At 39.8% G+C, this 144,179-nt stretch overlaps 3 protein-coding genes across 10 annotated transcripts; 2 read left to right on the forward strand and 1 right to left on the reverse strand.

Annotated features, from left to right (window-relative positions):
- Positions 1-4,052: 4,052 nt before the first annotated feature.
- On the reverse strand, positions 4,053-43,204 carry SKP2 (S-phase kinase associated protein 2). 4 transcript variants are annotated; one of them, XM_061393730.1, is made up of 10 exons: positions 43,121-43,204; positions 42,352-42,623; positions 29,388-29,499; positions 26,807-26,950; positions 24,501-24,635; positions 22,861-22,959; positions 21,519-21,649; positions 13,188-13,239; positions 12,903-13,010; positions 4,053-6,147 (listed from the first exon to the last, which is right to left on the reverse strand). In XM_061393730.1, the coding sequence occupies exons 1-10, from the start codon at positions 43,162-43,164 to the stop codon at positions 5,934-5,936; spliced, it is 1,311 nt and encodes a 436-aa protein (XP_061249714.1). In that variant the 5' UTR covers positions 43,165-43,204; the 3' UTR covers positions 4,053-5,933. The 4 variants fall into 4 exon arrangements, with proteins under 4 accessions (XP_061249714.1, XP_061249716.1, XP_061249717.1 ...); XM_061393732.1 differs by lacking the exons at positions 42,352-42,623; positions 43,121-43,204 and adding exons at positions 27,956-28,113; positions 31,610-31,678 and having other exon boundaries at positions 28,403-29,499; XM_061393733.1 differs by lacking the exons at positions 42,352-42,623; positions 43,121-43,204 and adding an exon at positions 31,610-31,698.
- A 196-nt stretch (positions 43,205-43,400) lies between these two features.
- On the forward strand, positions 43,401-95,048 carry LMBRD2 (LMBR1 domain containing 2). 5 transcript variants are annotated; one of them, XM_061393714.1, is made up of 18 exons: positions 43,401-43,487; positions 60,192-60,421; positions 60,671-60,768; positions 61,975-62,070; positions 64,773-64,940; positions 65,840-66,050; positions 69,882-69,956; positions 72,112-72,225; positions 72,583-72,766; positions 73,155-73,336; positions 73,890-74,023; positions 79,063-79,168; positions 79,809-79,906; positions 82,937-83,040; positions 84,194-84,240; positions 85,269-85,374; positions 88,136-88,265; positions 89,163-95,048. In XM_061393714.1, the coding sequence occupies exons 2-18, from the start codon at positions 60,248-60,250 to the stop codon at positions 89,245-89,247; spliced, it is 2,112 nt and encodes a 703-aa protein (XP_061249698.1). In that variant the 5' UTR covers positions 43,401-43,487; positions 60,192-60,247; the 3' UTR covers positions 89,248-95,048. The 5 variants fall into 5 exon arrangements, with proteins under 5 accessions (XP_061249698.1, XP_061249697.1, XP_061249699.1 ...); XM_061393713.1 differs by lacking the exon at positions 43,401-43,487 and adding an exon at positions 43,495-43,848; XM_061393715.1 differs by lacking the exon at positions 43,401-43,487 and adding an exon at positions 43,495-43,848 and having other exon boundaries at positions 89,187-95,048.
- A 14,233-nt stretch (positions 95,049-109,281) lies between these two features.
- Positions 109,282-137,135, forward strand: LOC133233678 (UDP-glucuronosyltransferase 3A1). The gene is made up of 7 exons (XM_061393734.1): positions 109,282-109,675; positions 111,720-111,821; positions 120,295-120,409; positions 124,518-125,049; positions 127,762-127,993; positions 129,429-129,648; positions 132,248-137,135. The coding sequence occupies exons 1-7, from the start codon at positions 109,582-109,584 to the stop codon at positions 132,522-132,524; spliced, it is 1,572 nt and encodes a 523-aa protein (XP_061249718.1). The 5' UTR covers positions 109,282-109,581; the 3' UTR covers positions 132,525-137,135.
- Positions 137,136-144,179: the final 7,044 nt, after the last annotated feature.

The following is a 144,179-nucleotide window of genomic DNA, read 5'->3' on the forward strand; positions in this document are numbered from 1 at the left end:
ACCTGGGTTCCATCCCTGGGTTGGGAAGATCCCCTGGAGAAGGGAACTCCAGTATTCTGGCCTGGAGAGTTCCATGGACTGTATAGTCCACAGGGTCACAAGCAGTCAGATACGACTGAGAGACTTTCACAAGAAAATCTATTTACATAGCTATTTCCTTTTGCTTCAGAGCTTTCCTTCAAAGCATCATGTCACGATAAATGATTTTTCACAAAATCATTCTATTCATCTTTGAAGTATTTCCATTAGTCTTTAAAATGGGTTGTTGTGGATTATCCACTTACCATGTAGTTTTGGATTAAAATATCACCAAAGTCTTTTGGAAGGAATGATGCTAAAGCTGAAACTCCAGTACTTTGGCCACCTCACACGAAGAGTTGACTCATTGGAAGACTCTGATGCTGGGAGGGATTGGGGGCAGGAGGAAAAGGGGACGACAGAGGACGAGATGGCTGGATGGCATCACCGACTCGATGGATGTGAGTTTGAGTGAACTCCGGGAGTTGGTGATGGACAGGGAGGCCTGGCGTGCTGCGATTCATGGGGTCACAAAGAGTCGGACACGACTGAGTGACCGAACTGAACTGAACTGAAAGTCTTAACCCCTCTATTTTCTGGTTCTTGCAGCAATACCACTGTAAGTTAGCTTACAGGTACTATCCTGAGTAGTAAATTAATAGTTTTGAGTAAAAAGACATTTTAAAAGCCAATGTAAATGACCAGGTTTTTAAAAAAATACAACATGAAATCATGGTAATGGTTGGGATACGATCAATTCCAGTGTGCCTGTTAATTTTAAAATGTGTGTCTATGGAAAAAAGTCTGCCTTCTAGTCTCTCATCAGTCACAGCCCCTTCCATCTGAAGACCTTAAATATAGTGATTTTACTGCTCAAATGTACAAGGTAGATATTTTGATATTTGGTTTAAGGAATACCAAAATATCAGTATCTTGATATTTAGATTCACTAAAAAGTAACTCAAACACTAGAGCAAAACAAATCCATAAAATGAGCTTAGGCTTTAGGGTTTCAACCTGTATAAGGAGTTAGCGTCTTGGTGGAGAGAGCCTTTTGACTTTCTGGGACCTTTGGCCAGGTGGGGATGGGGAGAGGAGAGGTAACGAGAGAGAAGGTTGCCTTCTGTTTGTTCCAAGGTTAGGTTATCCAGTGGAAAGGTGTTTCCAGTTTTCCTGGACCATTTAGTGTCTTTCCTCCTGTTCTAGACCTTGCCCTGTCCCCTACATTGTAGATCATTAGTCAATGTTGGATTGTAGTTAAGTTCACCATGATAGAAGGGACACAGTCACTTTATCCAGAAATAAATATTTTGCATTTGGCTAGAGTTTGCCTAATAATCTTGGGAACTTGCAACTAGGGTATAGAAGAGGAATCAAGAGCCACAGGCAGACTGTTAACACTGTTGTTGTTCAGTCTCTTGGGTCATGTCCAACTCCTTGTGACCCCATGGACTACAACACACCAGACTTCACTGTCTCCCAGAGTTTGCTCAAGCTCATGTCCATTGAGTCAGTGATGCTATCTAACCATCTCATCCTCTGCTGCCCTCTTCTTTTGCCTTAAGTCTTTCCCAGCATCAGGGTTTTTACAATGAGTCAGCTCTTTGCATTAGGTGGCCAAAGTACTGGAGCTTTAGCATCAGTCCTTCCAATGAATATTCAGGGCTGGTTTCCTTTAGGATTGACTGGTTTGATCTCCTTGCTGTCCAAAGGGGCTCTCAAGAGTCTTCTCCAACACCACAGTTTGAAAGCATCAGTTCTTCAACGCTCAGCCTTCTTTATGGTCCAACTCTCAAGTCCATAATGACTCCTGGAAAATCCATAGCTTTGACTGTATAGACATTTGTTAGCAAAGTGATGTCTTCTTTTGAATATGCTGTCTAGTTTTGTCATAGCTTTCCTTCCAAAGAGCAATCATCTTTTAATTCATGGCTGCAGTCACCATCTGCAGTCATTCTGAAGCCCAAGAAAATAAAATCTGTCACTGCTGCTTTTTCTCCATTTGCCATGAAGTGATGGAACAGATGCCATGATCTTGTTTTCTGAATGTTGAGTTTTAAGTCAGCCTTTTCACTCTCCTCTTTCACACTCATCAAGAGGTTCTTTAGTTCTTCATTTTCTGCCATTAGTGATATCATCTGCATATCTGAGGTTATAGATATTTCTCCTGGCAATCTTGATTCACAAGAAGAATGAAGGCATATGGTGTGTGCCTCTTGAAGGAAGACAGTAATACCACCTATCCTGTCTCCTTGCTATGATGTTCAAAAAAACCTTGACAAACTAAGCCTATAGATCAGGGTCTCTCAACACTGGCACTGAGGTTTTGGATCAGATGGTTCTTTATTGTGGGGAGCTGTCCTAGCTATTGTGGGATGGTTAGCAGCATCCTTGGTATGTACCTGCTGGAGGCCAATAGCTCCTCTCCACTTGTGACAACCAAAGCAGTTTTCACATGTTACCAGTGTCTCTTGGGTGGCAAACTCACTCTTGGTTAGCTTTTTGCGGCTAGATCTACCAGTTTATGGAAATAGGGGACACATGAACCTGTTAAATACTATTCCAGGGATGGATCACATCAGTAAAATCCAGAATGGGCAACACTGGACAAGCAACCTAGTTTCTTCCATATGTAAAGTGTAAGGATAGTAAAGAAGAGGAACACTAAGATTAAGAGACTAAGAAAATGTCAATGTCAACTAAATGCAAAGTATGATCCGTGTTTGGAGCCTGAGCAAAACAAATCTATGTAAGAAAAGTTTTTACATAGCTAGGGAACTTTCAACATCATCTTGATATTTAATGTTTTAGAATTAAATCAGAAGAATATCTTTCAGAGGTAGATACTGAACTATTCATGAAGTCATGGGTCTCGGTTTTGCCTCAAAAATGATCTTGTGAGCATGTGATGTCCATGGGATGGGAGAGAAGGGTGAGATGAGATTGGTCATGAGTTAATGACCTTTGGAAGCAGAAAATGAAATTCATCATCTTTACCTTCTGCATTTGACATTTTTGATAACAAAAAAGGAAGCATGGTGTTGATATTAAAAAGGAAGCAAAAAACTGGGTAATATTCAGGAAGCATCACCATTCTATTTGAATGTGTTCAAAAGGAGTTAATTCCTAGAAGATCTCTGGATATAGGGTAAACTATTCAAACAGTTTGCTAATGAGAATAAAATGCACAGTATAAGCTGATCAAGTCTGTATTTAAAAAGTGCTATGAGCAGATTTTTATCGATAGTACTTGATACTTTATTGATAGTACTTATCACTTAATCTCACATCTTATAAAATGTTAATACTTTAAGCACTTTAACCGTAACAAGCCTGATTTAGTACCTTGTCAAAGAATTATAAACATTTTGACAACACATGAAGTAGACGGGACAAAAGGGATCATGTTATGGCTTGCTTTAAAGTGCTTTGTTCAGAGGGTTGGGGCCTCCCTGGTGGCTGTAATAAGGAATCTGCCTGCAATGCAGATCCAGAGAAGGCAATGGCACCCCACTCCAGTACTCTTGCCTGGAAAATCCCATGGACAGAGGAGCCTGGTAGGCTGCAGTCCATGGGGTCGCGAAGAGTTGGACATGACTGAGTGACTTCACTTTCACTTTTCACTTTCCTGCATTGAAGAAGGAAATGGCAACCCACTCCAGTGTTCTTGCCTGGACAATCCCAGGGACAGGGGAGCCTGATGGGCTGCTGTCTATGGGGTTGCACAGAGTCGGACACGACTGAAGCGACTTAGCAGCAACAGCAATGCAGAAGATGCAGATTTGATCCCTGGGTCAGGAAGATCTCCTGCAGAAGGAAATGGCAGCCCTCTCCAATATTTTTACCTGGGAAATCCCATGGACAGAGGAACCTGGTGGGCTACAGTACATGGGGTTGCAAGAGTAGGACACGACTTAGCACACACACACATTCAGAGGGCTGAGAGAAATCTCACACCATACCTAATGCTTGTTTTAACCAGAGTGCTTAAGAAAAATAGAGAAAGAAAAAAGGAATACAACTTAGCTGAAGTATTCATTTTTATAAAAATGTTTTATTTTAAAACAAATCTATAAAAGTAGAAATCACATACAAAAATACAGATTACTCTGACATGTTAGCAAAATAGCTTATGGCTGGACTTGAGTTTCGAAGTACTGTATGTGTGAGGGTATCCGGAAATAAGAGGCCAACCGGATCCTCCCTCCAGCCCGTGTCACTAATCTGTAAACAATAATTTCAAGTAGTATGTAGCACTTTTAAACTACTACAAAATTGAAACCTAATCATTTCCTGTGTAACACTACTTTATAAAAATGTTCTTCCTTAGGTTTGAGCAGATAAGGGCACTTCATACCATTGTTTATAACATTTCAAAGATCTGATTTTTTAAAAAAAGCAATGTTAATAGAAATGATGAGTTTGGGCTTTTTGCTCCATTTTGAATATATGGGAAGGTCATTGATTTAAACAAGAAGTTAGTGTTTTGTATTTTTTTTTTTAAGTAGAATTTAGTCCTTTTGCTTCTATGTATCATTAAAAAAAAAAAATCACTGATGCGATCAAAAGGTTCAGCACCCAAGTCTTAACTTTTATGCATGTGCCAGCTGTGCTTATTGCTCTGAAACTGCATGGAACATACACCTTCTCCTAGTGTATATTCCTAATTGAAAGGAACATGCAGTTCTTAGGGAACTCCAGGTCCAGAACTTTATAAAACAGGTTGCTAGAAACAATCATTGTGAGAGGCCATTAAAATAAAATAAAAAAAAAGACAATTTAAAATACTTGATTCCAGAGTAAAAATAACTTTGAGAACCTTAGCAAAAAGGAAAACGCAGGCATCTGCGGTTCAGGATTCCATCCAACATTTCAAGAATCAAAGAATGACTGGTTCCTACCTCTCTAAAACAAAGTAAGTCATTTTAAAAGCTAAAGAACCCACGTTAACATAATTTGATCATAAAGTCAGAAGTCCACAATTCAATTTCCTCAGCTAATTCAGAACGCTGCGAACACAGTACATAAAGGAAATAAAAGTAGTCGCTCAGTCGTGTTCGACTTTTTGCGACCCCATGGACTGTAGCCCGCCAGGCTCCTCTGTCCATGGGATTCTCTAGGCAAAAATACTGGAGTGGGTTGCCATTTCCTCCTCCAGGGGACCTTCCCAACTGTACATAAAGGAGACTTCATTAATGTGCATTAGAGGATACCCCAGGTTAACTGTCATAGAAAACTGTCTCTTGAGCCTTTAAATTCTATACCAATTCTACACCTCTGGTTGGCCAACTGTTTGTTTCTTTATTTAGGTTTTAAGGTGAATGACCTGGGGCTATTTGTTTCCATCAACCTGACTGCAAATCTAAAGGCACAGTTGAAATGTCTATTTTTCTTGCCATCCTCAGAAGAGATTGCTGCAGATCTACTCTCTGATTCTCATTCTTTTCAGCTTACAATACAAATAGCTTATTATTTTTTGCAACCTATGTCTTATAATAAAGCAGTGCTGAAAAATTAAATAGAAGAATGTTCAGTTGCCATATAGGCTATGAAAATGATTTGCTGGTGGCGATTTTTAAGCTTGATTCTAAATAGATTTATGAAGAATGGCACTTGGAAGACGTGGTTCAAATTTTGCTATTTAAGGTATCTTGAAATTATAGGCTCACTCTCCCTAAAATTTCAAAAAGCGTAGAGCTGAGGCTCTTAAGGGTATAGCAGTGATAAAAGCTTTCATAGTCATTTCTAAAAAGCAACACTTCATAGTTTTCTGTCTCCAATGGTTCTCTAATATAATTGTAGAAGGAAGGCAACGGAAAACCATGAATAAAAATAGCTGAGCTCTCCACAATTGGGCTTCCTGCTTACTTTCCCTGTTCAAAGAAAAGAGGAGACACCATCTTGCAATAGAGGCTTCATAGGCAACTGGGCTTCTCCAGTGACAGTCGGCATTTGATGCCCCATATCTCTTGGTTCTTCTTGTTGCCAATGGTCGGCCTGGCGATGGTGGTGAAATGGGAGCAATTAATCTGTAGATGAGGGAGGGCTTCCTTTAACAATTGAAGGGTACCGTCTGGTACGATTCCAAAGACTTGTAGTGTTTTTAATGTGGGAATTTCTCCAAGTTCACTGGAAAGGAAAAGAGAGACTTTCAGAGTAGCAATATCTATGGTAACTGCCACTAGAGTTACATGATCCAATTTTTACACACTGTATCATATTTTATATGATACAAACTGAAGACATAATTTGCAATCAATGATTCGAGGGAACAGCAAAGGTGAATCAAACCACAAAGCACAGGCCACAGCTTGGGCAATACGGCCTTAGGAAACACATAAGTGCATTTCGTTGAATTTCTAATAACCAAAAAACTCCTAGGTTTATTTAAAATCCAAACATATTTTCTTTCTTTCTCCATTCTTGGTTTATATTCCTCCTCCCCCCCCACCCCCCGCCCCAACTCTTGGTTTATATTGAAAAATGTCACTGTGTTGGGAGGGGAAGCCAGCAAGCTAGTGATGGGAAAAGTAAATGTTTTACTATGGCATAAGCTGGAGTCATGAAAGGTTACATGCAACTTAAGGATATGGACTTGATCTTTATTTGAACAAGGCCTGCCCACTTGAAAGGAGATGTGAGCAGAGTTAGTGACTTCCAAGTAGTGGTTAATAGTCAACAAGTCCATTACATATGATGAAACCTAACGGTGACTTCATGATACTATTTTAAGGTTGTGTGTCAGGTGCAGATAGACACAATAAACATTTTACTTCTCTACATATTCCCTTCTTTTCTTTCTGACACACGGAAGCCAGTTATCTTCCTAGGTATTTCACATTAAGTGAAACCGAGAGTCCCTTGGATTGCAAGGAGATCCAACCAGTCCATTCTGAAGGAGATTAGCCCTGGGATTTCTTTGGACGGAATGATGCTAAAGCTGACACTCCAGTACTTTGGCCACCTCATGCGAAGAGTTGACTCATTGGAAAAGACTCTGATGCTGGGAGGGATTGGGGGCAGGAGGAGAAGGGGACGACAGAGGATGAGATGGCTGGATGGCATCACTGACTCGATGGATGTGAGTCTGAGTGAACTCCGGGAGTTGGTGATGGACAGGGAGGCCTGGCGTGCTGCGATTCATGGGGTCGCAAAGAGTTGGACATGACTGAGCAAATGAACTGAACTGAACTGAACTATGTCAACAGTGAAATTCTGGTCCACAAAAAAGGGATCCTGTTTTCCCAAAGCAAATATGCTTTGGTAATGATTCTTTTTTCTTAACCTAGGTCTACAGGCTTAGAAATTCATCTCTCTGATCTATATTTACTCCAGGTTGGGACACACAGTCCAAAGTCTCAGGAAAGGGAATATTTAGTTTGGAGTTTCAACAAAATCCCACGGCAGATCAATGAGAAAATCAATTCCCTAGAATAAGAAGCATCCTTTATATTTTCATACTGTCAATAATTACTTAAAAAATAAACCTTCCTTAGAGTAATTGTCAGCTTGCCCCTAATCTTTCCTCCTTTCAGCTTAGTGTATATACCAATGACCAAGGCCATCCTTATAAAGCCTAGCTCAGATTAAGTCCTTCCCCTGTTTGAAATCGATGATGCCTCCCTCACGTTTACAGAACTCAAACCATCTACTCGCCTTAAGACCTTCCATACTACTTCTGCTCTCACTCCCCATCTAAGTGTATTTATTCTACATTTAGGAGAGTTTTAAACACCACAGATGTTAACATATACTGGTTGAATACAAGAGGAAGGGTAATTTAGAAAATAAAAGTACTAACCAAATGAAATAAACATGCTTGGTGTTCCTAAGGGGGCAGTTAGATCTGGATGTAAAAGAAAATCAGCAAGAACAAATTGCTATTGTTCATAAAGTAAGCTAATCTCTGAAATGGAAACAAGAGTATAAGGAGATGTCAGCATATACAGATGTTTATACTTACCGTCACTGAAGATGATAGCAATCTGGCCCAATCTTAAATTTCTCTTATATAAAATCTGAGTATATGAGAACTTTGTAATATCCATGAGAATCCAGATTCTGGGATCTCTAGATTAGCCAAGTTGTAAGACATTCTGCAGTGGAGAGTATTTAAAACAAGAAACTAGAGGTGGGAGTGAAGAGGGATGGCAGACAACAGAAAAGCAAATGTTTTCGCAACAGCACTTTGTAAAAGCCTTGGTGAGGAAGGAAATTATATTAGACACTTAGAAGACACTCAGGTGTTACATGTGAGAAAGGAGTGAGCAGAATATGATAGATGGTGGATGAATGACCATTCCCAAGCCAATAAAACCAGGAAGTCTTTAAGATTTTAAGGAGACCCCCCACCCCCCCCCAAAACAAGCCTCTTGTATGTGTATCACCTACAGCACAGCAGAGAACGTACCCAAGTATCTCTTTGAAAACTTCATGGAAGAGACTGAAAAGTAAACTAAAGGAGAGTAAATAGAAACGAATAGTCTGAGAGTCATTATTTCTAACTTCAGTATAAAATGACACTGATGTCTTAAGTGTCTCTATTTAGTTAGTAAAGAAAAGGTATTTATAAACTGTTTGACCAGGTTCACTCCTTTGCTGTTCACTGTTCAGTCGCTAAGTCGTGTTCCACTCTTTGAGACCCCATGAGCCTGGAAGCACGCCAGGCTTCCCTTCCTTCACTGTCTCCTAGAGTCTGCTCAAACTCACGTCCACTGAGTCAGGTGATACCATCCAACCATCTCGTTCTCTGTCACCCCTTTCTCTCCTCCCCCAATCTTTCCCAGCATCAGGGTCTTTTCCGGTGAGTTGACCCTTCGCATCAGGTGACCAAAGTATTGGAGTTTCAGCTTCGGCATAAGTCCTTCCAATATTCAGGGTTGGTTTCCTTTAGGACGGACTGGTTTGATCTCCTTGCTGTCCAAGGGACTCAAGAGTCTTCTCCAACACCACAGTTCAAAAGCATCAATTCTTCGGTGCTCAGCTTTCTTTAGGGTCCAACTCTGATATTCATACATGACTACTGGAAAAACCATAGCTTTGACTAGATTGACCTTTGTTGGCAAAGTGACGTCTCTGCCTTTTAATACTCTGTCTAGGTTTGTCATAGCTTTTCTTCTAAGGAGCAAGCATCTTTTAATTTCACGGCTGCAGTCACCATCTGCAGTGATTTTGGGGCCCAAGAAAATAAAATCTGTCACTGTTTTCATCGTTTCCCCAACTACTTGCCATGAAGTGATGGGACTGGATGCCGTCATCTTTTGAATCTTGAGTTTTAAGCCACTCTCCTCTCTTACACTTTCCTCTTCCACCCTCATTGGAAGCTCTTCTGTTCCTCTTCACTTTCTGCCATTATGGAGGTATCATCTGCATATCTATTGTTGATATTTCTCCCAGCAATCTTATTCTCCTTATAAAACCTTAAATTCCTCAACTTAAAATTCTCCTGCAAGTATTATTATTTCTTTAGTTTCTCTTAATCTCAAATTACTATCTCCAGCTTCAGTTTTTTCCATTAATGAGAAATACAAGAGAAATCAGACCAATTAATAAGGAAGGGAATAAATACAAGGAGGGTGTGTCCTGAGGATAAAATATCCAGTTTGCTAAGTATTTCAAAGCATTATCAGTACAAAAGAAAGACACTCAAATTTTATGTTACCACTTCTAAGAAATGAAACATTTTTAGCATAAATAGCTTTCTGGAAATTATTGAAGATCCTAGAACTCTTACTATGCATTTCATATACATTTTACCTGGAGAAATGTTTAAGGATAGGGTACCAGCAAACTCATCTTAATGAATTCACAAGGTAAACCAGTATACTGTTCACTTTATGTCTTAAGAAACATACTCTTTTTACCTTAAGGTTCAAGGACAGCATCTTTCTTCTGTCTGTTTTCACTGTATTCTGATGGTCTGACTTGTTACTAAACTGATACCTCTGCTTCCCTTATTTCAAGGTAATGTTTAGACAAATTCGTTACAGTGCAGTCAGGGTTCGCACCTGGGTCTGTGACTTCAGATCCATGCTCTGACCCGTCAAGTCACACTGCCTGCAGATGCCTGTGCAAGTATTATCATCCCAATGGATATAAATATAAAAATATGAAGGCTCACAGCCTCCCCTTAGCCTCTGCTCAAGTGAATAGGTATTTCCTGCTTAACTTCTTACTCTTTGGAGAGAAAGAACAAAAGTAAGACACAGAAGTAGATTCTCTTGAGAAAAACAAGCAGAAAAGAATGATCAGTGTACTCCCAAGGGAGCTGCACAGACAATGCAGCTAAAGCTCAAATGGCAAGGGTGGGAAACAACTGTTAACAGAGAAACCTTTTCAGGTTAGACTCTCCAGGCTCCTAGGAGTTCTGGATGCTAGAAAATTCAAGTGGCAGGGGATTTTAATAAGAGTTGCATGTATATGAATTTAGGCCCCAACATCTGCTGCTGCTGCTGCTAAGTCACTTCAGTCGTGTCCGACTCTGTGTGACCCCATAGACGGCAGCCCACCAGGCTCCCCCGTGCCTGGGATTCTCCAGACAAGAATACTGGAGTGGGTTGTCATTTCCTTCTCCAATGCATGAAAGTGAAAAGTGAAAGGGAAGTCGCTCAGTCGTGTCCAACTCTTTGCGACCCCATGGGCTGCAGCCCACCAGGCTCCTCCATCCATGGGATTTTCCAGGTGAGAGTACTGGAGTGGGGTGCCATCGCCTTCTCCACCAACATCTGAGAGCCCTGCAACTAAATATTGGCATCTCTTCTATGCAGTGCTTTTCCAAATGAGACACCAGCTGAGACCCTGAGCCCTAAGGATTAACTACAGTGCTTTATTAAAGATGTTAATTACTGGATTCCCTAATTCTATGAGTTAACTCTATATAGCTGAAGTGTCTGATCTATTCATTCTTTTTAATTCTTTTTCTTTAAATTGCAACATAGTTGATTTTTAATGTGTTAGTTTTTGGTGTACAGCAAACTAATTCAGCTATATATACATGTATATGTACATATATATATATATACACACACACATACATATTTCATTTTCAGATTCTTTTCCATTACAGGTTACTATAAGAAACTGAATACAGTCCCCGTTGCTATACAGTTAAGTCCTTGTTGTTGATCTGTTTTATATATGTAGTGTATATCTGTTAATCTCAAACTCCTAATTTATCCCTCTCCCTCCACCCTTTCCCCTTTGATAGCCATAAGCTTGTTTTCAATGTCTGTGAGTCTGTTCCTATTCTGTAGATAAGTTCAGTTGTATTATTTTTTTAGATTCTACATATATGGGATATGATATTTGTCTTTCTCTGATTTACTTAGTGTGATAATCTCTGTGTCCATCCATGTTGCTGCAAATGGCACTATTTCATTCTTTTTTATGGCTGAGTAATAGTCAACTGTACATATGTACCACATCTTCTTTATACATTCATCTGCTGATTCATCATCGCTTCCATGTCCTGGCTGCTGCTATATTCATTAATTCTTTTTTTCTTTTCTGTTCCAAACTTTAAACTTTTTCTTTTGTATTGGGGTATAGCTGATTAACAATATTGTGGTATAATAGTTTCAGGTGAACAGCAAAGGGACTCAGCCACACATATACATGTATCCATTCTCCCCCAAACCCTCCTGCCATCCAGCCTGGCACATAACACTGAGCAGAGTTCCCTGTGCTATACAAAAGGTCCTTGTTGGTTATCCATTTTAAATATAGTAGTGTGTATATGACCTTCCCAAAGTCCCTAACTATCCTTTACCCCTGGCACCCATAAGTTCGTTTTCTGTATCCATTAATACTTGAAACTAACTTACAAGACCCAAACTAGTAATTTGAGGACTACATAAATTCTGTGCTCAAATTCAACACCCTTCTTTGGTAGGAATCAGCTTGATTACCTTCATGTGGATAGTGAGCGTAAACAAGGTCAGCAGGGTCATTTAGGCGATGAGGAAGAAGGACACCAGGCCAAATCCAAGATACTGACTCCTCGTAGTTTCTAATAAAATTGCTATACACTTATATATGACATGAGGAAAAACTCTGCAGCCCTTTGAAATATAGGAAAACTTCTTAAAGCTAAAGAGATGATATTCCTAGGATGACTTGGGTATGGCACTTCTTAAAAGCAAGATGGATCCGATTCCTCTTTTGTTAGCATTGCTTTGATTTTGTGGAAGTTGCTGAGCAGTACAAAATCAACCCCTAAAAGAGCTATCAGATTAGATATAGACTATTCTGCACGTGTCCAGGAGATCTGAGACATACATCCAGTTCAGTCAGTAACTCACTATTCAGCTTTGGGTAAGTAAGCTTTTACTTCACTCTTCTGGATCTTAATCTCCCTCCTCCTCAAAGAGAACATCACTCTTATAATATTTACTACTTAAATATTTTTATTTTTCCCCATTCCTTGGCCTCTGGGACAGACACCACTAGGAGACTGTAGAACTTTCCCTCTAAGCTCAGATGAAGGTTTTTGGACTTAACTAGTTGATCTGAAAAATTTCAGAAACACATATACACACACGGTCTGCCTCCTCCTGTTATACTCTGAGCTTCCTGAGACTAAAGGCTGTCTTCTGCTTTTCTAAGTTCTCCTCAAGTACTTGAACAGTATTCTAATATTTAGACCAGTTCACAGCCAAATAAATGTTTAGTAAACTACCTCAATCAACTCAACTTTACCAGACGTTTTAAGCAAAACATTTTGCCTTGGTTCTTCTATTTTGCTAGTCCTTCCTAACTAGTTTGTGATACATTAATTTGATGTTTAAGCTTTAAACATCTGCTGTTAATAATAACGGATTTTAACACCAAGTGACATCTCTTTTGGCCCCTGCCCTCTGCTCATTTTAAGAAACAAGAGTACTCACAGTAAAGTTTCAGGTATTATGTCATAGCACCGACTGAGTGACAGGTGTTGGAGGTAGTTGAGTTGGTAAAATTCTGGAAAGCAGTCATTTTTCAGCATGACACTATCGCTGTAACAAAACAGAAGAAAAAATTAAAAATCTATCCATCAATCCCAGAGGAAGATAGGAACAGCTTATCATTCATTCAGTTCCTTCAATTCAACAAAGTAAGATTCTTTCCTTGTTCAGTAAAAAATCATGAATTTTCATTAAAATTTTTTTGTTTAAAAAAAAATAAAAACATACCTTAAGTCTAGGTGGACAAGATTGGGACATCTTCCAACTAAGGTAGAGACATCTAGCAAAATAAATAAATAAATAAAAAGATGGTCACTATCAAATGAGGAATCACACAAGGATACTTGCTGTCCTTATGTTTCACATTGTGCTGGAAATTCAGAGTAGTGCAATTAGAGTTATTCACTATTAGAAAAAAAAAATTATCATCTTGCCATGTAAGACTTTCTACCCAGGAAACACAAGAAATCATCTGAAAAACTACTAGCAATAGTAAGAGAACTAATTGTGTAAAATGACTGGATAAGAAACTCCATAGCTTACCTATGTGCCAGCAATAGCTAGATGAAAAGAGGTAGGGGGAAGTCCAGTTCACAACAGCAAAAAGCAAAATCAAATAGCACAATATATATACACAAATATCAAAAAGTAGCACTCCAAACCAGTGGAGGAACATCACAGATTATTAAAAAATAATATGGCTACTACAACTAGAGAAAATTAACTTCAACTCAAATAAAATATCCAAATTAATTCCACGTTATTAAAAACGTCCAAATGCAAAAATGAATAATTTATTCACTGGATCTTGGGATCAGTAAGGAGTTTCTAAACATAAAGAAAAAAAAAACAAAAAGGAGACAATGATAATTTACTACATAAATCTTTAAAAACTCTACCATGTTAAAACAAAACAGAATACAAGCAGAAATAACGTGGTATCAGAAAACTGGGAATAAATGTTTCCAATAGAGTTAATGTTTTTTTTTTAAATTTTATTTTATCTTTAAACTTTACAATATTGTATTAGTTTTGCCAAATATCAAAATGAATCTGCCACAGGTATACCTGTGTTCCCCATCCTGAACCCTCCTCCCTCCTCCCTCCCCATACCCTCCCTCAGGGTCGTCCCAGTGCACCAGCCCCAATCATCCAGTATCGTGCATCGAACCTGGACTGGCGACTCGTTTCATATATATTATACATGTTTCAATGCCATTCTCCCAAATCATCCCACCCTCGCCCTCTCCCACAGAGTCCAAAAGATTGTTCTATACATCAGTGTCTCTTTTGCTGTCTCATATACAGGGTTATTGTTACCATCTTTCTAAATTCCATATATATGCATTAGTATACTGTATTGGTGTTTTTCTTTCTGGCTTACTTCACTCTGTGTAATAGGTTCCAGTTTCATCCATCTCATTAGAACTGATTCAAATGTATTCTTTTTAATGGCTGAGTAATACTCCATTGTGTATATGTACCACAGCTTTCTTATCCATTCATCTGCTGATGGACATCTAGGTTGCTTCCATGTCCTGGCTATTATAAACAGTGCTGCGATGAACATTGGGGTACACGTGTCTCTTTCCCTTCTGGTTTCCTCAGTGTGTATGCCCAGCAGTGGGATTGCTGGATCATAAGGCAGTTCAGTTCAGTTCAGTTCAGTTCAGTCGCTCAGTCGTGTCCGACTCTTTGTGACCCCATGAATCGCAGCATGCCAGGCCTCCCTGTCCATCACCAACTCCTGGAGTTCATTCAGACTCATGTCCATTGAGACAGTGATGCCATCCAGCCATCTCAGCCTCTGTCATCCCCTTCTCCTCCTGCTCCCAATCCCTCCCAGCATCAGTCTTTTCCAATGAGTCAACTCTTCGCATGAGGTGGCCAAAGTACTGGAGTTTCAGCTTTAGCATCATTCCTTCCAAAGAACACCTAGGACTGATCTCCTTTAGAATGGACTGGTTGGATCTCCTTGCAGTCCATGGGACTCTCAAGAGTCTTCTCCAACACGCCAGTTCAAAAGCATCAATTCCTTGGCGCTCACCTTTCTTCACAGTCCAACTCTCACATCCATACATGACCACCGGAAAAACCATAGCCTTGACTAGACGAACCTTTGTTGGCAAAGTAATGTCTCTGCTTTTGAATATGCTATCTAGGTTGGTCATAACTTTCCTTCCAAGGAGTAAGCGTCTTTGAATTTCATGGCTGCAGTCACCATCTGCAGTGATTTTGGAGCCCCCCAAAAATAAAGTCTGACACTGTTTCCACTGTTTTCCCATCTATTTCCCATGAAGTGATGGGACCAGATGCCGTGATCTTCGTTTTCTGAATGTTGAGCTTTAAGCCAACTTTTTCACTCTCCTCTTTCACTTTCATCAAGAGGCTTTTGAGTTCCTCTTCACTTTCTGCCATAAGGGTGGTGTCATCTGCATATCTGAGGTTATTGATATTTCTCCCGGCAATCTTGATTCCAGCTTGTGCTTCTTCCAGTCCAGCATTTCTCATGATGTACTCTGCATAGAAGTTAAATAAGCAGGGTGACAATATACAACCTTGACGTACTCCTTTTCCTATTTGGAACCAGTCTGTTGTTCCATGTCCAGTTCTAATTGTTGCTTCCTGACCTACATATAGGTTTCTCAAGAGGCAGGCCAGGTGGTCTGCTATTCCCATCTCTTTCAGAATTTTCCACAGTTTATTGTGATCCACACAAAGGCTTTGGCATAGTCAATAAAGCAGAAATAGATGATTTTCTGGAACTCTCTTGCTTTTTTTTCCATGATCCAGCAGATGTTGGCAATTAACAGTATAAAAAATAGTATATTAAGAGTATAAAAAAATAGAACATGGGTAAAAAATATAAAGATACTGCATAAAATATAACATAATAAAAATGGAGCAAGAAATGCCAAGTATTTTTTTGTGTGCTGTGACATGAAAAACAAATCCTATTACAATACCCAGAATTGATGAAATATCATAAAGCAGGTGCCCCTACACTAAAAGTGCATATTTAATTTTATGCAGCCTTTCAGAAGACCTCATATTTTGAGGGGGAACTGATCTTTCTTTTAAAAAAAAGTTTTCAGGGCATAACACACTTTGCTCTTTGGCTCAGTGATTCCACTTTTAGAAAAGTAATCAGAGATCCCAGGTGGTACTAGTGGTAAAGAACCTGCCTACCAAGGCAGGAGACAAGACACACAAGTCCATCCTAGGTTGGGAAGATCCCCTGCAGGTGGGCAAAGCAACCCACACCAGTATTCTTGCCTGGAGAATCCCAAGGACCCTACAGTCCATAGGGTTGCTTCATTCCTGTCTGACTCTTTGCGACAATCAGCAAGGAACTAAATATGATGAAAGGAGGTGGAAACACAAGGAGGCATACACGCACTAAGGTATTCACTGTAGTGACAGTTATAAAAGCCCCCTTCCCTCGTTAGTTTAATAGGTCAACCTTCATCCATTCTATGGAACACAATGCTAATAACAGCCATTAAAAAGCTATTTAATAACATTTTACAAAATGAAAAAATAACTCAGGATACATTGTATACTGAAAACAAAATATATATAATGCATGATAATCTCAATTTAAACACACAAACATATATATTTACACACAAATTTACACATAGAAAGGAAGGGGGTTGGGGGTTGGAAGGCTGGAAGAAAATACATCCAAATGTTAAGTGCAATTACCAAGGGTGGTGGGATCACAAATACCTTTTCAGAATTTGGAAGAAAGTCCCATGTGATACTTTGCAATCAGAAAACGCATCAAGTGAGTGTTATTTACTTTAAAAAAATGGGCAAATTTTATTTCTGTTTGAGGGTTCTTTTTTTCTTTCTCACAGCTACATCTCCAGCTGCATCCCCTTGTTTGAATCCTAGACTTGCATTTTCAACCTCCTGCACACACTCACTGGGCTATGTGATAAGCATCTCACATTTATGCCTAAAACCAAATGCTTGATTTCTCCCCTCAATCTGCTCCTTCCCCAAAGTCTTCCCCATCTTAGTAAGTACGAACTTCATTGATTGCTGGGGCCCAAACCCTGGGAGTCCTACTCAAACTGTTTCCTCACATCCCACACCCCATCTGTTACCCAGTCCCCTTGGGTTAGCTTTCAAAATGCATCTGAAATCAATCATTTCTTACTTCCTCAAATGTGACCACCAAGTCTTCAGCGGCCTTTCCCTGGCACAGCTCCGCAAGGGGACTTTTCAAAGGTGAGTCAGATCATTGTATTCCTGTTTGAAATACTTCAATGGCTTCCCATCTTACCCAGGAAAACAAGGGAAACAGAGCTTCTGCCTTGGCCAAGAAAGCCCCCAGCTATCTCATCTCCTAACACTGAGCTCCTCGCTCCCTCTCCCAAGCTGGCTTCCATACGGAGAGGAAAAAAAAAAATCTCAAACATTTAATAAAGTTTGTCTATTTTAAAAAATAAATAACATCTATTGATTCATTTTCTGATTATAAAGTAGCATATGTGGCTTTCCTCCAAAGCCACCTGCTGGTCCTTAGTTCTAGAATGTTCTTTCCTTACATATCTATGTATCACTCTTTCAGGTCTGTGGTTAAATCTCACTTCCTCAGGGAGCTCTTCTCTTTGGCCATTCCATCTGAAAGCAGCCCCCTTCCTGCTACACTCTACGTGAGCACCCTGCTTTAAACTTTTCCTCCTTGTGTTTCCACCTCCTTTCATCATATTTAGTTCCTTGCTGATTATCTGGATTCCCCACCAGAATGGAAGCTTCACAAGGATGACTTTCTCTGTTTTGTTCAAGGCCACATGTCCCAAGTTTAGAACTGGGTTTTGTGCGTTATAGGGGCTCAACAGACATTTGTCTCAAGAGCTGCACAACATAGTTCTGAGTGACCCATCATCTCACTAGCCAACCACAAAATCCACAATCAGATACAGTCTTCCCACCTGGGAAAGAATTAAACCTTGGGGGATGAACCTGGTTAGTCTCTGTCTTCAGCCCTTGTTTAAGTCCTGTCTTTCTTTGGTGGGTAGAGTTAGGAACCAGTAGTGACTGCCAAGATTCCTCTTCACCGTCTCCTTCATTTCACTGGAGTAAGAAGGGATCTTAGAAACTACCTAATCTAACTTGTCATTTTAGAAGAGAGACATTTTTCGCTAGAGAAGTCCAAGTAAATCTAAGACCCAAAGCTAGGTCCTCCAAACCTCATTCTGTGCTCAGCCACTGCTCCACAGAAAGGGTGGAACAGTGGGTGGGTGAGGAATATAAACACCAGGAGCCAACAGTTACTGAGCTCTCACTAGTGCCGAGAATGATTAAATGCCTTGCACACGTATTACATCATTTATTGCTCACTCTAATGCTAAGAGGTAAGGTACTACTATTATCTCCATTTTATTGAGAAATGGAGGAACAGCAAGGTTAAGCAAATTGCTCAAGGCTACCCAGTGAATGACAGAGTGGGTACCTGAATCCAGATGGTCTGTCACTGGTCTTGGAGGTAAAACACAAAATCTGTATTGTCTTCTACACAGTGAAATAGCGTGTACCGTTGTTAAAAATATCCATTTAAAAATTCTTGAATTCCCATTGTATACTTAAGGACACTAACACTTCAACTCCTACTCTGTGTCCTATCCTTACCCTGAATGTGTCCAGCAAGCGGGATTTTACCACCTATCATTCCTGCCAAAACTTAGTAGAAAGGCGATTTGTTCTTTTTCAGAGGAACACAGAAAAGAGTTTTAAGCCAAACGTGGAAACAATTTACAGTAGCTTGCCTACAGCTGAGTTTCTCGACCTTACACCCAGAACCTTGGTTCATTACAGAAAAACTCTGAATAAAGAAGTGGGAGGTTCAGGTATGAGCAGAAATGTACACAAGGCCGTCTTCCCCTGGGGATGAAGAGGGAAGAACCATGGATGGGATTCAATGCAAAGAGGATGCTCCCTCATGGGAATTTAAAGTCCTTGGAAGGCAACTTGGCAAGAACTATCCAAAGCTTGATAATGAAGCCTAATCCTTGGCCTGGCAACTCCACTTAGAAATGCACTCAACAGTTTGTTTCTGTCCATAAGACAGTTGTTTATAAAGGGAGAAACTGTAAAGACTCTAAACATTCGTTACAAGGAGATCAACCGAGTAAGTTCTGAATGAATCAATAAATTATTCCAAATGTATCTGATGGAATATCACATAGCCACTGAAAATGATGTGTGGTGTAGCTACTGAAACGGGGTACTTGAAATAAAACCATACTATAAAGTACTCCATACTCTATGTCCCATTTTTTTAAAAAGCCACTTTTTAACAGGAAAAAAGACTAGCAAAATGTTAGTAGGATTATTGATTTTTGTGTTTTTACATGTTTTAGGCATATTTGAGAATGACTATGTAATACTATAACTAGATATTTTTAATTTTTATTTTTAACTGGAGGATAACTAATTTACAATATTGTATTGGTTTCTGCCCTACATCAACATGAATCAGCCATAGGCATACATATGTCCCCTTCCTCTTGAACCTCCCTTCCAAACAGATTTAAAATTGTGTTTAAAGGGGAAAAAATGCAGACTAGAAATACTGTGTGTGGAGGGGAGTGGTTAAGAAAAACACTACTGCTGCTTTTGCAGATCTCTAAAGAAAGCCCTCACTTTGTTATCTGGGTTCAAGCACCTGCAGAGGATTCCGATCTCTGACCACTTAGGATAATCTGCTCCTATCTTCTACAGCCTCAGATACGTGACTCACAGGGGATAGGTCATGTCCTGAAGGAGTACTTTTCAAATACTGCTTAGATTTTAAGAAGATACATTCTGCAAATATTTGGCTCAAATCTTTTACAGTATGTTAAAAATAAGAAAAACACTCAGAGGGGCTCATACCACCATCAAGACATGAGGTTAGGGCTGAGGTGTGCACTGGCTTAACGAGGCTTTGTGTAGGCCGCCTGAGACCATGAGGGCAAGCTATTAAAATGCTAAGTGAAATAAGTCAGGGGGCTTCCCTGGTGCTCCAGTGGCTGAGTCCATGATCCCAATGCAGGTGGCCGGGTTTGATCCCTGGTTAGGGAACTAGATCCCACATGCCACAAGTTAAGAGTTAGCACATTGCAACTAAAGATCCTGCATGCTTGCCAACTAAGACCTGGCACAGCCAAATAAATAAATAAAAATAAACATTAAAAAAAGAGACAAAAACAACTACTATATGATATCGCTTATACAGGGACTCTAAAAACGACAACAAACTAATGCGTAGTGGTGGTTTAGTTGCTAAGTCGTGTCCTGCGACCCCATGGGCTGTAGCCTTCAGGCTCCTCTGTTCATGGGATTCTCCAGGCAAGAATACTGGAGTGGGGTTGCCATTTCCTTCTCCAGGAGATCTTCCCGACCCAGGAATCAAACCCAGGAATACTGCCTTGCAGGCAAAGTAATGGATCTAACAAAAAAGAAGCAGATTCACAGATACAGAGGACAAACGAGTGGTTACCAGAGGGGAGAAGGAAGAGGAGAGGGATTAAGGCAATAAAGGGGAAGGTGATTAAGAGATACAAACTACTAAGTATAAAATAAGCTACAAGGATTGTACAACACGAGGAATACAGCCAATATTTTAGAACAACTTTAAGTGGCATATAACCTTTAAAAATTGTAAATCACTCTTCTACACCTGTAACTTATATATTACTGTACAACAACTACACTTCAATATTAAAGAAAACCCTTGCCGTTTGTACTTATCTTTGCAAATCAAGATTCTGTCAGTATTAGACAAATAAAACGAAGCACACATAACTGAGTGTTCAGGCTTATAAAAACTTTTAACTGTCACACATCACCCTTGATTTTAAATGCCCGTGTTCATCTGAAAAACCCCACTGTCCTCTTAGACTGAACTGAAAAAAGTTATAAATATGAACACAGAGGGTTTGTTACAGGGTTTTTCAACCTTGGCAGCATTGGCATTTAGGACCAGATTCTTTTTTGTGTGTTATTCTGCTGTCCTGTGCGTTGTTCACCAGCATTCCTGGCTTCTGCCCACTAGAAGCCAGTGTGTAGATGGCATCTAGTGGGCAGATGCTTCTTCTACCCACTAGATGCCAGTAACCCCATAGCTGTGACAATCAAAAATGTTTCCAGACCTTGCCAAATGTCCTCTTGCAGGCAAAACCGTCCCCAGTTGAGAACCACTGCTTAATACTAATCAAACACTGCATCCCTCAATTTTTATATTGGGGTTTTAACCTAAATAAGTTAGTTACATAAAAGAAACTCTTCTGCTTAAACATAAATTGTTCTAAAGTATAAAGGTTTTCACTCATGCATTCTGGATTCAAACCTTGCCACTAACCCACTAGCTGTCTGCATTTACCTGACCCTTCTGATCAGCTAGAGGTTACCTCATCTGAAAAACAGGAATAGGAACACACACACACACTGGATTAAATGAGACAGTTTATGGAGGATCACGCCTAGGAGATGCTCGAGAAATCAAACCTGCTGTTATTGTTGGGGCTGCTGTTGTTAAGGGCCCAACAGCCCAGAGGGTCTTACCTGATCTCTGCAGATTCTTTCGGTACCCGCTGAGATTCAGCTGGGTGATGGTCTTTGACACATGTGCAACGGCCATCTGTACATGCTTTTCAGTGAAATCATAGCACCAGGAGAGGTTCAGTTCATCCAGTCTGCACATAACAGGGGTGACAAGGAAAGCATGAAACCATTACCCAGAGTGAATCTTCTGTGAAACCCTGCCTAAAGCTGCAAATCAAGAAAACGCAGGGCCATTGATTCCTTACCATTTTCTGCATAGAACCTCAGCTTCTCTAAGCAGCTACATTTGCTCACCTGAAACTGCTTTCTCCATCTTGGTCCAGTTTGTTCCAGAAAGCTGCCAAGGGATATGAGCCAAGGGCTTAGTGAATGCTGCCCTCTTCTGGAAGAGAAGGGAAGTGCTCTCCTCTCCTGCTCATACCTCATTCCAGGACTAGGAGAAATTCTAGCTTCTATGCTTTCTTTCTCAACCACTTGGGTTGTAGGAAAAAACTAACAGTATGAGCTTGAGATGTTTTAAAAAACTGATAGGATGTACCAGGAATTCCCAATAAAGAGATGCCGACATCACAAAAATTCACTTTATCTTACTGGGCCTCTGTAACTAAGTAAATGAGGGCTTCAAAGGAAAAGTCCAACGGCTAAATTATACATCCCATTCCTGGCATTGCTGAGAAAATGCAGGGCTACCATTTTATCTCATTGGTAACATTCTTACACAAAAGTAATCTTTTGTATAAGATCATTAAGGAGAAATAAGCACGATGCTATTAGCACAGAGACCAAGGGATATTAAAAAGGACAGACACAGTACTGGGTATTCTGTGAATCATGTCCCCCCTCACTTATTAATCTCTGTAACTCTGTGACCTTTATATTCGGACATTAGACATTACTACCTAGCATAAAAGATGTTTTTAATGGGATCACCCAGATTGGTGTATTTTGCAGTAACAAACTTTTGACAAATAAATAGTCAAAACTGTTAAGTTAGATCTACAGACATTACAGGGAAAAAAGCCTGACAATATAGCAATATAGTCAGGTATAAACAGCTACTCTTTGTACATACTGTTGATAAACACATTACCACATTTTCCTTATTTTAATAAGTCAAAGAAAAATAAAAGGGATCACGACACGAGTAATCTTTGCAAACTTCCATCGATTTGGCTCCTGAGTTTGGACAGAAAGTTTGGATGATAAAGGGTACTGAGTTCTCCAAATCAAGAGCTCAAAGAGTTAGGAAAGCTTAAAAATGTTACCCGATTCTATCTTGATGTGAAAGATAACTGTATGTTTGAAATCACATTTCTAAAATCAAATCTCTAATCTCTCCTACCTGGAACAGCTGCTCAGCAAAGTCTTCAGGGCAGATTCAGAGAATCCAGAACACCCAGAAAGGTTTAGTCGCAGTAAATTTGTGTTCTGAGCAAGATTACTGGAAAAAGAGGACAAAGTTATAACAATACTAACCAGACCCTCTTATTCAATCAAGAGGAATGAAGCTAAGGGAGGCAGCTACAGGCACACAGGCCTCTGAGTCAGCAGTGAGTTTAAATTCACATCTGACCATCTAGACGACACCAAGTAGGATGCTTTGCCTTAGTTTACTCATCTGTGAAATGGCAAGATCAGTATCTTCTTGGTAGTGTTGTTAAAATTAAATGGTATAATGTAATAAAGGCCTCAGCACAGTGCCCAGCACAGGGAGTAACTACACAACACTTACCAATGTACTTTTAAAAACTGAAAAACAAAGAATCCACCAATGACCTAAACATATTTCTATTTCACCCACAGTTGTAATTAGTTTGTAAGTAAACTTCTACTTATAAAATCAGCAGGTTCCTTCAGTTAAACGTCTCTCAAATTGCCCTCTCCTCTCTGTTCCCAAATGCCTCATGTTAGCCAAACAGTGATTTAAGAGCGAGAGTTCTGGAATCGTACTATATGGCAAGGTTCAAATCTTGGTTTTGCTACCTAGCTACTGTGTGACCTTGGACAAGTTATTCAGCCTCTCTGTTGCTTAGTTTTCACATCTGTAAAAAGGGAATAATGAGAACGTATTTCATGGGGTTGGTATGAGGATTTACTTAGAAGACCTTTAAAGAACCTAGTATCTGGCATATGGTATGTGCTCAACAAATATTAAGCAGATATTATAATTATTCTTTCCTTTTCCCCATCAAATTTCATCACTTCTTACCTGAATGGATACAACAGTATCTTAACTAATCTACTAAATAGTTTCTTTCACACATAATCGATTTTCTGAGATGCCCAGCGAGTTAATTTTCTAAACATGTTTGTTCCATTCTCAGAACCACGCTTCTCTCTTCACCATGCTTCCCTCTTTACAGCCCACAACAAAGTCCAGAGTTCTTCCAGCGTGGCAGGCACCCACGAGATTTGGTCCCTGCCGACCCTCACCTGTCACTTCCCTCACACACTCCATCAATTCCTGACCACTTCAGAATCCAGTCGCAAAGGTGGCTTCACCCAGGCTGCTTCCTTCCCACACGACCTGGAGAACTCCTACCCACATACTTTCAATACTCAGCTTCAGAGTCACTTCCCCTTGAGACAAGACGGCTGCCTTCTCCAAATGTAATTAGGTCTCTGCGTGTTGCCACATATTCACCAACGCATCTAGCAAACACACTGCACCGTAATTATCTGTCTCTCCCTTGAATGAGGGAGCAACCATGCCTCAATTCCTCCTTGTGTGTCTAGAACCTAGCATGAGACCCAGCAACATATCGAGAATTAGTACACAAACTTTGGTTGTCTAGGTGAGCACCCAAACCTCCTGGGAGGAGGAACCAAACCCCCTGGAGGGTTCTGCAGAGGCTGGAACACTGTATTGGGTATTTTCTGAGTCCACCTGCATGTGGACAGGACACCCTACATCTACTCGAGAAACAAAATTAACAAACACAAAACGAGCGCCCTTGGAACATGCTCCTAGGTTCCACTCACTCAACAATGGGATCTGAAAGTCGGAGGCCTTCCAGGCTGAGATTCTGCAACTTGGAGCAGTGAGATAGAAGGCCGTGCAGGGTAGACGCATCGATCACAGAGTTCGACAGGTCCAGGTGCTGTAGTCGGAAAGGGCTGAACACAGAGGGAATAAAAAGAGGCTCCACAAGATGGCTCAAACCAGTATGTCCAGATCTGACCCATTCTCCTCCCGACCTGGGCAGTCTATCACAAACAAGACCCTAAACACACATTTCAAGTATTAGCTATAGCTGTAGTCATAAAATAAATTGTTACTGGCCATCCTCGTTTGTTTTAAAATTCAAAAGCATTTTTTTTTTTTGGCCAAGTCCAGACGTTGTGCCAGTACAGTCCAACTTAGAAAATGAATTAATGAGCATCATAGGAATGAGTTGGATGTGGGTGACAAGGAGGTCACGCCTACAATGACTCCTGGCAAGGGTGAGTGGGTGGATGACCAAACCAGGGAAGACCGTGGAAAGGCAAGTTGTAAAGGGAGGTTAATACCAAGGTTCTTGGGCTGGACGTGCTAACACTAAGGTACTTGTAGGAAATTCAGCTGTGGTAGTTTTTTAGGTAATAGGAAATAAGAGTTTGTTTGAAAGAGAGGGTTGGGCTAGAGATGAGGATATGAAAGTCTTGGCATAGATGTGGGTGTACAAGGCATAGCTTGTCTGAAGACAAGAGTGGGTTGGGAGAGAAGGCAGCCAGGGACAGACCCTAGAGTAACTGAGCAAAGCGTGCACTTGAAGGAGATTGAGAAGGAAGAGCTGCCGGAGAAACACAAAACACCCGCGGGAGAGGAGTGTTGTCATATGACCACGGCGAGAAGGTGAAAAGGCCTCGAGTCGGGACGCGTGTTGTATCCCAGCTCTGCCGTCTTTAGCTTATTTTTCTGTTCAGTATTTATTCACTCCACTCTAGCATGAGATGGCACTAAGCCACACTGCAAAACTATCAGTAAGAAATACATTTTCAGAAAGTCTAAACCAAAACAGGATCTTTTTCAGGATGTAAATCAGTCTGTGATAGGATGAGAAACCCAGGGTGACAAAATCCAAAAAGACCCCTCACCTCCTTATCAGAAATAGGCAGTGGAGGTAGAGACATGTCAATCAAAACTACAATGAGGTATCATCTCACACCAGTCAGAATGGTCATCATCAAAAAAATCTACAAACAATAAATGCTGGAGAGGATGTGGAAAAAAGGGAATCCTCTCTTGCACTGTTGGTGGGAATGTAAGTTGATAAAGCCACTGTGGAGAACAGTAAGGTGATTCCTTAAGAACCAGGAATAAAACTACCATAAAGCCCAGCAATCCCATTACCGAGAAAACCATAATTCAAAAAGAAACATGTGTCCCAATGTTCACTGCAGCACTATTTACAATAGCCTGAACAGGGAAACAGTCTAGATGTCCATCAGCAGATGAATGGATAAAGAAGTTGTGGTGTGTATATATATACACACACACACACATACACATAATGGTCCTAAAAAGGAACAAATCCGTTCTAGTGAGGTGGATAAACCTAGAGTCTGTCATACAGAGTGAAGTAAGTCAGAAAGAGTAAACAAACATCATATATTAACACATATGTGCGGAATCTAGAAAAATGGCACTGCTCAATCTATTTTCAGGGCAGCAACAGCGATGCAGACACAGAGAACAGATTTGTGGATACAGCGGAGGAGAGAGAGGGTGGGATGAGTTGAGATAGTAGCGTTGAAACATACATATATTACCATATGTGAAACAGACAGCCAGTGAGAAGCTGCTGTATAATACAGGGAGCTCAACCCAGTGCCCTGTGACAACCTAGAGTGGTGGGATGGAAGGGGGTGCACGGGAGAGAGGAGGCTCAAGAGGGAGGGGACATATGTATACTTATTGCTGATTCATGTTCTTATATGGCAGAAACCATCAAAATATTGTAAAGCAATTATTCTCCAAATAAAAATACATAAAAAAATAAAAAGACATGGGCATTGGGGGAATAGCTTGGCTGCATGGCATCTGCCAGCCAGGGCTGCTTGGCTCCTGCCTCATAGGATACTCAGGGCACCCTTAGACCCTGGGAAGAGCCCAAGTGCAGGCCTAGGCTAAAACGGGAATGACGTCACTGAAGCCTGTGCTGTGTTTCACCACACGGCAACATAGACAACTACCGTCCCATGCTGCACAGATGACCTGTCCCGGGGCAGACAGCTGGAGAGAGAGAGAGAAAGACATTTCCATCTGTTTTCCTCCCCAAGATTCTCCAGGGACTCTTCTTTCTTACCTGAAATGTTCAACTAACGGTTGGTCCATAAATGATCGTGGACAGCGGAAGGCAACCACCCCTCGGGACAAAAGCCGACCAACCACATCTGGGTAGAGGTTTCTGCCCGCGAGGTCTACAGTCTGCCAGAGAGACTCGTCAAATCTGGAAAAGAGGTGCTCTGTTTGGTGAGTCAGGGCACCAGTTTCTGGAGGCCCTCGACGCTGCTATGAACAACAGGACACGGCCACTCAGTTGCCCTGAAGCAAATTCTAAAGGCATGTTTGTTTCTGACTATACAATTACCTATATTTTTAAGGCACTACTGAATATTTCTTGTCCCATTATGGATAAGTTTTCATCTTCCTCTTTACATGGATTTCATAGCTAGTTCAATGCTACCATGAGCCCTGCAATGATCTGGAACAGGAGAATAAAATTTCAGCATTCAATTCAATTCAATAACTTTAAGACTGCTCAAATCACTCAACTGATTACTGAATAAGTAGGTAGGTTCACAATGACCTCACTTGCCATCTTTGTGAAGCACAGGCACGCTACCACAACTACCCTAAAAAACATGTAAATGTCCCTAAAAGAAGGAAAGTTTCTATGACTTTATTATGAGATATGGTTAGCAAATATCTGTTAGGAAAAGCCATAGTTCAGCTCCATTTTACAAAACCTTAAAAGCTTAAAATAAATGCACAGAAATACAGGAATACCCATGAACTAATGTGAAGAAAATAGGTAAAAATGTTTAGATTTGTGTTTTGAAAGCAAAAAGCGGTAACAAATATAGTAAACAACATAAAGAAGTTTGAATACCCATAGGTTAATTCAATTTAACACAAAGAAAACACGAGATCAAGCCCGTAAGGGAACATTTTGAATGTTTACAAGAATTTTACTTTTTAATCCTACTTGAGATAAGCAGACCACTGGCTGGAGCTTTGAAATAATTCTGCATAAACAAATTGTCAACCTCTATTCTTAAGAAGACAGGACTGCCGTGCCTGGCATATAACAAGTGCTTAATGAATGTCAGTTATAACTTTCATGACAGTTGAGATGAAGATGAACAGAGCTGCATAGACAGCACAGCTGGTGGAAAAAGAAAATCAGAATGGGGTTTCTTGAGCAGGGATAAGTGAGTCAACCACCATGTACCTGCTCTGGCATTCCAGGTATGCTGACCTCTCTGTGGCTCTTCTAAGCAAATATAGTCAGCCCTCCCTAGCCACAAGGCTTCCCACGTGGCACAGATGATAAAGAATCCGTCTACAATGTAGAAGATGCGGGTTTGATTCCTGGGTGGGGAAGATCCCCTGGAGGAAGAAATGGCAACCTACTCCAGTATTCTTGCCTGGAGAATCCTATGGACAGAGGAGCCTGGTGGGCTACAGTCCATGGGGTCGCAAACAGTTAGACATGACTGAGCAAGCACTCCCTGTCCACGGGTTCCACATCCACAGATCCACGGATCCAGAGTCAGACTGTCCTACCCCATTTGATACAGGGGACTTGAGAATCCACAGATTTTGGTATCCACAGGGGGTCCCGGAACCAATACCCAGTGGGTACCAAGGGATGACTGTAGCACAGTCTTGTAAATACCTGGAGTGTCTTATTTCCAGCACACCTGTGAATGGAAGGGCAGGGGCTCCTGCGTTCTCACAGTGAGAGTCCTAGACGTGTGGAGGGAGGAGAGAGATAGATGGCCTTAAGCACAGACAAAGGCTGGCCAGAGGCTGATGAGCAGGAGAAAAGGTAAAGATGGAAAAGCCCGTTACCGCCTTCCCAGCTCATCAGGATGTCCCATGCGCAGCTCACTGTTCGCTCCTGAGAAGTGTGGCCCCAAACCCAACAAAACCTGAACAATTTGCTGGGTACCACTTGAGCATCTTTATATTTCATGCTCACAATGGCCATCATGTGACCCACCGGAAGTGACTTACCCCATTTGGAAAACTTCTTTTCCCTGTATTCAGCAGAGCGCATGTTTATTGGATGCTGGGCCAGGCAGTGAACCAGGAGTGACAGGGATACACGAAGGCACAGCTGGTTCTCATATACCCAGTGGGCTGGGTATGAGTGGCGGGAAGAGAACTCGGGGCTCTGTGTGGGACCCGGGTGGGAAAGCAGCTTTATGGGACCTGAGTGAGGCTCTGAGCCCCAGTCCCCATATATAAAACGGGATGATATCTTCCCAGGTGGTGCTAGTGGTAAAGAACCCGCCTGCCAATGCAGGAGACACGCATTCAATCCCTGGGCTGGGAAGACCCTCTGGAGGAGGTAGCAACCCACTTCTTTATTCCTGCCTGGAAAATTCCATGGACAGAGGAGCCTGGTGGGCTACAGTCCACGGAGTCGAAAAGAGTCAGACACAACTGGGCACACACACACACCTCCAGCAGATTCCTCCCTTATCTGTGAAATAAGACACTAATTATTATAAAGAATATAATAATGAATAAGAAAATACCTAGTGTGCTTTGTGCTACTATATTCTTCTTGGTTTTCAGTGTCAACAGACCCAACCAAATAAAAACCCTTCTTTTTTCCTCCTCCACATACACTAAATGGGGTGAAAAATACTTACGCTAGATGATACCATCTCTTACAAACACTGGAGACTTTCAGGAGTTCAGGGAGGCACAGACAGGAAAAGATTCCTAAGAGCAGCTCGTCTGGAAGGGAGTCCCAAGAAACACCTTGGAGGAGAGAAAAAAAAAAAAAAGAATTGTTTTCCTTTTACCATTTGTTTCCTCTATCAAGTGTACTGAGCTTTTTCCTGCACTTAAAGATATACAACATGTAACTTAAAAAGGGGAATTTAACGCTAAATGAATTCTTCATCCTCATAATTCTTTTTCTGTTCACCCATGACCTATGTTTCCTGAAGTGGATACCGTATACTTTCTCAGCAAAGGAGAAAAGAGAGTATCAAGAATACTTTTCATGATATTCTTCTCTTTAGTACCCACCAGCCAGTCTCAGGCCTCTCACATCTTAGACGACAATGTCTAAGATACATGATGCTTCTGGGTTGCTAGGAACACCTCACTCCTCTCTGAAGTGGATTCAGTGGTGGATTTATCCAGTAGTGACCTTATTTAAAAGGCAAACCAATCTTTCTCCCTCTTCTTCCAAGCTTACAGAGGGTGGACTCAGAAGTCCATTTACCTAAAAGTGCAATATCAAAAGGCTGGTCTCATCTCTTAATTCAACACACATGTTCTGAGTGCTTAGTTTAGTGCTTAATTCAACACACATGTCCTGAACATCTAGCACAAACATGCTTAGTTTGATGCCAGGGATGGGTTAAAGCGTTAGGAGAAAGCAGGTAACACATGAGACAACACTTTTTCATGGAGCTTGTGTTCCACTGGGGAAGCAATCACATGATATTAGAAGACATGTTAAAAACTGTTCAATATTTTTTAAAAATTAAGTGACATGTTAAAATTGCTTTTACTTTGATGTATTAAAAATGAAGAAAATGAGGAAGGTGTTAGAAGGTTTAAACACATAGCATACACACACACCTCAACCATCAATAGCAACTAACCTTGTTCTATTTTTCATATGTTTGGGGTTAATAATAAATTATGATAATGGTTATATTCGGCTCTTTGATGAAAACAACTATTTTCATTCTATTTTGACTCAACTCTATTTGTTAGCCTACTGAAACTCGTCATTCATAGTTAAGGAGACTAAGTCTGTATTAGTAAAGATTTGGTCAAAATATCTCCTTCCACATTTTAAAATAAATCCCTAATACAAAATTCTGTAATAGTAAGTAATTGTGACGTGAATTTCACCACAATGGTGGTTCCTCTAGTAACTGTCAAGTTTTATAGCTGGAGTTCCCCCCAAACTTTTTAATACATTTGCTGTGTTTTCTTATATTAAAAGAAGTATTGCGTTCTTATTGAAAAAATTCTTGAAGAAAAGTTGAGTTACTTAAAAGTATAAAACAGTTCCATTTTTCAGAGATATTTTTAAGTTATCTGGTGCACTTGCATCCATTGCGTAAACATACTGTTTCCCAAACTGGTATTTAAAGAACATTCTTCTGGGAGATGTTAATATCTATTCCACTACAAACAGTGTTTTGTGGTGTAAAATGGTATAAAACAGTGGGGAAGGCCTTACTGAGCTGGTGATCATTGAGCAAAGGCTAAACACAGGGAAGGGGCCGGCCCTGTGAGTCCCTGGGGTGTGTTCCATGTGCGGGAGCAGCAGGTCTGTTTTGAGGAACAGCAAGGAGGCCAGCCGGAGAAGGTAATGGCACCCACTCCAGTACTCTTGCCTGGAAGATCCCATGGACTGAGGAGCCTGGTGGGCTACAGTTCATGGGGTTGCTAAGAGTCGGACACGACTGAGTGACTTCACTTTCACGTATTGGAGAAGAAAATGGCAACCCACTCCAGTGTTCTTGCCTGGAGAATCCCAGGGACAGGGGAGCCTGGTGGGCTGCCGTCTATGGGGTCGCACAGAGTTGGACATGACTGAAGCGACAGCAGCAGCAGCAGCAAGGAGGCCAGCATAGAACGCAGTGAGCAAGTTGCGGGGATCGGGGAAGAGGTCAGAGGGGTGGGAGGGGGCCAGTCACCCCGCTCTGATTCTGAAGGTGATGAGGGGCCGCCGGAGAGTTCTGAGCACAGGAATGACAGGATCTCACAGAGATTTTAAAAGGATCACTCTGTGTGTTCAGAATAAACCGGAGGGAGAAAAAGGGGGATGCAGGAAAACCAGTTTTCTTAGTTTTTAGAAAAGCAAACTCTAATTGCTATTCAACAAGTATTAAATGCTTACATATGAATAGAATAACCCACACGATCAGGATAATATGACCATAGCCTAGAAGGAAACAAACACACACCAAAGAAACAGTGGGTGTTTTAGATTAGAATTCAGAGTGGTTAGCTGAGTTCAATAACTTGCCTTCTCGGTCTCTAACTCCAATCCATCTGCTACACCAATGCTACCGCTATCCTCTCTCCCGTGATGGCTAATTTTAGTGTCAACTTAACTGGGCTAAGGAATACCCAGATATTTGGTTAAATACAATACCAGGTGTCTTTGGGAGGCTATCCGGAATGAGATTAACATTTGATCCATCAACTGAGAAAAGCAGGTTGCTGTCCCCAGTGTGTGCCTGCATCATCCAATCCAAAGCTGGGTTGGAATGAAAGGTGGATGAAGGAAGACCTGGCTGTTTCTCCCACCTTTGAGCTGGAACCTGGGTTCCTCCTGCCTTCAGGCCTCGACTGAAACTAACATGATCTACTCTCTGGATCTTTGGGACCAAAGATCATGGGACTCTTCAGCTTCCAGGGCTACGTAAGCCAATGCCTTAATAAGCCTCCCGTATCTCTTATTTGTTCAGTGGCTCTGACAGTTTTCTTGGACTTCCCTTGTGGCTCAGCTGGTAAAGAATCCACCTGCAATGCAGAAGACCTGGGCTCGATCCCTGGGCTGGGAAGATCCCCTGGAGGAGGGCGTGGCAACCCACTCCAGTATTCTTGGCTGGAGAATCTCCACGAACAGAACAAACTGCTGGGCTACAGTCCATGGGGTCGCAAAGAGTCAGACACGACTGAGCAACTAAACACAGAACATACACCCCATTTAAAAGGTGTCAGCATTTACTGAACACGGATGTTGCAACAGGCTCAGGGAGAAGACGATGGAGAGCTGGAGACAGCCTGGAGGTGAGTGATAAACGTAACAGTCTTGGACTCCGTGGACTCTTCCCCCCTATTCCTGGGCAATCTTTTGAAAACACCCCTCAGTCAGATCCCTTCAATGGTGTCCCTTGAATATTCAGTCTAAAGTCTATACTGCTGAGCATGAAATTCAAAGCTTTCTTATCAGGGCCCCACTCGGTTTTCTAGATTCATTATCTAGACATATGTTCTAGCCATTTGGAGCTACTTGGAATTTTCAGAATGAGTCATTCTGTGTCATATCTCAATGCCTCCGTACATGCTGTGCCCGCCCCCGACTGCTATGAATTTAACATCAAGTGACCATTAACGCCCCAACTCCTATAGACGGCCTCCCAGGACATCACCAAAAACAGGCCGGTTTTTTAACCACAATTTTTCCTATTTCTTACTCACCTGTGTAGGCCCCCACAAGGCCATGAGATCTTGAGAAGGAGAACCTGATTCTTCTTTTAACAATCTTTATATTCTAAGGAACTAGCACACTGTCCGATACATGAAACCATTCATATATTTACTTAACATGTGCTATATGCTGAGGACTGTTCTACAGACGTAGATGAACAAGGTATGGCCTGCTCAGAGTTTGAGACACAGACAAATAGGAAATTTCAATCCAGGGTCACAACAGGCTGCAGAAGGGCTCAGAGTGCTGTGCTACACCAGGGACAGAGCTGGCACAGTGCTTAGGGAAGGAGACTCCTTGAGAAAAAAAGGACATGTAGCTGCTCCATGAACACCTGCCCCTCCCTCTCTGCTGCTGCTGCTAAGTCGCTTCAGTCGTGTCCGACTCTGTGACCCCAGAGACGGCAGCCCACTAGGCTCCCCGGCCCCTGGGATTCTCCAGGCAAGAACACTGGAGTGGGCTGCCATTTCCTTCTCCAATGCATGACAGTGAAAAGTGAAAGTGAAGTCGCTCAGTCGTGTCCTACTCCTAGCGACTCCATGGACTGCAGCCTACCAGGCTCCTCCGTCCATGGGATTTTCCAGACAAGAGTACTGGAGTGGGGGTGCCATTGCCTTCTCCACCCCTCCCTCTCTAGAGAATCAAATAAAGGACTGAGGCTCTGAAGCCTAGGGTTAGAGGGATGAAGGCAGACCACCTGCACTGACCCTAGACACGTTCCGGGGAGCAGCTCCTCAGTGTGGCAACTCCATCACACGACAAAGCTCCTGGGCCAAGGTCAGTGGGGGCAGAGGGTCTCTGGCATGACTCCTGCTTCACAAATTGGAACCAAGTTTTCCTTCCATTAATTCTTAACTCCCTGACCTCTGCTGTCTCTTGTGTATACAGATCAGATGGTAGCACTTCACTCGGGAAAAAAAAAAATTACACTTAGCCACTTTGAATCTAGTCTGTTGAGATTTTTACTATGATCTGCAATGACTACCCTGACACCAGGTGCCTGCCCACCATCCCCGCCAAGTGTGAGAACTACTGGATTGAGGAAGGAGCACAGCTCCAACTGGAATTTGACTGCATTGTCTCCATGTCAGCAAACCTTAAGCGAGCTGCTCAATCCTTCTGGGGCTGAGTTTCATCTGCAGGAAAGGGAATAAAAAGGTTTATCTTGCAAAGTTTTTCACTATGAAGACTAAATAGCTCATGTCAAGAGGTTACAAAGCAGAGAGTTAAACTGCCTCTTTTTGGCTTCTATTCCTCTCATTTCTCCAAAAACTCTATATGCTTTACTTTCATGACCTTTTCCTTTCAGTGCTGCTTAGAATCTTCACCTATGTGAAAACATCCATCTCTGAGTAGGACAAGGGCTGCCTGATAAGATTTACTGAGACCCCCAAACCGCCTTCTATCTAGGTTTAAATAATTAAATTAAATTAAAAGATGCTTGCTCCTTAGAAGAAGAGCAATGACAAACCTAGACAGCATATTAAAAAGCAGAAACAAAGGTCTGTATAGTCAAAGCTATGGTTTCCACGAGTCATGTATGGATGTGAGAGTTGGACCAAAAAGAAGGCTGAGTGCCAAAGAATTGATGCTTTTGAACTGTGGTACTGGAGAAGACTCTTGAGAGTCCCCTGGACAGCAAGGAGATCAAACCAGTCAATCCTAAAGGAAATCAATCCTGAATATTCATTGGAAGGACTCATGCTGAAGCTCTAATACTTTGGTCACCTGATGTGAGGATCTGACTCACTGGAAAAGACCCTGATGCTGGGAAAGATTGAGGGCAGGAGAAGGGAGCAACAGAGGATGAGATGGTTGGATGGCATCATTGACTCAATGGACATGAGCTTGAACAAACTCCAGGAGATAGTGAAAGACAGGGAAGCCTGCTGGAGTGCTGCAGTCCATGGGATCACAAAGAGTTGGACATGACTGAGCGACTGATCAACTTATCAACAATCTAGGTTTGGGATCCAGGAAATACTGGAAAGAATAAAGAGAGACATGGAAGGGCAGGAAGCCAACGTGGGAATGTGAATAAGCAGATTATCACTATGGGCTTTAAATCTGCAGGGGACTCCCAGGAAACATAAAGCACCTGCCCCAGATGCTGGGGCATTTAATCCATCATCTGCTGTCAGTCATTGGTTGGGGGCTTCTGAAAGGGGGTGGGAATGTTGATTCCCCAGTATGCCTGCCTGGGGAAAGCCCTCAAACACAGAGTGTCATCAATGTGGAGGAGAAAGCTCTTGGCATAAAAGGGAATGGTGAGCTTCAAGGAGCTATGGATGGGGCACCCAAGTGTCAGGTAAAATAGTGGGGAAAGGAGATAGGGAGGCTTGTTGCAAAGTAAAGGGCAGGAGAAATCAATAAACTAATGAATGTGGTGCTTCCCATTTTTATGGGAAGACATAAGAAATCAGCAACTTAAGAGTAAGAGATCAGTAATTCAAGTGCCTCCCAGGTGGCACACTAGTGTTAAACAACCCGCCTGCCAATGCAGGAGACGTAAGAGACAGGGGTTTGACCCATTGGTTGAGAAGATATCCTGGAGGAGGACAGTGCAACCCACTCCAGTATTCTTGCCTGGAGAATCCCATGGACAGAGGAGCCTGTCCATAGGGTCGCAAAGAGTCGGACATGACTGAAGTCACTTAGCACACAATTCAAATTCTAGAAGGAAAATTTGGCACTGTGATGAATGCAGGTGTTTGCTGAGGACAGCAAAGCGAGGCATTGAAGCCACACAAGGGAGCTAAGTCAGTCTAGAACTAGGAAGGCTTTGCATTGCAATGTCCATCTTCACCTGCACAACTCCTACTCATCCTTCAGACCTCAGCTGAACTATCTCTCCCTTGGAGGGGCATTCCCAGGTGACCAGCACAGCCCCCATACCTAGACAGGCACATGGAGACCCAGCACAATGCCTGGCACACCACAGACATTCTCAAAACCATTGCTCAATGCAGTATACCTTTTACTGCCCCTTCACACAAACCATGAATGTGCTAATTCTGTATCCATGTGACTGATTAACCTTCCTTAATCAATTAACCGCCATGCCTGGTGCCTAAGACAAACCTGGAGACGAACATTAGAAAGTGTTCAATATTTCACAAAGGAATGACTGACACAACTAAGAGAAGAAAGCTGGCTCTATTTCACAGACAGGTAAGAGTGTGGGCCTCTCAGGACCAGTTTCCTCATTTATCAAATGACAAGGCTAGCCTAGGGCTCCACTTCAACAAACATTCCTGGGTGTCTGACTAATGCCGGAGAGCATAAGCACAGTCCCTGTCTGTTGGCCTCACTGGGAGGCAAACTAATAAACAGAAACACAACCCCACATTTACAACTGCCATTTACTGAAAGCCCTAAAGAGTCTCATACGTTTATTAATGCATGCGATTCTAATGCTTGCCTTGTGTCCTAGGATGTAGTGTCCCATTTCACAGATGAGGACCCTTGTCTTAGTAGGTTTATTTATTAACCTCACTGAGGTGCTAGCAACTACCAGGTGGCAGAGCCACAAAATTAACATGGGACTCTTCTGTCCGTTTCCAAACCCCACAACCTGAGGTGAAGGCACAGAGCCACAGAGCAGAGTGTCTGAAGCCTACCAGTTGGCTCAGGGTCTGCCAAGGAATGGCACGGCCCTGGAGGTGTTCGGGGGAATGAGGCTGAAGACTGAAACCCAGAAACAAAAGCAGCGTCCTCTGTAAGTCAGGGGAGGGGCTTCAGGAGATGATGTAACTCCGACTAAAGGGATAAGGTCACACAACTAGCAAACGGCCCGGTGGGAATTCAAGCACAGATCTGACTCCAAATCCTGTCCTATGTCTACCCTAGGATTCTCTCTCCTGTTCTGACTTAATTTTCTAAAATGAAGAAAAATTTTTAAAAAATCACGCTTTTTAAAAAAGTGAGAACTAAACCTCACTTGCTCTGGGAAAAGGAATCCTTCAGGGCTTGGGAGGGAGGGCAGAGGGGAGAGGGAGTGAAACAGAGATGCTGAGAGCTCTCAATGGGTCAGTGAGCATACGGATGGGGCAATGGCTGGGAAAAACGCACAGCCTCTCTGAGCAGCCAAGTACCCACGTCTCCACAGAGCTGATCACAGGACAACACTGAGTCTAGGGACCTGGTGGGAGTGAAGGCGGGGGAGGGGTGTCACAGCCTGAAACTGGATGCTGTTTCAACAGATGAGACAGAAGTCTGTCTTTGTACAGCTGCCCCAGTGGCTAGTATCCAGGCTTGGGATATGCTCAATCTAATTTTACTTGCCATAGTTAATTCTCAAAACACTGACCATCTGTTTCCTGGATTCCTGACTGCATTGCTGCCTGGTCTGTCTGCTCAGAGAGGATGACAAAGTCCAGAGCAAGTCTTTCCTCTACTCACCTCTTCTAAAACCCCCAAGGCTGCACACCAGACCTGCACAGTAAGCAAAATAATTAAGCCCATGGACTCTAATCTTCAACAATATGAAAGCAATCAAACACACTTTGGAGCCATGAAAGGTGAAAACTGGCCAGATTCACAAACTTGCTAGTCACCAGCATTTCCATTCATTCCTCTGATGCAAAGTCAGCTGTCCACTTCTGTAACCTCATCACCTCCCAGGCCTCTTAAAGTCTTTCGGAAATAATAACGCTTGCTTAAGAGTTTTCGATGCATGAGGTCTTTACTCTATAGGTAACGTCTTCTTACTTGACATGTTTATTTCTTGAAACATCACCTACACTCAGATTCAAACTCCAGAGTACTCAATCTTTGACTCTTAAAACTGCCCTTTTCTTTAAGCACAGATAATTGTATCTGAAGGATAAGCAGGCACTGCTGTTCAAATCTACTCCTTTTTTAAGAGTGGAGGTTCACCTCCTGTTTGCTTCTGCTTGCTTGTTTTAAGTGTTAACGACCCATGCTTCCTTTCTGGGAGACTACAGATTCTGCCATCTGGGATGAGATTTCCTTCCTCTTCTATAAATCATTAAGAGACAACACTAGACCATGTTAGCTCTTGGTATTTTGGCTTTTTTATTTTTTGCCTGGTTGGACAAAACTGAAAAAAGCAAAACAGGAAAGAGCTAAAATAGAGGTCCTCAATGACCCCTTCAACCCCACACTTCAATGAGAGACTTGCTCAACCCTGGGATGTGAGAAGACTAAGAAACCATGGAAATTGGGATTCGGGGAATTAGGTACAGGATGCAAGGTCAAGAAGAGCAGGATCTTTGGTCTGTTGTGTTCACTGCTGGATCCCCCATCTCTAGAATGATGCTCCATCAACACTGCTGAATCAATGAAAGGAAGCTATAGGGTAAACACAGGTGCCTGGGAAGGGCCTGTAAAGGCTCTTACAGAGCTGAATTTTGGAGCTGCAGGATAAGATTCAGTGGTGAGTCATGAAATCAATTTAGTCTGATTAGTGTTGTTTTGAAAGAATGGAAGAGAATAGGAAATACCTTGGTAAGGAAAAAACTAATTTAATGCAATTTCAGTTTAAGATACACACCCAAGATTGCAATGGAAAATGTATTTGTTATTGGTTATTAAAAAAAAAAAAGAGGAAAAGCATTTGCCTACAGATACTGAAAAAGCAGATTCCCAGGCTCCAGGCAGGACTTCTGGGATGAGAATCTCTGGAATTTTGCACTTTGAACACGTTCCCTTGGGGATATCAGCAGACTCTAAACTTTGGAGTCTCTAGTCTGAAAACCACTAAGGGGCCTGGAATTTCAAGCAGTTTAACAGCCATGGGAAAGCTGATCAACAAATTAGTTTGACAGGATTTCCACAGCTATCTTCTGTTTGGGAGGTCGGAGTGGGGGTTGTGGGTGAGCAGGAGAAGACAGGGGACCGGGGAAGGCATTTTACAACCATGAATAAAATGCAGTTGTTCTCTTTCTGTTCATTACTGACCTCATCACCAGGCCATTTCCTCCCAACTCCTTCCACAGACTCACCCCAAGGGCTACTCAGACCTGTCCTGGTACCCGTTGGCCACAAAGTTTCCATCTTCCAAACTGAACAGATGAAGAGGATTTAGTTACCAGATGTGAGCCTGGCTTGGGGCCAGCAGAAAAAAGAGACTGTCCAGTGAAGAACCAAGAAAAACTCACACAGCCCAGGGCCACTGTCATCAGATCGCTATGGAAAGCAGGTGTGGTCCGTTCCAGCCTAATCCTGCAGAGCTCTCAGCCACCTGTCCTGACAACTGCAGACAAAACTCACTACAATGATGATCCAGCGCCGCCAGGGGCCCAGGCTCCTGATGGCCCACTGGGAATGCTCTACACCAGCTGTTCCTCACCCTGCAAGCCCCCAGCCCCCCATACCAATTTACCAATCACTATGGTGGGAAATTCCACGCACGCGCACAGCATACCAGTGGTTTCCCTCCCTGCCTCTCTCTGAGGTCACAACAAACAGAAAAGTCATGATTTTTTTTTTCTCTCACTTCCCATAAATACATTTGAAGTCATTTTTAACAATCTTGATGCAGTGACTGAATCCTTTCCAGGTCCTTCTCTCTCTTCCAGAGCCTCTGCTTTGCTGAAGGGCAGAAGGAAGCGTGCCCACGTGCCGTGAGGATCACCATGAGAAGCTTCAGGTCATTTTTGTACAAGGGGCTCCTTCCCTCTGGCCTCCTACAGCACTTGCTGCCTGAGCCACTCAGCAGCTGCTAGTGTATGAGCTGCCATCTTTTGCTGGGAGCTTCTCTTACCGTGTATCCTCTTCTCTCAACCTGAACTGCAATTTTCTAGAGACAGCAGCCATGCCTGAATCTTCCATCTTGTTTCCTTCGTACCTTGCTTTAAAAACGTCATCTGTATTTCTGTCTGTGTGTGTGAATGTGGAAGGACATATAGGACACACAGCAATCACACTCCACGTCAGATGCTATCAGCACTGGACAAAGTTGTCAAAAGCCGCTCATCTTAGCAGGAAGCGTCTTTCACCAAATTGTTCCTGCTGCATTCCTGACACTAAAAATAGCAGGGACGTTCAATTTTGAAGAAAAAAGATCTACACGAACAGGGCCAGACTAACAGGATTAAGGACAAAAGATAAAGTGAAATAGCCTCTCCGCTATCTTTTGTCCACCAAATTAACTGGGTTTACTTACTGTTATACGCAGGGAGCATGCTAGCAGCTTTACATGTATTCTTTCATTTAATCTTACAGTACCCCATGACACTGGCATTACTATCCCATTGCACAAAGAAACTAAGGAACAGAGAGCTCAAATAGCTTCCCAAGGTTGGTAAACAGCAGGATTTGGATTCAAAGCCATATCTATCTGACTTCACCACAATCCTTACTGCCTTTCTGATTAATCCAATACCTAATATAGATCCCCAGACCATAATTTCGAAGTTCTATTTTCTAAAGAAAGGGTCAAAAGCCAAAAAATCTTTTTTTTTTTAAAATTTTGTTCAAGCAAGCAAGCGATCAACCAACCATTCTCAAAGAAAGCCAGATGGGGGAATTCAGGAATATACTTAATTTACCCTGGCTCTGCCAGACTTCATCTTTATTTCTCGGCTGTCTCTTCTTCTCCATCATGACCCACGGAATTTCAATTTAGAGTATGATCACTTCTACAACTTCAAAACCTTTCTCTGTCCACTCTAACGTCAAAATCTATCCAGAAGCTGCTTAACACCATTCCCACACCTCTCAACAAGTCTATAAGCTTTTATCCTCAAGCCCTCAAAGTTGTCTCAAGACACCAGTGTATCCTTTTCAAAGGTTACACAGCAACTCTGCTCAACGGCACCTCTAGCCCAATTCTCACTATTCTCCCCTTTGTTCCACTCTTGGAATATGGCTTCCTTGCTGTTCCTTGAACAAACACAACATTCCCCTGCTCCAGGGCCTTTGCACTAGCTGCTCCTTCTGCTTGGGGCTCTTTTCTCCAAGATATTTGCATGGCACATTCCTTCATCTTCTTTATGCCTTTGCTTACAGCTCACTGTCCAAGTGAGGCTTCCTCAATACCCTGCAAACCAGCTTCCCATCCCAGGACCTCTTGTCCCTCTTGGCTTGTTCTGTTTTTGTTTTTAGCCACAGCACTTATTCTAACATACTACACACCAGATTTGTGCATACTGCATCCTCTTTCTAGAAGAGAAGCTCCATGAGGGTAGAAATGCCTTTTTGTGCTCACTGCTATATCCCCAGTACTTAGAACAATGCCTAGCACACACAACGTGCTCGGCAAATATTTGCTGAATTAATGTTTTACATGGCCTGCCAGTAAGAAAAACTGATAACCCCAGGTCAACGCACAATGTTTACCCTATGGTTCTGAGTATTCCTGGAGCTCTGATCCACCCGTGGGAGGCAGTTATACATCAGCTTGAGAAGCCTGGAAACAGAGAGCTATTTAGAGGGGAATGACGGGGTGGAGTTCTACATTTCAATCAGTCCACTCTAACTCTGGGGGATGTATCTCGGGAGGATAAGGCTCTGAATTATGAGTCCGTTCCTAAATATGAGAAATATTTAGGAGAAAAGAGAGAAAGATTCAATGATTGTTTGGATATTGGGGGGATGGTGGGAATCTGACCTTTAGGTTATGGGGTTAGGGAAACTGAACAGATAACACAGTGAGTGATGGAGACAGCATAAAGAAGAATTCCTCTTGGGAATGGATCTGGAAGGATGAGTCTCTTCCCCTTAGCTCAACATTCACTTCAGCAGTCCTTTGACAAATAACTAAAGTGATTACGCTAAAAGGCTCAACCGCGGCTACAGAGCAGCCAAATATAAACAAAAATAATTCTATGGATCATTGCTTTATTTCTATTTGTCAGAGGTATTGAGCTGGCCTTTAACCAGGCAGAGTCCCTCCTAAAGAAAAAGGAAGAATGTCTTTTCACACGTTACAAGTCAGTTCTGTCTCTGAAGACACACATACCACCATTTCTGTAAGCACAAGCAGTTGTCTGGTTTCTTTGGAAAATAACTGAAGAATTGGGCAATTTTAAAAGGATCCTATCTGGTATCCCTGGTGGCTCAGAGATAAAGAATCTGCCTGCCAACGCAGCAGTCACCGGTTTGATCCCTGATCTGGGAAGAGATCCCGCACGCAGCACAGCAACTGAGCCCCAAGCGCCACAGTAATTGAGGCTGTGTTCTATAGCCTGGAACCCGCAACTGCTGAGTCCACGTGCTCCAACTACCGAAGGCCCTGCGTCCTAGAGCCCACGCTCCCCCAGTAGAGAAGTCACTGCAACTAGAGAAAAGCCCCGGCAACAAGGAAGACCCAGCACGGACAAAATAAATAAATAAATTTAAATAACAATTTCTTTAAAAGGGCCCCACCCCATGCTCAATACCCCAAAACAAAGGTTCACCGACGAAATAGTTTGATCCACCATTCACTGGGCTTGTATTTTACCCTCATACCTTACCTGGAAAGTTCTCTCGGTTTAGCTTAGGTCTGCGGACAATCACAAAGTCCTTGTCATTCCCTTTGCTTTTCAGCCGTTTTCGTGGGGGGCTCTGTGGGTGGCCCAGGTTTGAAAGCAGTTCCTGGGGGATGTTCTCACTATCCACCTCCTCCTTCTCCAGGGCGGAGACCCCCATGCCTGAAAGCAGTTCAGAAGTCTTGCTAGAATCCCATCCCCACGTGAAACTGGTGGTAACGTTGCTACTCTGGTCGGGTATCTCCTGGAGGTGTTTCCTGCAGAAACGCACAATAGCCCCACGTTCCTTTCAAAAACACGCCCGTAAATAATTCCCAGACAGGCCTAAAGGAAGCTGCAAGCTATGCGCCGCAGAAAGCTTTCACAGCAGTTAACTGAACTGCATTTTTACGTGCCGGCGGCGAGTTCCCAAGAATAAAAGAGAAAATAACCGAATACATCGAAAAGGCTTTTTGATTTCCGATCATGCAGAAGGCCTCAAGAATTTCTTAAAAGTGGAGGGAACATACAAGGAAAGAGGCAGGGCAATCACACACTGATTGAAAACAGCAGCAGGAAAGCTCAATAAGGGAAGACAAATAACATTCACGCTGACCACCGCACTAAAGCATCCACCCATCCACATTTTCCCAAAGAAGCGAAGCAACCATTCACATTACAGCATTACTAACGATATTAGCAAGTAGCAAAACACGCGGCCTAAAAGAATTAAGACGGTCCATTCATGTTCTGTCTCCTTCTGCAATCGGTTTACCTGTGCATGGCGTCCACAGCTTCGGGAGTTTTAAATGCGTGCATTAATAGCAGAGGTGCCCGCCTCCCGGATTCCCGCTTTGGCGCCCGGCGGCGCACTGTGTGCGGCGCACTGCGTGCGGCCCCGGCTCGCTGCAGCGAAACCCGCGAACTCTATCAACGTTCCATCCCAGCAGCGCGCGCAGAATTCTCCAGCCAGCCGGCTCTCCTCCGCAGCCGTCGTCTGCGGCCCCGCTGCCTGCTGGGAATTGTAGTTTCTGCCCAGCCTGGTAGTCCTGCTGCCTCGCCACTACTTCCTTTCCTTGCAGCTTTGCCGCCTTCGAGATACCCACAACCCCGCGCGGCTGCGGGACCGGACGACCCACAGGGTAGGCGGGGAAGCGGAAGTGGGCGGTGCTCCGACTGACTGGGGAAATGTCAGCTGCTTGACTGGGGTCGGGGTTTCCTTTCTCGGGAGCCCCCGACGTTTTGGTGACTGCCACCGCTGTCGCCAAGGAGTGTGGGTCCCAAACTCTGTAAGGCTGTGGCGGCCGCGGGGTTTCCAGGCCCTTCTGGACGCTGTCCGGCGAGATCGGACCGTGAGCCCGAGGAGGAGAGCGTGAGGCACTTTGAGGTGTGGGGCCGAGCGCGGACTGAGAGAGAGGGGCCCCGGAGACCCCGAGAGGCCGCCGTCGGGGGGCCTACGTCCCGGGCAGCTGAGTGGAGGCCGTGGCACGCCCTGCCGGCCAGGTGAGAGGCTGCGGCCGTGGGCGTCACACCTGCTCCCCTCTCTGCCTGGAGCTGTGTACTCCACCTGGGTGAGGGCGGCCCAAAGGACTAGGTCTGTGGACAGGATCTTTTCCTTACGTGTAAAATAGGCACCACGGCAACGACGCTCGTTTCACAGTCGCCGTCAAATCAGAGGCTCGTGAGAGCGTTTTGTAAACGAAAGCGCGGTTCAAACGTGCGGCGGAGGTTTAATTTTAGGGGAGCAGGAGATTCCGGTGAGTGCCAGGGGAAAGCTCAGCATCCCCCGGCAGCCTTGAGACGTCCCATAAATGCTAGCATGAGAACAAATAAGGTGACTATTGTTTGCAAAAGGCTTTCCGTGCCACGCTAGCGGCCACCAGGAAAGCCATTCGATTACTGTCTCAAAAAATAAAATAAAATAAAATAAAATAAAATAAAATAAAATTCTGTTTGCCGCACGTCCTAAAAGCCAGCTGCTTGCTTTTAGACTATATCCACGGAGAAGAGTTTGGAGATTGTTAGAGAGTGCCATTTTCTGGGTAGGATGACCGTGCGAAATCCATTGTGCAAATGTTCTATAACTGTGACCATGGGAAAACAGTGAAAGAGAGAAGGAGAATGACTTCCAACCCTAATAAAAATGGAGAGGATTTATAAAGTTCAGAAATAAGCACCCAGAGTCATCACAAAAGTACTAGAATATCACTTAAGCATGCTGTGTGGCATACCTTATTTCTTTAAAAAAAAAAAAAAGAATTCAATTTACACTGGAGTTAAACCTCCCTAGCTTGTATATCAGCTTGTTTCAGGCTTGAAATGGAACCGCCTCTTGACAGAGGAGGGCGTTCGTGATCCTTTAGTAGTTTATTCTTGAAACTAGGTAAAACTGATGTAAAGAATGGATCTGTTCACTGATTGATTCTAGTTGAAACTAGATGAAGAATACTGAGCTGAGTGTTCACAATTCATTAAGCTCATGTTATGTGGAAAATATTTTAAAATGCAGTGTTGTGACTTTTTTTACATAAAGTTATCTTTATGATATTTTGGCTAAGGAAAAAGCGGTAGCCTGCTTGAAGTCTACATCCTTTCTCTTAAAATTGCAATTCAGAGGAAATATTTAGTCTTCTTCAGGAAAGTGAACAAGACAGAGGGAGCTTATAAACTAATGGAGGAAAAGGAATAAACAAAAAAAAATTGTAATGCCATGATGAGAGTAAAGTTTTGAAATATAATTGGAAGAGGGCACTTCAGATAGAGGTCTTATAAAGTGTTAGTTGCTCAGTCCTGTCTGACTCTGCGACCCCATGGACAGTAGCCCTCCAGACTCCTCTGTCTATGGGGATTCTCCAGGCAAGAGTACTGGAATGGGTAGCCATTTCCTTCTTCAGGGGATCATCCCGATGCAGGGATCGAACCAGGTCTCCTGCATTGCAGGCGGATTCTTACTGTCTGAGCCATCAGGGAAGCCCAATAATTGGAAGAGGGCACATAGAGCTCTTATAATGAAGGTCTAATAGGATGATTCTAAATTTAAAAATGAGAAATATCCTTGTGCTAGGATTTAGCCTGAGAGCTAGGAAACATTTCCAGTTTTCAGAATATTTGAAATATCTGAATTAGTGGAAACAAGGACCTTTATAGAGCTTCAGAGAGAGCCTGTCAACTTGGAAAATCAACGTGTTCAAATTCTAGAATAGAAATGGCTCTAATAGTCTGCCCTGGCAGCAGAAATATTTTAGCTTATGAAAATGGAATCATTTCTGCATTTCTTCTAATCATGGCTTTTCTCTTACTATATTAAGTAAAAGTTTAACTTGGTAAATTGGTTCTTTAATATAAGGAATTGTGTCTATTGAAGGTTTGAGATTATTAACTACATAGAGTTTCTTGTCTGGTCTTTCCAAGAACTGCATTGTGAAAGCTACTGATGTGGATTATTTTGTTTTCCTGATTAAGTTTTTGTATTTAATACACTCAGTACACCCCAAGTCCCATTTTAGTGAGAGAAGTATACCATATTTCTAGAATTACTAGATCAGTATCTAGGACAAATCAATTACATTTTAAATATATCTGCAAATGTCATTAGAGTGAGTAATTTCTAATACTCTTTGGAAGTTTCAGGTAGAGTACAAAGTGACTTTGTAAATTGGAAAGGTGTTTCTCATACATGGGACAAGAGCATAGTTACAAGATGGTCAACATTAGGGCATAGAACTAGCTTATGTGTACATATTTATATATACATATATATTCACTATTCAGTAGTATATTATTGGGGGTTCCCTGATGGCTCGGATGGTAAAGAATCTGCCTGCAATGTGGGAGACCTGGGTTTGGTTCCTGGGTAGGGAAGATCCCCTGGAGGAGGGCATGGCAACCCACTCCAGTATTCTTGCCTGGAGAATCCTTATGGACAGAGGAGCCTGGCAGGCTGTAGTCCATTGGGTACCAAAGAGTTGGACACGGCTGAGAGACTAAGCACAGCAGAGCACTGTATGTTATTGTTTTTGAAAATCAAATGTGACAAAGGAGATTCTATTAAATAGAAGTGTGATGTGCTTTTTCCTTAGTTCCATAATGGCATGAAGTAAATCTTAAGATTCCTTTAGTTTTTTTATGTTATTTAGCTTAGGTGAACAAAAGACTAACAACAGTTACATAGCAAGAAGTTTCTATCTGCTCATCAAAATTCAAAAGATTCTTTTTCCTTCGGTTAATTTTAGAGTAGATCTTTTAGTTCTTTGCAGTTTAATGTTCTCTACAGTGGGCAGGTTGGGGCAAGAACAGGGTTCTTTCCCAATTCTGTTTTGCTCTGTGCTTTATTTTTTACTTTCATCTTGTAGATTACAGTCATGTTTTATCCTTAAATTATGGCAGACTTACTTGCAAAGTTACACAGTTAGATTCTGTATTAAACATGACTTTATTAGCACTCTATCTTGATACATCTAAAAGAATTAACAGGAGAATGTGTCTACTTTGTTCATGGAAATGAAATTAACAAATGAAAGCTGAGCAAAAGGAATGACTTAAACAGTCTAAGTTGCATTAAAAAAAAGTATGTCTGGAATGGATTAAAGACTCCAGTATCCGGTATCCTAATTGTGAGCCTGGCTCTGTAGTCAGGATGCCTCTGTTTGAATCCCACTTCTTAAACTCTCTTGTGCCATTTTCTCTGTTAAACGGGGATACTAATAATCCTTTCTTACTGGGTTGTAAAGTCTAATTCAATAAAGCATGTTAAGTGCTAGCAAAGTGCTTGCAATCTATTTAATAGTAAACTCAATATTAGCTACTCCTTTTTTAAAAAATTATTTTACTACTAGGAAATAGTCTATGGACTATTTTCTAATTACTGAAGTGAATCTTATAATCTCTTTACTGAAAATCTTTAAGAATTCATTACAATGGATCCGGTTGTTTTCTTCTTACCTACTTAATGATTGCTGCCTCTCATGCCTTGCCAAGGGTGAAACAGTTTGAATATGTCCATTTTTCTTCAAAAGGGCTTGTTACACTTTGGAATTCAGTTCACCTGGTTGGTTTGCCAACTTGGCTCATTTATTAAAGATGGCTTCAAAAGATATTATGCCTTTTTTGCATTTTTAGAGTGGGAGTTAACGTTCTCTTGTATTCTATCTATATCCCAAGCTGAATTGTCCTTATACCTGAAATCGTTTAATGTGGAATTAATGCTTATCTTTCGAAGATTTAAATTTTGACTGGTGGTACTGTTGACTTTCATTACTCACATCTGGTTCTGTTCTAATTCTTTTGATTTTTCATTGTTTGGATCTCGAGTTGTCTCCTAGTTCTTAGGCACATATTTAATTTAACAAAGCCTGTGTGATGAATCATTAGGTCTAGTTGAAAATTTTTTATTCACTTTCAGAGTCAGGTTTTGACAAAATATCTGTGTTCTCTTGTTCAGTTGATACCAATCTTTCCTTCCTATCTCCCCCACCTGCCTTTTGGAAAATATTTGGGATGGGATGTTTCAGATTCCAAAATGATCTTAACCTCTAAATTTTCTACTTAAAGTGTGTTTAGTCTGAAAAATTATTATCAGCCATAAAGTACTTAGGAAATAGTACTCCAAGTCAGTAACATAAATAGTACTCAGTCCCGACCAATTCTTTTCCACCCATGGACTGCAGCATATCAGGCTTCCCTGTCTTTCACCATCTCCTGGAGCTTGCTCAAACTCATGTCCTTTGAGTCAGTGATGCCATCCAACTGTCTCATCCTCTGTTGTCCCCTTCTCTTGCCTTCAGTCTTTCCCAGCATCAGGGTCTTTTCCAGTGAGTCGGCTCTTTGCATCAGGTGGCCAAAGTATTGGAGCTTCAGCATGAGTCCTTACAATGAATATTCAGGGTTGATTTCCTTTAGGATTGGCTGGTTGGATCTCTTTGCAGTTCAAGGGACTCCAGGAGTCTTCTCCAGCCCCATAGTTCAAAAACATCAGTTCTTCGGCACTCAGCTTTCTTTATGGTCCAACTCTCACATAGTGTTTTGATGATTGGTAAAATACTGAGTTGAAACTTTATGAGCTGGTCTTTTCAAAGGTAGACTGTGCCTGCTTATCAGGTACTAAAATTTGAGTGAATGGATTGGCATTTTGATTTTTGAGTAAAACCTACTTTTGCTACTGTGGTGTTAATGTCCACTTATGATGTTAATAGCTTTATGTCTCCTTTTCCTTTCTAATCACGTGAAACTAAATTTTGATTTGCCTCTAAATTTTAGTGGTTTTTTTTTCTTCTTAGCCTAAACACACTGTTTAAATAAACAGTAGTATTTCAGAAGGACCATTGTTCTTGTCAAAGAAATATTTGCCCTTTTGTCCCTGATTGTGTTTTTGCATAGCTACACCTCATCGCAGTTCAGCTGCTGCTGCTGCTGCTAAGTCGCTTCAGTCGTGTCCGACTCTGTGCAACCCCATAGACGGCAGCCCACCAGGCTCCCCCATTCCTGGTATTCTCCAGGCAAGAACACTGGAGTGGGTTGCCATTTCCTTCTCCAATGCAGGAAAGTGAAAAGTGAAAGTGACGTCGCTCAGTTGTGCCCGACTCTTAGCGACCCCATGGACTGCAGCCTACCAGGCTCTTCCATCCATGGGATTTTCCAGGCAAGAGTACTGGAGTGGGGTGCCATTGCAGTTCAGCATATGATTCATTTTGATTCACCTCCATTTTGATAATTTGCCTAGAAAAATGGATGATATTGGTGTGTCAAGTGCTCCTCTTGACGTGGCTTTGAGGTGTGTTCTGACTCTTCACAAGGGACAGAACACGATAGATAGATGAAAGGGTGTTTGGTCAACTTGTACACCCAGAGAGGTAATCTTACTTTGTCAGGCGAGGCAAGGAGAGCAATTTCTGTGAGCATGAAGCTTGTGTTTTGTTTTACAGGAATAAATGTGACACAAACTGTCATAACCACAAAGAATGAGAAGCAAAAGGGCTTTGGTATCCGCTCATTGGTTTTTTGGGGGGCATGGGGGCTGAGGTGGGAGACCATTTAGGGTAGAGCTATGCTTTGAGACCATTGAGGCAACTAGTTATCTTCTAGAAGCACAAGGCATGAAGGAGGTGGAGATTAGCAACTGGCATTTGTTGAAGACCTACTATGGAACTCTTATTTGGTGTTTTATAATTCATTTGCTCATGATAGCAATGTGTGTGAGGTGATCATATGTTCTCATTTAAGAGCAAAAATGCCTAAAATTACAGAATTATTAGAGTTGGGATTTGGAATCCAGGTTTCCCATGATATATAATAAAACATTTGTGTTTTAAAATAGTTCTAACTCTAGGCACTTAATAACACCACAGCAAAAATTTTCATTGTCTAGTTGCTATGTATTTTGCTTTTGTATTACTACACTGATTTTTAATTGTATTAAAATTACAAAAATGCGTGTTTATTAGTTTAAATTAAAAGCACACACATACAAAAGAAAGCACAAGGAAAATAGAAGAAAGTATAAGTCATCTCTTCAGCACTTTGTGACAACTGCTGTTAGTATTTTGATGTATATTTGTCCACGCATATATGTGTGTTTCTTTTGTATACTCCCTAAGATCCTACTTAAAATCTCTAAAATGTCCCTCTGGATCTCATCTTTCTTCTAGACTGAAGGAATCTGGTGGGCTTCTTTCATCACTGTCTTTCTGTTAGGTGGTCCTTGACTCTGTCACAGATTCCTGCTACCATAGGTCACGGCTAGGTCAGCAAGATTAGTGATGTATGAAACCCTTTGTCAAAAAGATAATGGACAGCAATGAGACTGGTGGATATTCTTAAGACTTCCTGAATTATTTAGTACAAATATTTAAGTTGTTTCTGTGTTTCTAATGTTTAAATAATGTTGCTATGAAAAATAATATTGTAGATAAATTTTTACCTCATTTTGTTTTTTCTCTAAGTTATTTGAAGAAGAGTTGCTAAGACAAAGGCTATGTACCTTTTTTAAGATCTTTGATCAGATCAGATCAGATCAGTCACTCAGTCATGTCTGACTCTTTGCGACCCCATGAATCGCAGCATGCCAGGCCTCCCTGTCCATCACCAACTCCCGGAGTTCACTCAGATTCACGTCCATCGAGTCAGTGATGCCATCCAGCCATCTCATCCTCTGTCGTCCCCTTCTCCTCCTGCCCCCAATCCCTCCCAGCATCAGAGTCTTTCCAATGAGTCAACTCTTGGAACGAGGTGGCCAAAGTACTGGAGTTTCAGCTTTAGCATCATTCCTTCCAAAGGAATCCCAGGGCTGATCTCCTTTAGAATGGACTGGTTGGATCTCCTTGCAGTCCAAGGGACTCTCAAGAGTCTTCTCCAACACCACAGTTCAAAAGCATCAATTCTTCAGCGCTCAGCCTTCTTCACAGTCCAACTCTCACATCCATACATGACCACAGGAAAAACCATAGCCTTGACTAGACGGATCTTTGTTGGCAAAATAATGTCTCTGCTTTTGAATATGCTGTCTAGGTTGGTCATAACTTTCCTTCCAAGGTGTAAGCGTCTTTTAATTTCTTGGCTGCAGTCACCATCTGCAGTGATTTTGGAGCCCAGAAAAATAAAGTCTGACACTGTTTCCCCATCTATTTCCCATGAAGTGGTGGGACCGGATGCCATGATCCTCGTTTTCTGAATGTTGAGCTTTAAGCCAACTTTTTTACTCTCCACTTTCACTTTCATCAAGAGGCTTTTGAGTTCCTCTTCATTTTCTGCCATAAGGGTGGTGTCATCTCCATATCTGAAGTTATTGATATTTCTCACGGCAATCTTGATTCCAGCTTGTGTTTCTTCTAGTCCAGCGTTTCTCATGATGTACTCTGCATATAAGTTAAATAAACAGGGTGACAATATACAGCCTTGACAAACTCCTTTTCCTATTTGGAACCAGTATGTTGTTCCATGTCCAGTTCTAACTGTTGCTTCCTGACCCGCATACAGATTTCTCAAGAGGCAGGTCAGGTGGTCTGGTATTCCCATCTCTTTCAGAATTTTCCACAGTTTATTGTGATCCACACAGTCAAAGGCTTTGGCATAGTCAATAAAAAAGAAGTAGATGTTTTTCTGGAACCCTCTTGCTTTTTCGATGATCCAGCGGATGCTGGCAATTTGATCTCTGGTTCCTCTGCCTTTTCTAAAACCAGCTTGAACATCAGGAAGTTCACGGTTCACATATTGCTGAAGCCTGGCTTGGAGAATTTTGAGCATTACTTTACTAGTGTGGGAGATGAGTGCAATTGTGTGGTAGTTTGAGCATTCTTTGGCATTGCCTTTTTTGGGATTGGAATGAAAACTGACTTTTTCCAATTCTGTGGCCATTGCTGAGTTTTCCAAATTTGCTGGCATATTGAGTGCAGCACTTTCACAGCATCATCTTTCAGGATTTGGAATAGCTCAACTGGAATTCCATCACCTCCACTAGCTTTGTTCGTAGTGATGCTTTCTAAGGCCCACTTGACCTCACATTCCAGGATGTCTGGCTCTAGGTTAGTGATCACACCATGATGATTATCTGAGTCGTGATTCTTCTGTGTATTCTTGCCATCTCTTCTTAATATCTTCTGCTTCTGTTAGGTCCATACCATTTCTGTCCTTTATCAAGCTCATCTTTGTACGAAATGTTCCTTTGGTATCTCTGATTTTCTTGAAGAGATCCCTAGTCTTTCCCATTCTGTTGTTTTCCCCTATTTCTTTGCATTGATTGCTGAAGAAGGCTTTCTTATCTCTTCTTGCTATTCTTTGGAACTCTGCATTCAGATGTTTATATCTTTCCTTTTCTCCCTTGCTTTTCGCTTCTCTTCTTTTCACAGCTGTTTGTAAGGCCTCCCCAGATAGCCATTTTGCTTTTTTGCATTTCTTTTCTATGGGAATGGTCTTGATCCCTGTCTCCTGTACAATGTCACGAACCTCATTCCATAGTTCATCAGGCACTCTATCTATCAGATCTAGGCCCTTAAATCTATTTCTCACTTCCACTGTATAATCAAAAGGGATTTGATTTCTGTCATACCTGAATGGTCTAGTGGTTTTCCCTGCTTTCTTCAATTTCAGTCTGAATTTGGCAATAAGGAGTTCATGGTCTGAGCCACAGTCAGCTCCTGGTCTTGTTTTTGCCGACTGTATAGAGCTTCTCCATCTTTGGCTGCAAAGAATATAATCAATCTGATTTCGGTGTTGACCATCTGGTGATGTCCATGTATAGAGTCTTCTCTTGTGTTGTTGGAAGAGGGTGTTTGCTATGACCAGTGCATTTTCTTGGCAAAACTCTATTAGTCTTTGCTGCTTCATTCCGTATTCCAAGGCCAAATTTGCCTGTTACTCCAGGTGTTTGTTGACTTCCTACTTTTGCATTCCAGTCCCCTATAATGAAAAGGACATCTTTTTTGGGTATTAGTTCTAAAAGGTCTTGTAGGTTACATACTGCCAAATTTCTGTCCTCCCTGGCAATGAGTTTTTTTAATATGCCAGACTTGAATTGTTCAATCTTTATTTTTATTAGATTTTAATTGACAATTATTTTATGAATTTAATATACAGGTAACTAAATAAGATGGAGAATAAAGTGCCTCCATCTTTGAATAGAAAATTATTCATTTAAAACAACCAAAGCAGGCTATAGGAATTCATAAGGAACCTTGGAAAGTACTATCATTCTGCACTGTAAAAAAAAACAACAAAAAAAAACAGTTCCTCGCTTGAAGTTAGTTACAAGGTCAAAGTATGTACTTTTAAACTATTATTTTCTCATCTCATATTAGGGTAACCCGCAAGTTTCATTTCTAGTTTCATGGGACCCCCCCCTAGGCATAACATTGTGTCAAAACAAGCCAACAAGTATTCAGTTTGAAGAGAAATAGATGGTGTGGTAAACAGAATAATAGAGCCACCAAGGGTATCTATGCCTTAATTCCTGGAACCAGTAAATACGACTATTAATAGATTATTCAGGTGGGCCCAGTGAGGTCAGATGAACCCTTAAATGCAAACCTTTCTCCCAGCTAAGGGCAGAAGAGAAAGTCAGTGTTTTCAAGCCTGAGAAGGATTTGACAAGCCATTACTGGCTCTGAGGTATATAGGGCCGCATGCAAAGACTGGGAAAAAGCCTCTAGAATTAAGGGCAAATGCCACCAAGGAAATAAGGATCTCAGTCCCATAACCATAAAAACTGAATTTTCAGTTCAGTTGCTCAATCATGTCCGACTCTTTGCGACCCCATGGACTGCAGCACACCAGGCCTCCCTGTCTATCACCAACTCCTGGAGTTTACTCAGACTCATATCCATTGAGTCGGTGATGCCAACCAACCGTCTTTACCAACAACCTAAGTGGAAGAACTGTACAAAAAATATCTTTAGGACCCAGATATTAACAATGGTGTGATCATTGACCTAGGGCCAGACATCCTGGAATGTGAGGTCAAGTGGGCCTTAGAAAGCATCAGTATGAACAAAGCTAGTAGAGGTGATGGAATTCCAGTTGAGCTATTTCAAATCCTGATGATGCTGTGAAAGTGCTGCACTCAATATGCCAGCAAATTTGGAAAACTCAGCAGTGGCCACAGGACTGGAAAAGGTCAGTATTTATTCCAATCCCAAAAAAGGCAATGCCAAAGAATGCTCAAACTACCGCACAATTGCACTCATCTCCCACACTAGTAAAGTAATGCTCAAAATTCTCCAAGCCAGGCTTCAGCAATATGTGAACCGTGAACTTCCTGATGTTCAAGCTGGTTTTAGAAAAGGCAGAGGAACCAGAGATCAAATTGCCAGCATCCGCTGGATCATCGAAAAAGCAAGAGGGTTCCAGAAAAACATCTACTTCTTTTTTATTGACTATGCCAAAGCCTTTGACTGTGTGGATCACAATAAACTGTGGAAAATTCTGAAAGAGATGGGAATACCAGACCACCTGACCTGCCTCTTGAGAAATCTGTATGCGGGTCAGGAATCAACAGTTAGAGCTGGACATGGAACAACATACTGGTTCCAAATAGGAAAAGGAGTACGCCAAGACTGTATATTGTCACCCTGCTTATTTAACTTATATGCAGAGTGCATCATGAGTAATGCTGGGCTGGAAGAAGCACAGGCTGGAATCAAGATTGCCAGGAGAAATATCAATAACCTCAGATATGCAGATGACACCACCCTATGGCAGAAAGTGAAGAGAAAGTAAAAAGCCTCTTGATGAAGGTGAAAGAGGAGAGTGAAAAAGTTGGCTTAAAGCTCAACATTCAGAAAACGAAGATCATGGCATCTGGTCCCATCACTTCATGGGAAATAGATGGGGAAACAGTGGAAACCGTGTCAGACTATTTTTTTGGGCTCCAAAATCACTGCAGATGGTGACTGCAGCCATGAAATTGAAAGATGCTTACACCTTGGAAGGAAAGTTATGACCAACCTAGATAGCATATTGAAAAGCAGAGACATTACTTTGCCAAAAAAGGTCCATCTAGTGAAGGCTGTGGTTTTTCCAGTGGTCATGTATGGATGTGAGAGTTGGACTGTGAAGAAAGCTGAGCGCCAAGGAATTGATGCTTTTGAACTGTGGTGTTGGAGAAGACTCTTGAGAGTCCCTTGGACTGCAAGGAGATCCAACCAGTCCATTCTGAAGGAGATCAGCCCTGGGATTCCTTTGGAAGGAATGATGCTAAAGCTGAAACTCCAGTACTTTGGCCACCTCATGCGAAGAGTTGACTCATTGGAAAAGACTCTGATGCTGGGAGGGATTGGGGGCAGGAGGAGAAGGGGATGACAGAGGATGAGATGTCTGGATGGCATCACTGACTCGATGGACGTGAGTCTGAGTGAACTCCGGGAGTTGGTGATGGACAGGGAGGCCTGGCGTGCTGTGATTCATGGGGTCGCAAAGAGTAGGACACGACTGAGTGACTGAACTGAACTGAAGTGATCTTAGAAATTCATTTGTCCCTAGAGTCTCCAGAAAGGAACATCTGCTGACACTTCAATTTCAATCTTGAGAATTCAGTTCAACCAAACTCTGCCTAGATATCTGACCCACTGAAACTGATGTGTGGGTGTTGTTTTAACACCCACACTGAGTTTCTAGTAATTCTTTACAACAGCAATCAGTTCAGTTCAGTCACTCAGCTGTGTCCAACTCTTTGCTACCCCATGGACTGCACCAGGCCTCCCTGTCCATCACCAGCTCCCGGAGTTTACCCAAATTCATGTCCATTGAGTCAGTGATGCCATCCAACCATCTCATCCTCTATTGTTCCCTTCTCCTCCTGCCTTCAATCTTTCCCAACATCAGGGTCTTTTCAAAGGAGTAAGCTCTTCCCATCAGGTGGCCAAAGTATTGGAGTTTCAGCTTCAACATCAGTCTTTTCAATGAACACCCAGGACTGATCTCCTTTAGGATGGACTGGTTGGATCTTCTTGCAGTCCAAGGGACTCTCAAGAGTCTTCTCCAACACCGCAGTTCAAAAGCATCAGTTCTTCGGCACTCTGCTTTCTTTATAGTCCAACTCACACATCCATACATGACTACTGGAAAAACCATAGCCTTGACTAGATGGACCTTTGTTGGCAAAGTAATGTCTTTGCTTTCTAATAGGCTGTCTAGGTTGGTCATAGCTTTTCTTCCAAGGAGCAAGTGTCTTTTAATTTCATGGCTATAGTCACCATCTGCAGTGATTTTGGAGTTCCCCGCCCCCCGCCCAGATAAAGTCAGCCACTGTTTCCACTGTTTACCCATCTATTTCCCATGAAGTGATGGAGCTGAATGCCATGATCTTAGTTTTTTTAATGTTAAGCTTTAAGCCAACTTTTTCACTCTCCACTTTCACTTTCATCGAGAGGCTCTTTAGTTCTTTGCTTTCTGCCATAAGGGTGGTGTCATCTGCATATCTGAAGTTATTGATATTTCTCCTGGAAATCTTGATTCCAGCTTGTGCTTCCTCTAGCCCAGCCTTTCTCATGATGTACTCTGCATATAAGTTAAATAAGCAGGGTGACAATATACAGTCTTGGCGTACTCCTTTTCCTATTTGGAACCAGTCCATTGTTCCATGTCCAGTTCTAACTGTTGCTTCCTGACCCGCATACAGATTTCTCAAGAGGCAGGTCAGGTGGTCTGGTATTCCCATCTCTTTCAGAATTTTCCACAGTTTATTGTGATCCACACAGGCAAAGGCTTTGGCATAGTCAATAAAGCAGAAGTAGATGTTTTTCTGAAACCCTCTTGCTTTTTCAATGATCCAGCGGATGCTGGCAATTTGATCTCTGGTTCCTCTGCCTTTTCTAAAACCAGCTTGAACATCAGGAAGTTCACGGTTCACGTATTGCTGAAGCCTAGCTTGGAGAATTTTGAGCATTACTTTACTAGCGTGTGAGATGAGTGCAGTTGTGCGGTAGTCTGAGCATTCTTTGGCATTGCATTTCTTAGGGATTGGGATGAAAACTGACCTTTTCCAGTCCTGTGGCCACTGCCGAGTTTTCCAAATTTACTGGCATATTGAGTGCAGCACTTTCACAGCATCAGTTTTAGGATTTGAAGTAGCTCAACTGGAGTTCCATCACCTCCACTAGCTTTGTTCGTACTGATGCTTTCTAAGGCCCACTTGACTTCACATTCCAGGATGTCTGGCTCTAGGTGCGTGATCACACCATGATGATCATCTGGGTCGTGAAGATCTGTTTTATACAGTTCTGTGTATTCTTGCCACCTCTTGTTAATATCTTCTGCTTCTGTTAGGTCCATACCATTTCTGTCCTTTATCGAGCCCATCTTTGTATGAAATGTTCCCTTGGCATCTCTGATTTTCTTGAAGAGATCTCTAGTGTTTCCCATTCTATTGTTTTCGTCTGTTTCTTTGCAGAATCACTGAAGAAGGCTTTCTTATCTCTTGTTGCTATTCTTTGGAACTCTGCATTCAGACGGGCAACAGCAATAGGAGACACATACACTGAGTATGGGAAGAAATGTAACCAAATCATTTCTTTATTACTAGAATAAAGGATCCATAATTCTGCTTATTCATCTGTAACATTAAAAGTAGTATGTATCAAGCTGAAAAACTGACAGCCATTATAAAAGAATAATTAGTAACTATCAGAAAGTTTGTAACTGATTGTGTTTGCTTAAACTATTGTCTTACTACCTAATTATTATTAAGGTCTCCATGTATTTCATTATTGTTCATTCATTCTTATTTTTATGCATATTATGTAAAAATACATGAATCTAGTTTTTCTCTTAATGTTATGGTAGTTTTCTAATGTTATTAAATAATCTTAAATATCATTTCTTATACTTCAGTAACATTCCATCATTTCATTCTGCTATGCTTTAGCATCTCCTTGCTTATCTCTGATATTCATTCTTTTTTTCTACGGTTGTCATACTCCTTGTGTTGAACAATTTCAGGCAAAATAAATATCTAAGTCAAACCGTAAAAGGATTTTCATATGGTAATTATATTTAGTAAATTCACACTGAATAATATTTTTCTTAAAAGAGCTGTATCTTAAAGATGGTAATGGTTTTCCTAAGCATATTCTACATCTGGCTGTCACTTAACCTATTCCTGGCTTAAAAATAAGATTTGGAATACCGTAATGATACAAGATTTTCCTTTGATATTGAAATTTGAAATTTTGAGTAGTAGTTAGTAATGAGCAGAATTTTAAGCCTTTTGAGTTGTAATATTGTTGTATAGTTGCTAAGTTATGTTTGAGTCCTTTGTGACCCCCATGGACTGTAGCTTACCAGTCTCCTCTGTCCTTGGGAATTCACAGGCAAGAAGACTAGACCGGGTTGCCATTTCCTTCTCCAGGGGATCTTCCCAATCTAGGGGTTGAACCCACGTGGAAGATCCCCTGGAGAAGGGAAAGGCTACCCACTCCAGTATTCTGGCCTGGAGAATTCCATAGACTTATAGTCCATGGGGTCTCAAAGAGTCAGACATGACTGAGTGACTTTCACTTTACTCTTTACTGCTGCATTGGCAGGAAGATTCTTTACCACTGAGCCCTTGAGGGAAGCCCTCAGGGAAGCCCTTGAGTTGTAATAAATATATGTAAAATCAATTTTGGAGACAATAGTGGGTGTTATGTTACTTTTGAAGTTATCAGTAATAAAAAAAATAGTGTAGGTACCATAGTATACAGTAATGTTTTTTATTCATTTACTTATTCACTAGACATATTTTTTGAATAGCAACTATATGCCAGAGACTATAATATAGACATGGAGTACAGTACTGAATAAAACAGTGAAGCCTCTGCTCTCATGGGGCTTCCCAGGTGACGCAGTGGTAAAGAATCTGCCTGCCAATACAAGAGATGCAAGAGACTTGGGTTCGATTCCTAGGTCAGGAAGATCCCCTGGAGTAGGAAATGGCTACCCACTCCAGTATTCTTGCCTGGAAAAATCCATGGACAGAGGAGGCTGGTGGGCTACAGTTCGTGGGGTTGCAAAGAGTCAAGACACAACTGAGCATGCCTGCCCTCTGCTCTCATGGAGAGAGAGAGAGTGTGTGTTGATGTGTGTGTGGTGGGGGTTGTTACAGGGAAACAATAAAGAACATACATTGTATCAGGTAGATAACTGCTTTTAAGTAAAATATAGAGGTAATGGAAATAGAGAATGACAAATCGGTTTCTATTTTAGATACTTAAGAATGAAAATATTGGTTGAAATCCACAGAGGGATGGAAGGAAACTACTTCAGTAATATAAAGAAATAATAAATAAATAGTTTATTAAATATGATTTTCATTTGTGATATTCCATATAAGGGTATTTCTTATATAAATTTAAATTTAGCCTATAAAGTACTCAGACTTTCTTTATTCTTTTAATAACTAACTTTGATTGGGAATGTTTGTTAATTTGACATATTTTATTGATTCTACCTTATTTTATTTAGGTGGATTGCATCATGGTACTGATTCTCTATGTTAAGATGTTGATTTTTCCTTGGGACATTGTAGTTAGTCCATAGACAACCAGAAATGCCTGACATTGATTTTATAGAGGTGGAAAGCACATATATTGTCTTCAGTTAGTAAAAGTAAAGTATTTTATAAGACTAGAGAAATATCAGATAAACAATTTTATGATGTCTGTACCATCAACATTTAAAATTAAAATATTTTTAAATATATAACTTTATTCACTAATCATTGATAAATTTTTCTGCCTATAAAATAGGTGAAGTAACTTTAAAGACAATAAGATTTATATAGATAGATGGAAAAGATAAGTATATTTTGTGGCACAGGAGATGAAAGAATTTCAAGTCCTGAAATTTAGACAAGATTCATATGAAAGAAAAATACTGCTTCAAACAAAGGAAATGTTACTTTCAAATGGTCTCTCTCTTTCTGTTTCTCCCTCCCTCTCTTCTAGAAAATCTGAAGTAATGATTATGGATGACTTAGAAACCTTTATTTTACAAAATATCTAATTTCATAGGATCAGTAAATAGTGTATTTATATAAAATATTGTTAGGATTTATAATATTAAGGAACAACTCCAAGTGACACTGTATTTAAACTGTTCATATCTAGTATTCTTACTTTGTAATATTTTTGGAACTAGTGTGATTTTTGCTAAAATAATTTTTTTCCTAAAAATATAATTTATGCAAAATTTTCAACATATGCTTTAAAACACAGAAGTACTTGAGAATAGGGTTTATCCTTTTATTTTACTCAGAGTCAGGTGTAAAGCCTGACAGTTTTCTAAAGAATTTATTAGTACATGAATAAAAAATAATTGGGAAATTTCCAAGTGGTCATTTCATATGTTAACACTGCCTTATTTTTTTTCTTCTTGGCTTATAGAAATGATCCAGGCCTATATGTGAATTACTTTGGTGAATCAGAGGAAACATTGAATAATGAGTGGTGCAGCTCTGGGACTCGAGATTGTTTTTGTCTTTTTCCTGGCATTATTCCTACTTCATCGTTATGGAGACTTTAAGAAGCAGCATAGACTTGTCATTGTTGGAACACTGCTAGCTTGGTATCTCTGCTTTCTGATTGTCTTTATACTCCCTCTGGATGTTAGTACGGTAAGAGGTGAAACTAATTTTCACAATTTAAAAGGCAGTTGTAATCAGACAGTATGTTTGAGATATGTTTTTAAGACAGCTCAGTTATATAAAAGTTAATTTTAATCAAGTGTTATTATATGAATTTGATCACTAAAAAGCATAGCCAGGAAGGTAATTTTGGGTAAAGAGCTTGATACATCCCAATATCCCTTAAGTACTTGGTAACTTTTTGGTTTTCATTTTTAAACCGTGCCTTTATTGCTTTAGACAATATACAACCGGTGCAAACATGCTGCTGCAAACTCAAGCCCTCCTGAGGGTAGCAACATGACAGGATTGTATGCAACTGCTACCCCAGTCCCAAGGTACTTTCTTCCTTTTTTAAAAAAAATGTTGTAGGGGGCAATTTGTTTAAAAATTGTCAGTTTTAGCATCTGGATTTTATATTTATAAGTTTATCCTCATTCTCTACTCACCTCCCTTCATCCTTTGCTAATAGACTTTTCATTACCTGTATCCTATTTAAATTTTAATCTTGAGTACATTTTAAATATTTATTGGCATTCAAGACCTCTCAGTAGATGCTAATAGAAACTTGGAGAAGACCTGATTTTTTTAGTGCCTTACTAAGAATAGATTTCCAAAAGCTGTTTTTCCTCTCCAGTAAAAAAAATGGGGTGTGCATTTTCTTGTTTTCCTAATCTGCAAGGTTGTAATGAAGGAAGAGGAGGTTATTCTGTACATAGGATATTCCTTTGATATATGTGCATCCTTTAAAAACATTATGGTTTTAGACTGAGAATAAAGTTCAAATTATCAAAAGGTTATATTAAATTCATATCAAACTTCCCAGTAAAAAACTAATAAGTATTGGCTGTAGCTGTTACCAGTGCTTTAAGTAGTATTATATACTTTTTTATGCAGCTTTTGTTTATTTTTAAATCAAAGTTACATAAGGGTGAATTTTAAATGTAGTAGTTATTCCCTTTTGAAACACCACTGTGGATTGTTAGAAGCCCTTGGACTAAAGAATAGCTTTACAATTTAGGAATGCTGACTATTGTGAAAGAATCTATAGTCAGATACACATGTTTTCAGAAAATTCAAACAGAATTATGTATAGATGCTGGCATCTGTCTGCATAGGACATATGCTATAGTGACTGATAAGTTAGGGTTCCAGTTTCTAGGACTTAATCACCTAATAACTTGTTTTTCTTGTCACTGTAACCAACCCAATGAAGTGAGTGTATATTTTAAAGGTAATCATCTCAAGAGTTTGATTTCATAATGCATTTACTTTTAAAGCTGTCACTTGATTAGTCTATTAATACATTATGTCCTCTTTTTATTCAAAGACTTAAAAAAATTGAAAATTGAAACGCATTCCTCCTTAAAACAGTTTTGTTCTCTTTGTGTGTATTTTGACAGTATTGAATTTTAATTTTCTATAAAATTTTACAAATTAGAATCCATAATTTAAAGTTGAATGTAAGTAAACTTTGCCAACACAAATTAATTGTGCAATTCATTTAAGTAGCATTTGATTAATTGGCTTTAAATTGTTATTAGCCAACATCCGTGTTTCAAGCCATGGAGTTACATTCCTGATGGAATCATGCCAATTTTCTGGAGGGTAGTATATTGGACTTCACAATTTTTAACATGGTAAGTGGTGGTGAAGGATAAAATTTTCGATATTTTGGCTAAATTTTAAAAAGTGATTATTTTTTCAGTGAACTTTCATGTTTTAAAACTTATTTATGTCATATTTTCCCTTATATCTATATGCTTTCTCTCCTCATTCAGGTCTGTCTTATCTTAAAAGGAATGAAAAGAAATAAATAACAAGAAATAGAAAGCAGAGACAACAAATTCTCCTTGTCACCATTTCCTTTTTGTACTGCCTTCTTTCTGGACCTTCTTCAATTCAGTTTTCTTCAAGTCCCATTATTATGTGAAACTGGTCTCTTGCTAAGGTCATCATTAACCCCTGGTTTTCTGTGTGCTTAGTGCAAACTTCTGAATTTCCTTTATGTGCTCCATTTCTGTGGCCCATTTTCTAAATGTTGGTATTCCCAAGGGTCCCATCTTTGGTCATCTTGTTATCTGACTCTCCCTGAAAAACTGTAAATTATAGCCATGGTTTCATTAACCTGTGATGCATTCTAAATCTTTTTTTTTTCCTACCCAATATAGCTTTGTCTTTCTGCTGCGCTCCAGACTCATTCATACTTTTTCCACTGCCTATTGAGCATTTTATAATAGATATAATACAAGTAAACTGGAGGTGGAGAACATGGCAAGAGAAAAATCACACAGCGAGTATAGCATGCCTGTAGCATGCACATTGAACTCGGCTAGTTCTTCAACATTGCCAAACTTTGGACCCTTTGAGTTTCTCATCTGTTTGCTCTTCATTCTCCACAACAAATCTTTCCAGTTCCTGCAAACCTCAGCAGTGATTGTGACTCTGTCTCTTACATCCTAGAAACAGCCACCTTCTCTCCTTGCAGATGACTTTACTTTCTGCCATCCAGTGAAAAAGGAATCATCAGATGGCAGCTCTTTTCAGCTTTTCACCAACAAACCTATCTACCTATCCTTTCTTTCCTTCCCTCCAAGAATGTAAGAGTCATTCTTAAAGTTAATCCCTCTTCCTGAAATAATGGACCTATCTCCTTCAGCTCTTGTTAGAAAACTCAGGTCAGAACCCTTTCCAACTTTCTGTCTTCCCCTTGATGATCTACTCATCACTGCTGTGTTTTTTTAGAGAGACTTTTTAAAAAAGTATAAATTAGTACAGAAAATCCCACAGACTGTATTTAGTTTGACTTTTCTTCAAAGTGAATACACCCATATAATGAGCACTCAGATTGTGATATAGAACATTAATAATATCCCCAGAAGCTTCCCACATACCTCTCTCCCAGTCATTACGCTCCCCAAAGGTAACACATGATTCTGACTTCTGTTACCATAGATTAGTTTTGCCTGCTTTTTCAGCTTTATAAATATGGACTTATACAGTATGTACCTTTTTGCTTCTCTTTTTGCTCATATAATTTGGAAGATTCTTCTGTATTGTATGTCTCAGTATTCTTATTTTTTTTTTTTTTATTTCTGTAAAGGGTTCTACTTTTTGAATATACCATAGTTTATCCTACATAGCCAAACTTCTAGAATTGTCTGCATTTTGTGTCTCCATTTGCTCACTGCTTATTCTTTCCACAACCCATTGAACCCTGTTTTCTGTTCTCCCTTCTCCACTTACACATACAGGCTCTTAATTTATTGACCTCTTGGCGCCTTTGATTTTACTGTTTCCTCTCTCTACTTTCAAACACTTTCTTCTCCATGTACTTCTTTGTTGTCTTCCATAATTCTTGACTGTTCCCTCAGTCTCCTTTGTTGGCCTTTCCTTCTGTTTGTCTGTCTTTCATTTAAAAGTTGATATTTTTGAGGCGTCAGTCTCAGATCTTTCCTTCTCATTCATTCTATGTATATACACCCTTCCAGATGTTATTTCAGTACATTGATATGGTGATGACTCCAAATCTATCTGTATTTCTGTACTTCCTCCTGAATTCTGAAGCTGGATGGCCAACTACTTCCTGTGCAGCTCCTTTAGGATGTATCCAGGACACTTTCCCCTGACCTTTGGGCTTCCCTGGTGGCTCAGTCAGTTGGTAAATAGTCTACCTGTGATGCAGGAGACCCGGATTCAATCCCTGGGTCGGGAAGATCCTCTGAAGAAGGAAATGGCAACCCACTCCAATATCTTTGCCTGGGAAAGCCCATGGACAGAGGAGCCTGGCGGGCTACAGTCCATGGCATTCCCAGAGTCAAACGACTGAAGGACTAAACCTACCTATACTTCAAAATCAGTATACTGACAGCCACCCTTCTCTCCTGCTTCTTACCACACCACCTTACCCATTCTAAATAGTTAGTTTTGTTCCATTTAAGCCCATTCTCCATGTTGAACCCTTATCAGTCCATAGAAAACAAAAGTTTGGTCATGTCTCCCTTCAGTTAAAGAAAATTATTCCTCACTGTTCTTTGGATGTAATCTAAATAATTCAAAAAAGCTTTAAAAGCCTTTTTCAGATTCCTTATAAGTCAGAGAGTACTGTTGTACTCTCTGTTGATCATTGTTTTTGCTCCCAGGGATATGCTTTTCTCTCCTCAGAATTTAATGTTAGAAAATATTCAGCCCTCTATTATAGTTTGGTTCAGTGTTATTACTCAAAATCATATTGATTCATGAGAAGAACCACACATTAAAATTGATATTTAGATGTTTCCAGTATTTTGAAATTATACAGACATGTCAAGTTTTTTTAATCATATTTTTTCTAATCGTCCAGGATTCTGTTACCTTTCATGCAGTCATATGCAAGATCAGGAGGGTTTTCCATCACTGGGAAGATCAAAACTGCACTAATTGAGAATGCAATCTATTATGGCACCTATTTGCTGATTTTTGGAGCATTTTTAATTTATGTAGCTGTCAACCCACACTTGCACCTAGAATGGTAAGATAAACCATGTTCTTAACATTGTTTCTGTGTACATTTGCATTTTTTTAAATTAAATTTTATTTCATATGCAAGTAAACATTTCATTGGGAAACCTACCATGACATGTTTTATGGGTTCCCCCAAAAGAATATCATAATAATCCATATTACTGAGAAGGAAAATATGGAATAACATCTTTGAATATACATATTAGACAAGAAACTGATGTTTTATCAAAAGGCTATGTTAAAGTGTTAACTCTCATGATTTTTTCCTAGACTTTAAAATTTTGTGTATGACTAAATACCTAGATTTATTTTTCATTGTAAGTTATGAATATTTTCTTTTGTTCTGATTATATTATGAGGGCATATTTCTCTTTAACTTTAGATTTGTCATTCAAATAAAGTTGAAATCTGTGTTATACTTGTGATGTGTTATGATATATGTGAAGAGTCATATCTGAAAAGTTTAGGAATAGAGTAGTAGTGATTATCCTTACTGTTGGATTCTTGAGGTTTGTGTGTGTCTGCTTCAAAACCAAATTCTTTCAGGCTTAAACTTCTGTTCAGTCTTCTCTTGGTTAATATTAAATAAGAAAGTGCCTAATGAAAAATGTATTTTCTTCAGGATATTTTTGCCATGAATTTTCCTAAGATTCTAATTTTAACTCTAATAGAAGCAGTGTTTGCTGTGTCTGTTTCTGCAGCCACACTCTAACTTTTCATTACAACACAGATCATCTACTGTTACTAAAAGAGGAGCTGAGATTTGAAGGTTGAAACCTTTCATATAAAATTGGATCTGTATCGTAGGGCAGTTGTTTTCTGAAAAACCCTTTAACACTAGTTTCATTTTACGTTTTTGTTAGAAAAATTTATCACAGCTATCTGCTTATGTTTTCTCTTTCTAAGGAACCAGCTTCAGACAATTGGGATAGCAGCTGCAAATACATGGGGTCTGTTTCTTCTTGTGTTGTTGTTGGGGTATGGCTTGGTAGAAATTCCTCGCTCATACTGGAATGGTGCAAAAAGAGGTTATCTACTCATGAAAACTTATTTTAAGGCAGCCAAATTGATGACAGAGAAAGCAGATGCAGAAGAGACTTTAGAAGATGTCATGGAGGTAAGCAAGTTAAATCCTGGAGTCAACAGTCATCAAGTTTTATGTATCACTTTTTGTATACACTGTTGGTTTTGTTGGTGGTGGTGGTGTTAACAGGATACTGGTGGACTTTAGATTGAAAAACTGGTGATGTGTAATTCTAAAGAATTTCTCACCCATTCAGATGACTCATTGGCAGTTCAACTTCGTAAGATATCATCTCCATCTAATTGACAAAGATGTAGGGTGAATGTATTTAACAGTGCAGGCTTATGCTTGTCCTGGGGTAACTTTTAATAGTTAAAAGTTGAGACTCAAAAAGTGGTCAAAGTTAGATGATAAGTTACATAGTTACCATGACAGTGGAAATGAAAATTGCAATTAAAGGTTGAGCTTCTTCCTGAATGTTTGACCCAAAATAATCCCACCAAGTATGGAAACCTCTTTAGAGAACAATATTCATGGGAATTTGTATGCCTCAGTTTTGTTTCCTGTCTATAATCTTAATAAGGCACTTCGTTTTGCTTACTTGTAATATGCATATAATTTGAACAAATCTCATAAAGTTATTGAAAGTATAAATTTCAATAATATACATGCAAAATACGACAAAGTGCAAAATTTTGCTGTTTAATAATTTAGTTGATTTTAAAAAAGAATGTAGTCCTCAAATTTTGCTCTTCTATGAAAATATGCTATTCCAATAATGTTATTCTTCAGCTTAAAACTTTATGCTAAAGGCTTTCATTCATTTTAGAGTAGTCTCCAAGATATTGTAATGTGGCCAATCAAAAAATGATTTGACCCATGTTTAGTTTCAGCCTTATGTCAAGCCCCTAAAGTCTTCCTAACACTGGTCAATTTTGGTTCCTCAAACTTATTAATGGTGATGATAATAGCAAATATATAGGCAAACAAATGTATAGACTTATAGACATATTTCCCTATGCTTTTCCAAGCACTTTATATATATTAATACACTCAATTCTCAAAACAGCCTTATAAGGGAAGTTTTTTGTCCTTGTTTCTATAAAGGACAGTGAGACACAGAGAGGGTAAGTTTCCCATGTTCAACACGTTACCGAGTGACGTAGCCAGGCAGTCTGACTCTAGTTCATGCTTTTAGAAAAGGATCAGGCCCTTTTCTGTAAAGGGCCAGATAGTAACTATTTTAGGCTTTTTGTGCCATATGCTCTCTGTTGCAACTGCTTCACTGGCTGGCTGCTTTAGCATGAAAGCAGCCATACCCAATATGAATGAGCAGTGGATGTGTTCAGATAAGAACAGATGGTGGGCTGGAGTGGATCTGGTTTGCCGACCCCTACTCTTAAACATTATGTTCATTGCTTTCTTTGTTCTGTTTTTGAGTGTGGTGTTCCCAGATTCTTGGAACCCTCTTTTCTCCATTCTCTTTCGCTAATTCCTACTTCATTTTCAGTTCTCAATACAAGTGAGAATTCTTCAGGGAAGCCTTCTCTGGTAGTTTCCTGGGGCTGCCATAACAAAGTACATAAACTAGGTGGTTTAAACAACAGAAATTTTTTGTCTCAGAGCTCTAGGGGCTGAAGTCCAAGATCAAGGTGTCAGCATGGTTGGTTCCTTTAGAGGGCTATCGGGAAATTTGTACCACATCTCCTGTCTTCTGATAGTTAACTGACAATCTTTGATGTTCCTTAGCTTGTAGATCTGTCTTTGTATTCACATGATATTCTCCCTGTGTGCCTGTCAGTGTCCAAATTTCCTCTGTTTATAAGGACACCAGTAAGATTAGGGGCCCACTCCATTCCAGTAAGCCTTTTCTTAATTTAACCAGTTAAAGCTGTGAAATCCTATTCCCAGATAAGATTACATTATAAAGTACTGGGTGTTGAGACAACATATGATTTTTGGGGGAACAGAGTTCCAGCCCATAACACCTCCCTTGGTTCTCTAAATTCTTAGATACTCAGCAGCCATTTTTAAGTGAACAAAAGAATGAATACTGATTCTTTGATTGTGGTTGAAAATTTTTATGTTGGCTTTTCAGCATTTATTTATAAAATGTTAAGAACTGTAGCGTTCCTTAGGTGTATGATGGATATTATTATATTTTTCAAAAGAAATTTATATTTGGTAATTTTTATACTTGATATATTTGAAGATTTTTGAAGATTTGAATTTTTAAAAAAATTTGAAGATTTATATTTGATAATAAAATAATTAAAAGATCATTTGATAGCTTTCCCCTCAAAAGTTGATATTAAAATTCAGTTCTTTCTTCTGTTTTTAGGCCTGTTCATTGACCTCAAAATCAACCGCTGCTAAGGCCTTCTGGAGTACTTTGCTCTTACTCTTCAAGCAGTACTCAGGCCATTACTCTCCTGTTAGTCACTGGATTTCTTTCACTTTCCTGAAACTCCTTGTTCTCTTCTGCTTGGAGACTTTCGAACATGCTGTCCCTCTGTCTGGAATATTCTTACTCTTTCCTTTGATTGGCTGACTCCTATCCTCAGTTTAGCTTTTTATCTCAGTTTAAATAATCAGTTCATCAGAAAATTTTCCATGTTAGATTATAGAGCAGTTTTCACACCTTTCTGTTTGAATCATACCTGTTTTCTTCACTCAGCTAAGCTCTTTGATAGGAGCAATGTCTGTTGGTACAGATTATTCATGGGTCTGCGTATTTTAAATTTTGGTGGGTATTGCTAAGTTATTTTCCAAATAGGTTATTTGACATTTTATTGTATATAGGAGGCCTTTCCCCCTACAGTCTTACCTCATTACAGAATAGCAATTTTTTATAATTTTGCAGGAAAACTGTCCTCATCTTAAAAACTTGTAGTTTTTTTAGTGAGATTGAATATTTTTTTCAGTTATTTATTGGCCATTGGCATTTCCTCTATAGCATCCCAAATGCTTCATATATTAAGGATAGTATTTTTTTCCATATATATTTTTTTTTTTCACAGTTTTGTCTATACACCCTATGGTTTCTCTGCCTCCAGTTTTACATCCCTTAAGGCCATTCTCTGCCCTATAATCACAATGTTCTTTTTAATATCCTGGTTGGTTCACTTTTGCCTCCCAGCCTTTGAACATACTGTTTCTTCTTCCTAGAAAAGTGGTTCCAACTTTTCAAAAATTTCCTGTAGTATTACAGGATATTGCGATTCTTTGAGAACTAGTGCTTCTAAAGATTCCCTTCCCTAATGACTTCGTGCCTTTCTTACTCTTTAAATTGTTCATTTAATTATCTCATCACCACACTGTAATCTTAGTGAAAGCCTTACAACACCATGTCTTCCCACTCCACCCTCCAGTATGGATTGTGGTGACCTTTCACCTAGGACAGTGCTGACATATAATGTACTCTTAATCTTAAAAATGTGGAATGAATCGTTAGTTATGACTGCTGAAAGTACTCTGTTGTTGGAAAGGAGCGGGTGCTTTGTGATATTTTTAGTCTGTTCCGCTTCTTCTGTTTTCTTCGCTGCATTTTAGATAATGAGATAATTGAGCTTGAGGAGCAAGGTGGAAGAACAAAGTCTTGTTCTTTTAGAATCTCAAAGTTTGACAGATGGTTCATGAGTTTTTCTAATGCATATTCATCTTTGTATACCAAATGATAAGGCGGTAAATTTAGAAATTTATAGAAAGTGTGAGGGTGTAGATAATTTGTTCTATAATTTTATATTTTTATTTTTGTTATTAAGAACTTTTATTCAGGGAATGGAACTTTATTATATGCTGAGTAATTTAGGTTGTTACTAAACTTGTGAGAATATATATAGTACCTAGAGCATCCTGATTTGAAACACCTAATCTATAGAAACGGAAATGGAAATATTTTTATTTCTCTTACTGTTCTTATAGGAAGTTCGTAAAGTAAATGAGAGCATCAAGTATAACCACCCACTGAGAAAATGTGTTGACACAATACTTAAAAAGGTAATTAAATAATATTCTCATTTACTTTCTTTTGAAATATAAATCTACATAATGTAATATTATAATAAAAGCATCAGAAAAGTATACAAACAGCGTATGATTGACGTCTTCCAGCCTTTTCCATTTTTATGTTAACAGTAAATTAATAGTAATTTGTACATAAAATTTGTTATTATATGTTTAACATTATTTATTGGCAGTATGTTCCATTGAAATGTGTCTATAGAGATTATGTTAAATAATGTAAAATTATTGCTGTGTCACCGTGACGGAGATGGACCTTTATAGGTTGTAAAAATGTCATTAAATGTAGTCACTAAAGGCATATCTCCCGTAAGAAAATAAACTAAGTTCTCAATAATCACTTTTAAGCAGCTTTGTACATGTTATTTTATAAGCATATTTCATAAAATAAATGATATTATAAGATATTTAATATGTGTATTTAAAAAGAAACTATACGATTAAGATTTTGATGCCTTAGTATTGAATTGGAGGTATTCAGTACTTCCAAAAATGATTATTCCATAAATGAGTTTCCCAGTTATCTTCTCAGCAACCATAGAACCACTGAACTATTCCTTTTCCTATGTTTATTTTTAAAGACTTGTATGTAGGTCTTTTTTTAATTCAAGTAGCACTGATTTAGGACATTTTAAGTTTTGTGTATACGTTATAGTTCTACTTCTTTACACCCTATACCATCCTCAGCACCAGAACTTATTTTCCAGCAGTTACGCATACAGTGGAACCCCTTTCCCCATTTTACCCTGTCCCTATTACTACTTTTTTCTCTGTATGAGTGTTTGTTTTTATTTAGTTTGGTTTATTCATTTATTTTGTTTTATTAGTTTTTTATACTCCACATATGAGTTAAATCATAAAGAGTTTTTCTTTATCTGACTTATTTCACTTAGCATAGTACCCTCCAGGTCTATCTGTGTTGCAAATGGCAAGATTTTGCCCTTTTGATGGCTGAGTAGTATTCCACTGTGTGTGTGCATGTGTGTGTGTGTCTGTACACATATACCACATCTTCTTTATCCATTCATTCATTGATGGGCACTTAGGTTGTTTATTGGCTATTGTAAATAATGCTGCAGTTTATAGGGGTACAGATATATTTTAGGATTAGTATTTTCTTATTCTTTAGATAAAATCCCAGAGGTGAGATAGTTAGATCATATGGTAGTTCTGTTCTTAATTTTTTGAGAACTCACCATACTATCTTTCATAGTGGCCTGCATCAGTTTACATTCTCACCAATCGTGTGTGAGGGTTCCATTTTCTCCACATCTTCACCAACACTTGTTATTTCTTATCATTTTGATAATAGCCGTTTTGATGATTTGCATTTCTCTTAATAGTGATGTTGAACATCTTTTCAAGTACTTGTTGGCCACCTGTATGTCTTCTTTGGGAAATATCATCTATTTAGCTCCTCTGCCCATTTTTCAATCAGATTATTCGTTGTTGAATTGTATGAGTTCTTTATATATTTTGTATATTAATCTCTTATTGGATATATCATTTGAAATTCTTCTCTCATTTGGTAGGTTGTCTTTTCACTTTATTGATGGTTTCCTTTGCTATATAAAAGCTTTTTAATTTGATGTAATCACATTTGTTTATTTTTGCTTTTGCTTCCGTTGCCTGAGGAGACATATCTAGAAAGATACTTGCTAAGAGTGATATCAGCATCCTGCCTATATTCTGGGGTTTTTATGAGTTTAGGTCTTACGTTCAAGTTTTTAATCCATTTGAGGTTGAGTTTTATATATCGTGTGCAATTGTGGTCTAGTTTCTTTTTTTTCTTTTTAATTTTTTGCATGTGGCTATTCAGTTCTTTTCCTATGTTTTAAATCTGTCATACTAATCATTAGCTAGTGTTTCTTTTGACTAAGATGACAGTCATGAGAATCAATTCTCTAATCATTTATCTTATATTTGCTACCTTTTAAGACCTATTTATGGAGGTTAACTAATTTGCCCAAGTTCATAGGTGTATTAAATGATTAATAGGGTAGGTGACTCCACATCTGGAAAATATTTGCAAGAAAATTAGACATGCTTAAGAATGAAAGATTCTTAACAAAAGTAAAATTTTTTATCTTTTTTCAAATAAAATTTCTAAAAATCTACTTGTTCCTTTTAGTGCCCTATAGACTATCAGGAAAAAATGGGCAGGAACATGGATGATTATGAAGATTTTGATGAAAAGCATAATACCTACCCAAGTGAAAAAAGTCTGGTAAAACTACATAAACAGGTAACTTTATATAGCCTTTTCACCTTCTGATGATTTTAGTTAGATTTACTGCCCACAAAAAAGGAGTTTTGAGTACATGTATATCAGAAACTTCCTTTGATCTTGTCCTTATCATTATTCTTGGAAGTGTTTTAACTTCCTGTTTCTTGACAGGAGTACTGTTGGCATTTGGGGAGGAGAATTATTCACTGAGCAAACTGTTACATATATTACAGAATATAACATCCTCAGCCCCACCCAGTAAATGCCATTAGCACTTCCCTGTTGTTGTGACAAGCAAAACATGCTCCATAGTGGGCAGTTGAATCACTGTTGTTTCAGAACACTGACAGGTATACCCCCTGCTGTGTTTTTTAGGTGATTTATTCAGTTCAGAGACATCGACGAACTCAAGTACAATGGCAGATTCTTTTGGAACAAGCATTTTATCTAGAAGATGTAGCAAAAAATGAAACAAGTGCTACTTGTCAGTTTGTTCATACCTTTCAATCGCCAGAGCCAGAAAATAGATTTATTCAATATTTTTATAATCCTACAGTTGGTATGTAATTTTTAATATACATTTCAAAGTTTGATGCTAATAATTTTCCTGATGGAAAGTGTATATTCTCACCAATGCAGAGTTGAATTATAATTGTGTTTTTTGACTTACACCAATTTGAGTTTGATGTTTCCTCATGATCAGATGCAGGTTCTGCATTTTTGGCAGGAATACCTCAGCAGTGATGTTGTGTTTTTCTCAGAGTAGGAGGCCCATAATATCAGTTTGTTCTGTTACTGGTGATCATTTGTTTAGGATGGTGTCTGCTTGTTTCCACCAGTATGTCTCTCTGCAATTATGTATCTTGTGTGGAGGAATTTCAAAACACTGTAAATACACTGTTGCTTCTTTATGGTTTTCCTAATCATTTTTTCTTTTTATGTTACAGAGTGGTACTGGGAATGTCTTTTGCGACCCTGGTTTTATCGGATACTTGCTGTGGTGTTGTCCATATTCTCCGTGATAGTTGTGTGGTCAGAGTGCACATTCTTTAGCACTAGACCTGTCTTATCCCTCTTTGCAGTCTTCATACAGCTGGCTGAAAAAACATACAATTATATTTATATCGAGGTCAGTTTATTTTATATCTGTCATAAATAAATGTCAGTCGTGGTTTAAGTTTAATCCTTAACTGTTGTATCTTTTCTCCACATATTTCTTCTAGTAATAATGAAAGCAGTGAAGTTCCCCACAGTGGTGTTATTCAGATTTCCAAAAATGAGCTTCATTATTTTACCCAGACTATAAAAACTAAGAACTGTATTTGAGGAGAGATGAAAAGATGCAAAATAGTGCACAATATTTTTATGAGAATATTTTGATCCTCTTTATGCCAGTAAAGCTAGATAAATTACAGTCTTCATGTGAAGAGTTGCCAAGGGAATGAGAGAACAGGCTCACTTCAGGAGGTAGATTTGAAATTTATGGATAGGATAGGGACTGATTAAGATCTAGATTTTTTCATAATTTCATTTTCTGAGGTGGTTAAAAAGCTGCTATTACTGTGTTTAAATTTTAGAATGTCAGTAAATGTTAGTTGGAATGAAAAGATAATGCTTATAATAGTATATAAAGTTCTAAAGTCTATTAGTCTGAAACTGGGTTTTTGTTTTGTTTTTTTCAGATTGCTTGCTTTCTTTCCATCTTCTTCCTCAGTATCTGTGTTTATTCTACTGTGTTCAGGATTCGTGTATTTAACTATTACTACCTGGCTTCACATCACCAGACTGATGCTTATAGCCTTCTTTTCAGTGGCATGTAAGTAGACTGTGTTTAGAAACAAGGAAAATGTCTCCATTACATGAATGTCTCTTTTATTTCTTCTTGTTTATGGCTCTTTTACTAACACCTATATTTCTATGAGCTAGTTGCTTAGGTTTAAGTATTAATTAGATGCTTGTTGATTGGTAGCTAAATCCTGCTTGAAGTTTAGGGTTAAAATAGGTATACTAGATTAGGAAGGAAAAGAAGGGCATAGTGAGTCTGGATTTACTAATTTGAAGTCAGTAAATAGGTTAGTAATAATAGAAACATTTGAGATTTTAGAGACTAAGTCTAGAAAGTGTTCTGAGAATCAGAAAAATACAGTGGTCTCACACTGAATTGTGGAGGACTAAGAAGATCAAAGAAAGGCAATGCCAAAGAATGCTCAAACTACCGCACAATTGCACTCATCTCACACACTAGTAAAGTAATGCTCAAAATTCTCCAAGCCAGGCTTCAGCAATATGTGAACCGTGAACTTCCTGATGTTCAAGCTGGTTTTAGAAAAGGCAGAGGAACCAGAGATCAAATTGCCAACATCTGCTGGATCATGGAAAAAGCAAGAGAGTTCCAGAAAAACATCTATTTCTGCTTTATTGACTATGGCAAAGCCTTTGACTGTGTGGATCACAATAAACTGTGGAAAATTCTGAAAGAGAGGGGAATACCAGACCACCTGACCTGCCTCTTGAGAAATCTGTATGCAGGTCAGGAAGCAACAGTTAGAACTGGATATGGAACAACAGACTGGTTCCAAACAGGAAAAGGAGTACGTCAAGGCTGTATATTGTCACCCTGCTTGTTTAACTTCTGTGCAGAGTACATCATGAGAAACACTGGACTAGAAGAAGCACAAGCTGGAATCAAGATTGCTGGGAGAAATATCAATAACCTCAGATATGCAGATGACACCACCCTTATGGCAGAAAGTGAAGAGGAACTCAAAAGCCTCTTGATGAAAGTGAAAGTGGAGAGTGAAAAAGTTGGCTAAAGCTCAACATTCAGAAAACGAAGATCATGGCATCTGGTCCCATCACTTCATGGGAAATAGATGGGGGAACAGTGGAAACAGTGTCAGACTTTATTTTTCTGGGCTCCCAAATCACTGCAGATGGTGACTACAGCCATGAAATTAAAAGACGCTTACTCCTTGGAAGGAAAGTTATGACCAACCTAGATAGCATATTCAAAAGCAGAGACATTACTTTGCCAACAAAGGTCCATCTAGTCAAGGCTATAGTTTTTCCTGTAGTCATGTATGGATGTGAGAGTTGGACTGTGAAGAAAGCTGAGTGCCGAAGAATTGATGCTTTTGAACTGTGGTGTTGGAGAAGACTCTTGAGAGTCCCTTGGACTGCAAGGAGATCCAACCAGTCCATTCTGAAGGAGATCAGCCCTGGGATTTCTTTGGAAGGAATGATGCTAAAGCTGAAACTCCAGTACTTTGGCCACCTCATGCAAAGAGTTGACTTATTGGAAAGGACTCTGATGCTGGGAGGGATTGGGGACAGGAGGAGAAGGGGACGACAGAGGATGAGATGTCTGGATGGCATCACTGACTCGATGGACATGAGTCTGAGCGAACTCCAGGACTTGGTGATGGACAGGGAGGCTTGGCATGCTGCAATTCATGGGGTCTCAAAGAGTCAGACACGACTGAGCGACTGAACTGAACTGAAGACCAAAAGAATAATTTTTGCTAAGAGATTTAGCAGAATTTTAGAGAGATGGCTCCAGCTTGGGCTAAATTGCACAATCTATTGTTTGTCCATATTATTAAACTATTTACATTAGGTTTTTAGGGCTGGACTTTGGGAACTTCAAGAGGAATCAATATCTGAAGCATCTCTAAGACTTTTTTTTAACCTTTTTCCCCCAAATAATTATAGATTCAAAGGAAGTTGCAAATACAGTACAGAATCTTAGTAACCTTCACCCAGCCTCCCCCAATGGAGACATTTTATACTGCTGTTGTACAATATCAAAAGCAAAACTTTACACAGACACATTACTGTTAACTAGACCACAACAGACTTTATTAGTTCTCACTATTTTTTATACTTTATTCATTTGTGTGTGTGTGTATGTGTAGATTCCTGTAACCACCACCATAATCAAGATACAGAATATTATGTCACCCTAAAATAACTCCTCATATCACCTCTTTATATTCATACCCTCTCTTCATTGTCATAGCTTCCTGTTCTCCAGCTCCTTGTTTTGTAAGGTTCTCTTTTTATCTGGTCACAACTCTCCAGAAAGTAGGCATAGAAGGAACATGCCTCAGCATAATAAAGGCCATATATGACAAACTTACAGCAAACATTATCCTCAGTGGTAAACAACTGAAAGCATTTCCTCTAAACTCAGGAACAAGACAAGGGTGCCCACTTTTACCACTGTTATTCAACATAGTTTTGGAAGTCCTTGCCATCACAATCAGAGAAGAAAATGAAATAAAAGGAATCCAGATTGGAAAAGAAGTAAAACTCTCACTGTTTGCAAATGACATGATTCTCTACATAGAACACTCTAAAGATGTCACCAGAAAATTACTAGAGCTAATCAATGAATATAGTAAAATTGCAGGATATAGGATTAATACACAGAAATCCCTTGGATTCCTACATACTAACAATGAAAAATTATAAAAAGAAATTAAGAAAACAATCGCATTCAACACTGCAATACAAAGAATAAAAAACTTAGGAATAAATTTACCTAAAGAGACAAAAGACTTGTATGCAGAAAACTATAAGACACTGATGAAGGACATCAAAGATGAACAAGTGGAGAGAGGTTGGCACAAAAATAGAAATATAGACCAAAGGAACAAGATAAAAAGTCCAGAGATAATTCTACACACCTGTGGGCACCTTATCTTTGACATAGGAGGCAAAAATACACAATGGAGAAAAGACAGTCCCTTCAACAAGTGGTGCTGGGAAAACTGGTCAGCTGCCTGTATAAGGATGAAATTAGAACATCTTCTAACATCATACACAAAAATAAACCTAAAATGAATTAAAGACCTAAATGTAAAACCAAAAACTATAAGACTTTTAGAGGAAAAGAGAGAACTCTGACATAAACCACAGCAAGACCTTCTGTGTTCTCCTAGAATAATGGAAATAAAAATAAACAAATAAGACCTAATTAAACTTAAAAACTTTTGCACAATGAAGGAAGCTATAAACAAGGTGAAAAGACAACCCTCAGAATGGGCAAAATTAATAGCAAACAAAACAACTGACAAAAATTTAAGCTCCTAAGTATATAAGCAGCTCATGCAGCTCAACACCAGAAAAACAGCCTAGACTAAAAGTGGGCAGAAGACCTAAACAGACATTTCTCCAAAGATGACATACAGATGGCTAATAAACACATGATAAAATGCTCAACGAAGCTCAAAATTATTAGAGAAATGCAAATAAAACTACAATGAGCTATCATCTGACTCCAGTCAGAATGGCTATCATCAAAAAGTCTACAAGCAATAAATGCTGGAGAGGGTGTGGAGAAAAGGGAACACTCTTACACTGTTGGTGGGAATGCAAATTGATATAGCCACTATGGGGAACAGTATGCTGTGCTGCTGTACTTAGTTGCTCAGTCTTGTCCAACTCTTTGCCACCCCATGAACTATAGCCCACCAGGCTCCTCTGCCCATGGAATTTTCAGACAAGAATACTGGAGTGGGTTGCCATGCCCTCCTCCAGGGATCTTCCTAACCCAGGATTGAACCCAAGTCTCCTGCATTGCAGGCAGATTCTTTACTGTCTGAGCCACCAGGGAAGCCCAAGAATACGGGAGTGGGTAGCCTATTCCTTCTCCAGGGGATCTTCCTGCCCCAGGAATCAAACCAGGGTCTCCTGCATTGCAGGAGGATTCTTTACCAGCTGAGCTACCAGGGAAGCCTGGAAAACAGTATAGAAATTCCTTTAAAATCTAGGAATAAAGCTATGATACAACCCAGCAAGTCTACTACTGGGCATATACTCTCAGAAAACCAGAATCAAAACAGACACATGTACCCCAATGTTCATTGCAGCACTACTTAGAATACCTAAGACAAGGAAGCAACCTAGATGGCCACTCACAGATGAATGGATAAGGAAGTTGTGGTATATATACACAATGGAATATTACTCTGCTATAAAAAGAAATGTATTTGAGTCAGTTCTAATGAGGTGTATGAACCTAGAGCCTATTGTCCAGAGTGAAATAAGTCAGAAAAAGAGACAAATGTATATTAAAACATATACATGGAATCTAGAAAGATAGTACTGACAATCCTGTTTGCAGGGCAGCAAAGGAGACAGACATTTTGGACACAGTTGGGGAAGGAGAGCGTGGGATGATATGAGAGAAAAGCACTGAAACATACACATTACCAAATGTAAAATGATAGCCAGTGAGAAGTTGCTGCATAACACAGCCCAGCCCAGTGCTCTGTGACAACCTGGATGGGTGGGACGGGGAGGGATGTGGGAAAGAGGGGTCAAGAAGGAGGGGACATGTATGCCTAATATTGATTCATGCTGATACATGGCAAAAGCTGTCACAATATTGTAATTATCCTCTAATTAAAAAAACAAAATATAATAAAAAAAACTGAGCTCCAACAATTATTTATATCTGTAGTTGTCAGAGTTGACATAATGTGATACAACTTCAGATCTTTTATGTACTGAGTACAGTTTGCCTTGAGGATTGAGCTAAATTGCACAGAAGAGGCACATACAAAACCACTCTACAAATTGTTGGGATAAAGCAGTGGCAAACCTCACCAAAGGAGGCATCCTGAGGCTGGAGTTTTGTTTTGTAGGTGTTGATGTTTTTCAGGAAACTGTGGTATTAATAGAACTTTCAGAATGTCTTCCAAGTAAGGGCAGTTCATATTAAGAATTCAAAATACAAATAGATGAGAATAATGGAATGATCTGAAACATTCTCAGTGTATTTCAAGATAACATAAAATGTGTATTGCTGCTTTATTCTTATATATTGTGTTTGTTTATGCTTTATTGCAGGTTATTTTGCCGTTTGACTCCTCCTTTATGTCTTAATTTCTTGGGTTTGACCCACATGGATTCATCCATCTCTCACCAAAATACACAGCCAACTGCTTATACATCTGTAAGTATGGTAAAAAAGAGTTCTTTAGATTCATTATCTATATGGGATGCTATTAATTGTGAAATTTCTTTTTACTGCTGGCAAACAGATCTATTGCATTATTAGAATCTTTTAAAAAATTACTTGAACTTTCTTTTACACATTGTATATGTAGTTACTAATGACCGGGTAAAGGTGATATTACTTTTGTTTTATTATAAACAAAATTTTTTGGTCCAGCTAAGCATATTCACAGACCTGACCTATAATAATATTAACCTTTATGTTTATAGTCTTAGTGTAATTGATGATTTTCAGTAATATTTATATAATATTAATTTGTTAGGAGAAATAAGCCATATCAAGATATAATAGACACATAACATTGTATTATTTTAAGGTATACAACATAATTAGTATATGTATATATTGTGAAATAGTTAGCACAGTAAGTTTAGTTAACATTCATCACCACACAGTCACAGGTTTTTTCCTCTTGTGATGAGGACTTAAAAATCAGTCTATTTAATGCTTCATTTCTACTTTTTTGAAAACTCCAAATTTATTGATATAGCTGGTTATGATAAACTTTCTAATGATGAAAAAGAATGAAATATATAGAGCTGTACTGATTTAACTAAATTTTTTTCTTGCTCCTTAGATTATGGGTTCCATGAAAGTTTTATCCTTTATTGCAGATGGGTTCTATATATATTATCCTATGTTGGTGGTAATTCTCTGCATTGCTACGTATTTTAGGTAAGAAACTTAACATTGCTTGTTTTTTCTTATATATATATATCCTGATCTGGATATCTTTCTCCTTAAAATTCTTTTAAATATTTGCTGATTGGGTTTTAGTTGTTTGTTTTATTGTGGCTTTGGAAATGCTGGTGGTAGTTTAAAGAGATTGCTTGAGTGCTGGATCAGGGTCTCCCTCCAAAGATACTTTCAAGAAAAGAGAGTTATTCTAAATATTTGGCCTACAAAGTGATAGGATTAATAACAGAATGTTAACTCTGAGTCCTGGCCTTTGGTCATGGCAGCCATTGTATCTTACAAAACACCTGCTTGCCCAGCTTCTATTTGGTAACATGTATTAGTCTTAGGGCTTTCCGCATAATAATTTTTGGGTTTCTGGGTGTTTCAGACCGTAATCAGCACAAAAGATCAGTTAAGGAGCAGTCGTAATCAGACAGTACATGGAAAGTACATGGACTACTCTTTTTATCAGATCAGAAAAATTGGTAGAAGCTTGGCAGAGATCTGACTCAAGAGGAGTTAAAAGACAGGTGTTCTTGGCTTCTAGCACCTTGTCTTCCTTCTTCACTGCTTCAGTGCTCCATGACACACCAAAAATGCTACTTAAAAAAATTTTATTGATAATAAGTTTCATCCAACCACTTTTCATTTAAATCTTTCAGTATAATTAGTTATTACAAATAGTTTACAAATAGCATATATTATTATACTGATATTCTAACACTTGGATATTGAGTAAAAAGACAAATATTATTTGAAATAAATTCTCTGTTGAATTTTTTTAAAGCATCTATATTTTATCATAAGTAAAGGAGCCAAAGGATTATAATTTAATATAAAACTTAATATGAACTGGTGAAAATGAAAGTCGCTCAGTCGTGTCTCTTTGTGACCCCATAGACTGTAGCCCACCAGACTCCTCTGACCATGGAATTCTCCAGGCAGGAATACTGGAGTGGGTTGCCATTCCCTTCTTCAGGGGATCTTCCTGACCTGGGGATTGAACCTAGGATTCCTTCATTGCAGGCGAATTCTTTACCAGTTGAGCTATCAGGGAAGCCCATGAACTGATAAAACAATATAATATTTTCAGCTTTTTTCTGTAAGGTAGGAAAGACAGAGGTTTATATTTATTATGAAAATGATGTGTTAAAAATAAGAGACCAGTCATCCTTTGGATGTCCAAAACTAAACTTTTTTTATGTGCTTATTCATTTATAAACTACAAATGGAACATTAAGAGCTTGTGATGTATAAATCTTATCTCCTCATCTTAGTGGTTATCTTGGTAAGATTGGCATCTCTACTTAAGGTTAGCATCTTATTAGATTGACATATGCATCAAGGAATAGATGGATGGGATAGTGCCTTGTCAACTATAAAATTTTAATGTAAGGAATTGTGTCTAAAAGGAAAATTGTTTAACTTAAAAATATTTCTTTAAAAATGTTGTTTTATAATTAAGATAAACTTTGCTAGTTTTTTAAGGAGACAAACTCCTTAAAGTTTGTCTTTAAGGAAAAGAAAGGTCATATACCTTAATTATCAAATTATATTTTTATAATTTATATATATTATATGTGTAATATTATATATAATATAATATATATTTATATTTAAAACTATACTGTATTATAGGAATATTTGAAGAAATGCCTTGCAGGCATTTCAGCATTAACTTGACTTTATAGGTCAATTTTCTTTTGGAATGCTGCCGTAATAGTCTAATTCCTTTATTACTAGCACATAACCATACACAGAACTATTAATAATATTCAGACTTAACTGCCTAGAGCCTATAAAGCTGTTTGCTGACACTTTAGACAAAGCTACAACCTTTACAGAGACAATCATCTCATCCTGCAGTATAGTATTCCCACAGGTATATAAGGATGGTAGAGGAATATTTAAAGTCACAGAATTAGCATGACCATCCACCTGAAACCCCAATTTTACTCACTGGTAAGTCATACAAGCATTCCCTATATATTAAAACAAGCAGATAATTTATGAACTAGTCAGATTTTTACACATCACTGATGTGAAATGGGAGAGCTTTACTTTTTCTTAATTGCTTCACTGTTTTCTCTTCTTCCTAACACACATGAATACACACACACACACATACATACACACTCCTCCCTTTCTTCTTCCTCTCTCTGCCTTGCTTCATGTATGGTGTTCAGAATTCTGCCATTAAAAGTACATTAGAAAAAAGTTTGAAAACTAAGGTAGTAAAAAGAACTTGGTCTTTGTTTTGTTTTAGATTTAAATCCTCAGCTCTAAAATTTATTGATTGGCCTTTAGCAAAGTATTTAACACCCTTTGCTTCTGTTTCCTTATCTATAAAGTAATATTTATCTCTTAGAGTTATAGTAAGAATTAAATAAGAATAACTGTAAACTATCTGATGCATAATAGTAGTTTAACAGATATTAATCCTTCCTTCCTTATGTACCGTATTTTCAGAGTATTCCTGTCCTGCACAACAATGAGGTTTAAAGTAAAAACCAGATAAGATATAAATGATTGCCCCCAGATAAGCTGTAATAATCAATTCTGAATTTATAGTAACACTGATTTAAATAGAATTGACTAGTTCTCCGGATTAACAAAACAGAACGTGAAAGTCAGTTTGCATAATTAACACTTTCTAAGCCAAGAATATTCTGCACTTGTAAATACTGGTTGTGTATGTGTGTTAAAATTGCTGTTTGAATACCAGAAAAGAATAAATTGCTTTTGTATTATAGCTATTGCTTAGCATCCTGTTATAATAATCTTCTGAAAGTATGCTGTGGCCTGACTTAATTTGTGTCTGTAAGAAGTCGGGCTTTGGTGCATACCCTAGTCAGTGGAGCACTGGGCATTTAAGTTTCTTAGAAAGGGACATAAGTACTTTTTGAAGAAAGACAAATGTAGCGCTGTAGAACTTGACATGATAACTAGAAATACAACAGAGGCTTCCAATTTAAACATTTACAGTATGAAATAATGCTTATCTTTTTGAAAATCTACTTTTATTAGCTTGGGAACTCGTTGTTTGAATCTACTTGGTTTCCAGCAGTTCATGGGAGATAATGATATGACATCAGACTTAGTTGATGAAGGAAAAGAATTAATTAGACGAGGTAAGATTTGTCTTTTAAAATAAATGAAGAGAAAGTACTGATTCAAAATACAAAATTAATGTTTGTATGATTTGAAACTTCTAATCTACCTTAAGACATTACAAATTAATGTGTTTTAGCTAAAATTCTATGGAAAGCCTTCACAACAAAAAAAAATTTGAAAACATACATGGTTATTTCATCTGTCTTTAAGAAATTCTGTAGCAGAAATTGTTAATATGTCTGCAACTAAATAATACCCTTGTTTAGTATTGGAGTCATTTTCTTGTTTTCTTTGAAATAGATTTGTCAAATTGAATACAATATAAAACTCATTAAAGAATCACCATTAGTTTAATAATTTTTCATTCAAACCAAGGCTGGTTTTTAGAATGTAGTGATCATTAACAGCCTGTTAGAATGCATTGTGCTCTGCTGGAAATCTAATCTCAAAACTGAGTGTATCAAATTTCTTGGTGTTCAAGTGATGGTAGAATAGGAAGGAAAAGAAGAACAAAACTTGAGTTTGGGGACATTGGGGTTCTTTATGATCTTATTTAAACATAAACCCCAAATGTACTATGGCTCTAAAATATGCTAGTGTAGCCCTCACATGCTCTCACAGGAAGGTGGTGCCTAGTTAATGTAATAGTTCTGCTGTTTGCATTAATCAGACTTCATCTGGAGTATCATATCCAGTCCTGGATAAGATTTTCAAGAGTAGGACTGATAAGTCAGAAAGAATTTAGAGGAGGGTAGGCAGAATGATGAGTGTGTCAGGTATATCTTATGGGAAAAAAGCACTGAGTATATAGCCAGAAGAGAGTAATGGCAAAAAAAAATCTTATGCAGAAAAAAGTATGAATTTAATTTAGAAGACAAAAACGAAGAAAAAGAGAAGCTGCCTAGAAGCACATTTCAAGTCACCATGGGGAGAAGTTCTTCCTCACTGAAACTGTTTAGATAGAGCCTAAGAGCGATCTCCAGCAGAAGTTGGGAAGGTATTCTCTATGGAGTTAGGTGACCTCTCCGGTTCTTTCCAACAATAACCTATTACCTTTGACTTTGTAGTAATTTAAAGGAAATTGGTCATAGCCTGATACCTTTACTTCAGTTACTCTACATCTAATTAAACCATATTATACCAAATTTGAGACCACTTTTCTGTCTCTAGAGAAGAGAAAAAGGCAACGGCAAGAAGAAGGTGAAAATAGAAGAAGAGTAAGTATAGTACTTACTAACTTGCTATAACCTAAAGATTAATGGGAACTATCATAAGAATCTAATTGATTTTGGCTGAAAACAATGGGACAATGACATAGGATGTTTTTCTTTAGTCCTTTGTTTGCTAAGGCAAACTAACCTCCTTGAGAATTGAAAAGGCAAAAAGTGAGAAAAATCTAGTCATAGTCACTATAAATTTTCAGTACCCGAGTGTGTCCATACTGGAGAAGTGAAGACTCAGGAGACATAATAGTTGTCTTTGTGTATTTTAGTGTATGTCATGGAAAGGGAGACTTGTTCTTTATTTTGGAAGGCATAACTAGCACCAAAGAGTGGAATAGAGTTCACCTCTATGTGAAAACTTAGGGTTTACCAAAATTGGAACAGGATGATCAAACATAAATTTTTCACATCTTCTAATAAGAAAGCCAAATAGCATCTGGCATGACTATTTTAGAGTGAAACTCTGCACTGCATGGGTTCCTTTCAATTCTAAGAATAATGAGTAAAATCCCAGTTAAGATTTTAGTGCAGTTAAGACACAATGCCACGTGAGTCATTACTTAATTATGTTTATCTACAACTTTAATTTTGCTATCAAAAATGACTTTTTGGGTCTCTATGATTTGTAGAATCGTATTTGGGTAGAATAAAATTTTATTAACATCTTATTACTTATTTTGAGTTTCATAATCCTTCCATGGTCAAGATAACTTTACTGTAGTTATAATATTATTTTGACATTTTAGATGGAAGTCAATAACTTAAAATAATCATAGCTAGTAAAAATGTCTATAAATGTCTTCAAGTTAAGTTTGATGACTATTAAAATCATTTAGAAATAAAGGAAATTATCTATCATTTCTAAAGGTACTGTGCTAATTATACTGATTATCTGACAAATTCCTGATGAAAAAGAATTAGATTATATTACTCTACATATATAATCTAATATATCAGTTATCACTGATGAATTACTTTCTGACTGTGTGTTCTCATGTTATATGTTCATGATTCTTTTCTAGGAATGGAAAGAACGTTATGGACACAGTAGAGAAGATTCCACTAGAAACAGAAATGTTCATATTGACCCAAAAGAATCAAACTTCTCAGAAATGAGTACCAACCGATGTAAGTAGTTTATTATCTAGTTTTCTTAAGAAATTTTTTTCTATGCTTGCTTGTCTTTATAGAATAATAAGTGAGGTTCTGCAGTGCCTTTCCTTTTTTCATCCCTCAGTATATGGGAGGAAGAGGAAAGTAAAATATGCATCAGGTAGGAGAAGGAGACATCCAGGACATCAAATGAATAGTTGTCATTATACTATCTAAATAATAGTACTTATCTCAGGCATATTTTTGGCAGGTATTGGTTTCTATTAACCTAGATATTTTTCAGGCTATTTGGTCATTTTTATAATAAATTACCGACTGACTCTTATGTGTCAGGTACTTTCCCAGGAGTATGAAGAAGACAATTTCCATCTTTGGTTTGCCCTTAATTGAATGAGGAACTGATACCAGGAAGAAGACATTGGCCAGTGGATTGAGTCAGGAAGCCTCCCCATATTCTTGATTTTGTCATATGCTTTTGGGAGAGTGACAAGAGACCTATTTGTGTGCAGGATCCAGCACTGAGTAGAAGGGAGAGGAGAGATACAGGGATGCTGAGAGAGTGTAAGGCTGCACACATGATGCTGAAGGACTCAGCTCAAGGGAGGAAAAGGAATTCTTCATTGGGAAAGGATTTCTGTTATAAAGAAATACTATTTAGGAATGAGTAGTACTTAGCCAGTTGAAGGGGTTTTTAGGCAGAACAAAGAATGTGCAACATGCGAGAACTTTTGGGGAAATGTAGATTTTCCTCTATGACTAGAACCTGAAGTATGAGAAGCTTGATGAGAGGAAAGGCTACAGAGATAGTTGGGAAACGTATTATCACACTTAGAAGTTTGGATTTTATCCCAAAGGTAAGATTTCAGTATGGAAAGAAGCATGCTCAGATTTTTGGTTTAGAAAGATGAATTTGACGTCTATATAAAGTATTATTTCCAGGGAAGTGAGATACAACACAGTTTAGTGTCTGTTGTAGTAATGCAGTCAGAAAATGATGAGGGCCTTAATATACAATATTGGTTTTATGGAATAAATCAACACAACATTGTAAAGCCATTATCCTCCAATTAAAGATAAATGAAAAAACAAAAAAATGATGAGGGCTTAAAATAAGCATCCTTGAGATAACCCTGGAGATAAAGAAGAGAGGATGTGTTTGGATGAGATTTAGCATAAAAGAAATAATAGAAAGCTGAAGTTTCAATTAAAGCTAGGAAATAGAGGGATAATTCTACAAAGATATTTGGAAGCTTATCTTGGATTTGGACTTAACAGAGTGCAGAGATCTGGAGGGTATAGGAGAATGGTTAAGAGGAAACACAAAACCTTGGGATGATGAATTAGAACCTGGCATGTGGGAGGCAACCAGTATTTGCTGAATGAATGAGATAAATAGTGGAGGGCAGAGTCCAAGATGACAACATAAGGTAAGAGAGAATTGGCTTGCCTTAAATTTTCAAAAAGAGCTGTGTCATGGTTTGTTTTGAAGCTGTTGAGCTGCTCAAAATAACACTGTGAAAATTTAGGTTTTTATGGAGAAAACATCATTCATATAGGGAAAGGAGAGTTAGTTTTTCTAGATCTGTGCTGACCAAGGTGGTAACCATTAGCCACATATGGCTGTTTAGCATTTGCAGGGTAGCTGGTGCCCCATATTGAAATGATAATATTTTGGATGTATTGGGTTAGATATGTGAAAATTAATTTCAACTATTTCTTTTTACTTTTTAAATGTATTTACTAGTAAAAAGTAAATACAGGGCTTGCAATTTATTTCTGTTGGACATTGCTTCCCTGAATTCTTGCCCTATGGAAAAAAGAGTTAGTCCTTTATTGCAGAGTTTAAGTTGATTGCATCTTAAAATTGTAGCCGAGAAATGAGATGTAGCAGCCCCTGGATTCACTATGAAACCAGCTGAAACTTATTTAATTGTGAACAGTTTCACTGTTACGATTGCTGTTGTTGTTCATTCTCTAAGTCGTGTCTGACTCTTTGTGAACCCATTCACTGCAGCACTGCCGGTGCTTCCCAGTTCTTCACTATCTCCCAGAGTGTGCTCAAACTCATGTCCATTGACTCAGTAATGCCATCCAACAATCTCATCATCTGTAGTCCCCTTATCCTGTTGCCCTCAATCTTTCCCAGCATCAGGGTCTTTTCCAATGAATCAGCTTTTTCAATCAGTACTGAAGGTTTGGCTTCAGCACCAGTCCTTCCAATGAATATTCAGGACTGATTTCCTTTAGGATTGATTGGTTTGATCTCCTTGCTGTCCAAGGAACTCTCAAGAGTCTTCTCCAACACCATAGTTCAAAAGCATCAATTCTTCAGCGCTCAGCCTTCTTTATAGCCCAACTTTCACATCCATACCTGACTACTAGAAAAACCATAGCTTTGACTATATGGACCTTTGTCGGAAAAATGATGTCTCTTCTTTTTAATATACTGTCTAGGTTTGTCATAGCTATTCTTCCAAGGAGCAAGCGTCTTTTAATTTTGTGGCTGCAGTCACCATCTGCGTTGAAGTTAAATACTAATTCTGTTGCTGTAGCTGCTTCTGAGCTTAGACTACATACAAGGGAGAACTCTTCTTTCTTATTTTCTATCATATTATTAATCATTTAATATAATTTTGAGATAACCATGTAGTTATCCTTTCTTAATATTGTCTTCACAATGAAAATTCAGATCCTTTATAATCTTGACTTTCTGTGTGTCCATAGACTGTGACCCATAAAGACAATAGAAAGTGGAATTTTTTTTCTTCTTTTGCAGCGACATCTAAATATACCAGGGCTAATAACAGGACTGAAAGGGACCGAATAGAACTTCTTCAAGATGCAGAACCTTTAGATTTTAATGCAGAAACGTTCACTGATGACCCTCTTGAATCTGAATCAGGAAGGTAAGTTCCAGGTTGTCCTTTTGGCTCCAGTATTCCTCTGAAAATTTGATAACATTCTGACTTGAGGAGATAAACATAAGGAAAATATTCATCTTTATTGCTAATGTAAAACATATTAAGCAACGTTTGATACCTTTTAACACCTGCATATCTTTTATATTTTAAAAATTATATCATCCAGTGGTAGTAGTTGAAATTAGTACTTTCATAAATTATTACCAGTAGTATGATAAATAACAAAGAATTGAAATCATTTGGTAGAGTCTTAACAATATTTATATTCCTATTCTGACAATTCTATTTATGAAAGCCATCATATTTGGCAATAGTTACATAGATATGACTGGGTGGCACTGTATTCTGAGCACTTTAACAACAGTAATTGTGTTTTATGACTGTAAGTCCAATTGGAATTGAATCTAGAGAGGCTCAGTAACTTACCCAGGATCACACAACTTTTAAGTAACAAAATCAGGCATTTAAACCCCAGGACTCTGGCTTCAGAGTCTGTGCTTTTAGCTGTTATACCAAGTAGAAACAAACAAAAGCAAAACATCATGGGCATGAAGATATTTGCTTATAAATAGCAAGAGGAATATTCTGTTTATATTCAACAATACAGAGTAGTTATTAAATCCAAATTTCATGATGTGTTTTATATCTCTCTTTTCCTTTCTTTTTTACATCTCTCATCCTGCCATATGTGTCATATCATAGGCTGTAAAACAGTTGTTGGTTGATTTATAATTATAGGTAAATCTCTTTAGGATAATATCCTTGGAGAATAAGTTTCTGATTTCAGCTACTGAATAGATTTTACAGTTCTTAAAAATTATGTACCCACTTCCTTTTAATGTGTCCTTGTTTTTCTCTCCTTCTTTATTTTTGATGCCTCAGATCATTTCTTTATCCACCTTTCAGGTATCAGCCTGGTGGACGATACCTCTCAATGTCTCGCAGCAGAATATTTGATGATGTTTAAAGTCTATAGGAATTTATGGAGTAGCTAACCAAGATCAACAAACAAGTTCAGTCTTTATGAACATCTGTATGCTCTAGAATTAACTACTGAACTCCCAGTGAAAAGTGTCAGGATAAAAAAGGCACGAAAAATTAATCAGATCTTAGTGATAATGGCTTATTATTCATTGAATATCGTCTTTATTTCTAATAGGATTTGTTTCATACCATTCCTGAAATGTCTGTCTTAGAAGTACAGTTACAGTGGAAGGATTTAATTCATGATAAAGATCAGTATATGTTGAAAACATGTAGTTCAGTTTGTTTCAGATTAATTTTTTCAGGAAAACTTGTTTTAAAGGTTCAAGGAAGCCATAGTTACAACTGACTAATATTATAGTTTTATTATTGTGATTTACATATTCTTTCTAAAAAATATGTTGATCCTTTATTTCCCAAAGAGATGGAGACCTCAATAATAACCGTATTTACAAAACCCATGTCTTAAAACAAGGCTTACTTACCAGACATAACTGAATGTAGAAAGCCCTTTTTCAACACTGTATGCAAATTAGTTAGGTTTTTGCATGTGTATTTAAGACTATACTTCAACTAGTGTTTGTATCTTCAGCATGTGTGCTTTAATCAGGTGGTGAATTATTCTTTCAGTCTTTGGTAGTAACTGGAAGTTGTCGTATGCTTTTGGTATTGCTTTGTAAAAGATTTTTATTTCAGAGAGGAGTGTTCACCTTTACCATTTAGCATAGTGATTTAAGTGTTGATCATTCCATTCAAGGAGAGTCATAATTTTTAATGGTAAATAGTGAGGTTTTGGTGGCTCAGATGGTAAAGCGTCTGCCTACAATGCGAGAGACCCGGGTTTGATCCCTGGATCGGAAACATCCCCCTGGAGAAGGAAATGGCGACCCACTCCAGTACTCTTGCCTGGAGAATCCCATGGATGGAGGAGCCTGGTGGGCTACAGTCCATGGGGTCGCAAAGAGTCGGACACGACTGAGCGACTTCCCCTTAACAGCCAAAGAGTCCCACAAAATTCTCTACTGTTAAAAGGTGCCTGTTTATTCCTTTTGAAAAAGAATATCTGGTTATTCAAAGATAAAAAGTGAGTCCATTTACTGTTACTACTCACACTTAAATTGTGATTTATAGAAAACTACTTTAGAGTGGAGATATGTAAGAACTTGTTGCTTAAACATGTTATCATTTTAAATTGAGTTTTTAAAATTTTGTTTAAGCCAAAGTTAGGTATTACATTTTAAATCACCAGTGTTTTATGCACAGTGACTATAGTTCAGCACAACATTTTGCAAAAAGAGTTGTTTATGTCCCTGAAATATTTGCAACTCTTTGAGAATCCATACCATGGATTCACCCAGTGGTGACTGGGCCGCCCCATGGCCATCTTAGTTTTACCTGTTATCCTTCGGTAGTGCTCATTTTCACTCTTAAGTATTCCAGTTTGAGGATGAATTATATAGTCACCTGACAATTTGATTATATGTTTCTTGAAGGTCATTTTTCCCTGAATCATAATTTTAAATGTTTTATTTCCCTCTTTTCTTAGTGTTATCACATAAATACGTTAGAAGCCACAGTTTTAGGCAGATACTGATAGTGTATCATCCTAATTATCTCATTTTCTTAAATTTTTATGATTTTTTTTAAGATTAGACCCCCTTTAAAATAATTATCAGTCAATAGATTTTCCTCTCAATCAAAATTATATAGACTACTCATTTAAGAAGACACACACACAGCCTTTTATTGTGAAGCGTGGTCAGAGAGCAATAGGCCAGGAGCAGAGATAATTTAACACTGTAATTACATGACTGACCATTGAAACCTTGGGCAAATCATGTAACCTTTCTGTGCCTCAGTTTCTTCATTTTCAAAATGAAGAGGATACTTGCTATTTACCTACTGATCTACCTCACAAAGCAGTTGTGAGGGTATTGAGTTGATGTTTATATAGTGGCGTTTAAAAAGACAAAATAAGTTGTTAGCTATGCTGGTTTTCCACACAAGTGGTATTTGAAGATATTAGATAGGAAACAGATCACCCCAGAAAGTGGTCCAGTTTCTTATTATTACAGAGAAGCTTACAAGTTCCCAAAGCAAAAACTCTTTCTGGAATAAGTAATCAAAATCCTGTGAAAATAATATTGTTTTATTATTTAGTCTTTGAGTTTACTTTGGAATATGTTCCTTAAGTATAATGTTGTTTCTCATAGGTTTTATCATGAAACTCAGATGCTATTGTAGAAGCAGAAAAAGAGAAGAATGATCCAGTTACTTTTATAATTTATAATACTCTAAGATATATTGATAGAAATATGTAAAAGATGTACTACTTTATTATTAATTTTTAAAATGATTATAATAATGGGAGTGTATGTAATACTTCTATAAAACAGTATAGATCCCCTTTATGACTTTTGAGTTATTTCCAAAATAATTTTGGTTGTTTAAGTGATCCAGAGTATTCAATTGTTTAGGCAGAATTTGTTACAGGATTTCATATATGATCATATAGGAAGATTACCTGGCTGGGTAATTTTGTGTTTAGAAGTTAATTATTTAATCCCTGAAGTCTTAAGAGTTTATTGCTGGGGAACTAAGTTAATATTTGTTAAGCAACTTTGTAAAAACTGTAATATGAACAAAAGTTTTCTGTTTTGAGAATATTACTAAAATGACATCTGCTGCAAAACATTATTACTAAATTCATATACTTTACATGCAAAGTATATTTCTTGAAGAATTACTTCTGACAATTACCTTTTGAGTGTTTCTTATATTGTAATAGATTCCTATTTAAACTTTCTAAATTATTTTTCTAAATAATTATTAGAATATTCAGTAAGCCATTGCAGAAAATAACAGTAAGTAATCTATTAATTTCATGGATCTGTAAGTTGCTATTAACTTTTGTTATTACATCAATAATTTGTTATTATTAGAACATTTAAAAAATCATTATTAAAATAAGACTAATTATTAGAATTTGTTCTCTTACCAAATGAACAGGGGCTTGGGAATAATTTCCTTATACTAGACGCCCTCATTTCACAAGAGTCATAAGAACTAAATAACTTTCAAGGGTTTTCAGTTTATAAAGAATAGATCAGAGGATTGGACAATCAAAATTTTTTAAAATATTGCTGCCAATTTGTTTTTGGACACTACTATTTGATTAGATTATCAGTTCTTACATGTGTGCTGGTTGTATACTCAAATGAAATTAAATGTGGATAGGCAAGTCAGTGTGTGTTTTTTTAAGTATATTTTAGAATATTAATGAAAGAATTCATTGATATACAACAGCAAACCTCATTTTTGTATATGTGTAGTAGATTTAGAGAATGTTCTTGATTTTTATGTAGATTACTGTTTTAAAGGAAAAATAAACTCTCCATAATTTTAATTCACACTGTTCAGTAATGTGAGTTTTATATTTGTGATTTGTGTGGGCCATGCCTGAAAATCACAAGGATAAATATATTTGCACTAAGAGGCAGAACATATCCCTGAGAAATCTTAACGTACTTGAATTTCCAAAGTGTAATGGATTGTATTTATTAAATCCTAAATGTTAATAAGTCAATGGATCGAGACTTTTATCTTTCCTTTCTTTTCTCCCTTTCTCCTTTCATTCCTTTTATACCTTCTTTCCTCTCTGAAGCCTGTCTTTATAGTATAGCTTATAATGAGCTGACATGTTTTTCTTCCGTTTGTTTGGTGTATACGGTTGTTTTTGATGGTCAGTACACTCAAAAGGTAGTAGTTCTGACTACAGATCCCACTACTTGAATAGCAGTATTGCACTTAAAGTAGTACAACAGATTTTGCTAGACAACTAAGCAACATCTGGATATAAATATGAGGCGTGCTAGCTCACTGTGTTGTCTTTTCCGCCACTAAGTAGGACGCTTCAGTAAAATGAAATATTCTCAGTGTAGATGTTTTAGCATAAAATTATATTTCTAAAACCAGTGATTATTAAAAACAAGCAAACAAACCCCAAACATTAAAAACCTTGAGACCTCATTTTATGAAAAGGAATTTATAAATAACATACATCGTTGTCAAAGTTTTCATTAGAAGAGGTTGAAACAATGTAAGAGTGTTACAGGGAGCCTTCTGAAATATTAATTCCCTTTGTGTGGGTTACTTCTTTTCAATTCAATGACTTATTTTTCTGCTCAGAGACCTGGAAGACTAGGCAGTGTTATTCCCTTTACTAACTCCTGGAGACCAGGTCCTGTGAGCCGTCTCTACCATCAGAGCAGCTATTAGCCCTGCCCCATCCCCAGTCCTATTGCAGTGGGAACATACCACACCCCTAATTCCTTTTATGTTCAGCTTGGTTTTCCTAACATTTTATATCCATTGTGGTAGATTGAAGCCTCATCACAATTTTAAATTTGTTAATGAAACAAGAATAATGGCGTGTTCCTCTTCTCATCGATATCCTAAAAGACTTTTGTTTTTAACACACTCCCTGGAGAGAATTAACCTTTTTTTCTATGAAAATCTTTTCTTTTGTGATTATCCTGATCTCACATCATTTTGCAAAAGGAGATTTTTACTGTACTTAGTGCAAAAGAGTAGAAAGAATGGTTTACTGTGGCAGACATATATAAAATAAAGTCATAATTTGTTAATCTGACTGTACAACACCATTTTGAGTTGGTATTATTGACACAAATCTTATCAGTCTAGTCACTTAGAGCTGTATTTCTCAAAAGAATGCTGGCTAGCATCTTCCCTACTTAGTACACCAAATTGTAGGGGAGAGACTATGTATTTTTTTTTTTTAAGCAATCCAATGGATTTGTTTTTGTCCATATTTTGTAAACAACTTGAAGAACTTTTCTCATTTCGCAGATAGAGAACATGTGGACCTGTCTTTTAAATAATTGTAATCTAATATATATATTTATAAATTATAGCATTGGAAAAAGAGCTCTAATAATGATGTTGTTACTTCCTGGTATTTAATTTTTATAAAATGTTTTTGTAAATAACTAATTGTAGTATTGCTTTTAAGTAGTTTTAAAATCTTTCTAAAATAAGTTCTGCCCAGGACTTATTTCCTATTCGAAAGTTCAGTAGTCTAGTATGAGTTTGAAATATTCCTACATCTCTTCAGTATCTTTTTGTATATACCAGTACTCAAGCAAAGTATACCAAAAGCCTAAGTTCTGTGTTGCATTAATAACGTACTTGTTATTTATCTTATTCAGTGGATTAGGTGAAGTAGAGAGTAAGTCTTTTCAAATGTGCATCTGATCATAAATTTCAAAATGTTTATTATGTTCATTTTTGGTGCATGATGCCAAATTTATCTTTAATCAGACACTACTACCTGGTTGTTGTTCAGTTGCTATTAATAAGTTGTGTCTGACTTTTTGCAAACCCATGAACTGTAGCCTACCAGGCTCCTCTGTCCGTGGAGTCCTCCAGGTAAGAATACTACCTGCTATGTAATGGCAGATGTTTCCCTTTCTGATCAATGGGTTGTAGATATAACTATTTTTCTCTGCAGATTCTCACTAAATATGTATTTGAAAAAAACCTGCAAAGTGCTACCTGTAATTAAGTTAGCATCTTTGGCCTTATCTATGCATAATGTTCTCTCAATTTGGTTTTGACAGACCATGGACTTGGAATTGCTTTGTAGTATTTTAACTTATTGTAATGTAATGAATTTTTTGAGATGTTTATTTGATTAGCTGTTAAAATGTAGGAAATTATGTAGCTTTGCATGAAATAAAGTACATTTCTACAAGTTACTAAGAACTTTGCTGGTCATTTATGTGTTTTCCTTCAACCATCTTTGAGATTATACTCTTTTTAGTAAACTAAGGCTTTTTTTGTTCCTTTCAAATTATTAACAGGTACCACAAAAGAAATGTTTTAAGATAAATAACTAAATACCTATACTTTAGGCTCCACCTTACTTCCTTCAGTGAAGTTGAAAACAGGAAAATCAATGAAACCAAATACTGAGTGTTTGAAAAGATCAATAAAATTGATGAAACCCTAGCCAGGCTGACAAAGGAAATAGAGAGTTGCTTTCCCATATACCAAAAATAACAATGGAAATTTGAGATTAAAAACAACATCATTTACATCCGTCCTAGTTAATACAGTAAGAAGAAAAGGAAATAAAAGATATGCAGTTTTGGAAGTAAGAAATAAAACTTTGTCTGCAGATCATATGATCATCTATGTAGCAATCTAAAAGAACTGGCTAAAAAAATGAAAACAAAAAACAACAACAAAAAAACCTAGAATGAGTAAATGATTATAGCAAGTTTGCAGGATATAAGGCTAATATAAAAAAGTAAGTCCTTTTCCCTTTTACCAGCAATGGAAGAGTAGAATTCAAAATTAAAGATAATACCATTTACATTAGCATCCCCTAAAATGAAATACTTAGGTATAAATTTAATAAAATATATCTAAGATCTATATGAAGAAAACTACAAACCATTGATGAAAGAAATCAAAGAACAGAATAAATAGAGATTCCATAATGAGCAGGAAGGCAGGAAGACCCATTATTTCCAGGATGTCACTTCTTCCCAAACTGACCTATCGATTCAATGTAATCCCAGTTAAAGCCCCAATAAGTTATTTTATGGATATTGACAAACTGATTCTAAAATTTATATGGAGAGGCAAAAGACCCAGAAGAGTCAACACAAACTGAAGGAGAACAAAGTTGGAGTACTGACACTAGCCAATTTCAAGACTTACAATAAAGCTACAATTATCAAGACATTGTGAGATTGATGAAAGAATAGACAAGTAGACAATGAAACAGAACAGAGAGCAGAAATACACCCACATAAATATAGTCAATTGATCTTTGACAAAAGAACGAAGCAATTCAGTGGAGAAAGGAGTCTAACGAATGATGCTGGGACACTGGACATCCAAATGCAAAAATAATGTAGACACTAACTTTACACCTTTTACAAAAATTAACTCAAAATAGTTCATAAACCTAAAGCACAAAACTTCTGGAAGATAACATAGGGGGAAACATAGGTAAACATGGGCTTGTCAGACAATATATATATCACACAAAAATGTGTGTATATATATATGTACCCAGAGATGTACAGGAATCGGATTATTCATATAATTTCAACCGTAGATAATTCAGTCAACAGAATAGGTTTATTTATTCAACATGATGGATATGTGTATAAATAAGTGGAAGTGATTAATTATTAATACAACTATGTAACAACATGGATGAAACAAAGATATTGTGGATCCAAACAAGTCAGACATGAAAAAATATAGTATGATTCTGCTTATATGAAGTTCAAAAAAAGATTAAATTGTAGAGTTAAAAAATGAATGCTTTGTAGTAAGATCATAAAGTGAAAAACAAGACATTACCATACATATCAGGCTATTGCTTACCTTTAAAGAGAAGGAAGGGATTAGTGACTATGATCAGCACAAGAGAAACTTCTGGATTGCTACCTGTGTTCCCTTTCTTGGGTGGTGGTTTTACAGGTGTCCACTTGGTAATGAATTGCTAAACAGTACATGTATCTGGTCCCATCACTTCATGGGAAATAGATGGGGAAGCAGTGGAAACAGTGTCAGACTTTATTTTTTTGGGCTCCAAAATCACTGCAGATGATGATTGCAGCCATGAAATTAAAAGATGCTTACTCCTTGGAAGGAAACTTATGACCAACCTAGATAGCATATTAAAAAGCAGAGACATTACTTTGCCAACAAAGGTCCATCTAGTCAAGGCTATGATTTTTCCAGTGGTCATGTATGGATGTGAGAGTTGGACTGTGAAGAAAGCTGAGCGCCAAAGAATTGATGCTTTTAAACTGTGGTGTTGGAGAAAACTCTTGAGAGTCCCTTAGACTGCAAGGTGGTCCAACCAGTCCATCCTAAAGGAGATCAGTCCTGGGTGTTCATTGGAAGGACTGATGCTAAAGCTGAGACTCCAATACTTTGGCCACTTCATGCAAAGAGTTGACTCATTGGAAAGGACCCTGATGCTGGGAGGGATTGGGGGCAGGAGGAGAAGGGAACGACAGAGGATAAGATGGCTGGATGGCATCACCGACTCGATGGACACGAGTTTGAGTTAACTCTGGGAGTTGGTGATGGACAAGGAGGCCTGGCGTGCTGAGATTCATGGGGTCGCAAAGAGTCGGACACGACTGAGAGACTGAACTGAACTGAACATACTTTTATGTGTGCTTTGCTATGTATACATCTTCTTTTATAATGAAGTTTAAAAATATAGAGATTTAAATTACATAGCTTAAAAGTTGAAACTGGAAGAAACTGTTATAGTGTTCCAAGGTCATGATAATATTCAGGAGGAGTAAAGATGTTGTTTTAAGCTAGATTTTCAATTGAGGATACATGCTACAGTCTTTTTTGGTAATCATGAAAAGAACAGAAATAGGATATAGCAACAAATAAAGGAAAAATTAAGTGACAAAAATTTTTAACTTAAAACAGGAAAAGAACAGAAACTACCTAAGACATAATAGCAAATGAAGCAACCGACAAACAACTAATCTCAAAAATATACAAGCAACTCCTACAGCTCAACTCCAGAAAAATAAATGACCCAATCAAAAAATGGGCCAAAGATCTAAATAGACATTTCTCCAAAGAAGACATACAGATGGCTAACAAACACATGAAAAGATGCTCAACATCACTCATTATCAGAGAAATGCAAATCAAAACCACTATGAGATACCATTTCACACCAGTCAGAATGGCTGCAATCCAAAAGTCTACAAATAATAAATGTTGGAGAGGGTGTGGAGAAAAGGGAACCCTCTTACACTGTTGGTGGGAATGCAAACTAGTACAGCCACTATGGAGAACAGTGTGGAGATTCCTTAAAAAACTGGAAATAGAACTGCCTTATGATCCAGCAATCCCACTGCTGGGCATACACACTGAGGAAACCAGAAGGGAAAGAGACACGTGTACCCCAATGTTCATTGCAGCAGTGTTTATAATAGCCAGGACATGGAAGCAACCTAGATGTCCATCAGCAGATGAATGGATAAGAAAGCGGTGGTACATATACACAATGGAGTATTACTCAGCCATTAAAAAGAATACATTTGAATCAGTTCTAATGAAGTGGATGAAACTGGAGCCTATTATACAGAGTGAAGTAAGCCAGAAGGACAAACACCAATACAGTATACTAACGCATATATATGGAATTTAGAAAGATGGTAACGATAACCCTGTATACGAGACAGCAAAAGAGACACTTACGTATAGAACAGGCTTATGGACTCTGTGGGAGAGGGAGAGGGTGGTAAGATTTGGGAGAATGGCATTGAAACATGTGAAATGTCATGTATGAAACGAGATGCCAGTCCAGGTTCAATGCACGATGCTGGATGCTTGGGACTGGTGCACTGGGACGACCCAGAGGGATGGTATGGGGAGGGAGGAGGGAGGAGGGTTCAGGATGGATTTTCTTTTAAAAATTTAAAATAAATAAAAAATAAAAATATAGAAAAAAAAAAAAGAACAGAAACTACCTAAGACTAGAACTTTTTGTTTAGAAATGCATACCTAGTTGAGAAAACTATAAGTAAAGTCATGGGAAGTGATTTAATGTAGAAATCAGAGTATGCTTCTGATAGGGATGGACATCAAAGGTATCACTCAAAACCCTCTGGGTTACTATGGGCAATGTTTTGTTCCTTATATGTGGGCATTTTGTACAAGCATTTTTCTATTTATACTTACCTACTATACATTTGGGGGCTTCCCTGGTGGCTCAGACAGTAAAGTGTCTTCCTGTAATGCAGGAGACCTGGGTTCGATTCCTGGGTTGGGAAGATCCCCTGGAGAAGGAAATGGCAATCCACTCCAGCACTCTTGCCTGGAAAATCCCATGGACGGAGGAGCCTGATAGGCTATAGTCCATGGGGTCGCAAAGAGTCGGACATGACTAAGCGACTTCACTTCACTATACATTTATATTTTATGCACTTTTTTGAATATGTCTATATTTCAAACTGTAGAAGTTCTGAAAAATCTGTAAATCACATTAATAATCGAAAGAGTAAAATCACATCTCAAATAGTTGCATAAAATACTTTGATATAATCAACACATATTAAAGTTACATTTTTTAAAAAGCATTTTTCTGATAATGTATATCTGCATGCATACATAGAGACATGTATATGTGTAAGAACCTAAAACTACTGCAAAACAGTCTTGAGAAAGCTGGAGGAATTTTGCTCCCTGACTTCAGACTGTGCTACAAAGTTACAGTAATGAAAACAGTATGGTACTGGCATAAAAGCAGAAATAGATCAGTGGAAAAGGCTATTTAGCGCAGAAATAAACCCATGCACTTATGGTCAATCTATGACAAAGGAGGCAAGAATATACAGTGGAGAAAAGACCGTCCCTTCAATAACTAGTGCTGGGAAAACTGGGAAGCTACATGTAAAAGAATGAAATTGTAATTTTTTCTAACACCATATATAAAAATAAACTCAAAAAGTATTGAAGACCTAAATGGATGACTGGAAACCATAAAACTCCCAAGAAGAAATCATAGGAAGAACATTCTTTGACATAAATTGTAGCAATATTTTTTTGATATGTCTCCTAAAGCAAAGGAAATAAAAGCAAAAATGAATAAATGGGACCTAATTAAACTTAAAAGCTTTTGCACAGCAAAGGAAACCATAAACAAAAAGACAGCCTACAGTTTGGGAGAAAATATTTGCAAATGATGCTATTAAATACCAACAAGGGGTTAATATCCACAGGTCATACAACTCAACATGGAAAAAAAAAAAAAAGCAAAACCCAAACAACTCAATTAAACAATGAGCAGAACACCTGAGTAGACATTTTCCCAAAGATGATATATAGATGGCCAACAGGCTCGTGAAAAGATGTTCAACATTGTTAATTACAATGAGATATCACCTCACACTTAGAATGGCTATCATCAAAAAGAACACAAGTAACAAGTATTGGCTAGGATGTGGAGAAAAGGGAACACTTTTAACACTGTTGGTACATAAATTTATGCAGCAATTGTGGAAAACAATGGAGTTTTCTCAAAAACTAAAAATGGAACTACCATATGACCCAACAATTCCACTCCTGGGAATTTGAAACAATACACACACCCCAGTGTTCATAGCAGCCTTATTTACAATTGCCAAGATATGGAAGCAACCTAAGAGTCCATCAACAGATGAATGGATAAAGATGATATTCTATATACATACAACAGAATACTACTCAGCCATTAAAAAGAATGAAATTTTGTCATTTGCAACAGCATGGATAGTCTTGGAGGATATTATGGTAAGTGAAATAAGTCAGGCAAAGACAAATAATGTATGATATCTTTTACATTTGGAATCTAAAAAAGAACAAAGTAGTGAATGTAACGACAACAAGCAAATAAAAAACCAGACTCATAGAAAACAGACTAGTGTTTACCAGTGGGGAGAGGAAAAGAGGGAGGGGCAATATAAAAGTAGGGGATGAAGAGGTACAAACCATTATGTAGAAAATAAGCTACAAGGATACATTGTGCAATACAGAAAATACAGCCTATCTTTTATAATAACTATAAATGGAGTATAACTTAAAAATTGTGAATCACTATTTTATACTTTATATATTTTATATGATGTGCATATGGCACATCAACTGTATTTCAGTTAAAAAATAATAAAAACAACTGAAAAACATTTTTTCTGATAAAAGAATACATATATATATATATATAGACATATATATGTATAAATGAATGCAAAATTACTGCAGATGTCATCCTTTATGCTATAATCTTTACCTTTAAGACCCAGAGAAAGCCAAGAATACCTACCATCACCACTTCTATTAACATTGTATGTTCCATAGTCATAAGAAGAGAAAAATAAAAGGCCTAAGAATGAGAAGGTTTTATTTACTCTGACATGATTATGTATGTGGAAGATCCAAAAATACACAAATTATTAGAATTGATAAGAAAGTGGTATCTCTTAATATGGTGTTTGGAGCCCCTGAACCCTGGTTAGTTCAGAGACTCCCCAGTAAACCCAATCCTTAGACTCATATTTATTTAAAAAAGGGAGATGGTGAGTGAGATGGCTTACAGTGCTCATTAGTGTGAGGATTATAATCAAATAATGGAAATACCAAGCAAAATGCTGCCCCACAGAAGATTCTTGTTATTTAAGAAACACCAAGTATCTGCATGGGTAAGTTGATCCTCTTCCTCCAGGTCCTTATCTGGAAGTCATTTCTGAGGGAACACCCCTGCTTAACTTTTCTTCTTAGCACTTAGCACTATCTAACATACTGTGCTTGGTTGCTCCATCATGTCTGACTCTGCGATCCCATGGACTGCAGCCCTCCAGGCTCCTCTGTCCATGGGGTTCTCCAGGCAAGAATACTGGAGTGGGTTGCCATGCTCTCCAGGGTATCTTCTCAACACAGGGATTAAACCCAGGTCTCCCTCATTTACTGTCTGAGTCCCTAGGGAAGGGGATTCTGCCTGGCCAAATTCTGAAAACCATCAGAACTTAGCACTATCTAACATACTATGCTATTTCTCACCTCTTTCCTCAGACATAAGCTCCAAAAGGAATCATTTTTGTTTACAGAACCACTTGTGCCTGACCCATAATAGATACTCAATTTGTGTTGAATCAGTAGATTAATTTACTCAGTTTCTATCCTGCCCTGATCTGAGCTAATGCATGATATTAGGTACTGGGGATTGTTCAATGGGCTATCAATAGGAGGAGCCTTGTAACATCTTTTAAACCTCACAACATCTTTGTCTTTTCCCTGTGGAGGGAGTGAGGGCTGGAGATTAGATATGTGTGAGTATTAGAATTAGTAAGAAAGGAGAGAGGGCCAGAAAAGGGGGCATGGGAATACCAAAGGAAGACTCCTGGTATTCTGAGTTGGCATTTTGGGCCAGTGCTGCTCAGAGTGTCACTTGCCCACTTTGAAGAGGGAGTTATCAGTGTGGTTTTTGTAGAAACTCTTCAGCCCTGGATTTGTAGGCAGGGTTTCTCAAACTATCCCACATGTTACTTTAAATGTTTTTTAAAACTTAATGAAAGCCTCCCAACTGATTTATATGAAATCGATAGTAGCATACAGACAGAATCATTATACTAACTGCTAGACTAATTAGATTGTGTCTATAGGGCTTCCCTGGGATCTCAGGGGTAAAGAATCCTCCTGCAATGCAGAAAACACAGGTTCAATCCCTGGGTGGGGAAGATCCCCTGGAAAAGGAAGTGGCAACCCAATCCAGTATTCTTGCTTGGAAAACCCAATGGACAGAGGAACCTGGTGGGCTACAGTCCATGGGTCACGAAGAGTTGGACACAACTTAGTGACTAAATAACAACAACAACTTTCATAATACCTAGTGCTTTCCTTTGAAAGACTTAACATCTTATTTTTAATCTGTTATTTGTAATGATTTGTAATATCTCTTTCCAGTCAAACTGCCAGCTCCATGAAGTCAAAAGTCATGTTTGCCTGCCTCGCTATCAGTCCACAGAGTGTACCATAGTGTACAGCATTTAATAGATGATAAACAACTGCCTAAAGCTCAACATTCAGAAAACCAAGATCATGGCATCTGGTCCCATCACTTCATGGGAAATAGATGGGGAAACAGTGTCAGACTTTATTTTTCTGGGCTCCAAAAACACTGCAGATGGTGATTGCAGCCATGAAATTAAAAGACGCTTACTCCTTGGAAGGAAAGTTATGACCAACCTGCTACGTCATTTCAGTCGTGTCTGACTCTATGTGACCCCATAGACGGCAGCCCACCAGGCTCCCTCGTCCCTGGGATTCTCCAGGCAAGAACACTGGAGAGGGTTGCCATTTCCTTCTCCAATGCATGAAAGTGAAAAGTGAAAGTGAAGTCGCTCAGTCGTGTAAGACTCTTAGCGACCCCATGGACTGCAGCCTACCAGGCTCCTCCGTCCATGGGGTTTTCCAGGCAAGAGTACTGGAGTGGGGTGCCATTGCCTTCTCTGATGACCAACCTAGATGGCATATTAAAAAGCAGAGATATTACTTTGCCAAAAAGGGTCCATCTAGTCAAGGCTATGTTTTTTCCAATGGTCATGTATGGATGTGAGAGTTGGACTGTGAGGAAAGTTGAGTGCCGAAGAATTGATGCTTTTGAACTGCGGTTTTGGAGAAGACTTTTGAGAGTCCCTTAGACTGCAAGGAGATCCAACCAGTCCATCCTAAAGGAGACCAGTCCTGGGTGTTCATTGGAAGGACTGATGCTGAGGCTGAGACTCCAATACTTTGGCCACCTCATGTGAAGAGTTGACTCATTGGAAAAGACTCTGATGCTGGGAGGGATTGGGGGCAGGAGGAGAAGGGGATGACAGAGGATGAGATGGCTGGATGGCATCACTGACTCGATGGACGTGAATCTGAGTGAACTCTGGGAGTTGGTGATGGACAGGGAGGCCTGGCGTGCTGCGATTCATGGGGTCGCAAAGAGTCGGACATGACTGAGCGACTGAACTGAAACAACTGCTCCACTATCGAAAGATCAAGATTTATGGATACATTAAACCAAAGTATAAATCTTTCTTGACTAGGATTTTGCAGTTAATGAAACCCTTTGAAATTGTTCCAGATATAACTTGGAAAATTATCCTCATTCAGTCATTGAATTCAAGAAGACTCCTTGCACTATTGCTTTCTGGCCTTAAGCTGGCTATCTGCTTGTTTTCCCAATCCAATCAGAAGATGCTCATCAACCTACTATAGCCTAAACTGACTATGCATTTGGTCATATTTATTCTCCCTATTCATAACCTCATGCTCTTTTGGAAGAAGCCTACTGTACATGTCTCACTGATGAAATGTCAGTTTCCTCTTATTTGCTCCCAGTAATTATCAGTAATCATCCTCAGAGGAAGGATTTTCTCATTGAAACAGAAGTTTCAACACCATTTGTCCCAACATTAGTTCATTCCATCTTCTTCTTTCTCCTAAAACCAATTTTAAATATACTTGAACCATTTAAATATATGTGAATGGTGATATACCCTGTGTCCTTATGTATTTAGGGTAAATGCATGTTTGCCTTCTGTCTACCTCCTGAACTGACATTCTCAAGCCTGGCTTCATATTAGAATCACTTGAGGAACTTTGAAAGTATACTTATGTCTGGGTCCTATTTCAGAAGGTCTTATGTAGATTACTTATGGGGGAGTCCAGGCAAAAATGTATTTGTACAGCTCCCAGGAATTTCAGTCCACAAGGTAGAGACTCTCCCTTCTTCAACCACGTCTCTGTTTCCCCCAGCTTCACTTACCAGAACACACAAGGCAGGGCTCTCTCCTCAGGGTTTTCTCTAAATGTCAGGCCTCTTTAGCAAAAGGAGGTCAGAGTTGACTGCAGCTCATTCAGTTTGTCAGCCTGATTCCTGGGCTTGAGAACTAGGAATCTCACTTTTCAGCCAATTTGTCTTGAGATTTTTAAGTGTAGAATCCCTTCAGTTCAGTTCAGTCGCTCAGTCATGTCCGACTTTCTGCGACCCCATGAATCGCAGCACGCCAGGCCTCCCTGTCCATCACCATCTCCCGGAGTTCACTCCCTTAGGTGGGGGCATTTCTCAAATGCTGTATAAATTAGCAAATTTTTAAACATGAAAACAAAGCCCCAATAAAGCAAAGTAAAACCTCAAGTGAAAGCTGACACAGGATATTACTCCTCACCAGGGTTTTCAGAAACTATCACAGAAGAAGCCCTTGGGATGAAGAGAAATATAAAGTCCTCATTCACTGGCTCTTAAACAGGAGTCGCAGGTGAACAGTGGCTTTCTTTTTGGAGAATTTGCTGCCAATGGAATGTGAAGACATCTGTTGGCCCAACAGTTGAAAACAAGGGATCAGCAGATGTCACTGGCACATGGCTTTTAGAGTGGTGTGTCCAATAATTAAAAAAAAAAAAAATGCTTGAGTTTATGAGACTCTGTCATCAAGGAAACAAGTCCTACACACAGGTACATTTGAGAGCAAAGTTAGCATAGAATTGAAGGTAATACCCAGCATCCTGGATAAGCTTCAGTATTCAGCCAGTAGACAGCGAGTAGAGACACCAGCCATAGCTGGTAACATCACCCAGAGCAGGAAGAGCATTAAATGATGGGTACCATTTAGATTAGGGGAAGAATGGCAGAAGGAAGAAAGCTAGAACACTCTAAACACCAGAAAGAATTGTAGCCAAGACAAAAACAGGGAAATGAATAAATGTGGGCTTATCATTTAAAGAAATTGCTAAGTAGTTCTCCAACCTTTGGCAATATGGACATCCTTGCCAACATGGGTGGTGTCAGTCTTTTTCACTTAAAACTTTCTGGTGAGGGTGAAATGGTACCTCTAGTTTCAGTTTTCATTTCCTTTATGTCCAATGATGTTAAACATTTTTCTGTGTGTTAACAGCTGTTTATATATCTTCCTTTTTGAACTGTCTGTTCATCTTTGCTCTTTTTTTTTTTTTTTTGGAGTGATACACACATTCAGATCCAGAAACCTCTACCATAGAGGAGGTCATGTTGGTCCACCTCTTTCCTTCCCCCTTACCTTGTAAAACAGAAACAAACAAAGAAACAAAAAATAGCCCAGTTTTTAGTTAGGTTGTTTGTCTTTTTATTCAGTTCAGTTCAGTTCAGTTCAGTCGCTCTCTCGTGTCTGACTCTTTGTGAACCCATAAATTGCAGCACGCCAGGCCTCCCTGTCCATCACCAACTCCTGGAGTTTACTCAAACTCATGTCCATTGAGTTGGTGATGCCATCCAACCATCTCATCCTCTGTTGTCCCCTTCTCCTTCTGCCTTCAATCTTTCCCAGCACCAGGGTGTTTTCAAATGAGTCAGTTCTTTGCATCAGATGGCCAAACTATTGGAGTTTCAGCTTCAACATCAGTCCTTCCAATGAATATTCAGGACTGATTTCCTTTAGGATGGACTGGTTCAATTTCCTTGCTGTCCAGGGGACTCTCAAGAGTCTTCTACAACACCACAGTTCAAAAGCATCAATTCTTTGGTGCTCAGCTTTCTTTATAGTCCAACTCTTAACAATCATACATGACTACTGGAAAAACCAAAGCTTTGACTAGATGGACCTTTGTTGGCAAAGTAATGTCTCTGCTCTTTAATATGCTGTCTAGGTTGGTCATAACTTTTCTTCCAAGGAGTAAGCGTCTTTTAATTTCATGGCTGCAGTCACCATCAGCAGTGATTTTGGAGTCAAAAAAATTAAAGTCTGTCTTTTTATTAATAAACTATTAGTCTATTAATTGTTTTGTACAAGTTCTTTATATGTTCTGGAATAAAGATCTTGCATGGATAGCCTGTTCACTTTCTTACTTGTCTTTGATGAACAGAGGCATTTAGGTTTGATGAACCCTGGTTTGTCAAGTTTATTGTTTAAGACATTTTTGCTGTCCCCAAGTAATAAGGGTATTCTCCTATGTTTTCTTTTTCTTTAAGTTTTATGGTTTTAGATTTTTACATTTAGGCCATGAATCCATCTTGAATTAAAGTCTGTACATATATGATTTAGGGGACTATGGTTTTTTTAAAAAATATAAATATTAATTCTTTTCCTTCAAAGCATCTTGCTGGGAGTGTGTGAGTGTTGAATTTATAGATCAATTTTTGGGAGAATAGAGATCTTAACAATTTTGAGCTTTCAGAGCCAGTAGCTTTGTATATCTTTCAATTTCAATAATCCTTTGTAGAGTGTAGAGGTCATGGACAATTTGTTGCTAGGTTCAATCTTAGGCATGTAAAGTTTTTGGATTTTTTTAGATTTTAATTCCAACAGTTTCTGTTATTAGACAGAAATACAACTGATTTTTATATATTGACCTTGAGTCCTGCAATTTTGATAATTTGACTTATTTTACTGGGAATTTTTATCACTTCAGTAGTATTTTCTATGTACACAATGGTGTCTCTGATGGATATCAGTTTTCTTCCTTCCTGATTATTTTATTTATGTATGTATGTATTTATGAATGAATGAACTGGCTAGAGTTTCTATCATGTTGTCGAATACAAATAATAAGAGCAGGCATTTCTACTTTGTTCTTATCTTAGATGGAAAGAGTTCAATGTTTCATCATTAAGTATGATTATAGACCAAGACTTTTAAAAATACATGCCTTTTATCACATTGAAGAAATTACTTTCAGGACTTCCTTGGTGGTCCAGTGGTTAAGACCCCAAGCTCCCAATGCAGGGGGCCCAGGATTCAACTCCTGGTCAGGGAACTAGATCTGACAGGCTGCAAGGAAGATCAAAGATCCTGCAAGGTGCAACAAAGACATGGAGCAGCTAAGTAAATGTTTTTTAAAAAATTGTTTTCTATTCTTAGTTATGCTGAGAGTTTCTATAATAAAAAGGTAATGATTTTTGTCAAAATTTTTTTCTGCACCTATTGAAAAGATCATATGGTACTTCATTTTTACTCTTATTATTGTGTGGTGAGTTACAATAATTCATTTTGTTGATGTTTCCTTTGCTGTGCAGGGCTTCCCTGATAGCTCAGTTGGTAAAGAATCCGCCTGCAATGTGAGAGACCTGGGTTCAATCCCTGGGTTGGGAAGATGCCCTGGAGAAGGGAAAGACTACCCACTACAGTGTTCTGGCCTAGAGAATTCCATGGACCATATAGTCCATGGGGTCACAAAGAGTCAGACACGACTGAGTGACTTTTACTTTCACTTGGTATGCAAAAGACTGTAAGTTTAGATAGGTTTATTTTTGCTTTTGTTGCCTTTGCTTTGGGTGTCAAATCAAAAAAAAAAAAAATCATCACCCAGAACTGTCAAGGAGCACCTAGTTTTCTTCTAGGAATTCTCTGGTTTTGGTCTTTTCTGTCTGTTTCAGAGTTGCACTAAAAACCAGCATTGAAGCCAATCTTGTTTTGAAGGTAGAAAATGCAAAGATATCTTCTGGGGTTTTCAGGCCCTGTCCTTCCCAGGGTTAACATTATACGGCAGCAAAATTACAAGATGACCTCAACTTATACATCAGGAAACTGTGGCAAGACCCCTAGTCCTATTTTATGAAGCTTATTCAGAATTAGAGTCTCAGATTTAGAGGTTCAGTCCTCCAGGTAAAGATGTGGACTTTAGAGTTAGGACCCTGATACCTGTTCAGGAACAATGACCTTTTTAAGAGGCCGTCATAGCAATAGTCCTGGAATGGTAGGTCAAGTTCCCTTGGGGATTTGCCTAGGGATATCTTGAGTTTCCCAAGCTGTGCTAGTGGTAAAGAATCTGCCTGCCAGTGCAGGAGACCTAAGAGACCTGGGTTCAATCCTTGGGTTGAGAAGATCCCCTGGAGGAGGAAATGGCAAACTGCTTCAGTATTCTTGCCTGGAGAGAATCCCATGGACAGAGAAGCCTGGTGGGCTATGGTCCACGGGGTCGTAAAGAGTTGGACACAACTGTTGGGACTTAGCACTTAGCAAGTCTTGAGTTTGCTATACTAGCAGAGATTTTAAGCAGGTACCTGGGGAAATGGTGCTTGACTCTTTGCAACCCCATGGACTGTATAGTTCTCCAGGCCATAATACTAGAGTGGGTAGCTTTTCCCTTCTCCAGGGGATCGTCCCAACCCAGGGATCAAACTCAGGTCTCCTGCATCGCACTTGGATTCTTTACTAGCTGAGCCACATGGGAAGCCCCAAAATATGGGAGTGGGTAGCCTATCCCTTCTCCAGCGGATCTTCCCAACCCAGGAATCAAACTGGAGTCTCCTGCATTGCAGGTGGATTTTTTTTTTTATCAACTGAGCTATCAGGGAAGCCCTGGATATGGGCAGTATGAAGTAATTAGAACCGTTAGATGGGGTACCAAAAGTTTGGGAGAAGGGTCCATAAAACAGGTGGATCCAAGTTACTTGGAGGTGGAGCTGTCATCCACTTGCTCTCTAAACATCTCGACCATTACGGGTTCAGAGTGTTTTCCTGGCAGGGAGGGTGGAGATGATGTGGACAGCACTGGATTAGCTCACTAACCCCTCCTTCTGCTGGCCAAGGTTAGGGAGGGTGAGGACAGGCTAATGGTTTACTCACAGAGGGAGGAGAGGTCAGAGAGCAAGAGGTGACCAACAGAAAGGAAGAAAAAGGGATACCTCATCTCTCACCAAGCTCCCAGCCAGCGCCTTTCCTTCCCTGCCTGCGTGTACTCCAGGTCTGGGTGCGAGGGCACAGGGCTCGGCTCTGTAGCCTCTACAGGAGCCAGGATGGCAGGGCAGCAGGCACTGCTTCTATTTGGATTTATACTGCCTGGGCTCCTGTTTTCAGAGGCTGCCAAAATCCTAACTGTGTCCCTGGTGGGTAAGTGCTTGACTGAAGATCCAGAGACAGGCAAACAGCCCTTGGTGAGAGAGTCACATGTTTTTCCAGTCCGAGGCAGGTTTTTTACCCTGGCTGGGTGATGAAGAGGTAGGAGCCATCCATGTGGGTCAGTTATGGGGCTGGGACTAGAAGTTTGAGATCCAGCCCAGTGCAGGAGGCCCAGGGCTGCCTCCTCCAGGGCGTGAGCTGGATATTCAGAGGCTCTCACTAAACATCTGGAGGGCACACAGTAAGGACTGTGGCTAACTAGTGGTTTGCAGGGAGGTGGGCGTGTGTGTGTGTGGGGGGGGTGTAGAGGGGAAGGAAAGGGGCCCCTGAGGGCAGAAGTAATATTAAGAATTTTCTGAGGCTGCATGAGAGCCAGGGTGGAGCAGAGAACATATTACAACGATAATTAGAAGAATGGAGTGTTTTACCCAGAGGAATATATCAGGATACAGGGGTAATCACAGATGGGGGTTTCCTAAGACTTCATTTTAACCCACAGTGGGCTTTATTATTTCACTGAGAATCTTTGAGCTGGAAAGAACCATAAATTATCTAATTGAGTTCCCACTAGGTTTTTCTGAGCAGGAAATTAAGGGTCAGGAAAGCGAGGCATCTATTGCAAGAGCAAACAGAAGCTCCTAATGGAACATACCAGATATTTACCCAGGAGTTCCTATCCCTGGACCATCTTCTTCAAGCTTCCATTGTCACTCATTTTTCAGTGGGGAGTTTTAAAAATCACTCTTTGTCTCTATTTGAAATCTTTTTTCTTATTGGTTGTTTGTAATGATAATGCAAGACAGCTTTCTCACCCTGCTAAGAGTACACTCTTCTCTAGCCTCGGACTCTGGGAGGGAGCTGGTGTGGTTTGTGAGGGGCTGGAAGCCCAGAACGCACTGGGGCTCCCCAGGACCCTCCATGAATGGGCGCGTGTGTGGTTGCCCTTCATCTTGCCCTTTCTCCCAGGTCTAGGGATTAACACGTGGGCAAGAGGTGTGGGAGATTTGTACTTATCATTTCCTGTTATGTCAGACTGTACAAGTTTGTGTTTAAAAAAAATTGAGAAATAGGTTCACACTATTAATCTAGCACCGTGTCCTTCTAACCTTAGTCTCCAAACATTTGCCATTTGCCACTAACTCCTCTTCTGATTGGCTTTCTCTACTGCTGAGCCCCTTAGATTCAAGCAGGGTCCCTGTATTGGTGCAGGTTCTAAGAGAAGAACTTAGTGTGATGGAGCTCGAACCTCTCCCAGGGACTAAACTTCTCTTTCCTTAGGATACCAAGACTGTCCTTGGATGGACAGTGTTCCAGTCTCTCATGCATATAAGATTCTGCAGGCCATCCCACAGTTATCCCACAAGTCCACTCCAAGTCCTAATGGGTGTGAAACATTTAGGCCTCCACTGAGAAACTTCCTGCTAATTATATTCAAATCTCAACCACTTTGACTCTAACTGATGGCTGCACATCCCTCTGCTGCAGTGGTTGCTTCCTGGACTCACATTCAAACTCCCATAGTTCTCGCTCCTACTCCAGCATACATTTCCAAAGAGAAGAATCCCAGAAAGAGCTCTGATGGATTGTCCATTAGGAACTCTTCACATTCACATGCATGGCACTGTGCCAAGATTTCTACCAGTGCAGTTATTTCTTCAGGATATGGTTCTTCCTATGCCCCTGGCTAAAAGGCAGTGTGTACCTTAAGATCAGGAACTCCTTAGGACCTAAGCACTGAGAAGCTTATCACACTGACATGGAGACCAGAGTCACAAGAGGAAATCTCTGATGGAGGTTTGCCACTTGTCAAGGAGCTGGGCCAGCAGGCTCTGGGGGGCGGGGTGGGGGGGGAAAGGGGTTGGGGGCAAGTTGGACATACTCAAAATGAGATGGAGAGATGACTGATGACACTCATTTCCTCCACTCCCAATCACCTCTCTGCTTCCCTACCCCTCCTCTCCTGGATTTATCAGCCCATCAATTGTAGAATTTCGACTCTCATCATGATAAGAATGAACTTGCGCTTTGTTCCTAGGTGGAAGCCATTTTCTACTGATGCATCAGATCTCTCAGATTCTTCAAAATCATGGTCATAATGTCACCATGCTTCTCCAAAAGGGAAATTTATTGCTACCAGGTACCTTTACCCATTAATTATTAAAAAAAATTTTCCCCACTAATCCTTGATTTCCTATATTCCTGGAAAGAAACTAATGCTTTTTGCATAGAAGGGCTTTTCAGATAGTTTCTTTAAATCTAATTGGATTAAAAGAAGGAAAAGTGTGTGTGTGTGTGTGTCTATGTAAGCTATAGGAAAGCTTCTTGGCTCTGTTCACCAGGACTCTGTATGGGCTTCCCAGATGGCTCAGTGGTAAACAACCCGCCCGACAATGCAGGAGATATAAGAGATGTGGGTTTGATTCCTGGGTTGGGATGATCCCCTGGAGTAGGAAATGGCAAACCACTCCAACATTCTTGCCTGGAAAAGTCCGTGGTCAGAGGAGCCTGGCGGGCAACAGTCCATGGGGTCGCAAAGAGTCAGACACGACTGAAGCAACTTAGCATGGGCATGAAACTCCATGTTCTGTGGTCTTATGTACTCTTCCCTTGTGTTAAGTCACTTCAGTTGTGTCTGATTCTTTGTGACCCCATGGACTGTAGCCTGTCAGGCTCCTCTGTCTATGGGATCCTCCAGGTAAGAATACTGGAATGGGTTGCCATTTCCTACTCTACAGGATCTTTCCGATCCAGGGATTGAACCCACATCTCTTTTATCTCCTGCATTGGAAGGCAGGTTCTTTACCACCAGCACCACCTGGGAAGCCCTGTCCTCCCTTACCTGACTTCTGCATCTCAAGCAAACCCTCCACACATTCCCACAAACCATGTTGGTAAATACTACTTTTTTTTTTAATTGGAGGCTAATTACTTTACAATATTGTGGTGGTTTTTGCCATACATTCACATGAATCAGCCGTGGGTGTACATGTGTTCCCCATCCTGAACCCCACTCCCACTTCCCTCCCCATCCCATCCCTCAGGGTCATCCCAGTGCACCAGCATTGAGCACCCTGTATCATGCATTGAACCTGGACTGATGATCTATTTCACACATGATAATATACATGTTTCAATGCTATTCTCTCAGATCATCCCACCCTCGCCTTCTCCCACAGTCCAAAAGTCTGTTCTTTATATCTGTGTCTCTTTCGCTGTCTCGCATATAGGGTCATCATAACCATCTTTCTAAATTCCATATATATGTGTTAATATATTGTACTGGTATTTTTCTTTCTGACTTACTTCGCTCTGTATAATAGACTTCAGTTTCATCCACCTCATTAGAACTGATTCAAATGCATTCATTTTAATAGCTGAGTAATATTCCATTGTGTATACGTACCACAGCTTTCTTATCCATTCATCTGCTGATGGACATCTAGGTTGCTTCCACATCCTGGCTATTGTAAGCAGTGCCGCAGTGAACATTGGGGTACACATGTCTCTTTCAATTCTGGTTTCCTCGATGTTTATGCCCAGCAGTGGGATTGCTGGGTCATATGGCAGTTCTATTTCCAGTTTTTTAAGGAATCTCCACACTGTTCTCCGTAGTGGCTGTACTAGTTTGCATTCCCACCAACAGTGTAAGAGGGTTCCTTTTTCTCCACACCCTCTGCAGCATTTATTGTTTGCAGACTTTTTGATACCACTTTATAACTTGGCTTGAAAACCTGTTGAACAGATGTGTTACTGACATATAAGATTTCTAATAGGTAAAGATCACTTTTCTTTTTCTATGGCATAGATGACTTATCTGAAATTTAAGGAAGCTTTCTCAAGGGGTTCCTTATTTATGCAGCTAAGATCAGACTCTACCGTTAAGGTGATCTTGTTTTCTTGAGAATCAGTGACTGCCCATGAATTTGTGCATGTTGACACAGAAGAGGCCTAAATCCAAAGAATTTAGCTCTAATGAGCTGCTGCTGCTGCTGCTGCTGCTAAGTCGCTTCAGTTGTGTCTGACTCTGTGCAACCCCATGGATGGCAGCCCACCAGGCTTCCCGTCCCTGGGATTCTCCAGGCAAGAACACTGGAGTGCGTTGCCATTTCCTTCTCCAATGTATGAAAGTGAAAAGTGAAAGTGAAGTCGCTCAGTCCTGTCTGACTCTAGCGACCCCATGGACTGCAGCCTACCAGGCTCCTCCGTCCATGGGCTCCTATATTTTAGCAACTCCTCTCTGTTGACAGAAAAGGGAATAGCAACCCTGAGAACTTCAATGGTTCTCTCACAGTTACATGACAGGTTAATAACAGTGTTGGGTGGATTTAGGACTTTAAACTCTGGATTGCTCAATCTAAAGTATTGCTCAGACTTGATTTAAAAACAGAAAATCCAGTATTAAGTGGAATCACTAAAGAACAAAATCATGAGAAATGATAAAACTTAGAAGGTGACTTCAGGCTTTGCAATTGTTCAAACATATTAAAATAATTCTTTTTCTGTTGGCATTTCTTTTTTTAATTGTGGTAAGTATACAGAACATGAAATTGACCACTGTAACTGTTTTTGTGTAGAGTTTAGTGACATTAGTGAGATTTAGTGACATCAGTACATTCCTGGTTGTGCAACTGTCTCTGCCATCCACCTCCATAAATTTGTTTATCATCACAAACTAGAACTCTGTACCAATTAAAAATAACCGTTCATTACCCATTTCCCCAGCCCCTGGTAAACATTTCTACTTCACTTCTCTAATAATTTGACTATTCTAGATACCCGATGTAGGTGAAATCACACAATACTGTCCTTTTGTATCTTGTGTATTTCATGTAGCATAATATCTTTTAGGTTCATTCATGTTGGAGTATGTATCAGCATTTTCTTCTTTTTTAAGATTGAATAACATTCCATGGAATGTCTATACTGTATTTTGTTTATCTATTCATCTGTTGATGGATATGTCTATTGTTTTCACCTTTTGGACATGTGAATAATGCTGTCATGAACTTTGGTGTACAAATATCTGAGTCCCTATCTAAATCTACTTTAATCACTTTCTAGATTAAGTTCTATATTTTTCAGTGAACATGTTTTATATGTATATCCTTTTGCACCTTTTTTTGACAGCAGATCTGATGAAATAGGTATAGTGTATTAATACTTAATTTTAAAAATTATAATTTAACCTAATTAAAAATTTAAATTAATTTAAATCAAAATGTATTTTATTTTATATTTTTGACCTTGATCTTCAAACTTGTGAAACACTTGGGAGCTACAGAGTTAAGATATGTATTTTTAGAAAATTTACCTGACTCCTTTATGGAGAATGACTTGTATGAGATCTAAAATCAAAACAGAGAGAGCGGTAAAAGCTATTTATGGAGTCTAGGTGAGATGTTGAAGGGGACACCTAAGACAGAACCTCACTAAAGTTAGTGTAAATGCCCTTCCATGTAATCACAAAAGCAGAAGACCTTTCCATTGTTAACTTTATTTCTTTTTAATTTAATTTAATTCAAAATTTTAGATTAAAAATAAGTTTTGCACAAAGTTTTGGGAAACTACTGAAATTACATTCTACCCCTTTAATAAACATATGTGCATTAAAGTCTACAAACAATTTAGGGAATTTATGGATCCATTCAGTTTTATTTTTAGGTTTCAGGTTTAAATGTCTAGGATTTATTTCAATATTCCCTAATCATGGGCATTCCTGAGGCTTTGAAACAGCATTTTCATTCTTCACTTCATTAGTAGAGCTAGGCTAGGTACCTGCAAATCAGGAAAATACATGATTATGTTATTATTTCTGACCTGGTGCTCACCTCAGTGCATTGAAATATATGAACCACTTACTAACTCCTAATTTGAACATACTTAACCATCTTTCTTATTTATTAAAAACTTTAGTGAAAAAAATAACATCAGTGGCACTAAAGAAGCAAAGATCCCTGATACTCACGTGTGTGGATTCACGTGCTGCAATCAGTGTGTGCAGTCACAATTGGGTCACTGATGGAGGCTAAAGAATATTGAGGCGTATGAAAGAGAAAGCCTAGATTGCCTTGACAGACTGTTAGTGGAAATGCAGATTTAAAAAAATCTACTAATGAGGACTGCCTCCCTGCACGCCAGCAATGGCTGCTTTGCTCTGTTCAGATGCAGGGCTGTGTCTGAGGAAGCTTCGTTCTCGCTAAGTTCTGCTTGAAGTTCTGCTTGTCGTACTTCTTGACGACAGCAGCCTTCATTCTAGTGGGGACGGCACTGGAGCAAGATGGTTTGGAACAGGTGCCTAGTGTGGGCCAGGGTGCACACTGGGGTGGTTTCAGGACAGCAGCCAGGTCCCCAAGCATTGTCACATTTTTTTTTTTTTTTAATTTTATTTTTAAACTTTACAATATTGTATTAGTTTTGCCAAATATCGAAATGAATCCGCCACAGGTCCTCTGCTTTGTTCCTGGGAGTAAGTAAGTGTGTATGCTCACTTTTCAGGAATCTTGATCTCTTACAGGCTTTGATAATTTCCACTGGTTTTAAAACCAGCTAATGGGATTCATCTTCCTGCTTTGGACTCCAGGCTTGGGTTGGCCAATATGTGACTGGAGCCCTTCACCCCTATGGAGGATTTCCAAGACTGTGATATCCCCCTCCTCTTCTGTGTCCCCTGTTTGGAGGAGTGGGTCTTGACTCGATTGCTTCTTCTTTCTTCCTATGTGGCTCCATGTGGTCTTCCCTTACAGCCGTGGTTGTAGAAGTCTTTCTGCCAGTCTTCTGTTTGCTTTGAGTGGAACTTGCTCCACCAGTAGATATATCTTTGATGTGTTCATCATGGGAGGTAAGCTCAGCGTCCTCCTATTCCACCATCTTGATCTCCGAAATCCTCACAGAGAGCTTCTTGAAGATGAGGCGTGTGACTCATGGATCCCTTCAGACATGTTGTGTGCTGTGCTTAGTCGCTCAGTCATGTCCAGCTCTTTGCGACCCCATGGATTGTAGTCCACCAGGCTCCTCTGTCCTTGGGGCTTCTCCAGGCAAGAATATTGAAGTGAGTTGCCATGCCCTCCTCCAGGGGATCTTCCCAACCCAGGGATTGAACCCAGGTCTCCCACATTGCAGGCAGATTCTTTACCATCTAAGCCATCAAGGAAGCCCTCAGACACATTGGCAGAAGCCAAAAGTGGAGATGAGGATATTTTTAAAGATTTGTGGAGCAGCCTCTTGTCTAATGGAGGTAACTCCCATGACATAACCAGGAGATCCACAATACTTGAGATTTTTATATCATAAGAAATATGGCTAGTATGGGATGAAAGAGACAGGGAAAGGATGAGAGGAAATGAAGCCTTTGAACTCCCACAGAGGAAGAAACAAGCTGATAAACTATTCAGCTGAAAACTCATGATATTTTATGGAGAACAAAGGAGAATTCTGAGGGTGAAGAATTAGAAGTTAGAACTTCAGTCTCACAGGGCTGAGTTTCAGATCACAGAAAATTGTTTCCAGTTCTTGAAATCTAATACTATTTGCCCACTTGGATGTCAAAGTTTCTTATGACCAGTGACTGATGTTTCCCTTCCAAATTGTTGCACCTAGATTAATAAAGATAAGTAACCCATGTCTTATATCTGCCCTGTTACTGTTTCTTGGAAGCAGAAAACCTGTTCCCTAATTTCATAGGTCCACAGATATAAATTCTACCTCTGGATGGATCATACCCTGATTCTCACCCATACTTATTAAATTATTTGGATGCTATAATTTGGGAAATTTGAGCTAATGATATTTAGATGAGATTTTGAACTATGGATTGATGATGTAACAGTTTAAGACTTTTTGGAATGCTGGGATGGGGTGAATACATTTTGTCTGTGCAATATACTTGAGTTTTGAGGTGCAGAGAACAGGATATAATAGGCAGACTGTGTCCCCCTAAAGGTATCCCTGTTCTAATTCTTGGAACCAGTGAATATGCTACCTTATGTGATAAAGGGACTTTGCAGATGTGATTAACATAAGGGTCTTGAGATGGGGAGATTATCCTAGACTATCCAGGTGGGGTCAGTGTGATTACTAGAGTTCTTCTAAATGAAAGAAATTAACAAGAGAGTAACAGAAAGAATGTGATAGAGGAAGGAAAAGTCAGAGTGATATAATTGCCAATTGGAAGGAGGCCATGAGCCCAGGAATGCAGGCAGCCACTGAAAGCTGGAAGAGGCAAGAAAAAGATTGTCCACTTAAGTCTCCAGAAAGAATGCAAGCCTGCCCATGTCTTGCTTTTACTCCAATAAGGCCCATTTTGGATTTCTACACTATAAGATAATAAATGTTGTTTTTTGCCTCTAGGTTTGCAGTGAATTTTACAGCAGCCCTAGGAAGCTATTACAGTCACCATAGGAGGTTAGATCCCTCCTAAAGGCAGGAGAGTAGTTTGCTAAAGCCAACTTTGAGGGCCACTAATTGCAGTGGCCATTGTATTATAATTTGGATGGATTCTAGAGCAGCACGTGGGCTTTCTCTAGTTGCAGCAAGCTGGAGCTGTTCTTCATTGCCGTGTGCAGGCTTTTCATTGTGGTGGCTTCTGTTGTTGCTGAACACTGGCTCTAGGGCACACAGGCTTCAGTAGTTGTGGAACACCAGCTGAGTTGCCCTGTGGCACATGGAATCTTCCTGGACCAGGGACCAAACCTGTGTCCCCTGCATTGGCAGGTGGATTCTTAGCCCCTGGAGCATCAGGGAAGTCCTAGAGCTTTTCTTATTTGGGCCTCTATCCGAAGTGGGCTGATTTTAAGCACACATGAACTTAAGTAAAACATATAAATTAGAAATATGTTGTCTACAGAATGTAAAAAGGCCTAAAAGATGTTGGAGCCATTGAAATATTGTGGTATCATTAGTTGTTTCTTTACCATGTGAGTGATAGAAAAGTTTTAGACCAACCAAATCCTTCTGAGAAATTTAACTTAGGTATGGGGTGGCGTTGGGGGCATCCCTGGTGGCACAGACAGCAAAGAGTCTGCCTGTAATGCAGGAGTCCTGGGTTCAATCCCCAGGTCAGGAAGATCCCCTGGAGAAGGGAATGGCAACCCAGTCCAGTATTCCTGCCTGGAGAATTCCATGGACAGAGGAGTCTGGTGGGCTATAGTCCATGGAGTTGCAAAGAGTAGGACACAACTGAGTGACTAAACACTTTCACTTTCACGGGGTCTTGAGCTTTGTGTGGGGGCGATGGCGCATCCCTTTGTGTGAGCTGCTTTGAGAACATTTCTGTCTTGAATGAGTGTGTGGAACAAATCACCTTGGAGGAGGATATCCTCAATGTAATGTAATACCTATGATCCTAGGGGAAGTTGGATGTAGTTAATATTTTGCCAGCAAAGATTGTGGCCACTGGTAGAGCTGTTGAAGTATCCATTGACAACCAGTCAGAGCTATATTGTGCCTTTTCCAGTGAAAGTAAGTGAAAGTGAAAGTCACTTAGTCCTGTCCAACTCTTTGAGACCCCATGGACTATACAGCCCATGGAATTCCCTAGGCCAGAATACTGGAGTGGGTAGCCTTTCCCTTCTCCAGGGAATCTTCCCAACTCAGGGACTGAACTCAGGTCTCCTGCCTTGCAGGCGGATTCTTTACCAGCTGAGCCACAAGGAGGCAAACTATAGGCGAGGGTCTGCTTAAAGAGGTACTGAGCAGAACATATTAGCCAAATCTATGACTGCTAAGTATTTTCCAGTAGATCCTTGGATAAAGTCAGTCGTTTTACTGAGTATGGAAGCTGTAATATGTGGGACTGTGCATTATCTGTTCCCAAATCTTACAATTTAGTTAGATGTCATGACTGATGTAGGCATGCAAGCATTAAGAGAGTGTGAAAGATTTATTACTCAAATAATAAGGCCTTTTTGAAAGAATGGGACAGGTTCCCAAGTACCTGAAAAATGTCCATCCAGTGTATGGAGGGATGATTAGCTTGAGTTTTTATTGTGAGTGGGGGGGGGGGGTGGTATGTGGTGAGGATTACCCCTCATTGACCTGACTTGCATGGTTTGAAACTTCCACTTAGGGCCACGAGAGGGAGCATGCACCTTTCTAACCAGTTTGCCCCGGAAATGGAGATAGGGACGGAAGCCCACCAGCATCAAACATCAGAAACGAACTCAGACTTTTGATTACACCTGGGTAATTGGGAGAGAAACCAAGTTAGTAAGTAGAAGTACAGAAGACTACTGAATCACAAAACTATTTGTATATATCACTTTAAATCATGAAGATGAATTTTTCTAAAACAGAATGAGCAGAGACTCTGGAACCAATCTTGACACATTATCTTAAACTAATTAACTTTGTTTTCTCAGCAGTAAAATGAGACAGACAGCGATACATTTACTTAAAGCTTTAAATGGAAGTTTCCATAACTTTAAACTAAAGAGCATTCCTAAATTGTTGCAAGGTCCTCAAGAAATACTTTCAGTATACAAGATTGAATGAGAAACCAACCGAACATCATAAAAATAATTCAAAGATACAATAAAATGTTAGTATCATCATGCTAATGTTAATACATGTTGTGTGACACATTTAGTGTGTTTAACCCATTGATGTTTTTGTAGGTTTTAAAGAGGAGGAGAAATCATACAAAGTTTTTAACTGGTTTCTGCCTGAAGACTGTAATGAAGAATTTAAGAGGTCTTTTCATTCCTTTATGGAGAAAACTTTTGGGGGCAGGTAATTTTTTTAATTATTCAAACTAAAGAGTCACAGTTCAGTTGAGTTCAGTTGCTCAGTCGTGTCTCACTCTTTGTGACCACATGGACTGCAGTACGCCAGGCTTCCCTGTCCATCACCAACTCCTGGAGTTTGCTCAAACTCATGTCTATCAAGTCAGTGATGCCATCCAACCATCTCATCCTCTGTTATCCCCTTCTCCCCCCACCTTCAATCATTCCTGGCATCAGGGTCTTCTCAAATGAGTCAGCTCTTCGTATCAGGTGGCCAAAGTATTGGAGTTTCAGCTTCAACATTTGTCCTTCCAATGAATATTCAGGACTGATTTCCTTTAGGATGGACTGGTTGGATCTCCTTGCAGTCCAAGGGACTCTCAAGAGTCTTCTCCAACACCACAGTTCAAAAGCATCAATTCTTTGGTCCTCATCTTTCTTTATAGTCCAATTCTCACATCCATACATGATTACTGGAAAAACCATAGCTTTCACTAGATGGACCTTTGTTGGCAAAGTAATGTCCCTGCTTTTTAAAGAGTCACAATTTTGGTAATATAAGTGAATGGATAGATGCTTAGAGTGAGGATGTGATAAAGGATGGTTGGATGGATGGACAGAGGGACGGAGATATGGATGAATGATACTGATATTCGGGTAAATAGATGTTTCACAGTACATCACCCATTCCAGCCACTCAAGGCTTTTCCTTGCTGTGTCCTTTCTTCTGCTATAAGCATGAAGGTATTACACACACACACACACACACACACACACACACATTCCTGTAGCAAGTGGGAGGTAGATAGTTTCTTCTGGGATTTCCTTATAATACTTCACTTACAATCTTTGTCTATAATTTCCCCAACACAGAAGTATATGTATCTCAACCTCTCACTGTTGGTAGGGACATTAAAGACACATTTTTATTTATTTTTTCATTTTCTCCTCATATGTTTTTATTAATGGAGAAGTCTTTTAAACAGTGCTTTTGTAGGAGTTAGCATCTGGCCATGTAAAGTCCTTTTAAAAAGCAGTCAACCTTGTGCAAAATAAGACGTGAAGCTGACTCTTTTTGCTTCATCTGACATGAAAAGGAACACATAACTCCTTACTCTTAATGTTAAAGGGGAAAGACAGAAATCCATGCCTATCTTGGTTAATTACAGAGGTTAATTACTATTTTATTCTTAAAAATCTATTTACTAATCAAGCTACTGCTCAAATCTGACTATTTCCATAAAACCTCTTTTCCTCACTCAGACTGGATGACCACGGTCCCTCTGGTATGTGCATTAATCCGTCAGTAGTGTCTGCTCTTTGTGACCCCATGCACTGTAGCCTGCCAAGTTCCTCCATCCATGGGATTTTCTAGGCAGGAATACTGGAGTGGGTTGCCATCTCCTTCTCCAGGGGATTTTCCTGACCCAGGGATAGAACCTGGGTCTCCCGCATTGCAGGCAGATTCTTTACCGTCTGAGCCACCAGGGAAGCCCTCTGGTATAGGTCTGATCTAATCTACTCAACTGATACTTAGTTTATATCATCTTGTGGTGTTAGTTATATATTTTAAGTATATGCTTTGTCTATTCCTCCCTACTTTAATATTTTGAGGACAGATATAAGTAACCAGGCATTCTTGATATTTTTCCTATTTGTTAGTTTAATTTTAATTATGACTAATGAATTACATTCTAGGAATTTTTATAACATTACTAAAGTTATCCAAAAGTTTTGGTAACCACTCCTTTGTTATATCTTAAAAAATACACAGTAGAAGATGATGTGAGCCAATCACTTCCATTGTTGTGACTTGAAGTTAACCCTAAAGATCGGACAGAGATCTGCATATTGCTAATGACTTCTTTATCTCTGGGAAATCTCTATCTGAGGCAGAGTGGTGCAGTGGCAGACAATTATAACTATGCCAAGGTACCAATTCTCTTGGTCGTCCATGCAGTCAGGAAGCTTCTGATGTCTCAAGGCCTTGCACTTGTTACCTCTGGTATCTCAGTGTAGATGGATATCCTACTTCCCTTTGTATTGTACAAAGAGGAAACAGAATCATAATCTGTTGAGGCAGTAGTGGGAAAGCATGGCAAGAAGATAGCTTCCTAGGATAGCCCCATAGGTGATGTCTTAATTACACATCAGTAAGCTTTTCTTCTCTGGCTCCCTTAGCCTGCAGTGAACTGGAAAGGCTAATCATGTGTTTCAAAACCAGACTTTTCCCCTTTGTTTACTGTGGACATAGAAAGATAGAATTTCCATTTTTAACTGAGATTTTGAGTTCTAGTATGATCTGATAACCTCTTGGATGAGGAAATCTGTCATATGTGAATACACAGTGGTTTTAAAAAATAGTGTGTATTGTCAATATTTATGGGATTGTGTCATCAAGTGATTCCCACAGTTTTGCTGAGTAAACAAAGAAACCACTCATAAAGGTTCAGTATGTAAGTAAAGATTAAGGACAGTGTCACAGAATTCATCAAGTAGAAAGAGACCTGTGAGCCCTGCTGTGGTCAAAGAAGCCTCCCAGAGCAGAAGTCCCAATGATGGGAATTCCTTTTCCATTAACATAATTCATCTATGCCAAAGGACTTCAGGAATTACTGTCTGAGAAGTGTCATGGAGAGTGCTAGGGATTTGTAGCAGTGAGGAAAGGGAGTAGGGGATGGAATGGAACACTCTCAAGAGCAGAACATCTGCCTGGACTGACTGAGGGAACGTGTATGGACGGTGGTGGAGTGGGATGACTGCTGCTGGGTGTGGGCTTACTTACCTGGAATATTTTCTTTGTAGCCCAAGGTTTTTTAATTCAACTTTTTAAATTTTTGCCGCACTGGGTCTTTGCTGTGGTGTGAGGGCTTTTCTGTAGCTGTGGCATGAAGGCTTAGTTGCTCCACAGTATGTGAGCTCTTAGTTCCCTGACCAGGGGTCAAACCCAAGTCCCCTGCACTGGAAGGCAGATTCTTAACCACTGGACCACCAGGGAATTCCCAAGATCCTTTTTTAAAAATTGAAATATAGTTCATTTACAGTGTTTCAGGTGCACAGCAAAGTGATTCACTTCATATATATACACACATGTATATCTGTATATATATGTATAAGTAAGTAAGGAAGTGAAGTCGCTCAGTCGTGTCCTACTCTTTGCGACCCCATGTACTGTAGACTACCAGGCTCCTCTGTCCTTGGGATTTTCCATCTGAGACGTTTTACCATCTGAGCCCTACACACATTTACAGGTTTCCCCAGTGGCTCAGTGGTAAAGAATCTGCCTGTAATGCAGGAGTTGCAGGAGACTTGGGTTCAGTCCCTGGGTTGGGAAAGCTCCCCTGTGGGAGGGCATGGCAACCCACTCCAGTATTCTTGCCTGGAGAATCCCATGAACAGGGGAGCCTAGCCAGCTACAGTCGTAGGGTCACAAAGATTCAGACATGACTGAAATGACTTAGCATGCTTGCACACACACACACACACACACGTATTCTTTTTCAGATTATTTTCCATTATAAGTTATTACAAGATATTGAATATAGTTCCCTGTGCTCTACAGTAGATCTTTGTTGGTTATCTACTTTATATATAGTAGTGTGCATATGGGAGAAGGAAATGGCAACCCACTCCAGTATTCTTGTCTGGAGAATCCCATGGATGGAGGAGCTACAGTTCAGTCCATAGGGTTGCACAGAGTCGGATATGACTGAAGCAACTTAGCGAGCCAGCGAGTGTGTATATGTTAATCCCAAATTCCCAATTTATACCTTCCCCTTTTGGTAGCCATGTTTGTTTTCTATGTCTGTGAGTCTATTTCTGGTTTATAAATAGGCTCATTTGCATTATTTTCTAAGATTACATATAAAATGATGTCATATGGTATTTGTCTTTCTCTCTCTGACTTACTTCATTTAGTGTGATAATCTCAAGTTCCATACTTGTAGCTGCAAATGACATTATTTCATTCTTTTTTTATAGCTGAGTAATATTCCACTGTATATGTATACCATGTCTTCTTTATCCATTCATCTGTTGATGGACCAAGGTTCTTTTATGTATTGTGATATAAACACTTTCAACAAATATTTATCATTTATTTATTTTTCTTGCAGATGCAAATTTGAACACTTTTTAAATATTATGGAACTACTAGGGCATCACTGCAGTCATTTGCTAAGGAGAAAGGATGTCATGAAGTCTTTAAAGAATGAGAACTTCGACCTGGTGATAGTGGAAATGTTTGACTACTGTCCTTTCTTGGTTGCTGAGAAGCTTGGGAAGCCATTTGTGGCCATTCTCCCTTCCGCACTGGGCACCGTGGACTTTGGGCTACCAAGCCCTCTGTCTTATGTGCCAGTGTTCTACTCCTTGTTAACGGACCAGATGGACTTCTGGGGCCGAGTAAAGAACTTCCTGATGTTCTTTGAGTTCTTCAAGAAGCAGTGGAAAATCCAGTCTGCATATGATGACACCATCAAGGAGCATTTCCCAGACGACTCTAGGCCAGTTTTGTCTCATCTTCTAACAAAAGCAGAGCTGTGGTTTGTTAACACCGACTTTGCCTTTGATTTTGCTCGGCCCCTGCTTCCCAACACTGTGTGTATTGGAGGTTTAATGTCCAAACCTGTTAAACCAGTACCACAAGTAAGTAAATGCTGAGGGTGAGGACCCATGCAGAAGTCTTCAGTGCAGAGCTGGTAGCCACCCTGTCACTGGGATCCTGGGAGTGCATAAGGTGAGGCAAGTGAGGCTCCAGGGGACCCTTTGAAAGGAAAGACTCACTTTCAGTATCATGAAAGTACAGAGTTAAGACTTATACAACCCTGCGATTGACCTCCTTAAATACTATATCCAAGGTCTTCTCTTGCCTCACCTTAGTCCTGGCGCTGGTAGAAAAAGACTTTTAGTAACTTGAAGTTTCCATTTTAATTTTCTATGCTCATGTTTTCTGTAAGCATGTAGTGAGCATCTGTCACATGCAAGAATCATGAAGGGGATGAGGTACTCACATGGAAACACAAAACAGCAAGACTTACAGAGGTGGTGTGTGGGACTGATAGTGAGAATGCAGGCTTCATTGCCAGCATCCTGAGACAGTAGTGCCCTGGTCCCTAACTCTGCCTACACCTCCTGATTTGATTGATGTGGGGTTAAGCCTGGGAAGTGTAAGTTATAAAAGCTGCCCAATCAGTCTGACTGCATCGACTCAGAACCACTGCTGTACAAGTTTTCAAAATGGAGGGGAGTTAAGACCAGATGGTAAAGAATTTGCTTGCAATGCAGGAGACCCGGGTTCAATCTCTGGAGAAGGAAATGGTAACCCGCTCCAGTATTCTTGCCTGGAAAATTCCAAGGACAGAAGAGCCTGTCAGGCTACAGTCCATGGGGTCACAAAGAGTCGGGCATGACTGAGTGACTAACACTTTAAGATGAATGAGTTGCTTATCATCTAACAGCACAGGCTTGCAATTTTATGGAATTTATCTTATATAATCTCTTGCCACCTAGAAGGAGGTATGATGACCTCCATTTTAATTTTTTTTAAATTTGAATATTTGTTTATTTATTTGGCTGAGTTGGGTCTTAGTTGCAGCATGCAGGATCTTCACTGCATCATGTAGGATCTTTCTTTGTGGCACACAGACTCGCTAGTTGTGGCACACAGGCTCCAAAGCACTCGGGATCAGTAGTTGCAGAGTGTGGGTTAGTTGCTCTGCAGCATGTGGAATCTTAGTTTCCTGACCAGGAATTGAACCCATGTCCCCTGTATTGCAAGGTGGATTCTTAACTGCTGGACCACCAGGGAAGTCCCATGACCTCCATCTTTATAGAAGGGGACAGACCTCTGGTGGTATAAGTGGCTGTCCCACTGTCATTCATTTTAAAGCCAGAGAGAGTCCTGATTTGGCCTGGGCCTTTCAGGAATGAAGCTATCTATCCATCCCCTACTGAACTTGTATCAGGTGAGCAGGAAGAGTTGGGGAATGATACTTGGGCTATGTGGGTTTTGAGTCGGTGGAAGAATTTTTTAGGAATGAAGCTGGGAGGGAAGATGTTCCCAGGTAGAGAGAACAGGAGGCCCAAAGTGGGAAGATGAAGTGAGATGTCTCTGGGTTCCCTGGATGACACCAGCTGGACCAGAAAGAGGAAGATGCAGTTGCACAAAGATGCCCAGGCCAGACTGCAGGAAGTTTCACTGGATAGGAGCGTGGGTCAGCCCTGGCCACAAGACCGCAGAAGGGAATTGTTAAGCAGGAGTTTGATGGGAGGAAGGATTGTGAGATAACAGTAACTTTTTCAAAAATTTTTCTCCTTTGCATTTTCCAGTTTTTTTTTCCAGTTTTTATATAATGATTTTACATTGCTTTTTAATTATAACAGAATGACAAAACTGTTGTCAAAGTGGTCCTCTGAAGCAATAGATCAGGCAATGTTATGCTAAATGAAATCAGCCCAATAGGGTGAAGGTCTAGGAGCTGGATGAGATGGATGAGGTGGTTGGATGGCATCACCAAGTCAATGGACATGTGTTTGAGCAAACTCTGGGAGATGGTGAAGGACAGGGAAGGCTGGTATGCTGCAGTCCATGGGGTCGAAAAGAGTTGGGCACAACTGAGAGACTGAGCAATAACAACTAGGATCTGGGGTTGGGAGAGCCACAAGAAATCCAGAGAGAGTCAGGGTCCAAAGAAATATTTGGAAGAATTGACAAAACGTGTTAAAACCAAGATGACAGCATTAGATCAGAACAGTTTTTCAGAAATGCCTCGGGGATTTGAAGAAAAGAACTGCTGAGGTCTGAGACTTGATGTGGCATTGCTACTTTTAAAAAATCTTCCCATGTGAATATAATGTGCAGTCATGTGGGTGAATCACTGAGATAGGAGATAAACTGCAAAAATCAGTGACTAAGAACATCATGGGATATCAGAGGAATGGTGGATGGGGTATGGGTGGGCAGACACCTCCCCATTCTGCCTCCATTTCTTCTCAGCTTCTCCATCTACCCCCCAGATAGCTCACCTCCCTCTGCTGGACCCTGACTCCCTATGAGGTTCTTCCTTACATTCCACTTCTGGTCCGGCTTTGGAAAACACCCAAGCGGCCATATCTTCACGGACCTACAATGAGTAGAGTATCTATGATTGCCTTGACAGTAGGGTCAAGGTTTCAAAAATGAAAGATGTTCCCACCAACACAGTGGGCATGAGCACAATTGAGAGTGCTGAGCTGTCTCAGGACAATGAACTCCAAGAAGGACAGGAGAGTGTGTTCAGTGAATAACCGACTTCATTTCATGACCATCTAGTCTTTTGTGAACATTTTTCTTCTCTTTCCTTCCTTATTTCTCTCTAGGAATTTGAGAATTTCATCACCAAATTTGGAGACTCTGGTTTTGTCCTTGTAAGCCTGGGGTCCATGGTGAGTTTCATTCGGTCCCAGGAGGTTCTCAAAGAGATGAATGCTGCCTTTGCTCATCTCCCTCAAGGGGTGATATGGAAGTATAATCCTTCTCATTGGCCCAAAGACATCAAATTGGCCCCAAATGTGAAAATTGTGCACTGGCTTCCTCAGAATGACCTTCTGGGTAAGGACTGCCAGGATTGCTTTTTTCTTCTCATTTACATGTCTTGGGGATCATTGGGCTTCTGATCTCTAGCTGGATTATTTCATCAGCACAAGGTAAGTCTTTAGATGACAGGAATGGAGCAGTGAGTTGGAGCCCTTGGGGAATCAGGCTATAATGAGCTCAGATGCCAAAACAGCTATCTGCCCTTCATTCTTTTCTATCTCAGACCTCATGTCTGAAACCACTTAAGTCACGTTCACCTAATTCCTTTGGTCTTGAACAAGATCACCACAAAATAATCCTAAACAATCTGTGAACTCTGAGAACACATACCAGGAGATACACTGCCACTGTCTTCAGTGGCTTCAAGAGCACCTGTTCACTTATGTTCCCTTACACATTCACATACACACACACACACACACACATACACAGAGATATCTTCCTTAGCTACTAAGGTCTAAGCAATTCATAGATTCACAACATTGATGCCAATATATCTGAGTCCCAAGCTGAGCAACCGCCTAGCCAGTTACTTGACACACTGAGTTTCTGATACCAGAGAATTTCCTCACCCCCAATGGGGTATCTCTATGGCTAGCACTGCTTCTTAGACACCACTCACTGCCATAGCCACTGACTGGATCAGAGGCTTATAACCAAGATCATAATAAAGTAATCTGTAGAATTAAAAAAAAAACATATTATTATTTCTGTGTCTGCAAATGTATTTCTTTATATCTTGGGTGTGGGACATGATTCTCATTTCAAAGAAGAAATGAGGAAGCTCTGATGTGCATCCCAGTAGACCAGCACAGGCTGAGATGAACTCTTCATTATCAATAATCACTTTAGTTATTGCTACATAAGGATGGGATGCAAAGGCTAAAACTGCAAATACTGATGGGCAGAGTCCAGTCTCTTATTTCAGGGAGGTTTCTTATATATTTAAAGAGCACAACACATACTGTATAAGTTTTATGAGTGTTATATGACTTGCGATGTCAATGAATGTGCCAGGAATTTATAGAAGAGGGCTATTATTTGGTGGGTGAGAGAGGTTTTCTCAAGGAAAAGAAGCAAAACAAAGATAGACATAGGGAAACATAAAGAGAAAACAGATGAGAGAAGAGACTGGAGGGGATAGAGAGAAGAATAGATGGAATGTTGGATGGATGGATGGATAGATGGGATAGTTGCCTTGATTAGCACTAGCACTAATCTCTATAGAATTCCCTGGGTTCTGAGTCTTCCCCCAGTTATGACCGAGTTAAGGAGTCTCTACAAAGGCAAGGTTTGAAATCCTTGAATGTGTAGCAAGCAAAATCATCTTTACAATGGCTCCAACACTCCTTGAGTTCCCATTGGTATCTTCTTCTGCCTTTTCTGCTTTCCTTGTTGTCCTGAAAACCTTCATCCTGAGATGTCCTGCTTTCTTTCTTATTTACAACAGGGCACCCTTGCATCCGCCTCTTTGTCAGCCATGGTGGGATGAATAGTATCATGGAGGCTATCCAACATGGTGTGCCCATGGTGGGGATTCCCCTCTTTGGAGACCAACATGAAAACCTGCTCCGAGTTAAAGCCAAAAAGTTCGGTGTCTCTATCCAATTAAAGCAGATCAAGGCTGAGACACTGGCTCTGAAGATGAAGCAAGTCATAGAGGACAAGAGGTGTGCAGTTCTCTGGGCTTGTGGTTGCTTATGATGAGTGAAGACATAAACCATGATGGGCACCATGTGGGTCTTTTTGCAGTAAAAGCTGAAACTTCCAGGACATGAAATCATATGTGTATGATGGTAATAGCTGACTTATTTCCTCTGAGAAGAAGACTAAGGCAATTTAGGTTAGATGTTGGTTTTCTACCTTCTAGCTGTGAGGAACTGGAACTATTGACACAGTCTGTCTTTGAGAAGTCTTCTATTGTGGAGGTGCTTGTAGTAGAATTCCAACTGAGGCAGGAGGTTGCCTTTCTATTCCCGGTATCCTACATTGTTCCCCACCTCAGGCCCCTTGCCTGTGCTTCTCCCTAGAACACTCCTTCCCTTCTCTTCACAAGACTGGCTCCTTCATGACATTGAGGTCTCATCCCAATGTCAGCTGCTCAGAGAGACCTTTCTCTGATAGTCTCAAAGCTTCCTCTTTTTTCCACCCCAATTGTAACACATTATTTTTTTCTTGATGTATGTCAGAATCTGTGATCACCTCATTTCTTTATGTTTTAATTTATTGCCTGTCCCTACATGAAGGGCTTCTCAGGTGGCGATAGTGAAAAAGAACCACCCGCCAATGCAGGAGATATAAGAGATTTGGGTTTGATCCCTAGGTCAGGAAGATCCTCTGGAGGAGAGCATAGCAACCCACTCAAGTATTCTTGCCTGGAGAATTCCATGGACAGAGTAGCCTGCTGGGCTACAGTCCATGGGTTTAAAAGAGTCAGACACGCCTGAAGTGACCTTCCATGCATGCATGCACCCCACACAAGAAGATAGAGAGTAAACTCTTCCAGCATAACACCATGAGTCTCTTGCTATGTCCTCAGGGTTCAGCTCAGGGTCTGCCACAAAGTAAGTCTGAATGTATTTCTGTGAAGTGAATCAATACAAAGGGATCCATTCATCTCTTAAGAAACTTTCCAACCAGTGCAATAATCTCATGTGTGAGGAGAAAAAAAAAATATTTTCTTTCTTATAATGAAGAAAGACTGAAAAACTTTCAGCTTCAGGGACACACACTTGAAGCATATCTCAAGACTTTGCATTACTGTACAACATTATGGCACATAGGAGACCTGTAAGTAGTTTTGTTAGATGACCAAATAATAACCACATCACATGTGATGCCAACCCCAGCAAAGTTGTTAAACTCTGGGGATCAGATAACCCAGAAACTTTATATATATTTTGTATCTTATGTGTTTAAAATGTTCATTTCCTGATGTATGGATTTATAAGTTTCATTATATTTTCAAAGACTTAGACCCAAATGTGCGTGATCCATCAGCCCTATGAAGCAGTCATCTGGGCTGGGATGGTCCACAGACATTGAACATCAGGGGTGGCCACAGAATTCATGTGCCCTTATGTGAAATGGAAATGTGGAGCCCCTTGTCATAACGTGTAAGGATTTTAAGAAGGTGACAGCAGACAATTAAATCAAGCCCTGATTTAAAAGGGCTTCCTAGGTGGCTCAGTGGAGAAGGCAATGGCCACCCAGTCCAGTACTCTTGCCTGGAAAATCCCATGGACAGAGGAGCCTGGTAGGCTGTAGTCCATGGGGTCGCTAAGAATTGGACACGACTGAGCGACTTCACTTTCACTTTTCACTTTCATGCATTGGAGAAGGAAATGGCAACCCACTCCAGTGTTCTTGCCTGGAGAATCCTAGGGACAGGGGAGCCTGGTGGGCTGTTGTCTATGGGGTCACACAGAGTCTGACACGACTGAAGCGACTTAGCAGCAGCAGCAGCAGCAGGTGGCTCAGTGGTAAAGAATCTGCCTGCAATGTGGGAGACCCAGGTTAGATCCCTGGGTTGGAAAAAATATCCTGGAGAAGGAAGTGGCAACCCACTCCAGTATTCTTGCAGGAAATCCCATGGACAGAAGAGCCTGGCAGGCAGCGGTCCATGGGGTCACAAAAGTCAGACCTGACTTAGTGACTAAGCAGTAAGGCTGATTTAAGGGTGAATGGCAACCCACTCCAGTATTCTTGCCTGGAGAATCCCGTGGATGGAGGAGTTTGGTGGGTACAGTCCACGGGTCGCAAAGAATCAGATACGACTGAGCGACTTCACTTTAAGGTGAATCCCTCTGGAAATAGGCAGGCTTACAGCCCATGAAGCCAGTGCTGGTCAACATGATGCTTTGAAAGAAGCAGGGAAATGCAGGTGTCTTCCTGGACTGTGGTTCTCAGAGTCATATGTATTATCTAGCCCACACACCAGCACAAAGTAGACACTCAATAAATATAATGGTTTCTTTAGTATATATCATGAACCTCCTTGTGGGAGAGACTAGTCCTTATAGACATAGTCACTTTTTTGTAGTTTAGCACTTCCAGCACCAAGCATGGATCTTTGCATGCATATATCTGTTTGAACTTTTAAAAGAGACCCAACTAGACAATGGTAAGGCCAGGTCAACAACTTTTCCTTAAAAGGAAGTCTTTTGTGCCTATGGTAGAAAGTGTGTGTGTGCATGTGTGTGTGATACAAGATCTCTAAGAATTCTGAGACCACTTGAGTTAACAACTCCCCTCTCTCTCTGATGACAGGTACAAATCTGCTGCAGAGGCCGCCAGCATCATCAGACGCTCGCAGCCCCTGACCCCTGCCCAGCGGCTGGTGGGCTGGATCAACCACATCCTTCAGACAGGGGGTGCAGCCCACCTCAAGCCCCATGCCTTCCAGCAGCCGTGGTATGAGCAGTACCTACTGGACGTCTTCTTGTTCCTGCTGGTGGTCACCCTGGGCACCACGTGGCTCTGTGGGAAGCTTCTGGGCCTGGTGGCCAGGTGGCTGTGTGGGTCCAGGAAGCTGAAGAAGGCCTGAGGCTGAATGGAGCCTAGGAAGGTGGAGTGTTTGGGCAGACTCAGCATTTCTTGGCATCTCCAGCCAGTTTTGTCAACCCTGGTTCTCCACATCCTACCCACTTGCTGCTGCTGCTGCTGCTAAGTCGCTTCAGTGGTGTCCGACTCTGTGCAACCCCATAGACGGCAGCCCACCAGGCTCCCCCGTCCCTGGGATTCTCCAGGCAAGAACACTGGAGTGGGTTGCCATTTCCTTCTCCTATTTTGCTACAAATTCCTGCTCACTGGCTTCTTCTCATGACTGCAATTCTTTACTGAGCCCTTGTGGCCTTGATTGCCCGTCAGCAAGGACTGTTCTGTGATTCTGTCCCTAGGTAATTCGGATACATGACCATCAGATCTGAAGCCTAGAAATTGCCTTCTGTATCACACCCTTCTTCCTGGCACTGAGCCTGGACCATTTTGGTCTCCATTCCGTTGCATCTTCTCAGCCTCTTTCCCTCATGCCTCCACCACTTGTCATGGAATAACCCCTAATGCATATGCTTTCTTGTTTCTTTTGCTTTCTGTTTGCTTGTCCCGCAAACTCTTGTCAAAGCTCAGGAAGCCTATCCTGGGCACGAGCATTTAGGGCCAGACACACCCTTGCCTGTGTGCATGGTCTCTGCCTTGGTTTCTGCGGATCACTCCTTTGCAGTGGAGAGTGTAGGTTAGTCATGGGCTGAAGTGTCCCTGGTCTCTGCTTTTCATAGCTGTGAGCTATCTTCTCAACTTTCCTATTTAAAAACGAAGTCATGAGAAAGAAGATAATTTCTTTATAAACTAAGAAGAGCCTCTACACAGCTGAGCCTTTCTGTACCTGACATACTGTTGGAAATTGCATTCAGTTCAGTTCAGTTGCTCAGTCATGTCCGACTTTTTGCGATCCCATGGACTGCAGCACGTCAGGCTTCCCTGTCCATCACCAACTCCTGGAGTTTGCTCAAACTCATGTCCATCGAGTCAGTGATGCCATCCAACCATCTCATCCTCTGTTGCGCCTTCTCCTCTTGCCCCTAATCCTTCCCAGCATCAGGGTCTTTTCCGAAGAGTCAGCTCTTCACATCAGGTGGTCAAAGAATTGGAGCTTCAGCTTCGACACCAATGAATATCTTTCCAATGAATATTTAGGTTTGATTTCCTTTAGGATTGACTGGTTTGATTTCCTTCCTGTGCAAGGGATTCTCAAGAGCCTTCTCTAGCACCACAATTCAAAAGCATCAATTCATTGGTGCTCAGCCTTTTTTATAGTCCAACTCTCACATCTGTACATGACTGCTGAAAAAGCCATGACTATGCGGACCTTTGTTGGCAAAGTGATATCTCTGCTTTTTAGTATGCTGTCTAGGTTTGTCATAACTTTCCTTCCAAGGAGCAAGTGTCTTTTAATTTCATGGGTGCTGTCACTGTCCGCAATGATATTGGAGCCCCCCAAAATAAAATCTGCCAGTTTCCACTTTTCCCCATTCTATTTGCCATGAAATGATGGGACCAGATGCCATGATCTTACTTTTTTGAATGTTGAGTTTTAAGCCAGCTTTTTCACTCTCCTCTTTCACCCACATCAAGAGGCTTTTGAATTCCTCTTCACTTTCTATCATTAGAGTAGCATCATCTGCTCATCTCAGGTTGTTGGTATTTCTCCCGGTGATCTTGATAGTAATGGAAACCAGAAAAAAAAAAAAAGAGTGACTGGAACTGCTTAGGGTTTTCTTTTATTTCTTGTTTAAAAGAAAGTGTAGTAGAATTCCTGGTGGTCCAGTGGTTAGGACTCTGAGCTTTCACTGCAGAGGGTGAGGATTCAGTCCCTAATTGGAAAACTAAGATCCCACAAGCTGGTAATACATCTGGAAAAAAAAGAAAAGTGTAATGTCAGTAGGCAGGCCATCCAGAGCTGGTGTGGTAGTGCCATGATGTCATTAATAGTCCAGATATCTTGTCTGATTGATCTGCCTTCCTTAATGAGTGGCTTCATCCTTAAGGTCACCCTGATTTTCCAGGTAGTCATTTTGGATCCAGTCAGCACATGGAATTTTAGGCAAGAAGAGGGAAACTCAAAGAAAGGGAATAAAGCAGGTTCATGCTAGCTGCTGCTGCTGCTGCTGCTAAGTCACTTCAGTCATGTCCGACTCTGTGCGACCCCATAGACGGCAGGCAGCCCACCAGGCTCCTCCATCCCTGGGATTCTCCAGGCAAGAATACTGGAGTGGGTTGCCATTTCCTTCTCCAATGCATGAAAGCAAAAAGTCAAAGTAAAGTCACTCAGTCGTGTCCAACTCCCAGCGACCCCATGGACTGCAGCCCACCAGACTCCTCCATCCATGGGACCTTCCAGGCAAGAGTACTAGAGTGGGGTGCCATTGCTTTCTCCATGCTAGCTGAGTTAGCATCTTTAAAGAGGTTTCCCAAAGAATTCCAGTTAAATCTCATTGAGAGACCTGAGTCATGTGACCATTCCTAGCTACATAAATATTCTCCAGCTCTGACTGCAATGCTGGGTACACTACTACTCCAAGTAATTGGGAGGGGGTGGGGTGAAGGATGGTGAATAGGTGTTAGAAAGAAAAAAAAAGGACAGTGGATAATGGAGGAAACTAGATCCTTGGTCACATGTGGAGGGCAGGCAGGGAAGGGCTGGATTGAATGTATGGTTCACCTATGACCTGATGACTCAGTAACCTCTGCGACAGCCTTAACTGCCTTTCTGAGTGAAACATCAAAATAAGAACAGCAATCTTTTACCAATGTGACGTGTTATTCGTTCCAAGTTCTTTCATCTTCCTTTCTGCCATTTAATGGGACACCTGTGTCTAATCCATTCAGCTGGAAAGAAACAGGTACCACAGGGGCAACCACAGAGGAAGAGGAGAGTCATTGTGTAAATTAAGACAACAGCAGTAAAACTTGTTGCCACCTCATCACGGATGCCTCCTCCAGCCAGGGTACATGGCTTGGAGGGTGGATGGGCTGGTTTTAGCTCCCACTGGCCCCCTCTTGTAAGCATGTCTTTGCCAAGAATAATGTTCCCTACCACAGGGTGGCCCTGGCTGGTATACCCCTCCCACCCAGGGCAATTTAAGGCACTAGGATTGGCTAAGGAATTCCCTTGGGAAATTTTGTGGGTTTCTTTCTTTTTTTTTTTTTAAGATCCAGGAAGGCTCCTTTCTCCATGGCAGGCTTTAAATTAGTTAATTATTTCTTTTTAATAAGTTCTTAAATGAAAGTTCCAAATTTAGAGACACACATATCTGCCAGAGTGGATTTTAAACTAATTTCTTCAAATTTCATCTCAAGATAACAGTAAATGATATCAATTAATAGTTGCACTGGTGATTCCGTCCCCCCTGGGTTTTATTTATTTTTCTCTGATTTAAAAATTCAAGATGAATTTTGAGATATCTTTTTGTGTTACACAAAGAAAGGAAGGTTCCACACACAAGGCCTGTGAATCCTCCAGGTGGTGGGGCCACCTCCCTGACTATAGATACAACCATTGAGAATGATGACATGGATGACAACTCTTGCTTTCTCATTTGTGTTATTGAGAGCGGAGCTTCATCTGTCCTCTAACTGATTTTACAGATGAGTAAGCCTAAAAAATATAACAGAAAAGAGTGCCATCGCTCCTTCCCCTTTTCATAGTTTATTCCATCTCATGGAATATTACTAAGCTAAAGCTTGCAGTTCCATATTCCTTTAGTGACCATTGATGAACTTGGCATCATCTCAGATGAGAGTTACTGTTACTAGGAAACCAATCAGCAAGCAGTAGCAGAAAGCCTCAGTAGAACAGCCTAAGCCAATAGCCTTCAAACTAGGCTACTTTCAGCATCATACATTCGTGAAAACTTCCCAAGGGCTACATGACAGAGTTTGGAGGTGATAAATTTCCACCTTTGTGTACTCTAGTTTTCTAAAACTGGTCTTCCTAACAAGGTATTGTTTTTAGTTGACAGATCCTCTTTCTTGCCACACTTTTCACAATTTCCTGACTTTTATTTTACAGAAGAAATGGACACCTTTCACCCACTCCCATTCTTCCCATGGTGCATTGGCTGGGGGTGGAAAAGTAGAGGTGACTTAGTTAGAAAGTCCTTGTAACTCAGATGATTTGTAATTCTTTGTTTTAAAAAAATCCAAAGATGAACTGTGATTTTTTTTCAGGTGACAGACCTTTAAAGACAGTAACTTTTGATAACAGATTGCTGTGAGAATGGCATATTTATGTAGCACATTATTCTGAAGTCATTCAAAGAATGGAGGGACTTAATTTTCAAGACAGTTCATAACAAAACTCTTGGTGCTCCTGTTATTTATGTGAATAGTTTTTCAGTGTTTGCATTACTAATCTTTAGAACTAGGTAACACAGTATTGGAAATGTTGCATTTTTTTTTGAAACTTACCTGTGATGATATACAGTTCTTCCAGTTAGAAACATACTGTATGGTAATATAATTCTTTAAGAGCAAACTTATAAAATAGGAAACAACACATTGATTTTATATTAAGTTTCACTCACCCTATAGTATCTATGTATATTTTATTCTTTTATGACATACCTAAATTTTCCTTATTAAATAAATCATGCACTGTGATTTACAACATGTTGATTTCGGGAGTACAGCAGAGTGATTCAGTTATATATGTATATTTTTGGATTATTTTCTTTTACAGGTTATTACAAGATATTGAGTATAGTTCCCTGTGCTATACAGTAGGTCTGTTTTGGTTGTCTGTTTTGTATATATTGATGCCAGCCAACTAATTCAGCCCTCTCCTCTAACTTTTTCTCAAATTTTTAGATATTTCTGGGTCATGCAGCTCAACTTGTACTTTTTGTAATCTCCCACCCAAATTTCCAATATATTGAAAAAAAATCTGCATATAAGTGAACCTGGGCAGTTCAAGCCCGTGTTCAAAGGTCAACAGTATTTGTCTTTTGGACATCGGTCACAACTCACAAGGAATGCCATTAATATCCTTCCATTTGGCATAGAGGAAAATATATACTGTCAATGGCACCCCACTCCAGTACTCTTGCCTGGAAAATCCCATGGATGGAGGAGCCTGATAGGCTGCAGTCCATGGGGTCTCGAAGAGTCGGACACGACTCAACGACTTCGCTTTCACTTTTCACTTTCCTGCATTGGAGAAGGAAATGGCAACCCACTCCAGTGTTCTTGCCTGGAGAATCCCAGGGATGGGGGAGCCTGGTGGCTGTTGTCTATGGGGTCACACAGAGTCGGACACGACTGAAGTGACTTAGCAGCAGCAGGGAGAAATTCAAGACCAGAGAAGACAGTCCTGGTAAATTCAAGCCATTCAAATGCAGGTGAAGTTTTCCGGTGAGTGGGGTCATAGAGAATGAATTAACCATTATAATGTGTGAATCACAAGTTAAATTTCCTGCACAAGCATTCTACTAAGAATGGGCTGAGTAAATTCAATTACCTATTTCAAACAGATAAAACAAGTTGAAGGTTGAGTGTTAATTTCTTGCAAAGTAGTCAGGACTCAGTATTATTGTAACAATCAGATCAGATCAGATGAATCACTCAGTCGTGTCCGACTCTTTGCAACCCCATGAATCGCAGCACGCCAGGCCCCCCTGTCCATCACCAACTCCCGGAGTTCACTCAGACTCATGTCCATTGAGTCAGTGATGCCATCCAGCCATCTCATCCTCTGTCGTCCCCTTCTCCTCTTGCCCCCAATCCCTCCCAGCATCAGAGTCTTTTCCAATGAGTCAACTCTTTGCATGAGGTGGTCAAAGTACTGGAGTTTCAGCTTTAGCATCATTCCTCCCAAAGAAATCCCAGGGCTGATCTCCTTTAGAATGGACTGGTTGGATCTCCTCGCAGTCCGAGGGACTCTCAAGAGTCTTCTCCAACACCACAGTTCAAAAGCATCAATTCTTCGGCGCTCAGCCTTCTTCACAGTCCAACTCTCACATCCATACATGACCACAGGAAAAACCATAGCCTTGACTAGACGAACCTTTGTTGGCAAAGTAATGTCTGCTTTTGAATATGCTATCTAGGTTGGTCATAACTTTCCTTCCAAGGAGTAAGCGTCTTTTAATTTCATGGCTGCAGTCACCATCTGCAGTGATTTTGGAGCCCTAAAAAATAAAGTCTGACACTGTTTCCACTGTTTCCCCATCTATTTCCCATGAAGTGAAGGGACCGGATGCCATGATCTTCGTTTTCTGAATATTGAGTTTTAAGCCAACTTTTTCACTCTCCACTTTCACCTTCATCAACAATACATAGACACAAAAGAACTTTCTACCCCAACCTGGATAATCCTTAGGTTGAGTGTCTTCAATAGGTAGGTATTATCCAGAACTCAGCTGTATCCTCATAACTGTAATGGTGCTTTATATTCACAAAGTATTGATGAGTCAATAGTCTTACCTATGGGTTTCTTGTTAAATACTGTTGAAAATTTTGGCCTGTGTTTTCAACTATGTGGCCGGTTTTCAAAGTGTTTGCTGTGATCTGAAGCAGGGCTGACTGGAAGTAAGTTTGGGCTTTTTGTTTTCTTTTTCTTAATAGACAGTTGTCCCATGTTTTTGCGAGTCCCTTGGTGGAGTGTCTCTCTGTGCAGACAGCTGAGACACTAGAGGGCGCTCTTCCCAACTTGCTGTGTGACTTGTGAGTTGTCTAAGCAGCTCACAGTCTGACCTTTTCCTGGGCATAGAATTAGAGGGGTTGGAGAAGGCAATGGTACCCCACTCCAGTACTCTTGCCTGGAAAATCCCATGGGCGGAGGAGCCTGGTAGGCTGCAGTCCATGGGGTCGCTAGGAGTCGGACACGACTGAGGGACTTCACTTTCACGCATTGGAGAAGGAAATGGCAACCCACTCCAGTGTTCTTGCCTGGAGAATCCCAGGAACAGGGGAGCCTGATGGGCTGCCGTCTATGGAGTCGCACAGTCGGACACGACTGAAGTGACTTAGCAGCAGCAGCAGTAGCAGGGTCCATGGGGTCGCAGAGAGTCGGACACGACTGAGCGACTTCACATTCACTTTTCACTTTCATGCATTGGGGAAGGAAATGGCAACCCACTCCAGTGTTCTTGCCTGGAGAATCCCAGGGACGGTGGAGCCTGGTGGGCTGCAGTTTATGGGGTCGCACAGAGTCAGACATGACTGAAGCGATTTAGCAGCAGCAGCAACACTGATTTTTAGATACATAAATTAAGTTTTTAAAAGTTGAAAAAACAGCCTCATTGTAAGATATGTTTCCAATAAAATTTTATGTTTTGTTAGGTGATCATGTTTATGCAGCTTTGACAAAGTGAATGCAAGTATTAAAAGAAAGTGATAATTTAGTAAAAATATTGGGCTCTTATAGGAACTATAAATATTAACTTGAATAATATTTATGGTGTTCAAAGTTTGAGAGAATACTCAGTACAGTGCTTTCATGCATAAAGATACATAGATTAAAATTAAATTCTCTGGAGAAAGTGGAACATAAATAAAAACTCAAGAAGAAAATGAATGACATAAAATTTCCCACTGAAAGTTGACAGCTCATTATCTATATTAAGAATGAATGATGGTATCAGTGCTGACATGCTGAGATTTTATAACTCACTGCATACATTTAACAGAATGGTGCAACTATTTATTGTTAAATGATATGATTACAATGACTAGAAATGACATCCTATTCAGTTATTTAAACTTAGACATTTTAGATGTCAATTTAAAATTTATTCTTACAAAGTATAAATATAGTTGAGAAGATCACTTTTTTTGTCAGTGGCTTTCACAAAAAGAGGATTGTTTTTCCTTCATGAGAAGTAGATGGGAGGGAAGCAGGCAACTGATGGCAATGGTTCCATAGCTCTACAATGTCAGGAATAACATGTTTATAATTCCCCCTCATGGTTTCAAGATGGCTGTCCAGCTCCAAGTATCATTCATGTCCATGTCCCAAGGAGGACAAAAACGGAGAAGGGGAAATATGAGCTAGTAAACATTTTCACAGAATTACCTTCCCTCTTCCTCTCACCCAGAGGCTTCTTTCCTCTTGCCTAGAATCTTGTCACTGAACCAGTCAAGACTGTAAGAGAAGCTATGAAAAACTTCTGTATTGGCAGCTGGTGAGGATTAACAGCTATAAGTGGGTCATGGGTTAAACAACCTGTAGTATTTGATGCACACGGCAAAGGGCCTAAAAACTCTCCACAATGCTTGACTCATATAAGATTAATTTTCTGTGTTTTGAAATTTTTTACTAGTCTGTATTTATCCAGTTCAGTTCCAGTTCAGTACAGTTGCTCAGTTGTGTCCGACTCTTTGCGACCCCATGAATCTCAGCACGCCAGGCCTCCCTGTCCATCACCAACTCCCGGAGTTCACTCAAACTCATGTCCATCGAGTCAGTGATGCCATCCAGCCATCTCATCCTCTGTTGCCCGCTTCTCCTCCTGCCCCCAATCCCTCCCAGCAACAGGGTCTTTTCCAATGAGTCAACTCTTCGCATGAGGCGGCCAAAGTATTGGAGTTTCAGCTTTAGCATCAGTCCTTCCAAAAAACACCCAGGACTGATCTCCTTTAGAATGGACTGGTTGGATCTCCTTGCAGTCCAAGGGACTCTCAAGAGTCTTCTCCAACACCACAGTTCAAAAGCATCAATTCTTCAGCACTCAGCTTTCTTCACAGTCCAACTCTCACATCCATACATGACCACTGGAAAAACCATAGCCTTGACTAGATGGACCTTTGTTGGCAAAGTAATGTCTCTGCTTTTGAATATGCTATCTAGGTTGGTCATAACTTTCCTTCCAAGGAGTAAGCGTCTTTTAATTTCATGGCTGCAGTCACCATCTGCAGTGATTTTGGAGCCCAGAAAAATAAAATCTGACACTGTTTCCACTGTTTCCCCATCTATTTCCCATGAAGTGATGGGACCGGATGCCATGATCTTCGTTTTCTGAATATTGAGTTTTAAGCCAACTTTTTCACTCTCCTCTTTCACTTTCATCAAGAGGGTCTTTAATTCCTCTTCACTTTCTGCCATAAGGGTGGTGTCATCTGCATATCTGAAGTTATTAATATTTATAATGTTGACTAAAACAGATTCACAATGTGAGAGTTGTGAGTTAAGTTTTATTTGCGGCAAAATGAGGACTCTGGCCTCGGAGACAGCACCTCACATAGCTCTGAGAGACTGTCCCAAACAGGTAGTGGAGGAAGGTCAATATAAAAGATTTTGGTGAAGGAGAAGTTCAATGCAACTAAGCACTTACTTTACAAAAAGTTTTCTGCTAGTCACAAGGAGCTCATGTCACCATGAAGGGAGTTAGTGCTTTTCTAGACATGAAAAGATGTAAGGATTGGGATCATGAAATCAGTTCCTGAACATATCTGCCTATCAAATCATCAGACAATCTTGGCACAATGAAAAGAATAACTTTTGTCTCTTGGTTACCATCTCTGACTGGGACTGAGGAGACATCTGGCTCAGAGATGACCTCAATGACTTTCTCAGTGTGATGGGGACCACAGTCAGGGTAAGGGAGGGAGTGGTTTCCTTCACAGAGCCCCAGCCTTGATCCCTGTGCAGATGAGAAGAAGGGGATGGAATTGTGACTATTGATTCCAAGGACAGTACAGAGAGGAAGATGTGCTGTCCATCAAGGGATTATTTCCACAAATGAGTGGGAACTAAGTTTTGTGGTTTCAGAAGGATGAAAGTCACCTTATTTAGAGTTCTGTAGAACATGTGATTTGCAAATGGATTCTCTTGTCAATCAGCATAACTCTGAAAACTTCTGTGCAAAAGACTTTATACTATTGACTGAAGGTTAAAAACAGCAAAATGCCCCTCCATGTGTGGGAGTATGTGGATGTTAGACCCATTAACAGGTGCCAGTTTTAACCTGAGCATTCATGCATACTGTCCCCGAACTGTTCATCAATCCTACCCCACTCTTTGCTAATCTTCTCCCCCCTGCCTGGCATTAAGGTTTGTAAAATGGTGGTAGTAGGGAACAGGACTGAGGAGGCAGAGCATGACACAGGGACTTTTCTGCTGGCTTTGCCCTTCACAAGCTACAGAGAATCCAATGTTATTTACAGTCAAAAGAAGTTCAAGCAACAAGAGCAAATAAAACCCACACCTTCCCATAAGTGGAAACTACAAAGTTCTAGAGGGTTAGGTCGAGAGGAAAAATATAAAAGAGAGAAAAAGGCCATAGAAGGCCCAAGGATGAGTTAAAACTGCACCTAGAAGGAGAATAACTATATTTTGTATAAAAATCTTGAAAAAGAAGTCCTGGTAGATCAAAGCTATGACACCAGGAAAGGGACATGACACCATGAGGGGACCCAAGGTAACGGTCTTGGAAACACTTCATTTCTGAAGAAGAAGAGGTAAAAGGGAGCGAAAGCTCCCTTTGGGTATTGGGTTAAAAAAAAAAAAAAAAGCAACCAAAGGAAACATGAGTCCTCCAGGACAACAGGAAGCTAGAAGACTGGCCAATACAAATCCTTAAAACCATCACCAAGAAATAAAAGTCACACATTAACGAGACTGTAGTTAGAGACATATTTATAGAATTCTGTATATTATTAGACATCTGTCCATCACTGGATAGCTATATCATTCAAAATGTTAAGAACAGGAACATGAATGAAATAGTGACTTTTTTTCCACAATTAAAAAAATTTAATTAAAATATGTATGTACAGTATAGCTAGAGACTCACACGTCTGATATGTTTCCTACCTGTCCACAAAGAGCAAATTTAGAGTATTTGGCCTGACATTTTCTTTTTGATCCAATGTGAAATGGTATGTTGAAGTTGTGGTAAGTGGCTGCATTAACTGGTCCCCAATTGCACTAGGATTATGGAAACTAGGAAATAATGGAAATCGACTACTTAGAACACTTCCTAAGACCAGTTATTAACTAGATATCTCTTTCTTTCTTTTTTAAAAAGTTTATCAGCTGCCTGGGTCTTCATAGCTGTGTGTGGGCTTTCTCCAGAGTTGCAGAGAGCAGGAGCTACTCTCTAGTTACGGTACATGGGCTCTAGAGTGCATGGGTTTCAGTAGTTGGGGCACCCGAGCTTGGTTGCCCTGTGGCATATGGGATCTTTCCAGAGCAGAGATTGAACCTGTGTTCTCTGCGTCAGCAGGCAAATTCGTAACCACTGGACCACCAGGGAAGTCTGTTTTTTTTTTTTTTTTTTATATAATCTTATCTTTCAATAGTTTTGAAAATAAAAAATGTATTTGAACTTTTTATCATGTTCAAATGCAAATACAGTCAAGAAAACTACATTTTCAAGATATTGATATAGAAATAACAGTTATTTGCTAATACAACCATGGGACCAGGAATAAGGCAGTTGGATTTCTGGTTCCAGAAATGGCAGGCCAGGTTTACCAGTTATGAAGCTGTTGTTTCTCAGCTTTGAGAAACTTTGCCCTGCCTTGTGACACTAGCAATCTGCCAAATGCATGCCCAGCTCCCTCCCTCTGGGACTCTGCAAACAGGCGACACCAGAGGAAGGCCGCAGGGACAGGTGGGGACTTGGGGCATCCTGTGCGCTCCCTGCTTATGCCAGCAACACCACAGGGATGGTTTTTCATGGTGGCAGTGGCGGTTTTAGTG

The sequence above is a fragment of the Bos javanicus genome, chromosome 20 (genome assembly GCF_032452875.1).
Source record: "Bos javanicus breed banteng chromosome 20, ARS-OSU_banteng_1.0, whole genome shotgun sequence".
Classification (NCBI taxonomy): Eukaryota; Metazoa; Chordata; class Mammalia; order Artiodactyla; family Bovidae; genus Bos; species Bos javanicus.

Excerpts from the sequence above, each read along its gene's own strand:
- LOC133233678 (XM_061393734.1), top strand. The coding sequence starts at position 109,582 with ATGGCAGGGCAGCAGGCACTGCTTCTATTTGGATTTATACTGCCTGGG. Across the intron at positions 111,822-120,294 it reads GGGAAATTTATTGCTACCAG|GTTTTAAAGAGGAGGAGAAA; the intron begins GTACCTTTACCC and ends ATGTTTTTGTAG. Across the intron at positions 129,649-132,247 it reads CAAGTCATAGAGGACAAGAG|GTACAAATCTGCTGCAGAGG; the intron begins GTGTGCAGTTCT and ends CTCTGATGACAG.
- SKP2 (XM_061393730.1), bottom strand. The coding sequence starts at position 43,164 with ATGCACGCATTTAAAACTCCCGAAGCTGTGGACGCCATGCACAG. Across the intron at positions 13,240-21,518 it reads AAAGAATCTGCAGAGATCAG|ATGTCTCTACCTTAGTTGGA; the intron begins GTAAGACCCTCT and ends TTATTTTGCTAG. Across the intron at positions 6,148-12,902 it reads ATAATACCTGAAACTTTACT|TGAACTTGGAGAAATTCCCA; the intron begins GTGAGTACTCTT and ends TTTCCTTTCCAG.
- LMBRD2 (XM_061393714.1), top strand. The coding sequence starts at position 60,248 with ATGAGTGGTGCAGCTCTGGGACTCGAGATTGTTTTTGTCTTTTTCCTG. Across the intron at positions 64,941-65,839 it reads CCACACTTGCACCTAGAATG|GAACCAGCTTCAGACAATTG; the intron begins GTAAGATAAACC and ends TCTCTTTCTAAG. Across the intron at positions 85,375-88,135 it reads AGAAATGAGTACCAACCGAT|CGACATCTAAATATACCAGG; the intron begins GTAAGTAGTTTA and ends CTTCTTTTGCAG.